At 46.3% G+C, this 101109-nt stretch overlaps 2 protein-coding genes and 1 pseudogene across 8 annotated transcripts; all 3 read right to left on the bottom strand.

Annotated features, from left to right (window-relative positions):
• Positions 1-4682: 4682 nt before the first annotated feature.
• L3MBTL1 (L3MBTL histone methyl-lysine binding protein 1) lies at positions 4683-49770 on the bottom strand. Of its 7 annotated transcripts, none has more exons than XM_039479474.2 (22): positions 49712-49770; positions 43349-43494; positions 42930-43153; positions 42214-42355; positions 41813-41963; positions 41557-41680; positions 40812-40896; positions 27043-27131; positions 26426-26530; positions 25373-25508; positions 24898-24989; positions 23190-23341; positions 22700-22776; positions 22026-22111; positions 21724-21834; positions 21180-21294; positions 20206-20305; positions 19848-20045; positions 19702-19772; positions 15538-15695; positions 15030-15092; positions 4683-7492 (listed from the first exon to the last, which is right to left on the bottom strand). In XM_039479474.2, the coding sequence occupies exons 2-22, from the start codon at positions 43482-43484 to the stop codon at positions 7358-7360; spliced, it is 2550 nt and encodes an 849-aa protein (XP_039335408.1). In that variant the 5' UTR covers positions 43485-43494; positions 49712-49770; the 3' UTR covers positions 4683-7357. The 7 variants fall into 7 exon arrangements, with proteins under 7 accessions (XP_039335408.1, XP_039335412.1, XP_039335411.1 ...); XM_039479478.2 differs by having other exon boundaries at positions 4683-7456; XM_039479477.2 differs by having other exon boundaries at positions 19702-19751.
• A 23016-nt stretch (positions 49771-72786) lies between these two features.
• LOC141585700 (V-type proton ATPase subunit G 1 pseudogene) lies at positions 72787-86855 on the bottom strand (annotated as a pseudogene).
• Positions 86856-86941: 86 nt separating this feature from the next.
• On the bottom strand, positions 86942-92554 carry SRSF6 (serine and arginine rich splicing factor 6). Its single transcript, XM_003936391.4, has 6 exons — positions 92287-92554; positions 91918-92066; positions 90543-90667; positions 90203-90411; positions 89865-89948; positions 86942-89764 (listed from the first exon to the last, which is right to left on the bottom strand). The coding sequence occupies exons 1-6, from the start codon at positions 92391-92393 to the stop codon at positions 89404-89406; spliced, it is 1035 nt and encodes a 344-aa protein (XP_003936440.1). The 5' UTR covers positions 92394-92554; the 3' UTR covers positions 86942-89403.
• Between the last annotated feature and the right edge of the window lie 8555 nt (positions 92555-101109).

Raw genomic sequence — 101109 nt, 5'->3', positions numbered from 1 at the left:
ACCATCCTGGTCAACATGGTGAAACCCCGTCTCTACTAAACATACAAAAAATTAGCCGAGCACGGTGGCGCGTGCCTGTAATCCCAGCTACTCGGGAGGCTGAGGCAGGAGAATTGTTTGAACCCAGGAGGCGGAGGTTGCAGTGAGCCAAGATCATGCCATTGCACTCCAGCCTGGGTAACAAGAGTGAAACTCCGTCTCAAAAAAAAAAAAAAAAAAAAAGATTCCACAGAATGGAGAGACCACATATTGTTTTGTTGATGACAACATGGTTGTTTCCACCTTTCTGCTGCTGTGAATAATGCTGCAATGAGCACTGGCATACAAGTATCTGTTTTCAGATCTTTTGGGTATATACTTAGGAGTGGAATTGCTGAGTCATATGACAAGTCTATGCTTAACTTTTTAAGGAACCGCCAAACTCTTTTTCAGCCTACATCATGCTTTGAATGCCAAACTCTCTTACTTAACAGCTGTACCATTTTACATCTCCACTAGCAATATAAAGGGGTTCCAATTTCTCCACAATTTTACTTTCATTAAAAAAAAAATTATAACCACCTGGTTGGGCATGGTGGCTCACATCTTAGCATTCTGGGAGGCCGAGGCAGGTGGATTACGAGGTCAAAAGATCAAGACCATTCTGGCCAACATGGTGAAATGGTCTCTACTAAAAATACAAAAATTAGCTAGGTGTGGTGACGCATGCCTGTAGTCTCAGCTACTTGGGAGGCTGAGGCAGGAAAATGGCTTGAACTTGGGAGGCGGAGGTTACAGTGAGCCAAAATCGTGCCACTGAACTCCAGCCTGGCAACAGAGTGAGACTCTGTCTCAAAAAAAAAAAAAAAAAAAAAAAGATAATCATCATAATGAGTATAAAATGGTATCTGGGCCAGGCATGGTGGCTTACACCTGTAATACCAGCACTTTGGGAGGCTGAGGAGGATGAATCACCTGAGGTCAGGTGTTCAAGACCAGCCTGGCCAACATAGTGAAATGCTGTCTCTACTGAAAATACAAAAAATTAGCCAGGCACAGTGATGCATGCCTGTAGTTCCATCTACTCAGAAGGCTGAGGCAGAGTTGCTTGAACCTGGGAGGCAGAGGTTGCAGTGAGGTATTGCACCACTGCACTCTAGCCTGGGCAACGGAGCGAGATTTTGACTCAAAATAAATAGATAGATAGATATCTCATTGTGGCTTTAATTTGCATTTCCCTAAGGCCTAATGATGTTGAGCAACTTTTCATGGTTCACTGGCCACTTGCATATACTTTTTTGGACAAATGTCTGTTCAAGTGGTTTGCCCAGTTTAACTGGGCTTTCTGTCGCTCAGTTTTAGGAGTTCTTTATGTATTTTAAGATATCAAACCCTTACAAAATTTGCAGATGTTTTCTCCCATTCTGTAGGTGCTTTGCACATTCTTGATAATGTCCTTTGATGCGCAAAAGTCTTAATTTTGATGAAGTTCAATTTATTTTTCTTTTGTTGCTTGTGTTTTTGGTGTCATAGCTAAGAATTCACTGCCAATTGCAAGGTCATAAAGATACAACTCTGTTTTCTTCTCAGGATTTTATATTTTATAGTTTTAGTTCTTTTTTTTAAAAATTTCTTTTTCTCTTTCCTTGCAAGGTACCTCTGCATATAGTTTTAGTTCTTATATTTAGGTCATCAATCCATTTTGAGTTAATTCTTGAATATGGGGTGAGCTGGGTATCCAACTTCATTCTTTTGCACATAGAAATCCAGTTGCCCCAGACTCTTTGTTGAAGAAACTGTTCTTTCCCCATTTAATGGATTTGGCATTCTTATTGAAAATCAATTGGTTATAAATGTATAGATTTATTTCTGGACTTACAATTCTATCCTATTGGTCTATTTGTCCTTATGCCAGTACACACTGTTTTCATTACTATGACTTTTGAAATTGGTTTGTTCTAGCTGGGTGTGGTGGCTCACACCTGTAATTCTAGCACTTTGGGAGGCCAAGATGGGAGGATCACCTGAGGTCAGGAGTTCGAGACCAGCCTGGCCAACATGGCAAAACCGTTTCTACTAAAAATACAAAAATTAGCTAGGCGTGGTGGCAGGTGCCTGTAAACCCAGCTACTCTGGAGGCTGAAGCAGGAGAATCGCTTGAACCCGGGAAGCAGAGGTTGCAGTGAGCCAAGATTGTACCATTGAACTCCAGTCTGGGAAACAAGAGCAAAACTCTGTCTCAAAAAAAAAAAAAAAAAAAAAGAAAGAAAGAAATTGGTTTGTTCTCCAACTTTGTTATACTTTATCAAGATGGGGCTTAGGCCCCATGCAATTCCATTGGAATTTAAGGATCTGTCTTTCCATTTCTGCAAGAAAAAATAATAAGCTGGGATTTTGATAGGGATTGTATTGACTATGTCTCTTTGGGTAATATTAACATCTTAACAATATTAAGTCTTCCTACCCATGAACACAGATCTCTTTTCATTTAGTTAGGTTTTCTTAAATTTCTTTCAGCAATGTTTTTTTGTTTTCAGTATAGAAGTCCTTTCTTAAATTTGTTTTTGATTGACAAAATTTGTTTTTCTGATACTATTAGAATTTCTATATATATATATATATTTTTGGAGATGGAGTTTCGCTTTTGTTACCCAGGCTGGAGTGCAATGGTGCAATCTCCGCTCACCGCAACCTCCGCCTCCTGGGTTCAGGCAATTCTCCTGCCTCAGTCTCCTGAGTAGCTGGGATTACAGGCACGTGCCACCATGCCCAGCTAATTTTTTGTATTTTTAGTAGAGACGGGGTTTCACCATGTTGACCAGAATGGTCTCGATCTCTTGACCTCGTGATCCACCCACCTCGGCCTCCTAAAGTGCTGGGATTACAGGCGTGAGCCACTGCGCCCGGCCCTAGAATTTCTATTAGTCATATATGGGGCCTCCAACTAGTTCTCTGATATTTTCTTCTTCCCATTTCTCTTTCTTTTTTTCTTTTTTGAGGCAGAGTCTTGCTCTGTCACCCAGGCTGGTCTCAAACTCCTAACCTCATGATCTGCCCACCTTGGCCTCCCAAAGTGCTGGGATTACCGGCATGAGTCACCGTGCCCGGCCTTTTTCTTTTTATTTTACCTTCTGGGAAATGTCTTCAACTATCTTTTGACCCTTGCATTGAATTTGTAACGCTCCAATCCCATTTTAAATGTCCAAAAGCCCTTTCTTGTTCTTTTCCTTTCATTACAGGCATGGCTGGTAGAAGATTAGCTTCTGACAAGTAGAATCAACAAGTCTTCCACTGTAATAGGAAAGACAGAGGATGAATGTGGGTGGGAGGAGACATGCAGATGAGATGGCAGGAAGGTGAAGGTGTTTCTTACGATGACTTCCACTTTCTTTTTTTTTTTTTTTTTGAGACGGAGTTTCGCTCTTGTTACCCAGGCTGGAGTGCAATGGCGCGATCTCGGCTCACCGCAACCTCCGCCTCCTGGGTTCAGGCAATTCTCCTGCCTCAGCCTCCTGCGTAGCTGGGATTATAGGCACGCACCACCATGCCCAGCTAATTTTTTGTATTTTTAGTAGAGACGGGGTTTCACCATGTTGACCAGGTTGGTCTCGATCTCTCGACCTCGTGATCCACCCGCCTCGGCCTCCCAAAGTGCTGGGATTACAGGCTTGAGCCACCGCGCCCGGCCGACTTCCACTTTCTCTGTGACATGGATGGTGAGGCTTATCTGTCAAGACAATGGAGAAGACAATAGGGTAGGAGGTTTGAGAAGCATGAAAAGGGAAGTCAGAGCTAAAGCCCCCATACCCCAGGTGCTTCCTGGGTAGCCCTGAGAGCTGAGGGACCACCAGTCTATCATGGCACTAGTCTCAGTCAGGTAAGTTCCCAGTTGTGATGTGGAGAAGATGCACTCTTGGGACAGCGCCATGGTTGGAGCTTCTAGTCAAGTGATCTGGAACAGCAGTAGGGCAAAGGAATTAAGGATACTGACAAGTGTTTGATACTCAAATACTTTAAGGTAGGAAACACTTTCCCACCTGCTCGCAGTCGCTGGGAAGCTTAACAAAATCTGTTAAAACACTGTTCAGATTGATATTTCCCCATTTGAAAGTCTGATGCTTTCATTTTTTATTTGAGCACCAGGCTAGAGCACAGTAGTGCAATCACAGCTCACTGCAGACTCCAACTCCCGGGCTCAGGAGATTCTACCACCTCAGCCTCCTAAGTAGCTGGGACTACAGGCACACACCACCATTAAGAATAATTATTATTTTTTACATAGACAGGATCTAGCTATGTTACCTAGGATGGGCTTGAACTCCTGACCTCAGGTGATCCTCCCTGCTTGGCCTCCCAAAGTGGCTAAAATTACAGGCGTGAACTACTGTGCCTGGCCTGATACTATTAATATTTTAAAAATTAGAGGTTTCATTGAATTTTCTGCCCTTGATCATGTATCAAATATCAAGGACCAGGCCCTTTTTCACACTGATCCTGGGGAGTTCCCACTGTTTACACTTCCCATGTATTCGGACACACCCATTTATCCTTATCCTTTGTTTCTTAGCTTAAAAACTACAAGGACCCCTAACTAACAACAAAGAGAACACTTCAGTCTCTTCAGTAATGCCACTGCTGATAATCATTTTGTGTTTTCTGGATGTTTCATCATGAAAATAGAAACAGACGCTGGCTGCATATCATCAGTTGTTCAAGTTTATTTACGTTGTTTTGATACACTGACAAATCACACCACATTTTGTTTGTAACTTTTTCTCCCTCAAGAGTCACCTTAGCTTAAGCCAGAAGATTCTCTTAAAGAACACACACACACGTGCACACACAAGAGGCAAGTACAAAAATGTATCCCCACCAAAGTGCATGTGAATGAAAGTGCAAAAAAGGCTTCATTTGCAAACTCTGAGATCGTTTTCTCTGCTTCAGATAATAAACAGAAAGGTCCTACCTGTCCTAGGCCTGGGCTGATCAGTGGCTAGGTAAGGCTGCCAGGGGCCAAAATGTAAGCGGCACCTGTTGCTAGGAGGGCAGAGGGCACCAGGAATCTCTGCCAGCTCCCTCCCCTCTCTGCGCTCCTAGGTCAAGCTGCAATGATATCATCTGGGGACAGAGTGGGGATAAAGGGGTAGTGGGCAGACAGGAGGCAGATTTCTTTCTACTTTTTAATGATTTGGTTTTTTTTCCAAAGAGCTTGACAATAGTGCAGAAAGTGCTGAGGCCTCAAAGTTCAGAGGCCTGGGAGCCCTTTTCTCTAAGGCCCTTGGTCCATCCTGCTTTTACCACAGGCAAGCATTAGGTGCTTGGCAGATCCGGTGGCAAAGGCCCTCCCAGCCCCTCTCCTTGGAAGCTGTGAGGTCCTACAGCCCTAGCCGTGAGGACTGGCTGCCTTCTCACAGGATAAAGTCAGTGAACATCTCTATTTTTTAGAGGAACAGACTGAGGACAAGGAGCTGATGAGTTCTGCCATCCAGACAACCAAGATAAAAGCAAAGCTTAGACTTGTTCCTCTTTACTCTTGGCCAAGGGGGTACCAATGTCACCCTTGTAAACCCAGCCTTCACTGTGTGGCAGGGCTTGCCTAGCTTCCTCCTAGGAAGGCTGTGCTCAAAGCTGCCTCTAAGCAGCTGAATGGGAAGGAAAACCTGAAGCCCTATGGGAGCTCAATGTGGGAGCCGAATGGCTTCCTCAAAAAGCTGTCCAGCCCTTGGGAGAGAGGGGTTCCTACTGGGTTGTGGTAGGAAATCAAGAGAGCTCTGGGTTTTCCACTTCTAAGGGAAAAGTAAAGCTTCATATTTTAATAATAGCCCTTGGCATTTTCCCAACACTGAGCCTTATATCTGCACCCTATCAGACACTTCCGTGACACACACACACACACACACACACACACACACACACACACGTACGCATCACATGATTGAGAGAAGGGGTCTGGGGGAAGGCACCGGCCCCACACTCTGCAGGCCCACATCAGCACCTGGGCACAGGAAGTTGGCAGTGGCTCCTCGCCTCCATGTGAGGCTGGCTCCTGCCAGCAGCTCTCCCCCTTCCCATCCAGGATGGGAGGCAGGTTTGGCAGTGACTCAGTAGAAGCTGGGTTCCTATGCGGACAGAGAAGTGGAGGTACCAGAGCCCCAGCAGGGACCCAGCTGGCAGTGCAAGACAGATGGAAAGCGGCAAGGAGGGCTTCAGGGACCTGGAGAATTCAGATAGAAGAGTTCACCTTCCTAACTCCCAACTTCAAGTCATCTTTGTAAGACTGCAAGAGCTAGTGGTAAACATTTAAGGGACAGGCCGAATGATGTCATGGGGATGTGTGCTACATTCTCATGGCAGAAGGCCTGGCAGGCCTGGGCCATTACCTCATGGGCAATACCTTAGCTGAGGTCCACGGCTGCAGAGAGGACACTGTTCCTAGCTTCAGGCACCACTATGCCTGCTGGAGCTGCCCCTCTGGCCAAAGATCCAAGATTGTCTATCAAATCCCTACACTGGTCTCCTGACCTAGGTTACTGACCAGGCTGGGCTTAGTCCTCCCTAGACTCAACACAGGAAGGGTGTATGGGGAACAGCAGTGGAACCTCAACCTCTGCCATCTATAAAATAGGCTCTAAACACCTGCTGATTTTGCTGGAACTTGGACTTGGCGTGGGACACTAAAATGCCAACTGGTCCAGAATTGGGCAAGTTCAGGAAGGCATCTTGGCTCAGAATCTCCCACTTTTGGGCAAAAGAGAGAAAGGCGGCTAAGACTTCCAAAGGACCTTATGAAAACATGTTTCCAAGGTTCACATATCTCAGGGAGAAGAGCCAGTGGGGTCTGGCTGGGGGCACTGCCCAGGAAATGGAGCAGCGGAATGAGGGCAGCAAAACCAGCAGACAGAAGGGAGGAGGTACCTCCACGAGTAATACGTTTGTGGCAGGGTCACTTCTTGGCAGGAGGAAAGGAGCCAAGGAGAGAAAAGCATACAGAGACACCAAAAAGGGAAAGGGGCCTCAGATGGAAGGGCTGCTGCTCTGCTAGACTCTCCTCAACTGCTAAGACGATGACCCTTTGGTAATAAAATAAAAGCCCGCTGGGGCTGTGGGGCTGCCACAGTCCAACTGACTCCATGAGTAAAGCCCCCACAAGTCACACCCTCACCTCACCTGGTGAATAAGCTCCAGGACTTGGGGTTGGACGCCCACCCTCCCCAGGGCTCCTCAGCTCCCATGCACCCTCTAGGAAGGACCAGCCCTGGTCAGATACAGGTGGAGCATGGGGATGGGTTGGGGGGATGAGGAACTCAGGTTGGGAAGAAAGCATCAGCTGGAGAGGGAGGCCAAGCAGGGGCCGCAGGAAGGCCCAGCCCAGGGCCAGTCACTTTAAGCTGTCATCGGCGTTTTTGAACATGAGAATGGCGTTATAGATCTTCAAGGCTGGGCCCAGCTTGACGCTCATGATCTTCACAATGTCCGCCTGTGTCAGCAAAAGGAAGGCCTCGCCGTCAATCATCTGAGGGGTTGGGGAAGGGAGGTGGAAAGTGGAGAAGGTGGAAAGGGTCACGGGGCAGGGGTGAAGGAAAGGCAGGGGTGCGCATGGGGAGTCGGGGAGGGGAGTAGGAGTAAAGGATATGCGGGAGAAAGGGAAGGAGGAGAGAGGGGAAGAGAAAGGACCGGGAGAAAGGAGAAGGGAGGAAGAAAGGAAAAAAGGAAGACAGCAATGGGACGGAGAAGGAAAGAAAGACAGCCACTGGTTTTCCTGTGTTCACACATGTGTTCTCTCTTTCTCTCTTTCTGCTAACTGGTCTGAGGTTTAGCATTTGTATTTGCAAAACGTCTTTTGAGTCCTCACAGACAGTGGCTTTGAGAAACCTGCTGTTGTTGTCCCCCCATGACCTCATCGGCCAATCTTAGTGCTGCTAACAGCAAGACAAGCAGAAATTGTGTGCATTCTGAAGTGAGGCAGCATAAAGGACACAGTATCACCTAGGAGCTAGTCTTTCCAAAAGCAGATGGGGGCAGGAGGAGGTGGGGGGAGAGAGAGAAAGAGAGAGAGAGAGAAAGAGAAAGAAACACAGATGGTGACAGAAATTTAACCTAAGTCTAAATGAGCCTTTGGATCTAACTTTCAGTTCATGGGAAATACAAGGGATAGATGAGTAAGTTAAGTGACACCACAAGACAGCAACAAGACAAATCCAAAAGAGAAAAAAAAAAAAAAGATCACCTTCTGAAAGACTTCTTAAAATGTCATTTAAAAAAGGGGAAAACAAGGAGAGGGGGCTCTTCTAGAAGAGAAGATAATTAAGAGATATAAAAACCAAAACCAATTATATGGGTGTTGTTTGGATTCTGGCTCAAAAACTGCAAAAAATATCCTGAGAACTGGGGAAACGGAATGGAGACTGGGTACTGGATGATATAAAGGTGTTACTGGCAATCTGGTAGTGCGGTAACAGTATTGTGGTTATGTAAAGAAATTCCTTAGTTTTTAGAGATGCAAGTTATGTCTTCAGGGGTGAAATGCCATGATGTCTAAAATTTACTTAAAATTACTTCATCCAAATATAGGCGAAGCAAATATGGAAAATGCTGGTAATTGTTAATTCTAGCAGCTAGGTATGTGGGTAGAGTCAAGGAAGGAAGTCAGTTGTAGAAGAGGGGATGGAATGAAGAGAGCTGGGAGGCAGGGTGTGGGAGTCAAGAGACTGAGCTGGGGGACCCTGTTTTTGAGGAGATGCCATCTCTCCTATGCTCAGTCCTCAAGCATCATAGCAAAGAAAACAGTTCTATGTTGTTTCTTATGTGCCAGGCACTGCTCCTAAGCATCTGCCATGTATTAACTCAGTTCATCCTCACGTAACCCTATGAAGCAGTATCAGTATTACCCCCATTATACAGATGAGGAAACTGAGGCAGACAAGTTACAGAATTTGCCCAAGATACACCTAGCTTTTAAGTACTGGCCTGTGTTCTTAACCACTGTGAGAGCTGGGTAGGAGTATCTATGGATATGACTCATGTAGCCCAGGGGGCTATGCCGCCCAAGCCTGGCTTTGCCCTACAGTTCCACGTAAGCCCTCCTCACACCTAGCTCCACTACAGACCCTTCCTCAATCACTGGGTGTCTTCTGCCTTGCTGCTCTGTTCCGTCCACCAACCCTACCAGGCAGGTCTGCTCACTGTCAGCATCCTTCTCCCAGCAGTCAGAACTGCCCACTTCTGCCCTGTCTAGAGTTCATTCACTCAGTTCCACAAACTCCCCTGAATGGTACACAATTCTTCATTTGTCTTCCAGGAGCATCAGAGGGCTGCTTACCTGACATGGGTCAGGTGCTCAGTAAATCCAGAAAGAATGAATGAAAGGATCTCTGAGGTGTGGTGACAACAGGACTGTTATCTCAGAGAGGCTGGCAACCTTAGAGGTTAAACGAAGGCAGGACAGGGTGGGAGAATGAACCCCATACATCTCTCCCCACAGCAGCTCTGAGAAAACAGTTACCTGGTCCTTCTCTATTCACTAACCAAAGAGGCTCTGAAAACTGGCACTTCTGTCATTCCCCCTCCAAAAAATTGAAAAGTCTAATAGCCAAACACCCAGACCAGATTAACTGCATTAAGCTTTCTTTCTAACGCTCTAAAATAACCCTTCAAGTGAAAAGGAGCTTCCCAGGTCTAAGACCAGGGTCTGGTGAACAAGCACATTTTCCCCTCTTTCAAGGAGTCTGCCATTCCATTCTCTCTCCAGGACTTCCTTGATGGGGACGCACTGGACATACTGCTTGCCTGAGACACTGGGAGCTGTGAGGGAGGTGCCAAGTGGTCTTCCCAGGAGGCAGCTCCCTTGGACCCGAGGAGCTCTCTTTGCTGACCCCCAGCAGACGTATCTGTGCAGAAACACCCAGATTCAGATTCAGATACCCCATGCTGGTTTGGCTTTGGGGCTCCCCACCCCTTTTTTTTTTGGATGGAGTCTTGTTATGTCACCCAGGCTGGAGTGCACTGGCCTGATTTTGGCTCACTGCAACCTTTGCCTCCCGGGTTCAAATGGCTCTTCTACCTCAGACTCCCAAGTAGCTGGGACCACAGGCATGTGCCACCACGCCTAGCTAATTTTTGTATTTTTCATAGAGACGGGGTTTCACCACGTTGGCCAGGCTGGTCTCGAATTCTTGATATCTGGGAATACAGATGTGAGCCACCGTGCCTGGCCTCTGGGGCTCCCTCCTGATGGTTCCATTGAATCACAGAGCCTGGCCAGGGAGATCTCAAAGTTCAGAATATGAAGGAAAGGAACCCCAAGCAGAGTTAAGTATGGATTCTTACAAGAGTTCATTTCTTTTTTATTTTATTGATACAGAGTCTTGCTCTGTGCCCAGGCAGGAGTGCAGTGGCACAATCCTGGCTAACTGCGACCTCTGCCTCCCAGGTTCAAGTGATTCTCCTGCCTCAGCCTCCTGAGTAGCTGGACTACAGGCATGCACCATCATACTCAGCTAATTTTTTTGTATTTTTACTAGAGACTGGGTTTTATCATGTTGGTCAGGCTGGTCTCGAACTCCTGATCTCAAATAATCTGCCCATTTCAGCGTCCCAAATTGCTGGGATTACAGGCATGAACCACTGTCCCGGCCAGGAGTTCAGTTCTTATCATTCAGAGAGCCCACTGGTATATGGTTCTTTGTGTATCGTCTGAGATTTCTCACCCATGGTAATTGCCAAGGCCCAGGATCCACGTTCTTCAAAGCAAAGACCAGAGTCTGTGGTCTGGCAGTTTGAGACTAGGCAAGGGGTCAATGGGATGATCTCAGAAAATCTAAGATGTTGTCTGTGTGCTGGTGGGTATGGGGAGTTTTGAGCCATATGATCAGGAAAAAGGTCATGTTCTGACCTTGAAGGTAGAGGAAATCAACAGAAAAATGGATAAAATAAGCCATGCAATAATGTACCCTAAGCAATAGCCTGCAATGCTGTGGAGAGGTCTGGGGAATTTCCTAAAATTGAGGTAATCTGGATGGATCTTTAGAGAGCCACACATGGAATGTTTAACACAGGCCAAGCTAAAATCTAATTAGCACTTTCAAAACCTGACTGGGACTTCCATGCTTTCACAGCAGAAAGGTGTGGTCTACCGGGAGCCCAAGACAATGGGACATGTGGGAAGCAGGAAGCTGCCTGTGTCCATCCAGCTGCACTGTTAGCAGAGCCCATGGGCCCCTCTCTGTCCTCCCCTTCCTCTGTGCTCCCAGGATACCTGCACACGTCAGGGCCTGGGAGCACAGGGCCCTCACCACACTCCATCGGAGCAACAACTTACAATTCTATCTCCCCTACCATGAAGGGAACCTTAAGAGCAGGGACCTGTTCTCATCTGCTTCAGTATCCTATCACCTTATACAAGGCCAGGCACAAAGTAGACATCAATAATTATTTGCGGATGAATGAAACAGATGCGCAATGGCTACAATAAAGATAATGAAGAGAGGACTGGACAGACTACTCCTTTATTTTATTTTTAACTACTACTGTGCACTTATTGGTAAGACATTTTGGACAGACTACTCTTAGGGCCATCAGTACAGAACAACCATAAGACCATTTATGCACTCTGCTTTAATTCCTTCCTCATGAAGCAACCCTCTACTGGCTGGTCTGTGTCCCAGATGGAGAGTATCTTGATTGGCATCCCTGAATGCCGAATCATCAGTTAATCCAGAGAGAGCCCACTGCTGGAGCATCATCGTACCTGGAGAAACTGACAACATGGGCTAGACCCAGGAGATGGTGATCCTTAACCCCCACAGAGGTCCTGCTCCACTCCGAGACTCTATGTGATGCTGGCTGTCTATCAGTATACCTTCTCCCCTTTGGCCACTAGTTTTCTATATTACAGACCATGTTGGACCAAAAGACACAGCAGATGTTCCCAGGAAACATAGCCCTTGTCCCAACAAGAGGAAAATGCAAAGCCAAGCATAGGCAGGAGGATAAAGGCTTGGGTGGCTCTGCAGCTGGCTGAGCAACTACATTCTAAGAGTGCTGATTTATGACCCATGGTCAACCGATAAAAAAGGTCTCAAACAGGGTGCCACATGGTTCTGCTGTCTCATAAAACATGTGAAGACTTGGACAAAGACACAGAAGGCTTAGTCAACAAATGTGCAAGTTGTATGAGGTCGGAAAGCCTTATTAACATCATAGATGACAGAATCAAGATTTAAAACAAGGCTATGAAACCAACCAGGTAACATTTAATAGGTGGATGTAAAGTTTTACATTATGTTTTTTTTTTTTTTTTTTTTTTTTTTGAGACAGAGTTTCACTCTTGTTACCCAGGCTGGAGTGCAATGGCGCGATCTCGGCTCACCGCAACCTCCGCCTCCTGGGCTCAGGCAATTCTCCCGCCTCAGCCTCCTGAGTAGCTGGGATTACAGGCACGCGCCACCATGCCCAGCTAATTTTTGTATTTTTAGTAGAGACGGGGTTTCACCAGGTTGACCAGGATGGTCTCGATCTCTTGACCTCGTGATCCACCCGCCTTGGCCTCCCAAAGTGCTGGGATTACAGGCGTGAGCCACCGCGCCCGGCCCCTTACATTATGTTAATTAAAAAAAAAGAGCTCAGTGGTACAAGCACTTACTGGAAAACTTGGTTCGACTATAGCTGACATGAAAAGCACCTGGGGGCTTTTATGAACCCCGAACTAGTGTGATGTGGCTCTAGTTAAGCTAAGGCAAACTTAAGTTTTGCTAACAAAAAAATAGGGTTCAAATCTAAGGGAAGGGAAAATAACCCTAAAGTCTGTTAACATCAAATTGTGGTATATGCATAAAATGGAGCACCAGTCAGCGTTAAACAAACTAAAGGTAAAGATAACAACACGGAGAAGCCTCAAAAACATGACACTGAGCAGAGACAGACCTAGAGGAGCACATGCTGTATGATGACATTTATAGAAGTTTAAGAACAGGCAAAACTAATCTATGGTGCTAGAAATTACAAGAGTGGTTGTCTTTTAGGGTGTGGACTGACTAAAAGGGGCTGAGAAAGAATTTTCTGGTATGATGGAAATATCTGTATCTTTTTTTTTTTAATTTTTTTTTTTTTTTTTGGTATGACTTCTTAACACCAGAGGAAATGTCTATATCTTGATTAAAGTTTTGGGTTCAAGGGCAGACATGTCATAAAACCTGTGAATTGTACTTTTAAGATGTGTGCCTGTCTCTCTATAGACATTTAATCTCAATTAAAACACATCTAGGGAATCAGCACCCCAGCATGTTCTATGTTGGCCAGAGGCCATCGAAAACAGGGAGTTCAGCTCTGGACGTGCACATGAAGACAAGATCCCAACCCAGAGGACAAGGAAAGTACCCAGAACAGGAGGAGTTTGGGAGCTCCACCTCACACAGCTCAAAGGAGAAAACTGGCTGTACTGGGCCTGGATACAGACACTCTTCCAGGGAAAGAGGAGCCAACTACTTTCTTACAAGAACCTGGCCTGGAGTGGGCAGCCATGGGCAACTGAGACCACACTTTCCTGGGCAAAGGGGATGCATGGGAGGGATGTTTGTATTCTTTGGAAGGAAGGAAACCCTAAACAAACTCAAAGGTCCCTTCCAGTTTCAAATTCTACAAATGAGAAGTCATGAGAAAGTTCTTTTTTTTGAGATGAAGTCTCGCTCTGTCACCCAAGCTGGAGTGCAGTGGCACAATCTCAGCTCACTGCCACCTCCACCTCCTGGGTTCCAGCGATTCTCCTACCTCAGCCTCCAGAATAGCTGGGACTACAGGCACACACCACCATACCCGGCTAATTTTGTGTTTTTAGTAGAGATAAAGTTTCACCATGTTGGCCAGGCTGGTTTTGAACTCCTGACCTCTGGTGATCTGCCCGCCTTGGCCTCCAAAAGTGCTGGGCTTACAGGTGTGAACCACCACACCCGGCCAACAAAGTTCTTTACTTAAGGGAAAGTATGCATTAAAAGTCAGAACTGGTGTTTATTGTACCCCCACTGTATCAGTCATTTTGTATAGGCAAAGTGATTGGATCTATGTATTCCTCCATAATATTGCTGTATTATAAACTAGTGATATACGGCCATATGCCACATAAAGACATTTCTGTCAATGATTCCACATTTACAACCACGGTCCCATAAGATTATAACGGAATATATAAAGAAACCTGATACGTGGCCCTTGATGTTGGCATTGCAGATCAAGAAGGATAATGACTGATGTCCAGTAATAATGCAGGGACATTTTTTGTGTGAAAATATACATACAAATAAAAATACATATAACATCTAGGTTTGTGTAAGTACACTCTATAATGTTTACTCAATGACAAAATTGCCTAGCGACACATTTCTAAGAATGTATCCCCATCGTTAAGCAATGCATGGCTGTAATTATACTAGACATTCTGGTATGATTCATTCATCATTTCCAACGCTCACAATGGCTCTACAAGGTAGACCTCATTATATCTACTTTATCTCTGCTTTACAGACAAGAAGATGCAGTCTCAGAGATAGTAAACAGCTCAAATTGGCAGAACTGGGATTTAAAACCAGACTGTCTCCAAAGTTGACATACTTTTTAAATCTACAACTCACTACTCCTTGGGTCTTGATTTTAAGTGTGTGTTAGGATCCCTGCAGTAAATTACAACACCCGTGTCATTCGAAATATACTTTAATTATCAGGTATATTGGATTAATGGAAAAAAAGTACACTTTAATTTACTATCACTGGTGAAGCTAAGTTTGGCAAGCACATGAGTGGGTAGAGAGCAGAGGAGTGAACGGACTCCTGTCTCCAGGATGCCGTTTCCTTCCTGAAGATTTGAGCACACAAGGTCCCTAAGCTGGGCCACAGTCCAGACTACATTCATCTCAGAGACGTGGGTCACTCTCTATTCTTGCCCAGTGGGGCAATAAGGATCCCTCCCTAGCTGAGGCGGCGCTGGGAAAGGCACCTGCTTCCTGCTGTCTTAAGGACACAGTGACCCTGGCTGTGTCTCCCACTCTGCACTTGCACCTTACCTCGTCTTTGAAGAGACGTGCTTGGTCCTCACAACCTGTCAGGGTCTGAACAAAGCCGAAGACCTTGGAAACCAAAGATGACATGTTGACCAGGGGCAGAGCTTGGGCATGAAGGGAGGGCTGGCCTCCATGGCCTAGGTGCTTTGAGCTGTGCCAATGCTTTTTCTCACCAGCCTAAAAAGATCCTAGGGTTTCTATGCTGGCAGATGGACAAGCTGGGCTCCTTGCTTCTGAGGCCTGGGACTGAAGCCTGCCTCTCCTGCTGGATTTCTGGCTGAACTAGCAGCACAGCCCCCTCCCCCTCTGCCACGATGGGCCTATCAGGAAGTGTTTCAGTCAGCCCCCACTGGCAGCTAGAAGGGACTGTGCACAGGACAGATGAGCAGGGGGTTGTGTCAGGAATGGTGCCAGGTTCTACCTGACCTGGGCCTTTCCTGGGCCTTCTCACCAGGGTATGGTGAGAGGGAGGAGGAGGGGAAGAGAATAAAGAAGGGCCCTCGCTCCTCACCTCATCGATGGTCCACTTGGCAACCGTCGAGGCTGAAATGCCTGCTACTCCTGGCAGGAGCTTGCAGTGCTGCTCCCAGCACACAGAGAGTGAGCGGTCAGGGTGGGCCGACAGGGCTGACATGAAGAGGGACTGGTGCACAGCATCAGGCGTGAGTGCTGGAAAGCAGAGGCAGAGGCTTGTAGGCCAACGCCAAGGACTAAACTGTTCCCAAAGCCTGTGCATACCCAAGCCACCTGGGAGACTGGCTGGCAGAGCAAGCAGAACCCCAGGCCCCACCTGACAGTCTATAGAGTCAACAGGGTGAGCCATATCTCCTCACTCCTCATCCAGTGCTCACTCCTGCTGGTAAAGTGGGCCTCTCACTTTAGAGTCTCAGGTCAGCTATATGGAATGACCACCCCATCTCTCTGAGGCTGTGCCACCCTGGACCCTGCAAGGACACTCTCTTAGGGCTTCTGCAGCATCTCTAAAGACATTGTTTTCTAGATGCCATGAATCAAGTGTCCTTAACATCCAAACACGCTCAGCCTCGATGTCAGAAATCCATTCTGTTTATTCTTTTCATGAGTCCTTTTGGGCCACAACCAACTTTCTGAGAGCCAGGGTGATTCTGCTGCAGGATCAGTCGCCTGATCAGGCTGAAGACCACCCCTCTGGCCACTGCCACTGCCTCAAGCTCCAGTTCCTCCTCTTCCTCCACCAGCTGGGTCCACACTACTGCCTATGCCAGCACTAGGGGTGATCCCTGACCCACTCCCCAGCTCCACGTTGCCTGTGGGTTTCTTTGCTTCCTGGTCTGCCTCTGGGATCACTGGCCCCAACCTCTTGCCTCAAGCAGCTGTACTGAGCTGATGACCAACGCTGCTCAGCTTGGCTTCCTCCTTGGTGGGCCCTGGCACTTACCAGCTTGGACTTCATCCCCCTCTGGCTGCTTTGACAAACCTGGCCCCACTCACTGCTACCAGCCTTGGCTGGCCTTGTGCAATGTGGCCACTTTCCCAAAGGGTTTTCCCAGCCTCTGCCCACGGTCCAGGAGCATTGGCTTTTTATTTTACTGGTGTTAATTCCAGATGTTCATCAATGCAGCACCTCCAGTACCCTCTTATCAAAGACCCTCCCTGTTGGTCACAGATTGTCCTGGCTTCTCTCCCCTAGTGCCAGCCTTTCAGCCTGGCTCTTCCACCCCCATTCATTCACCCACAGAGCCTCTGGGATTCCATCCCTAGCCCTACCAACCACACTTCTTCCTGTGCCACTGCTGCCCTTTCTGTTCATCAGCGAAACCCTAATACCTGCTCATAGCCCAGACAACCCCATTTCCCTGCCCAGCCAGCTCCTCTCAGGGCCTGTCTGGGGCACACCCAGCATCTCCCATGAGAACTACCCTCTGGTACCTCATCTACCTGGCCACAGGTTTGACCTCTGGTCTACCCAGGCACTTCCTCTCTGAAACCCTGTATCTGGTCCCCTTCATACCGTGGGATAGGGTTTGGGAGACAACACCAAGTTTGTAGGAAGCTTCTCTCCTTATCTTTCTTCCCCAGGGCACAGGGAAGAGCACAGGCCAGGAGCATTCAACGGCAGTTACAGTGTCTTATCTAACTGCAAACCATCCAGCTGCAGGTCAGAAATGGCTCCTCAGACAGGGCTCCCTGGTTCCTTCAAGTAGCTGATGCTCCGAGGCCTAAAAACTAAGCCCAGCCAAGCCCTGTCCTCTCTAGGCTGCCCTTCCTAGGAAACTGTTCACCAGCAAACCCTAGAGCCTACACTAAGGAAGTCTACCCACCAATGTCTAAAAAGTTGCCTCTGAAACAACACCGAGAGACCAGAGGCTCTTCTCGGTGAGAGGCCAGCTGGAAGAGCAGGAGAGCCCTGCAGAAGTATAAGACCTGGGCAATGGCTCCTGCTTTATCCTTGAAGTGTCTCAAGGCTCTGAGTGAGTCCTTCTTTGCCTGCTCTGGGCCACAGTCTCAACCGCTGGAAAGATGTTAGCTTCCTGAGAATTCTACAGCTGAATTCTGGGATGCACAGTAGGCAAGTGCCCTCTGGTGGTCAGAACTTGGTCCTGCAGTGGACCTGACCATGGGTACCACAGGTGGGTACAAGAGGTGCCCACAGCAGTTTGATCCTTAGGAGTCCTTACTCTGAGGGTCTAGGAGCTGGCCAAGACCCTCATCACTCAGGCCTGAGGCTTAAGAAATTGATTCTGTTCCCACAAAGAGGAAACAGTATGAAATGACGGCAAGAGGGAGTGAGGCAAGAAACTCAGACTAATAATACCGGCAGGGAGCTCTGCTAAGCACCTCCCATGGAGCGTCTCAGTTAAGCCTCTCACCACATCATAAGGTGGGTACAATTATCAGCATTTTACAGAAAAGGAAGATGAGGCTCAGAGAAGCAGTGCCACTTGCCCAAGATCTCTTGGCCTGTAAAGGGTAGTCTGACTTTAGGGCTATGCTTTTCATCACTATGCTACTTACTTCCCAGGTTACAGAGACTGTTCTTGAAGAATTGGAACAGCTTGGGTCTTGCCAAAGGCACATTAAACCAGGTGATTTCTCAAGATCTCTTTTAGCCTTAAAATGACATGAAGGCTGGGCATGGTGGCTCATGCCTGTAATCCCAGAACTTTCGGAGGCCAAGGCAGGTGGACCACAAGGTCAGGAGTTCGAGACCAGTCTGACCAACATGGTGAAACCTCGTCTCTACTAAAAATACAAAAATTAGCTGGGCGTGGTGGCACGTGCCTATAATCCCAGCTACTCAGGAGGCTGAGGCAGAAGAATCACTTGAACCCAGGAGGTGGAAGTTGCAGTGAGCTGAGATCATGCCATTGCACTATAGCCTGGGCAACAGAGCGAGACTCTGTCTCAAGAAAAAAAAAAAGCCGACATGCATTCCATTCAACTGTGGTATCCCTGCTGTATATCAGGCCCTGTACTAGCAGCTGAAGATGTAAGATGAATTCACCACCCAGGGGAGGGCTCAGTCACTATGGCCCACCCCTTGAAGCATGTGGTGGGCTGAAATGTGTCCCTGCAAAATTCACATGCTGATGCCCTAACCCCCAGTGCCTCAGAATGGAACTGTATTTGGAGAAAGGGCCTTTAAGAGTGATTAGTCAAAATGAGGTCGTTAGGATGGGCCCTAATCCAATTGTGTTGGTATCCTTACAAGAAGAGACACTTGGACACACCATGAGACACCAGGAATGTTTGTGCACAGAAGAAAGACCATGTGAGAACACAGCAAGAAGGCAGCCTGCTGCCAGCCAAAGTGGGAGGCCTCAGAAGAAATCAAGCCTGCCAACACCTTGATCTTGGACTTCTGGCCTCCAGAATGGTGAACAATAAATTTCTATTGTTTGAGCAACCCAGTCAATGGCATTTTGTTATGGTAGCAAGCACACTAATGCGAGGGAGTGCAAAGTGAACTGACATTTGGGTTAGGTGTTTCATGTCTCTTATACCAGCAGCATGCAGCGGGAGGAGTCAGGTCAGATCTGAGTTGGAATGCCAGCTCTGCCCCTTACAAGATGAATGACCTTGAGCAAGTAACTTCACCCTCTGAGCTTCACATTCCTCTTCTCGCAGAAATAAAGAACAATATACATATTAGAGAACTCTTGTTGAGAGTTAGACATAGTATGTGTAAAGCATCTGGCACAATGCCTGGCCCATAGTAGGTACTCAGTAAGTAGTGGTAGTAACCACTGTTATTTCAGGTATTGACAAAAGAAAGACAGGTTTTATCCAGTTTTTCAAGTGAGGAAACTGAGGCTCAAAGATGTTAAGTGACTTGCTTAAGGTCACACAAGTAAAGTGATAGCCATGGCCTCCTTCCCAGGAAGCCTAGAATCAGAGAGGAGCATGGGCATCATCCTGCCTCACAGTGAGAACCAAAGACCCCGAGAGACTCTGTGCCCTCCCCACAGACTCAGAGCAAGGCCATGGGGGACAAGAGACTGGAAACCCAGGTCACTCAAGGCCCCTCCAGTGCTCCTGCCACTGCTCTGTGCTCTCAGTATCTCAAATGAAGAGGCACAGCCCTCCTTCCAGCTTCTCCCACTCTGGGAAATCCTGGTGTCTCATCCACCAGTGACAGAGCACTTGCTGTGAACAGTCTGCAGAGGAGGACACAGGAGCAGATAACTAGACTTACTCTGGAAATCTTCCTGCGGAATCTTCCGATACTTTGGAGGGCGTCCAATTCTGGAGAGAGAGGGACCAGGTCTGTGGCAGGAAATCAGTGCCTGGCCCAGCCCAGACCCCCAGGAAGCCCGGGCCCTGAGTCCCTGGCCTCCATACCGGCCGTGATGGCGAGGCTTCTTCCTCGGGGAGAAGCCTGAAAGGTTCTTCTTGCGGGCTGAGGCCTCCGAGTCAGACAGCTCTGCTTTCAGCCGGCTCTGGTTCCTCTCAGCCAGCGGGCAGCCTGAGAGGCAATGGTGAGCTGTGAACTTGCCTGTGACATGGCCAGAACCATCACAACCAGGAGTGGGGCACTTCCTGGAGAAGAAGAAGGCTTAAGTTGGGCTGAATCCACTGGTTCCACTGAGCCCTCCCCACCCCTGGCCCCATCTGAAGAGTGTCTTAGTGGATCCCAGTCGGCTGCATGCAGTAGGTGCAAAACAACGCTGAGGGTCTCTCAGCAGAAGCCTTCACTCACCGGTGGTGAAAGCTGTATTTGGAGGTCCTAGTGTGGGGCAGGCTCCTACAGCTGAGAGGGGGACAGCCCCCAGGGGAGGCAGAGCTGGGCTCTCTGAGTCCTAAAAGAGCAGAAGGGAGAGGGTCCTCATGGAGTCCTGGGGTTGGGGAATACAGGGCAGGGAAGGAGCAGTTTCCACGAGAAACCTGCTCCCCAGGGACGAGGGTCCTGTGTCAGCTGTGACACCATTCTCTGCAACTAGATATCTGCCCCTCTCTGGGGAAGAAAGGCTTAGCTCTCATGTTAATACTTTGTTGAAACCTGCCGGCCATGCCCTCAGTCTCTGAGAGAACCCTTAGAGAGAAGAGACATTCAGAGCCGTTTGGGTGTAGCCGTACCTTAGAAGCCACATCAGGCAGATTCATGTTACTCTCAGTTCTTTTTCTTGTTTTCATCCCCAAGACTTTGGTAACTTTTTTAAGGCTCTGTCCATATTTGGAGAACATTCAAGAAGATCAACACCCCATGTAAGACAAACATGGTGGCAGCAAGGAAATAAAGAAGGGAAATCCTAAGGGTGAAAATGGGCCTGAGTAGCCCAGTAACCTGAACTCTTAACATCTGCCTGAACAGACCATCAAAATTTACTTTAGGAAGCCAGCATTTCCTTAGCAAACATAGTGCATGCTCAGTGTGGTTCTGCTAGATGAGAAATCTCTGGGTGCCTAACCACCTCTGAAGCACATGCAACCAAGTGAGCTTGCCCCTTTGCACCCCAACACCCCAAACGCCAACAACTGGGGTAGCCAGAAGCACTGCTTAGTGTAGCAGACAGTCCTGGGTGGGGTGGTTGGGGGATCTCAGAACTTATGGTAGGCATCAGAGCCCTCGGTGTCATACCTGGGCATGGGGGGTCAGGGCTCCCTAGGTAAATTATAAGGACTATCAGAACCTAGGGGGAAAGGAAAAGATCAGAGTGCCTTAGGGTTACACACGGAGAGGAGGCTGCAGAGGATGTCCTGTCTTGGAGCACCAGCCAGCAGGGTGGATGTCTGGGTGGTCAGCATCAATCCAGAAATCATAGCCATGACTCCAGCCGTCAAAGTGGATCTGGGGAGGAAAGGCCTTTGGAAGTCAGGCATTTCTCATGGAGCCAAGCTCAGCTCTAGGAGGCTCTCCCCACCCCTGAGACCTGTCAGAAGCAAGATCCTGGACTGGAAGAACCAGGGGGCCAACCCTGCAATAATCAGCCTCGGTCACATTTCCCAAGGGCTTCACTCATTAAGTTACTGGCACCTCTCACTAGCAAACCTTGGGTGGGACAAGGATTATTAGGCTCATTTTACAGATGATTAAGGCTTAGAGAGGGAAAATGACTTGTCCAAGTCCACAAAAATAAGCCATAGATGAGGCAAGAATGAGATCCAAAATCTTTGTCGTCATTCATCTTGTGCCATGATGCCCTTGACTTCTAAGCAGTCTACAGAACTCCTGCCCAACTGGCCTGCCCATTTCCCAGTCCTAGGGTCCCAGAGCCACCTTTATCCGATGGTCCTCCACATCTTCCACGCTGGCCACACGAATCAGGGCTGGGTTCCTGCGGTCCACAGCCTCCAGCTTCATGTTGACCAGGAAGCTGTGAGGGGGTCGCTGTAGAGGGGACAGCTGCCTTCAGGCCAAGGCCCGGCTCAGCAGAGCTGAGGCCCCACAAGGGGAGCTCAAATGCTGTGCTTGGGGAAACTGGGGCCTGCCCAAAGGAGAAGGCTAGAGCCCCAGCCTGGCTAGTTGAGTGCTCCACGTCTTCCTGAGCTCAGCTCTGGGGGCAAGAAGCACTGACTCACCACCTTGAAGGCCCAAGCGGGCACAGCAGAGGCCCCAGTTTCTTCCAGATATTTCTCCCAACAGAAGTTATCAGGGTCTGGGTAGTCTGTAGGAGAGGATGAGAGCAATGTCTAGCCACCCAGATAGACTGAGGAAGCCCTCTGCCCCCAAGCAAGACCAGGAACATGAAAAGGACAGAGGCCCTTGAAGCAGAATCTCCCCCACCATCATCACAGCCAGCTCCTTGCACTGGACTCCTCAGGCAGATGTGTGCTAGTAGAACCAAGCACAGCACCACCCTAATAGTTCACAGGGCTGTCTGGGAACCCTGACACCTGTCACTCTCGGTCTGTTGCTCCCACCCAGCCCTATTTGAATCTCTACTGTATTTGGGCCAATGCAATACTCCCAGGAGGAAGGACTCGTTTTCTTTACTTCTGACTCCCTGCTCCCTTGCTGAGATGCTCATGTACCTTTCTTCCCCTAAACCCAAATGCAGTCAGGGTTTGACAGGACTCTCCTAAAATCAAATAGTTCTCAACTCCCAGGCCAAGAAGCTGAGGCTTCAGGACATGTCTGTTCTCTCACCCTGACCATAGAGAGGCAGCTACTGAGGCACTACTGGGAAGGGGTCAATGGAGAAGGAAATAGAGCCAGGCTTAGGAAGGAGGGCTTGCTCAGGCAGCAGGGTTACCTTGTGGAGGGGTGAGGGGCTTTCCTTGCTTCTGGCACCAGCCCACTGGGTGGATGTAGGGGCTGCTGGAATCACACCTGAAACCCAAGAACATGTCACTGTCCCAAGAGAAACTTGAGGCCCCGAGCCTGCCATCCTCTGACAGCATGGCTCAGGGCCCACCCTCATCTACTTCTTAGTGAGAGGGAGACAGATGGCAATGACAAAGCTAGAAAATTGCAAGATGAGTTATAAACTCTATCACCATACTATCTAAGGGAAAATCATGACTCATATGGGTTTGCTCATCTTAATCACAGTATTTTTAGATGACACATTTAACATTGAGTTGTATTTCTTATGATAAAGCTCAATTCAATTATTCTCCACCCCGAGAAGATCTGAATGTCAGAACTGGACTGAGTGGTGCCACATGGTGCCTGAGATATGAAGGCAGTTGCCCCCCACCATCCCCTTACCCGCCCAGGCCAACTCTGGGCCCTCCCACTACCAGTAGTCGTAAGTATCATCCCAGTTGTCGAAGTGCACCAGGAAGCGGCTGTCTACCACGTCGGTCACACTGGCCACGCAGACAAGGGACGGGTTCATGCGGTCAACAGCCTCCAGCTTCATGCCCACCTGGAAGCCCAGGGGTGGGGGACTCTAGGGGAAAAAGAGGGGCTGCCACGGCCAGAGCCAAGCTGGCTAGCACAAGCCCAGAGCCTACTGGCAAACGAAGGAGTAGGTTCTCTAGGACAGCCTGGGGTGTGGGCAGTGAGGAAGGAAGGAGAAATAAGCTGGGAAAGAGGGCCCTCCAGGGCTAATCAGAACCTGAGCTCTTCGGCACTCAGGAACCTCTGGCCTCCAAGGTGCACTCAGAGGAGTTCTGGTTTGTGCCAGAAGGTAAGTGCCCAGAAGGAGGCTACGCAGTCACCCAAAGAACCTGGCAAACCCAGTACAAGTCTTCCGTATCTGGACAAGCCTCACCCAGCTTGTCCTGAGGCAGTTGTGGCAACAGTGGGGTGGCCAGGAAGAAACAGCTGACATCTATGGCATGGAGGCAGGCAGGGAACCAGCAGTTTAGTGCCTGCCGTGTACCAGGCATAAGCTTCAAAAGATATCACCTCCCTGGATCTTTACAACAACCCTATTCCCATTTAAGAAGTTAAATAACTTGGCCCAGAACACAATGCTAGTCAATGGCGGGACCAGTATTTTAACAGCTTGAATTAAAAGTCAACATTCGTTGTCACTACAGCAGGTAGGACCCCATCTGTCACCTGGGAACTTGAAAGTATGAACTCTGGGGCTGCAATGGGGTGGGGAAGTAACTGTCCCTGCCTAAAGAGCATGGAGTCCCAGACCCATGGGGACTCTAAGGTTAATTTTGTTTTTTTAGACACAGGGTCTCACTCTGTCACCCAGGCTGGAGTGGAGTGGTACAATCATAGCTTGCTGTAGCCTCGAATTCCTAGGCTCAAACAATCCTCCCACTTCAGCTAGCTACTGTAGTAGCTAGGACTACAGTCATGTGCCACCATGCCCAGCTAATTTAATGATATTTTTTGTAGAGATGAGGTCTTACTGTTGCCTATGCTGGCCTCAAACTCCTGAGCTCAAGTGATTCTCCCGCCTCAGCCTCCCAAAGTGCTGGAATTACAGGTGTGAGCCACCACACCTGGCCAGTATGGTATTTTTAAGGGGGCTCCCTATATCTCCTAGGCCTTTTGCTTGGGCTTATGTGATACTTTAACTGCTAGATAAGCTGCCAGCTGCCACGAACACAGGAAAGGACAGGGGTGAATTGTTGGAAATGAATGGAAGAGTCTCAATGCTGGACAAAAGGAAAAGAAAAAGCTCCCAGAATAGAGGCATTGACCCTACACCAAAGAACTGCAGAACAAACCAAAAAGCAAGAATCTATGGGCAATGACCTCTCAGTGCTCAGACGACAGCAGTGGGCCAGGGGCTGCGAAAGGAGGTTGAGGATAGGGTATCTGCAGTAGAGGAGGGAGGGAAGTCAGAAAAATCTATAACCAGCTTCCCACCTTTGGCCCTAAACCCTGACCAGCTGTGCCCCTCCCATCTGATATGCGAGATCAGAGCAAAGCTGAGAGAACCAGTAGATGAGCTCCCTTCCGATAAGTCAGCTACTCTGGGCCAGCTGCAGTGACTCTGGCACACAGGGGTGATGTCCACTCTCACTCAGGGGCACTCACGTGGCTCTGGCTCACAAACAGGTGCTTGGGGGCAGCCTGAGCTCTTGTGCTGCGCAGATACTGGCTCCAGCTGAACTCCTCCTCTTTGTAACCTAGGCCCCTCAAGGGGGATGAACAGAGTACCGTGCAGAGGCTGGGCCACGGCGAGGGCACCCCACACTGAAGCAGCAGAATCAGGCATGCCTGAGGACCCCTCCCAACCTTCAAGAACCTCCCAGGGATCCCCCCATACTGAAGCAGGACATGACTTTGGTAGACACTCAAAGGGCAAGGGCAAAGCAGAAGTCTCAGGGTTTCTTTCTGGTCAGTCTGGCGCCAGGGCAGAGTCATATTAGGATGTGATGAAGAGAGGCTGGCTTTGGAACAGGGTACAGGGTCAGAAAACACAAGAGCTGGAAGCTGGGGGACCCAAGGGGAAGAAGCAAAGGGTCTGAGGACTTGTTGCTTCAATGCGACCAACCCAGCTAGGCCTTACCTTTGGGAGGCTGCAGCTTGTGCCCTGTCTTCTCGAACCAGCCAGCAGGGTGAATGTCAGGGGAGTTGGCATTGACCCAGAAGTCATGGCACTCAGAATATCCATCAAAGTGCAGACGTAGGCGATAGCCACATACCTGGCGCCATGAGGGGAATCAGGGACTCCAACGCCAGGAGACGCCCCATTCCCCATCTCCCTCACCTCTCCTGGCCCAGCCTGGTGGTCTCAGGGGCTCTAATGCTAGCAGGTTCCCCAAGCCCACCTTTCTTTGCTCCCAGGTATACCCCATCCTGTACTCTGACCCATGCTGTCCCATTCTGCAGTGAGGACAGTCAGGTACTCATGAGCCCTGGGTGAAAGAGAGGTGGACTTTATGACAGTCTCCTGCCCTTTTGAGTCCTGGACAGAAATTCGAGGGCAGCCACCAAGGCTCAGGACTGCTGAGGGCTCCTGATGACCCTTCCCTCTGCTACCTTCTCACAGCTTCCCACTCACACTCTGCTTCCAGTCTTGCTGAGCTAATGCAATTCCTTGAAGGTGACAGTCTGTTCCATGCCCCAGGGCTTTTGCCCACTTTGCTCTTCCTGGAACTCCCTCCTTATTCACAGCTTCTCTCTCAAGACTCTGCAAAGGAGGCCCTTCCTCTATGCTTTTCCTGCTCCTCAGACAGAACTGACTCAGCTGTTCCTCCCAGATAAACTCTATTGCCACCCTGTGGCATGTTGCTGATATATTTATCTGTCTGATTCCCCAGACAACAGTGAGCTTCTAGAGGACAAGGACCTTGTTTGACTCATGCCAATATTCCTGGCTCTCGGGATCTCCTCAAGCTTCCCCAGTGTGGACAGTATACATTCATCCAGTAACAGGATTGTCCCATGACACTCCATCTGGTTTTTGTTCTTTTAAACTTTCTGTGTGTTCCAACTTAATCCCCTACTAGATTATGCGTGCTCTGAGAGGAGGGAGGTGTTTCCTTCTATCTCCCCAGAAAGATCCATCAGTCTGCACTGAGAGACATCATCAGAAAGGTGGGACCAAGCCCCAGCTCACCTCAGCCACGGTGAGGATGAAGTACATGGATGGGTGTTGAGGATCAATGCCTTCCAACTTCATGCCCAGTTTGAAGCCATTCTTGTTGTGAGTGACTGCCTGGGACTGTCAACGCACAGAGTGGAGAGGACCCAGCTTCCATCCAGCCTTATCCTTGCCTAGTGGGCTTGGGGTGAAGGAGCTGCCTTTAGGCCCCACCCGCCTGGTATTTCCAAAGGGGCAGCTTATTTGGGGATCATTACTGCAGGGATCTAGAGAGAGAGAGAATATCTCCCAGGTCCTTGAAAAATGTGAATGAGTCAGGGCTGGACTCAAGGGCTCCCTCTCACCAAAGTCATGGAAAGATCAATGCTGAATTGAGAAGTCACCAGAATTCAAAAGTCTGCAGGCCCAGTGATGGGTAAGCCTAGCATCCACCTCTCTATTTCTTCCTACCCTGCCAGCCCCTTATGGTGGGCCCTTTTCCACTCTAGGCCCCTAAACATTCTCTCCCTTCCATTCTGCCAGTCCACTGAGGCATGACTGACACAGAAAACACCAGAAGGCCTCCTGAGTTTGGTGGTGTGTCCCTGGACTGGGAAGGCAAGCTCTTCCTAGGCGGAAACTGTCCAACTCACGTCCTGGAAGAGGCTGACCGGGGCAGTAATGGCCTTCTGCTCCTCTAGGTAGGACTCCCACGACCAGCCTTCCTTCTTCTCACCTGTTGCTGTAGAGAGGGGACAGAAAGGCCAACTCCTGGGCTGCCCCTGATGTATGACTTCTTCAGCTTCCCCTCATCAAGCTCTACCTTTACCCCCCCACGAACGTTTGTCTGTGATCACAGGTACCCTCTGGTCCCACCCACCATGATGGTGCCAGAAACAGGCGGCTGATGGGAAGCTCAGTGTCAGGTGAGGCTACATCAAATTCTGCCCGTCACTTCCCCACCCCCAAGCCACTGTCAACGGAAGTACTCTGTATTATTCAGCAACTGACTGAAGTTACAAAGCCTCAGCCACAAAGGGACCCTATCCTCTGACATGACAAAGCTAAGTGACACGTCCTGTGCCAGAGGACTTAATCACAATGCCGTCTAAATTCACAAGGAAAGGAGAGAAAAAAAGAAATGATAGGGAAAACCTGAAAATAAGAATAAATGGAAGAGCTGGGAGAAGTAAGAAACATGGCTGGACACAGTGGCTCATGCCTGTAATTCCAGCACTTTGGGAGGCCAAGGCAGGTGATTAATCACTTGAGCTCAGGAGTTTCAGACCAGCCTGGGCAACATGATAAAAGCCCTTCTCTACTCAAAATACAAAAATTGGCCTGGCATGGCAGCTCGTGCCTATAATCCCAGCACTTTGGGAGGCCAAGGCAGGGGAATCATTTGAGGTAAGGAGTTTGATACCATCTTGGCAAACATGGTGAAACCCCACTCCACTAAAAATACAAAACTTAGTTGGGCATGGTGGTACATGCCTGTAATCCCAGCTACTTGAGAGGCTGAGGCAGGAGAATTGCTTGAACCTGGGAGGTGGAGGTTGCAGTGAGCCAAGATCGCACCACTGCACTCCAGCCTGGGGGACAGAGCGAGAGTCCACCTCAAAAAACAAACAAATAAAAAACCAAAAATTATCGGGCATGGTGGCACATGCCTGTAGTCCCAGCTACTTGGGAGGCGGAGGCAGAATTGCTTGAACGCTGGAGGCAGAGGCTGCAGTGAGTTGAGAACATGCCACTGCACTCAACCTAGGTGACAGAGGAGCCCCTGTCTCAAAAAAATTAAAAAGTCAAAGAAGAAATACTTTTTTGATTCTTCTTGCCATGAACACCTACAGAGACATACACAAATGTGCATATGTGTGCTTGGTGGACACCCCCAAAGTGGACACACTGATTCCGCAACCCTCCCAGACACACACAATCTGTATGCACACACACATACTCACACACACACATACTATGGTCAGGGCCTACAGCCCAGGTCCTGTCCATACCTCTGAGGCTCAGGGTCCTGGGGAAGCAGATAAATTCCTCTGCAGCGCCTTCAATCTAACCTGAGGTGGAGTCTTAGTCTCTAACAGAGGACAAATGCCCTTTAAAGGCTAGAATAGCCAGTTACACGGAGGCTAACCAGGTCAGCATGAGCTGCCTCCAAGTGAAGGCTACAGACAGCTGAAGACGTAACAATTTACAAAAATCAATTCATATCCCTTAGGTAAGTAACTGCAGCTTCTTCTAGAAACTTCTATGCCTCTATTTTGTCATCTTTAAAATGAAGATATCCACCACAGAGGATCACTATGATGATTAAGTCAGATCTATTTATAAAAAATCCTTATGACATACAGAGTGCCAAACTTGTGTTACCAGCGCTTCCTGGGTCTTCACTAAGTCTGTGAGTCTGTGGGACTAGATTCCAGCTCTGCCTTGCTCGGCTTCTCTTGGCTACTGCCCTGGATAATTTGGGCTTGGTGTGGTCTGTCTCTCAGGAAGATGCTTTTTTCCTTTTTGCTTTAGTTGGGACCTAAGTGGCCTAAGTGACCACAGGCACTTGTCTGTTTTTTTTTTTTTCGGGACAGAGTCACTCTGTCACCCCAGCTGGAGTACAGTAGCGCAATCTCAGCTCACTGCAGCTTCTGCCTCCTGCGTTCAAGCAATTCTCCTGCCTCAGCCTCCGAGTAGGGATTACAGGTGCCTACCATTACGCCCAGCTAATTTTTTTAAATCTTTAGTAGAGATGAGGTTTCACCATGTTGGCCAGGCTGGTCTCGAATTCCTGACCTCAGGTGATCCATCTGCCTCAGCCTCCCACAGTGCTGAGATTAGAGGTGTGAGCTACCACACTCAGCTTAGAAACACTTGTCTTGCTGCCTACATTCCTCAGTCACTGTACCAAACCTTGAGACCTCAACTACCTGATCCATTTGGGCCACAGCAGGTATTTTGTTCATCAATTGATCAAGCAAGCTAACAAACTCTCAGAGACCTATGCGGACACCAATCTAGAGCTCATCTCTTCTGGCTATCCTTTGTCCTGAGTAAAACCTGGATTGTCCCTTAGAACGTATCACCTGCTGTGTTCCCTCAAGAAACCCTCCAGTTCTCCCACTCAGTCTTCATCTATTCTTACGGAGTAGGGGAAAGAGAAGAGAGAGTAGACTTCAGGATGCAATCATCTTGCTGTTTCTTGCCACTGGGATTCCATATCATCATGCATAAGACCTCTTCATTTTTTCCAAATCTCTACTACTGTGACAGAATCCTTCCCAACAGCCATTTCTTCCTCCCTGGATGACATTCTTCTTTTTGCCTCACTCAGCTAAGGGACTGACTACCTAGCAGATTTCTTGTCTCAGGCACCTCTGCTGCTCTTTGGTGCTTCGAGTCTCAGTTCACCTCTCTTTAACCATACTCCAAAGGCCAAGCTCTGAGATCCCAATGCCACAGCAGACACCTCTGACCAGCAACCTCTTTATCTGCCATTATCTCTTACCACTGGTCCCCTGAAGATGTCCCTCCCTGCCTGTACTATCTTCATATTCTCTCACTAGTCACAACACTTACCACGTATACATTCTTCACAGTTTACCATCATGCACCTCTTCATTTGACCATAACCATTCTTTTTACCATTTAATGGTTAAACCTGTGTGCCATGTCTGGTACTAGAAATTTGGGGTATAGAGGTGGCTGAAAAGACTTCATATACATGGTCTCCCTGAGTCTGCATAATGTCCTCAGGTGATAGGGAGAGCTCATAGCAACCCCTTTCACAGGTGAGGACAGAGATTCAACGTAATCCACTAGAAAGAGGCCTGACCACCAAATCCTTTGGCAATTACTAGATTCCTTCCCTGACCAAGCCCCGAGCCAAACCCAGTTTCCTGCCTCCTTTTTCTGTTGGTGAACAATGGGCTGAGCCCTTAGGCACATCCCCAAACCCAAATAAGTCCCAAGGCTCTTGTGTATGGTTGTGCAATCTGTGCACTGTACGCAGATGCCCAGTCAAGGGGGTGAATGGGCTGAAATCCAGCCTGGGCTTCCTGCCATGCCAAGTGACTGAGTGTCTTGTGAAGAAAGGTTGCCCTTTTCTAACTGGTCTGCCCAGGACAGCTACTTTTTTATAACCTGTTCAAAAGCACCATATTGGCTAGCGGTGGCACTGATCCTCTCTCCACTTCCAGAAATGCTCCTTTGCTTATTCCTGCTTCCTTAGACCAGATGCTCTTGGTTAGGACTTTCTTTGGCAAGCTCAGCCTGATCTAAAACCGAACTTGTAACTTCTCTGCCAAAGCCTGTGCCCCTTTCAGTATTCATTACCCTACTCAATGGCATCACCATCCATTCATTCAGTCACGCAAGCTGGAAACTTGGAAGTGATCCTTTATGCCTCTTTTTTGTTTTTGTTTTTTAAAACTCCCCAGGATCCTTCAGTTCTGATTTCAACTCCTAGGTAGCCCTTGAATCGATCTCCATCTCTCCAGATTTACTCTCCTTGTTCTTGTTTGCTTTGAACCTAGTCCAAAAGCCTTTTTTTTTTTTTTTTTAAAGATGGGGTTTCACCATGTTGGCCAGGCTGGTTTTGAACTCTTGACCTCAGATGATCCACCCACCTCAGCCTCCCAAAGTGCTAGGATTACAGTTGTGAGCCACCGCGCCTGGCAAAAGCCTCTTCACTCATCTCTGCCTCAGACTTATTCTACTGCCAGAATACATCTCAAATACAAAACTTGCTTATTTTCTTTGCTTTTAGTTCCATGGCTTCTCATTTCCAACCCCAAACCCAAAAATCTAAACACCTTTCCACACCACACACAGCCCTCAGTAACTAGCTACTCCCTATCACTCCATCTTCATCATGCATTTCCATTCCCCTGTGCCTCTGTGCCTCTGCATAGGTTGATACTTCTGCTTTAAAATCCTACCCCCACCTTGCTCCATTATCCTATCTTTTTCACATCCTTCAAGACCTAGCCATAGTTCCAGCACCTTGTATAAGACTTTAAATAAAATAGATGTACAACAAAGGCTTGTTAAATAACTATAAGGGCCGGGCGCGGTGGCTCAAGCCTGTAATCCCAGCACTTTGGGAGGCAGAGGCGGGTGGATCACGAGGTCGAAAGATCGAGACCATCCTGGTCAACATGGTGAAACCCCGTCTCTACTAAAAATACAAAAAAACTAGCTGGGCGTGGTGGTGCATGCCTGTAATCCCAGCTACTTAGGAGGCTGAGGCAGGAGAATTGCCTGAGCCCAGGAGGCGGAGGTTGCGGTGAGCTGAGATCGCGCCATTGCACTCCAGCCTGGGTAACAAGAGCGAAACTCCGTCTCAAAAAAAAAAAAAAAAAAAAAAAAAAAAACTATAAGGATAGATGGATGAATGAATGGATGGATGAAAATATCATCTCATGGAGCCTTCCCATATTCCAGGAGGCAGAGTTTGTTCTGTGACATTCCCTTGTATTTACATACCTCAAACATAACAATTATTATAAGGTTACATAATAATCTATTGACATATCTATCTCTGCAACTAGACTATCAGCTCATTAAGTGCTAGTACTGTGTTTTGCTTACTCTAAACTCTTAGCATCTTGCCCATTACCTGGCAAATAGGAGGCACTTAGTATTTGTTAAATAAAGGAACAATGATGAAAATAACTACATATCAAAAACTGTGAGATGCAGCCAAAGCAATACTTAGAGGAAAATGACAGCCTTAAAAGAACATAATAGAAAAGGAGGAAGGTTAAAATTAATAAAATTTTAAAATCAAAATAAATCTGTCTCATGAAGTTAAAAAAAGTAAAATCAACCCAAAGAAAGTGGAGGTAAATAAATTTTAAGGCAGGGCGCAATGGCTCACGCCTGTAATCCCAGAGCTTTGGGAGGCCGAGGCAGGTGGATCACGAGGTTAAGAGATCGAAACCATCCCTGCCAACATGGTAAAACCCTCTCTCTACTAAAAAATACAAAAATTAGCTGGGCGTGGTGGTGCGTGCCTGTAGTCCCGGCTACTCGGGAGGCTGAGGCAGGAGAATTGCTTGAACCTGGGAGGCAGGGGTTGCAGTGAGCCGAGATCACACCACTGCACTCTAGCCTGGTGCCTGGTGACAAAGCAAGACTCTGTCTCAAAAAAAAAAAAAAAAAAAAAAGGGCCGGGCGCGGTGGCTCAAGCCTGTAACCCCAGCACTTTGGGAGGCCGAGGCAGGTGGATCACGAGGTCGAGACATCAAGACCAACCTGGTCAACATGGTGAAACCCCGTCTCTACTAAAAACACAAAAAATTAGCTGGGCATGGTGGCAGGTGCCTGTAATCCCAGCTACTCAGGAGGCTGAGGCAGGAGAATTGCCTGAACCCAGGAGGCGGAGGTTGCGGTGAGCCGAGATCGCGCCATTGCACTCCAGCCTGGGTAACAAGAGCGAAACTCCGTCTCAAAAAAAAAAAGAAAAGAAAAAGAAAAAAAGGGCCAGGCGCGGTGGCTCAAGCCTGTAATCCCAGCACTTTGGGAGGCCGAGGCGGGTGGATCACGAGGTCGAGAGATCGAGACCATCCTGGTCAACATGGTGAAACCCCGTCTCTACCAAAAATACAAAAAATTAGCTGGGCATGGTGGTGCGTGCCTGTAATCCCAGCTACTCAGGAGGCTGAGGCAGGAGAATTGCCTGAGCCCAGGAGGCGGAGGTTGCAGTGAGCCGAGATCGCGCCATTGCACTCTAGCCTGGGTAACAAGGGCGAAACTCCGTCTCAAAAAAAAAAAAGAAAAAAAGGAAAAAATGGCCGGGCGCAGTGGCTCACACCTGTAATCCAAGCACTTTGGAGGCCAAGGTGGGCAGATCACCTGAGGTCGGGAGTTCAAGACCAGCCTGACTAACATGGTAAAACCCCGTCTTAAAAAAATAATAATAAAATAAAATAAAAAGACAAAATTAATAAGTTTCTGGAAAGACTAATTAATAAACAAAGAAGGACTCTGGGACTAAGGTGGGAGGATTGTTTGAGGTCAGGAGTTTGAACAACATAGTGACATCCAGTTTCTATCTTTTTTTTTTTTTTTTGAGACGAAGTCTCACTCTTATCCAGGCTGGAATGCATTGGTGTGATCTCGGCTCACTGCAACCTCCGCCTCCCGGGTTCAAGCAATTCTCCTGCCTCAGCCTTCCAAGTGACTGAGACGACAGGCACGTGCCACCACACCTGACTAATTTTTTGTATGTTTAGTAGAGATGGGGTTTCACCATGTTGGCCAGGCTGGTCTCGAACTCCTGACTTCAGGTGATTCGCCCACCTCAGCCTCCCCTATTTCTATCTTTAAAAGAAGTTTAAAAAAAAATAAGAGAAATTTTTTAATGTCCTAAAGATATTAAAAGGATGAGGAGATCTTGTTGACCAGTACAAACCTTCAGGAAAGTGATGCAGGTGCCGGCCTGCTGTATTCTCCTGGCTGTACAAGGTGAAAAGAGAACAATGCCACAGGATACTGGTCCGTAGTACCTTTGCACTGGTTTGGATTTTGATTAGGCAGCACTGCTTGCTCCTAGGGGGACCACTGACTATGCAAAAGCAGGTAGTGTGCTGTTCCTCTCTGGGAGTTTAAATGGCCTGAGTGCTTATCATCTCTCAGGATTCAAGGGATGTTTGGGTTTTCCTAGCTATGTCTGAGACCTTGGCTGGCATTATGGGAATCAGATTCTACTACTCTGGAAAATTTATGCCTGCAGGTTTAATTGCAGGTACCAGTTTGCTGTTGGTCACCAAACTTGGAATCAGTACACTGAATAAAAACCCCATCAGTAGTAGTCATGTCAAACTTCCACTATTTTTAGGGTATTAACAGAAGTAAGTGTAGCAATTTTACGTATTCTGCCATTTTATTTAATTAATTTATTTTATTTTTCTTTTTTCTATTTTTTTTTTTTTAAGATGAAGTTTCACTCGTTACCCAGGCTGGAGTGCAATGGTGCAATCTTGGCTCACTGCAACCTCTGCCTCCTGGGTTCAAGCAGTTCTCCTGCCTCAGCCTCCCGAGTAGCTGGGACTACAGGCACGTGCCACCATGCCCAGCTAATTTTTGTATTTTTAGTAGAGACGGGGTTTCACCACGTTGACCAGGATGGTCTTGATCTCTTGGCCTCTTGATTCACCCGCCTTGGCCTCCCAAAGTGCTGGGATTATAGGCGTGAGCCACTGCACCCTGCCTATTATTATTTTTCTTTTCTTTTCTTTTTTTTTTTAAAGTCGGGGTTTCACCATGTTGGTCAGGCTGGTCTTGAACTCCTGACCTCAGGTGATCCACCCGCCTTGGCCTCCAAAGTGCTTGGATTACAGGTGCTCAGCTGCCTATTATTATTTTTCTAAGATAGAGTCTCACTCTGTCGCCCAAGCTGAAGTGTAGTGGTGCGATCTCAACTCTGTTTCCCAGGTTCAAGCAATTCTCCTGCCTCAACCTCCTAAGTAGCTGGGATTACAGGCATGCACCACCACACCCAGCTAATTTTTTTTTTTGTATTTTTATTAAAGATGAGATTCACCATGTTGGTCAGGCTGGTCTCAAACTCCTGGGCTCAAGTGATCTATCCGCCTTGGCATCCCCAAGTGCTGGGATTATAGATGTGAGCCACTGCGCCCGGCCATCTGACATTTTACTTTAGAAAAAAAAAAAAGACAAGACACCATTGGCCAGGCACAATGGCTCATGCCTGTAATTCTAGCACTTTGGGAGGCCAAGGCAGATGGATCACTTGAGATCATGAGTTTGAGACTAGCCTGGGCAACATGGCAAAATCCTATCTCTACAAAAAATACAAAAATTAGCAGAGAGTGGTGGTGTGCTCCTGTAGTCTCAACTTCTCAGGAGGCTAAAGAGGGAGGATGGCTTGAGCCTGACCCATGGAGGTCACAGTGAGCGGATACTTTGCCACTGTACTCCAGCCTGGGCAATAGAGCCAGACCTTGACTAAAAAAAAAAAAAAAGAAAAGTCAGTTATCATTACAACCCCACAGATACCCTAATACAGTTTAATTCTTGTCTATTGATGCTGTATCTTCTTTCTGTATCTTATAGGCAAAATATCAAGGAATAAAATGTTAAGTGGCAATACTACGGGCTCTGAAACCTCATGCTGTGCTCAGAGGAACAGTGTGAAGAAAATCTCTTATGATATTTAGGATACCTGTTCTTTTGCTCATCTTAGGGCACAGACCTACTCTGACATTATGTTAAGTAGAGTATCAATGAAGATTAAGTTTGCTGTAAATAAAAAAGGGGAGCCAGGTGCAGCAGTATATGCCTGCAGTCCCAGCTACTCAAAAGGCTGAGGCAGGAAGATCACTTGCACTCGGGAGTTTAGTAAGACCCTGTCTCTAAAAATAATAAAAAATAAATGAAATAATTAAAAGGGGAATATTATGAACTTTACATCCTTTAGATCAATTCCTTTCTTTTTTTTTTTTGAGACGGAGTTTCGCTCTTGTTGCCCAGGCTGGAGTGCAATGGCGCGATCTCGGCTCACCGCAACCTCCGCCTCCTGGGTTCAGGCAATTCTCCTGCCTCAGCCTCCTGAGTAGCTGGGATTACAGGCACGCACCACCATGCCCAGCTAATTTTTTGTATTTTTAGTAGAGACGGGGTTTCACCATGTTGACCAGGATGGTCTCGACCTCTTGACCTCGTGATCCACCCGCCTCAGCCTCCCAAAGTGCTGGGATTACAGGCTTGAGCCACCGCGCCCGGCCTCAATTCCTTTCTTAATCACATAGTCTCACGCCTACTTCTACACAGCAGTGAAACAGCTCTCTTCAGTTACTAAAGTCAAAATTCAATGACTTATTCTTATTCAACTCTCTTGATCTTCATATGTGCCACCAACCACGCATTCCATCTTGGCATTTCTTTCTTACCACACTCTCTTAGCTCTATTCTTCTTTCTCTTCTATTTCCATTCCGTTTCTTCCTCCTCCTCCCTCAACCCTGCTTCTCAATGGTGCAAACCTAAAAATCAACACAGTGCTTCCCTCCCATCTTCTTTCCTTTCTCCTCACTCCCTCAGAAAGCTTCTTCAGCATGCTTTCAGTTACTTCAGTACAGATAATTCAAAAGTTAATGGTTCTAGTCAGATCTTTCACTACAATGTCTACAGAAAAGACAGAAAATGTAGAGAGAAGAACGGAATGCCAAGATTCAAGACCAATCAATTAATTACAAGCAGTCATCAGGGTGCCACCATGTGCTGGTCTTTTTGCTTTCAATTTGCTAGAGATATTTGTGTGTTTGCCTCTCTCCTATATAACATGGTTAGCCAATTCATAATCAGTTCATTTTAAGACACTGAAAGTTTAATCAAGAGCCTGACATTTATGTTTAACCTGTGCCTAATAGGAATCTATGCCTGGGAACAACAAACTGAAGAGGCTGGGTTCCAAAATGCTATAGTCTATTGTTTACCTGGTGTCAGCCATTAAAACTGCCTTTGGTTTCTAGGAAATATAAATGGATCCTTTTTAAAAATGTAATGAAAGCCATGGACAATTCACATAAACAAGTCACAGAATTGCGCATGTAAACTTAGATTAAGGACCACAGTTAGGAAAGTGTTGCTGTAAGTGGCATACTGATTAATGTCTGGTACTGAATTATACACTCATATCTCAACTTGTTCACCAACTCCATATGGCACTCCTTTTATTTCAATATAAAATCTGTTTCTTACACTCAATTTAAAAATGGGCGGGGATATGAATAGACATTTCTCCAAAGAAAATATATAAATGGTAAATAAGCACATGTAAAGATGCTAACATCATTAGCTATTAGGGAAATGCAAATCAAAACCACAATGAGATACCATCTTATAACCTCTAGAATGATCATAATAAAAAAGATAACAAGCATTGGTGAAGATGGGAATAAACTGGAATCCTCATACACTGCTGGTGGGAATGTAAAATGGTGCAGACACTTTGAAAAACAGTCTGACAGTTCCTCAAAAGGCTAAACATAAAGTTACCATATGGCTGAATAATTCCGCCCCTAAGTATACACTCAAGAAAAATGAGTACATATGTCCACACAAAAACTTGTATACAAATGTTCATACTGGCACTATTCATAATAGCACAAAAGTAGAAGCAACCCATATGTCCATCAACTGATGAATAAACAAAGTGTGGTAGGCCCATACAATGGAATATTATTCAGCAATAAAAAGGAATCAAGGATATACAGCCTAAAATATGTAAACCTTGAAAACACTGTGCTAAGTGAAGAGCCAGTCATAAAAGACCACATATTTGATTCCATTTACATGAAATGTCCAAAGTAGGCAAACCTGGTGTACAAAAAGCAGACTGCTGGTTGCCTAGGACTGGAGGGAGGTTAGGGGGAATGATGGCTAATAGTAACAGGACTTCTTTTGGGAGTGATGGAAATGTTTTAAAATTTATTGTAGTGATGGTTATACAACTCTGTGAGTACACCAAAAAAACCACTGAATTGTACACTTCAAATGGATGAATTGTATGGTATGTGAATTATATCTCAATAAAGCTATTAAGAACAGGTACTTTATAAAAATGTATGGAAAAAGCACTAATCATTAAAAAAATGGACAAATGGGGCATCATAAAAATGAACTTTCTGCTCCTTAAAAGACACCATTTAGAAAGAAAACAACAAAAAAAAAGCGATAGTAGGGTGCCTGTAGTCCTAGTTACTCAGGAAGCTGAGGCAGAAGGATCCCTTGAGTCCAGGAGTTTGAGGCTACAATGTGCTATGACTGCATTGTGAACTGCCATTGCACTACAGCCTGAGCAATACAGCAAGACTTCATCTCTCTCTCTCTCTCTCTCTCTCTCTCTCTCTCACACAATTTCTCTCTCTCTCTCTCTCTTTTTCTTTTTGAGTCAGGGTTTCATTCTGTCACACAGGCTGAAGTACAGTGATGTAATCTCGGCTCACTGCAACCTCTGTCTCTTGGGTTCAGGCAATTCTCCAGTCTCAGCCTCCAGAGTAGCTGGGACCACAAGTGTATACCACTATGCCTAGCTAATATTTGTAATTTTTGCAGAGACAGGGTTTTGCCATGTTGCCCAGGCTGGTCTCAAACTCCTGAGCTCAAGTGATCCTCCCACCTCAGCCTCCCTAAGTGCTGGGATTACAGGCACTATGCCCAGCCTTAAAGTGGACTTTTTTTTTTTTTTCTAAGATGGAGTCTCGTTTTGTCACCTGGGCTGGAGTGCAGTGGCATGATCTTGGCTCACTGCAACCTCCGCCTCTCAGTTTCAAGCAATTCTCCTGCCTCAGTCCCCAAGCAGCTAAGATTATGGGTGCAACCAACCATGCCTGGCTTTTTTTTTTTTTGTATTTTTAGGAGAGATGGGGTTTCACCATGTTGGCCAGGTTGGTCTCAAACTGGCTGGTCTCAAACTCCTGACCTCGTGATCTGCACAAACATCGATTGAGAACCTATTCCACAATGATTAATAAAACAGATATAAGAACCAAGTACAATGGCACATGCCCATAATCCCTGCTACTCAGGAGGTTGGGGTGAGAGGATGCCTTGAGCCCAGGAGTGCAAAGCTGTAGTATGTCTGTGTACAGCCCTACGTTTCAGCTTGGGCAATCGAGTAACACATCTCTTAAATTAAAAATATAAAAATAAAAATAAGGCCAGGTGTCGTGGCTCACACCTATAATCCCAGCACTTTGGGAGGCTGAGACAGGCTGATCACGAGTGGTGGGATTACAGGCATGAACCACTGCATTCTGGCCTAGGTGACAGAGTGAGACTCTGTCTCAAAAAACAAAAAACAAAAATACAGGCCAGGCGCGGTGGCTCACGCCTGTAATCCTAGCACCTTGGGAGGTCACGGTGGGTGGATCACCTGAGGTCAGGAGTTCAAGATCAGCCTGGCCATCATAGTGAAACCCCATCTTTATAAATAAATAAATAAATAAATAAAACAAGAAAAAAAAGGCTGGGTGCAGTAGTTCATACCAGTAATCCCACCAGTTGGGAGGCTGAGGTGGGTGGATAACCTGAGGTCAAGAGTTCAAGACCAGCCTGGCCAACATGGCGAAACCATGTCTCCATTAATACAAAAATTAGCCAGGTATGGTGGCACATGCCTGCAGTCCCAGTTACTCAGGAGACTGAGGCAGGAGAATTGCTGGAACCCAGGAGGTGGAGGTTGCAGTGAGCTAAGATTGTGCCACTGCACTCCAACTTGGGCAACAGAGTGGGGACTCTGTCTCAAAAAATAAACAAATAAAATAAAAAAGAGGGCCAGGTGTGGTACCTCACACTTATAATCCCAGCACTTTAGGAAGCCTAGGTAGGAGGACTGCCTTGAGCCCAGGAGTTTGAGACCAGCCTGAGCACCACCAGGTTGCCAAAGGAGGGGTGAACCGGCCCAGGTCGAAACTGAAGCAGGTCAAAACTTCCGTGCTGATCAGTAGTGGGATCGAGCCTGTGAATAGCCACTGCACTCCAGCCTGTGCAATGTAACGAGACCCTGTCTCTAAAAAAAAAAAAAAAAAAAAAAAAAAAAGAGAGAGAGAGAGAGAGAGAGAGACAGACCAGCCTGAGTAAGATTCTCCATCTCTAAAAAATTTTTAAAAATTAGTCATGCATAGTGGCATGCACCTGTCATCCCAGTGGCTCAGGATGTTGAGGCGGGAAGACTGCTTGAGCCCAGGAGGTCAAGTCTTCAGTAAGCTGTGTTTGCATCCCTGTACTCCAGCCTGGGCAACAGAGCAAGACCCTGTCACCCTCTAAAAATTTTAATTAAAAAAATTCTAGAAAATAAAAAAAAACAGATTCCATCCTTGTGTTGATGGTTTTGAGGGAGGAAGAGAGACATTAAAGAATTTGCTAGATAGTATCTATGTGATTATAAGTGTGACAATGCTACTTACAGTTGACAGTTGTCACATGAGAATGTGGAGATGGTAATAGAGAAGGCCTGAGGGTTGGACCTATGAATGATCTCTGCTCCATTTTTCTTAGAATCAAAGAGTCAGAATGGGGTTCCAAACAGGAATGTCAGACCAATGACCAGTGCAGGCTTGTCCCACCACTAAGAAGCAATGACATGTGGTGCCAGTAAAAGCCACTCAAGTCTTCAAAAACTGAGCCAAGATCTCCCTGGTGGTGGGGCCTAGTCATGACTGGATAATAGAGGATAAACAAACACATGATATAACCTCCAAGAACACACATACACTAATACACAAACCCAAAACTGTCTCTTACTGTCGCTGTCTCTCTTTCACACACACTAACTCATGTTCATTTATGTATGTACAACATACCATCATAATCATAACCCATACTCCCAGCCTCACACCTCCAAAGGTATATACACCCCTCACACGAATACATACACACAGGCTACCGTACCAGGCTGGTTGCTGCTCCACTCCTCACTCTCTGGGGTGCCAGCAGTAGGCTGTCCCTCTGGATCCTTTCCTTCTTCTTGCTTCTCCTGTAGAAGGCAAGCCTGATACCAGATTCTTGTCCTCATGGTTTGGGATGAAGACTTAGCCTCTGATCCTGGCCCCTACCTGGCTCTCTGGCCATGTGGTGTTCTACCCCAAACAGGCAGAATTTCTTCCAGGCCACCAGCTCCAGCAGACAACCCTTTTTCACTTGAGCACAGACTCATGTGAGCATGCACATCCTAATTAAACAGCCTGACTACCACTCTCCTTGTTATCTAGTAGAGAATCTGAGTACACAAAAACCTGCTTTGTGATCTTATGTGCCCAAGAGAATTCATGCTCTGTCACTTCCAGCTTCTGCAGCTAGAGCCCTGTGTTCCCTGGCCTTTGGCCTAGCCACTGGACTCCAGTGATGGAGTATTCCAGCTGCCTGCCCATCTACTTTGGGTGCTAGCTCACATGACCAAGTTTTAACCTTGACATTAGACTAAGACGGGAGCTCTGGAAAATCAGGAGAGTGATTAATTCCTTTCCCTCCAATCAGGTTTAGGACCTGACTCAGAATGGAACCCCAAATTATGATGAGTGAGTCATTATGAGTGTCTTCTCTGTCCGAGCTCCATAACCTGGATGGATGGAGGGGACAGTGGGAATTAAGGCAAGGCTATAGCTTCCCTCTCCCTTCCCCACTGCCCTTTTCCTACCATAGCCTCTGGCTCCGACTCCTCCTCTGATGGGCTCTGGTATTCCCTGCGCTTCCTCTTCTTCATGGGTTTGAGGTGCTCAGAAGTGCTGGTGGAGCCTGAGGAGTTCTCCACTATGACTGACCTAAGGGAGGGCCAGCCTTAGGGAAAGAACCACCCGCCCTGCACCACCCAGCCCCTCTCCTAACCCCGGAACAGGAATGAGGCTTTGGGGTCTGAAGGCAGAGCAAGTAGGGCTGCGACCTCCTCCCCTTACCGCTCCTGGAACAGCTGAGGGCAGCCATCATTAGAGGAACCAAGATCTGGACCCGCGGCTTGCTGAGGCCCGCACGCCTGGCACTGACAGGTGCTATCATCCTCTGGGGGTTCCTGAGAGGGCTCTTCTGGAGGATTATGGGGGTGGTCCTCTGCGGGGGCCAAATGGGCCTCAGGCCTCCCTCCCCATGGCAGCCACACTCAGGCTCCGCCCACGCCCCCTCAGGCCCGGCCTCCGCTTTGGACCGTCTCCACATCAGATGGCCTTCTCCAGCCTCCTCCACCCCAGGACCACCCCGGGCCCCGCCCCCGCCCCCGCCCCCGCCCCAGTTCTTCATGGAGCTCAGTCCTCACCCCACCCGCACAGGGCCCAGCTCAGGGCCTGGGGAGCAGGGCTCCTACCCGGCTGTCGGGGACCCGCCTCGCCATTTCCAGCCGGGGCCCCGCCATCTTTGTATTCGGTCACGCCTTCCCGCCGCAGCTCGGGGGTCGGAGGCTGCTCCACTGCCGCCATGTTCAGCGGCTTGTACTCGCTTATCCGGAACTGGAGCACGGGAGGGTCTGAGGATCGCGACTTCCGTATGGGCCCTTGACCCACCTCGGAGTCGCTGTCATGGCCCCCTCATTGCCTCATGCCAGCTCACGCCCCTCAGCAGGCCTCAAGACTCCAAGCTAGGGTGCCTCACTCCGAGCTATACTAGCCAAACCCTCATTTGAGGCCACACCCCCAAGCACCTGCTGGGTCCAGTCCCAGGGTGCCCCACTCTAAGCCACGCCCCCAAGCTCCCACAGGCCCAGTCCCATGGTACCCCACTCTAAACCACACCCCCAGACTCCCACACACCCAGTCGGGGTGCCCTCTTCTAAGCCACGCCCCCAGACGCCCACAGGCCCAGTCCCAGAGTGCCTCACTCCAAGCCACGCCCCCATAGTCCATATGGCCTCGGAATGCTTCAACTCAAGCCTCGCCCCTAGAGTCCCTCACTCAAAGCCCAGCCCAAGGGTCCATCATCTTAGCCAGCTTCCCCAACTTCCGCCTTAGGTCCGGCCTCCGGGCCCACAAGCCCCGCCCCATGGCTGTGGTTTACAAAGCTCAGCCAATCCCCACAGACACTGACCCGCAGGCCGCTCCCAGGGGGCGGGGCCACGGCCTCTGTCCATTCCAGAAGCCGCACTGTGCTGGCGCTGGAGCTGGCCGGCCCCGCGCTAAGCTGCGGCAGGACGGCAGCAGGAACTGGTTCACTGCCGGCCACTTGCTCCGGGACGCCCACGTGGATTGGCTCCCGGGGAAAGCAAGACACATCCAGGGCACTACTGGGCAGGCTGAGGGTGGCCGAGCTGGCTGTAAACAGATGTACAAATAAACACGACACGGGTGAGTCTAGTGGCCCTGCTTGAGTCCTGCCATGCGTGTGTAGGCATGTGAAGGAAGGCAGGTGGAGAGTGAAAACGGTCATCCCCTCTCCAGGATCCACACTTGCTTGAACAAGTACAGACATGCTCTTCCTCCCCAGACTCCTACCCTAGCTTGACCCACCTGGAATGATGAAGGCAGTTGCGGGCAGGTGAGGACCAGAACCGGGGCTGTCTCTGGCCACCAAGTGCACGCTGACCTCCCCTGTAGAAGGCCCCTTCAGTGTCCTCAGCATCTCCATTTCAGCATGCCCCTCCATCCTGTCAGGCCTACAAGCCAAACATAGCCCCCAAGGTGATCAGATGGGGACCTTTGTTAAAGAAGCAATGGTGATGTGAAGGGATGGGGTTCTTTGAGAAGCTGGCTACCTTCAAACCTGTAACCTGCAGAGAAAGGCCTCTGCCCTGTGGGGAGTAGGATGACTTCAGAGACCAGCATCAGGTCTGGCTCCTGTTCTGGCTAGGCCCTGCACCTCCCCAGTCTCTGTAAGGATGGGCAGGGTGGCATATGTGAGGGTACTTTGTAAACTGTGATATACAGAACTGACTCTGGGGAGCAGGACTCAGGTCAAGGTTCTGTCTGCAGTTGTCTTCAGAACATAGCCCAGGCCACATCCAAACTCACCCTTTTCCTGACCCCACCTCTATCCCCACTAGAATCACTCCGTCCTCCCTCTGGGGATTCAGAGACCTTAAGTATCAGGGTTTGCTTCACCCTTACAGGGTTCATCTTCCTGGGAGGTGGGATCTTTCCTGATCATGTTCTTTTACGGCCCTGTCCACCACTGCCTCCAACCCCAAGCACAGGGTGGGCAGTCAAACATCAGTTGAACAAATGTATGCATCTGAAGAGCATGAAAATGTAGTGTATGACAATGCAGTCAAGTCAGTATGTGAATTTGTTTTAATAAAGCAAAGGCAGTAGAAGCATTTAATAGAGTTCTTTCAATAGGTAAAGACAAAGACCTAGAGACACAGAGAATATACTTTATATCTATTTATTCAGTGCCTAAAATGTATTGACCACTCTCCTACATGCCTTACTAGCACTGTCTGGCATTTTCTGTGATAGTGAGAATGTCCAGTACCTAAGCTGTCCAACGCAATAGGCACGAGTCTCACGTGGCTACTGAGCACTTGAAATGGGCTATGATTGAGGAACTGAATTTATTTTAATTAAATTTAAATAGTGACCAGTAGGTAGGTACAGGGGTGCATGACTGTAGTCCCAAGTTCTCTGGAGGCTGACATGGAAGGATGGCTTGAGCCCAGGAGTTTGAGACTAGCGTGGGCAACATAACGAGACCCTGTCTCTGACAATAAACAAATAGCAACAGTAGCCATGACTATAGCGAGACCCTGTTTCCGACAATAAATAAATAACGACAGTAGCCATGACTGTTGTATTGGACAGCACAGCTTTACATGTATTAAAATTGGCCTGTCAGTGCCACCTCCAAAACACAGTGAAGGTCTAACCACTTCTCTCCATCTCCATTGCTGCCATGCTAGTCCCAGCCAACGTCAGCTCTCTTTGGACTTCTGAAATTGCCTTCTAACCCACCTCCCTGCTTCCTTTCCTGCACCCCTACAATCTACTCTCCAGTAAGAAAAGGCTTTAAAAACATAAACCAAATCACATCATTTCCCCATCTAAATTCTTCAGTGGCTCTCTATTGCCCTTATAGTAAAATCAAAGTGCTTTGCCCTAGAAAATCTGACCCCTGTTTTTCTCTCTGGCCTCATCCTTCATCACTCTTCCCCTGTTCTCTCCACTCAACAGACTCTGGTTTCCTTCTATTGCTTGACCAACATTCCCACGTCACAGCCTTTGCCCTTGCTGTTTGTCCCCCTGGAATGCCCTTCCCCAGGCTCTCTGCTAAACTGGCCCCTTCCCATCCTCCAGGCCTCAACTCAATAGTCACCTCCTCAGAAGAGGTCTTTCCTGACCAAGCAATTTAAAAAAATTTTTTTGAGATAGAGTCTCGCTCTGTTGCCCAGTGTGGAGTGCAGTGGTGCCATCTTGGTTCACTGCAACCTCTGTCTCCCGCGTTTCTCCTACCTCAGCTTCCTATCTGGGATTACAGGAGCACACCACACAGCCCAGCTAATTTTTGTATTTTTACTAGAGATGGGGTTTCACCATGTTGGCCAGGATGGTCTGCAACTCCTGACTTCAGGTGATCCACCCACCTTGGCCTCCCAAAGTGTTAGGTTTACAGGTGTGAGCCATCAACACCAGCCTGACCAAGGAATTTAAAAGCAGCACAGCCCTTACCCCATCCCACCACTATCTGTCTCATTACCATTATATATTTCTTTCTTGCTCATCCTTCAGTATAATCAACAGTGATCTTCATTTATTTTTGTGTTTGATCAGTCATCACCACATAAATGCTGACTGTCTTGTTCACTGCTGTATCCCCAACACTTAGTACCTGGCACACAGTAGGTGCTTAATAAGTACTTGTGTTGGATTTCAGTAACTTGAACTTGTTAATAAGAAACACTGCATGGGGCCAGCTTGGTGGCATGTGCCTGTAATCCCAGCTACTGGGGAGGCTGAGGTAGGAGAATCGCTTGAAGCCGGGAGATGGAGGTTACAGTGAGCCGAGATTGTGCCACTGCACTCCAGCCTGGGCGACAGAGCAAGACTCCATCTCAAAAAACAAACAAACAAACAAACAAACAAACAAACAACAAAAAAACACTGTATGGGCCCAATGCAGTGGTTCACACCTATAATCCCAGCACTTTGGAGGCCGAGGTGGGAGGACTGCTTGAGCCCAGAAGTTCAAGACCAGCCTGGTGACACAGGGAGACCCTGTCTCTATAAAAAAATGAAAAAATAACAATTAGCCAGGTGTTACAGTGTATGCCTGTAGTCCCAGCTACTCCAGAGGCTGAGGTAGGAAGACTGCTGGAGCCCAGGCCAAGGTTACAGTGAGCCGTGATCTCACCATTGTATTCCAGTCTAGGTGACAGAGCAAGATACTGTCTCTAAAGAAAAAACAAATTAGCTGGGCTCAGTGGCTCACGCCTGTAATCCCAAAACTTTGGGAGGCTGAAATGGGTAGATCACCTGAGGTTAGGAGTTCGAGACCAGCCTGACCAACATGGTGAAACCCCATTGCTACTAAAAACACAAAAAAATTAGCCAGGCGTGGTGGCAGGCACTTGTAATCCCAGCTGTTTGGGAAGCTGAGGCAAGAGAATCGCTTGAACCCGGGAGGTGAAGGTTGCAGTAAGCCAAGATCTCACTACTGCATTCCAGCCTGGGTGACAAAGCAACAGAACAAGATTCCACCTAAAAAAAAAAAAAAAAAAAAAAAGGAAAAATTATAAAACGTAATTCCCTGAATATCAATTCCAATTTGTTTGCTCTGCACAGCTGAATGGTACTTGTACCATTTTAAATACCTTTAAATAAAGTTAGGTTAGACGTGGTGGCTCACGCCTGAATCCCAGCACTTTGGGGGGCCAAGGTGGGTGGATCAGTTTGAGCTCAGGAGTTGGATACCGGCCAACATGGTGAAACCCCATCTCTACAGAAAGTACAAAAGTTAGCTGGGCAGGACAGGCGCTATGGCTCACCCCTATCATCCCAACACTTTGGGAGACTGAGGTGGGCAAATCAGTTGAGGCCAGGAGTTCAAAACCAGCCTGGGCAACATGGTGAAACCCCATCTCTGTCTCTAACAAAAATACAAAAAATTAGCTGGGCATGGTAGCACACGCCTATTATCCCTGCTCCTTGGGAGGCTGTGGCAGGAGAATCACTTGAACCAGGAGGTGGAGGTTGCAGTGAGCCAAGATCGCACCACCAGCACGAGCGACAGAGTGAGTCCTAAAAAAATAAAAAGCCAGGCATAGTGGCACATGCCTGTAATCCCAGCTACTCAGGAGGCTGAGGCTGGAGAATCACTTGAATCCAAGAGGCAGAGGTTACAGTGAGCCAAGATCATGCCACTGCACTCCAGCCTGAGTGACAAAGTGAGACCCTGTCTCAAAAAATAAATAAATAGAGTTAATCTTTTTATTCTAAACACTGGCAGTTAAGAGTGAATGTGGTGACTTCTGAAAGAATTTTACTCTGGTCAAAACCTATCACATTTCAGGTCTTTGGAAGAAGCTGGATTTGAAGATTGCCTTTCTGTTTGCGTTTGCTGCCTTTTTTCCAGCAAACATTGGAGGACCAGGTAGGTGTCAGCACCATTCTGTGCTCTGGGGTTACAGTCCCAAACATGACAAAATGCTCTCATAAAGTTTATATTCTGGAGATAATGGATGAGATTGGGGCTGGAAGTAGACATTTAAAGACCAGCATGTATTGCTGGCATTTAAAACCACAGAACTGGGGTGAGGCCTGGTGGCTCATACTTATAATCCTAGCACTTTGGGAGGCCAAGGTGGGAGGATCACTTGAGCCCAGGAGTTTGAGACCAGCATGGGCAACATAGTAAGACATTGCCTCTACGAAAAATTTTTTAGAGAAGGAAAAATTTTGTAGGAAAGGAAGGGAAAGGAAAGGAAGAAAGAAAGGAAAGGAGAGCCAGGCACGGTGGCTCAAGCCTGTAATCCCAGCACTTTGGGAGGCCGAGGTGGGTGGATCACAAGGTCAAGAGATCGAGACCATCCTGGTCAACATGGTGAAACCCCGTCTCTACTAAAAATTACAAAAAATTAGCTGGGCATGGTGGCGCGTGCCTGTAATCCCAGCTACTCAGGAGGCTGAGGCAGGAGAATTGCCTGAACCTGGGAGGTGGAGGTTGCAGTGAGCGGAGATCGCGCCATTGCACTCCAGCCTGGGTAACAAGAGCGAAACTCCGCCTCAAAAAAAAAAAAAAAAAAAAAAAAAAAAGGAAAGGAGAGAAGGAAGGGAGGAAGGGAGGGAGGGAGGAAGGAAGGAAGGAAAGAAAACTGTAGCTGAGTATAAAGAAAACAGTGAGAAAGGAAAAGTGGAAGAAAAAGGAAAGCAGGCAGGAACGAACGAGGGTGGGACGGAGGGAAGGAAACCACAGAACGGAGTATAAAGAAAACAGTGGGGGGCAGAAAAAAAAAACGGGGAAGCTTGGAGCACACCCACATTTATAGGTTGGGAAGAGGAAGAAAGAGACTGAGAAGGAGTCTGCCATGAAGTGAGAGGGGACTCGGAAGAACCTGGGTTTCTGGCGGACACCGAAGAAAGTTTTCAGTCTTAGGCTGTCGGCCTCTCTTGGAATTGCTCTGAGCCGAGGGAGCTACTTCACTTGAAGGCTGTCCTGGAAACAGCCAGCCAATGACGAGTTGCTCTGAGGTATAAAGACTCCCCCCACCGCCCCCCTTGCCTTGCTTTGGAACACCTCTGCAGGGCCATCTCGGTTCCAGAGCTTCCATTAGGTCAGGCTGAGGCCTCTGCTGAGACGACATCAGCAGTTCAGCTTCTTCCTCCGCCCAACCCGTCTTCATTCCCCTACTGCTGATATTCGCAAGAGCACTCCAAAAAATCTACACTCAAATCTTGCTGTTGGAGTCTGTTTCCAGGGGACTGGACCTAAAACAACCATTGCAGCCCCAGCCCAGAGCTGTGCACATAGCAGACGCTCAATAAATATTGGCTGAATGTGTCCATCTGTATTTTCTCTTGATGTCTGACAAGTTTTCCTCAATCCCTTGCCTTCCAAGGCCTTGTGTACAAAAACACCCAATAAATGCCCTCACTATAGGTGTTGGGTGGCGAGTAGACCCCTCGATACCCCAAAAACAACACACTGCCAGGCTGAGCGCCAAAAACTTGGGACCTCGGCCCTGCCCCTCGCCGCAGCTGCTGCCCGGACGCGGGAGGGGACCGAAGCGGCCTTGAACGCTGGGTTCCAGGATCGGGCCCCACCACCCGCCTCCCGGGACTGTATAGGCAAAGGCGGGTAGGGCGGTCACTGATCCGACAGCTCTGCAGAACGGTTACTTTTTAAAACGCCAAAATGGCGGAATTCTTTTTATTCTTTCTCTTTATGGCAAAAAAAAAAAAAAAAAAAAAAAAAGGGAGGGGGAAGAAATAAAAAGAGAAAAATATTCCACATTCCATTATAAAAATCGAAAATTAAGAACAGGAAAGTTTGCCAAATAACCCATTTCACAGGAAAACCAAAACCCCGCCCTCCACGCTTCCTTTCCATTAATGAAAAACTCTTAATTGATTGCAGATCTCCAAACACGCAGCCTCCGCCCTCCTCGGCCCTGGGGATAGCAGCCGGAAGCCACGCCGCAGGCTCCGCTGGGCCTGGAGTCCCGCACCCGCCCGGCCCGCTCCGCGCTCCACCCAGACGGCTCTCTCCGGCGTTTTCCCGAACCTCCTCCCCAGCCCGAGCTCCCCGCCCGAGGCGCTCCGAAGGATCGAGGCGCGGGGCTGCAGGCCCGAGTCCTCGCCGCCCTGGGCGAAGCGGGGTGGCGCGGGGCCCAGGGGCCCAGGGGCCGCCGGGTCCGAGCCCACGCGCCGCGGGGTGCTTACCTGCCCCGCTAGCCGGTGGCCGCCCAGCGCCGAGCTCCGGTCCGAGCCGGGCGCCGCGCGCCTGCGCGCTCGGGGGGGCGGGTCCGCCTCCCTGCAGGACGCAGAGCGCGGGGCCAGCGCGCCGGGCACATCTGCCGGCCCGGGCCCAGGCTTCGCGTGCGCCCGCGCCCCCTTGCCTGCCTTCGAGGCCCTGGTTGTGCGCGCCTCATCCCCCTCTCCCTAGGACCGGTTTGCTGCGCGGGCGTGAGGGTCGAGATTTTTCCTGCCCCGCAACTCGTGCACCACAGCTGGCAGAGCGCGGGGGTCCGGGGCGCAGGGACCTCGGAGCTCTAAGAGAGAGCCAGGAGGGCTACCGAGCTGAGGGATTGGTGACCAAAGATGAGGCTGCACCCGGGCACGCACCCCAGCCGAGTGTCTGCTGTGTCCAACGCCTTACCAACGCTCCTGCCCTCACCCTGGAGGAGGGGAGCTCAGGAGCCTCAGAAAACTGCCTCAAGAAGGGTGAAGGGCACCTGCGACCGGAGGGAAGGAACCCTCGTGCGCGGACTCTGGACCTGGCCCTGCCCGGCATCAAGGGCAGCATTAGCGGCGTCTGCTTTTGGGTGACCCCACTGCCACGGGCTGGGGAACACCACTATCCCCTTGGTCCTCCATTTCGACATGTGTCAAGACCGTCACCTACTTCATGGCGTATGGTCGTTTTCAGCTTGGGTTCCTGGGGTGCTGTAGCAGTCACTGCTCCTCTCTGCTTCAGTTTGACTGATCTCTTTGCCTCCACCTGATCTCTCTAATTAACCAAATCTCCTTGTTATTGGTTCTGGTAACACAATATACCTGTCTCGCTGACACGCACCACAGCTGTCACTTCACGTAGATTTTAGTAATTCATGAAGCTAAGAGGTTTCAAGCTCCAAGAGGGAAGGAAACATTAGTTTTGTATTCCTAGTACCTATCCCAGAGCTGGGCACAGAGTGGGTACTTAGTAAATACCTGTTGAGTGACTAAATGATGTACTCTATGTAGGTGAAAACGGGCAACTTTTGGTACAGTTCATCATCCAGTCCCCTTCCCCACACCAATGACTTAATTTAATCCCTTGGGTTTTTTTTGTTTTTTTTTTGTTTGAGATGGGGTGTTGCTATGTTGCCCAGACTGGAGTGCAGTGGCTATTCACAGGAGTGATCCCACTACTGATCAGCACCAGAGTTTTGATCTGCTTTGTTTCCGACCTGGGCCGGTTCACCCCTCCTTAGGCAACCTGGTGGTCCCCTGCTCCCGGGAGGTCACCATATTGATGCCAAACTTAGTGCAGACACCCGATTAGCATAGCGCACTACAGCCCAGAACTCTTGGGCTCAAGCAAGCCTCCCACCTCAGCTCCCCGAGTAGCTGGGACTACAGGCACTCGCCAAAGCACCGGTTAATCCCTTGTTTTTACAAAGAAGGAAATTGAGATCTACTTGGCTTTAAGTCATGCCAAGGGTCAGGCCTCAGGCTTCTGACTCCCTCCCAGGCCAGATGAGAAAAGGGTTCCTAAAGAAATGTAGGCAAATTCTCCAAATTGCTGTGATCAACAGGTTTAAATTTATGCAGAATTTAACTATTCTGGTTGCCACGCCAACGCATTGCATGTGTTCTTCCTTGCTGCAATGTCAATTTTTAATCACATCTCATATTATTGGGAACAGGATTGCATCAGTGAAGGATGCTGGTTGCCATAACAATGGATGCCTCTTTCTGCACATTGATACACACACAACCATCCGCTCACTTTTCTCTTATTTCAACCCAGACTGTGCTTGATCTAGATTCCAAAGGTTTATTTTAAGTATTCAGAAGATTAAAAGAAAGTGGTGAACCTACACAAACACATGGATTCTCAATAACAAAGGCATCTTTTAGATGGTGATTAAGACAGAGAAGTGGAATTTGAGCTAGCAAGACCTAGAAACAAACAAACATGAATGTGAGCCGCTAAGACATTATGTTTCTGCCTATTGACAGTATTTTTGTGGCTCACACCTATAATCCCAGCCCTTTGGGAGGCTGAGGTGGGAGGATTGCTTGAGCCCAGGAGTTTGAGACCAGCCTGGGGCAACATGGCAAAATCCTGTCCCTACAAAACAAAACAAAAACAAAAATAAAACTTTAACTGAGTGCACAACTGTAGTCCTCCCTAGCTACCAGGGAGGCTGAGGTAAGAGGATCACTTGAGCCCAGGAGATCAAGGCTGCAATGAGCCAGGAGTGTACCACTGCACTCCAGTCTGGGCAACAGAGAGAAATCCTGTCCAAACAAACAATCCACACCGCTCCAGAAACAACAACAACAACAAAACCAGTATTTTGTTGGTCTTGATACCTGGCTTATTTGCTTGAATACCTTCAGGAGTTGTGCAAACAAACCAGATATCAAGACCACCAAATACTGGGGTGAAGAGCTGCTCCCACGTTAATATGATCTGGGGAAGTTTTCTGCCTCAGCTAGCCAGAGTTTCCCCTTCCAGAACCAGTGTGCCTGTAGGAGCAAGTGAGCAATCCTCCCCTCAAGTGACAGCCCCCTCTTTTACAAGTTAACAGTCCCCATTGTCTTCTCCATGTTGACCCCCTGCTCAAGTGTGGACCCCAAATTTTTTGGAATGCTGATGAGTCAAAGCACTGAGAAAACTGTTCGGGCCAGGCATAACAGCTCACACCTGTAATCCCACCAGTTAGGCCAAGGTGGGAGGATTGCTTGAGGCCAGGAGTTCAAGACCAGCCTGGTCAACATAGTGATGTAACAGGAAAAGTTTCCTTATCACCCTAGCAGGGTGTGTGACAGGGAGAGTGACTGGCTTCTTTCGTGCCCTGCAGCTCCAACCTTAGGGGGAGTATATAAACAGGAAGGTCAGGGAGCCTGAGCTCCAACCCCACAGCAGCATCTAGAGTTGAGTATTTACATCTCCTGAAGCCCCAGCAGGCATGTGTTACAGTGTGCTCTTCCGTTTAGACGTTGGCTATTTTAATCAGCTCAGTTAGACCCTCTGCCTTATTGAAAGGACAGAGGGTGTTCTGTATCCTGGGTTCTTGCCCTAGTGTGCTGGAAAAATCGGATTACTCATAGGCTTGGAGAATGAGTGCAAGGTTTTATTGAATGGTGGATGTAAGGCCAGTTGCCTCACTGGAAGGCTGGACACACCCACCTCTGCACACAGCACCCGACTCTGTACCCAGCACCTGACTCTGCACTAGGCACCTAGCTCTGCGCATGGCTACCCCGGAAGGCTCCGGCTAATGCAACCCTGGCGGGCTCTTGCACTGGAAAACCCGCCTGCCAACCCGCCAACCAATATCGGCCTGCCCCGTCCCAATCCTGCTCCCCTAATCAGAGCACCCAGCTGTTGCTCGTTCCTCCTAGCCATAAACCTCTCCCCTCTCAGGAAGTCAGCGGGACTTCTCTGGCCCCTTTCTCCGGACCATAGAACCTCGCCCGGGAGCTGAATAAATTGGCATTTAATTTTTTTACACTGGCCTCAGTTTCTTCATTTTAAACTTGGCAGTAACCCTTACAGTGGAGGTGGCTCTCAGCAGATGGATGGGGAGCAAGAAGGGGATTGGAGTGGGAAGGTGGTCTTCCCCTGGAGCTGCACCACTCAACAACCAGGCTCTCCTTCGACCACCCTCTGCTGAATTTCTCTCAGCATCCAAGTTATTCTGCAGTTGATGGCCTGTCAGGGTCTGTGTGTTCTTTTTCTGATGTGTTCCTCTTGAGATAAAGCCACTTGTATGTGTGCCCACTAGGGTCTTGGGGTTTTTATAGGCACAGGATGAGGGGTGTGGTGGGCTAGAGTGGTCTTGGAAAACACAACATTTGGGTGCAAAAACAGGAGTGTCCTGTCTTCACCTAGGTCTGTGGGTAGTGCCTTCGCCAGGGACCCTGCCTTTCTCTACCCAGCACTTCCCTGCCCCCATCCTGTATCAGTGAGACACCCCCTCCTGTCTCTACAAAAAGTTTAAAAATTAAAAAAAAAAAAAAAAGAAAAAAAATTTAAAAATTAGTTGGCTGTGATGACATGTGCCTGTGGTCTTGGCTACTTGGGAGGCTGAAATGGGGGGATTTGAGGCTGAGATGGGAAGACTGCACGAGCCCAGGAAGTCAAAGCTGCAGTGAACTGTGATCATACCACTGCACTCCAACCTGGGCAATAGAACAAGACCCTGTCTGTAAAACAAACAAACAAAACAAAACAAAACTGTTGTTTCTAAGGAACTCACACCATTCTGTTCCTAGAGTAGAGTTTAATTCACCATTGAGACTGTCTACAGATTTTTAGGGAAGTTATCAGGATGTGCTCTTTTTTTTTTTTTTTTTCTTTAAGACGGAGTTTCGCTCTTGTTACCCAGGCTGGAGTGCGATGGCGCGATCTCGGCTCACCGCAACCTCTGCCTCCTGGGTTCAGGCAATTCTCCTGCCTCAGCCTCCTGAGTAGCTGGGATTACAGGCACGCGCCACCATGCCCAGCTAATTTTTTGTATTTTTAGTAGAGATGGGGTTTCACCATGTTGATCAGGATGGTCTCGATCTCTTGACCTCGTGATCCACCCGCCTTGGCCTCCCAAAGTGCTGGGATTACAGGCTTGAGCCACCGCGCCCGACCCACTGGATGTGCTCTTTATGTATAAAAACACTTTTGGTTCCAACTGTCACACTGAGCTAGTAAGGAAGCTTTTTTTTTTTTTAATTATTTTTGGCTGGGCGTGGTGGCTCACGCCTGTAATCCAAGCACTTTGGAGGCCAAAGCAGGTAGATCACCGGAGGTTGGGAGTTCAAGACCAGCCTGACCAACATGGTGATACCCTGTCTTTAAAAAAAAAAAAGAAAAAGAAAGAAAGAAAAAAGAAAAATATATATTTTTATATTTTAAATATAGTCACAAAAAAATAGAGACAGGTTCTCCCTATGTTGCCCAGGCTGGTCTCAAACTCCTAAGCTCAAGGGATCCTCCTGGTTGGCCTCCCAAAGTGCTAGGATTACAGGCATGAGCCACCGTGCCTGGCTGGGAACCTTTTCTAATACAAACACCAAAAAACCCTACCTATTATATTACAAGAAAGGAAGCAAGCAAGCACACAGGGAAAGAAAGTAAATTCATTGCTGAATGTGTAAAAGGAATCATCAGGAGTCAAAAACAAAAAGGAAACCAGAGCAACAAGATGTGGCCTGATTCTCTCTTGTCCTGGAGGTGGTTGTTGGATCCAGACAGGACCCAGCTGCTAGAGACTTAGGTTTTACCACACACATAATGATGGCAAATGGAATTTTGGGTCCATGTGGTCCTGAGAGTCGGAAATGAAGCTCATGTATAAAGACTGGAGGGGCTGGGCGCGGTGGCTCAAGCCTGTAATCCCAGCACTTTGGGAGGCCGAGGTGGGTGGATCACGAGGTCGAGAGATCGAGACCATCCTGGTCAACATGGTGAAACCCCGTCTCTACTAAAAATACAAAAAAATTAGCTGGGCATGGTGGCACGTGCCTGTAATCCCAGCTACTCAGGAGGCTGAGGAAGGAGAATTGCCTAAACCCGGGAGGCGGAGGTTGCGGTGAGCCGAGATCGCGCCATTGCACTCCAGCCTGGGTAACAAGAGCGAAACTCCGTCTCAAAAAAAAAAAAAAAAAAAAAAAAGACTGGAGGGCCAGGTGTAGTGGCTCACACCTGTAATCCCAGCACTTTGAGAGAGGCTGAGGCGGGAGGATTGCTTGAGTCCAGGAATTCGAGATCAGCCTGGGCAACAAAGTGAGACCATGTCTCTACAGAAAGAAAAATATTAGCCAGGCATGGTGACATTCCTGTGGTCCCAGCTACTTGGGAGGTTGAGGCAGGAGGATAGCTTAAGCCTATAATGAGCCATGTTTGCCCCACTGCACTCTAGCCTGGGCAAAAGAGTGAGGCACTGTCTTAAGGAAAGGGTGACTGGGTGCAGTGGCTCATGCCTGTGATCCCACACTTTGGGAGGCCAAAGTGGGAGGATTACCTGAGGTCGGGAGTTCAATACTAGCTTGACCAACAGGGAAAAATTTCGTCTCTACTAAAAATACAAAAAATTAGCTGGGCGTGGTGGTGCATGCCTGTATTCCCAGCTACTCGGGAGGCTGAGGCAGGAGAATCACTTGAACCCAGGAAGTGGAGTTTGTAGTGTGCTGAGATCATGCCATTGCACTCCACACTGGGCAACACCAGTGAAACTCCATCTCAAAAAATAAATAAAATAAAATAAATAAAAGACTGCATACTCTTCCCAAACTATATATTCATTGAAGAGAGTTCCTGAAAAACTCAGTACAACAGTCCAGAGAAACATAAAGGAAGCTTGTCTCTGCCTGAGATGCTTAGAAATGAGGTTCAGGGTCAGTCAACCATGAAAAATCAAAACCCTAAGCCTACACTGTGAATGGATTTGGGAACCCTATTTGTAGATTGATTTGCAGGGATTTGTGCTGCCTTCCTGGTATTGGTATCTTCAGCTAAGAAAGTAATGCAAATATTGGTCCTGGGCAAGTAATACCCATGCACAACTCCTCTATAGAGATATCATTACAACCCAAGCCAAATGGGATGCTCACAATAGGAAAACACAAAGTATAAAACAAACAAACAAACAAAAGACAACAACAACAAAAAAGAAAAACACAGAGTAGCCAAGGAAATGATCTACTATATTTAGCCATCAGCAGACCCAATAAACAGGAAAATTAGCACCTACAATAACTTAAGACAATAGCACAATTTATAAAAAGATTGTAAAATAAATGTGGGCTGGGTGCAGTGGCTCATGCCTGTAATCCTAGCACCTTGGGAGACCAAGGCAGAAGAATCACTTGAGGCCAGGAGTTGAAGACCAGACTGGATAACATAGCAAGACCTTGTGTCTCAAAAACAAGAACAAAAAACAAAAGCAAATATATTAAAACTATTTTAAAAGGTATGGGAATCACACAAGAATTTGGAGAAACTGGAACCCTTGTGCACTTTTGGTGGGAATGTAAGATGTGGCTGCTGTGGAAAACAAGGTGGGAGGTAGTGGTGGAGGGACCCCCTTCCAAAGGGCCTAGAATTAATAGTCACCTTAATAGTTTAACATATGCAGAGATAAAAAGTGATTAGTATATGTAAAAGATGAAAGTGATTAGCATATGTTAACGAAGCCACTCATTTAAAAAGACTACGGGGATCAAGAGCTTCAGCTTCTGGTGAAGCTGGAATAACAGGGACTAGATTTACTCTTTCCACCGAAACTGAGAAAAGGGAAATCGCATAGCAATCTGAAGACAGTGGCCAACAAAAGACATATTCTTCTTTTCTTTTTAGAGGCTGTATTAGTCCATTTTCACACTGCTATAGAGATGTATCCAAGACCGGGTAATTTATAAAGGAAAGAGGCTTCATTGACTCACAGTTCAGCATGGCTGAGGTCTCAGGAAACTTAAAATCATAGCGGAAGGCAAGGGGGAGCAAGGCCTTCTTCACAAAGTGTCTGGAAGCAGAAATGCTTAGCGAAGGGGGAAGAGCCCCTTATAAAACCATCAGATCTCATGAAAATTCACTCACTATGACAAGAACAGCATGGAGGAAACCATCCCTATGATTCAATTACCTCTCCCTCATCAGACCCTTGACACATGGGGATTGTGGGGATTATGGGGATTACAATTTAAGGTAATATTTTGGGTGGGGGCATAGCCAAACCATATCAGAAACAGTCTCACTCTGTTACCCAGGCTGAAGTCCAGTGGCATGATCATAGCTCACTGTAGCCTTGACCTCCTGAGCTCAAGTGATCCTCCCATCTCAGTCTCCCAAGTATCTGGGACTACAGGCATTTGCCACCACACCCAACTATTTTTAAAAATTATTTTATGTTGCCTAGGCTGGTAGAATAGAAATTCTTGAAGGATGAGAAATAATCAAGGCGATCCCCATGATTGCTGGAGAAATTGTCGCAGCTGAGGCAATCCAGGTGGAGCCTAGCAGGCTCACTGAATTGAGGAGATGGAGCTGGAAGTCCAGTGGGGGCAAGACAGCTGGAGTTGACAGGAAAGAGTACCAGAAAGGAAAGCAATGTACGAGAAGATGCTGGAGAACTGTAGACAGCCCTGGCCTTGAGTATCAGTTAAGTACTAATCAGAATCAGCACATATGTGACATAAATAAATACCTGAGCCTAAGGAAAGAACAGGCTGAAAGGGTTGGAGAAAGCAATTTATATAGCTTCCACCACCCAAGTGGAAAAATCTCAATTCATGAGCAATCAGAGGGAGTTCTGGGTGCTTGCTAGTGCGGAAAAAATTAAGCCTACACAAAACACCACTCTGGCCTTAGTCTCAGTTTAAAAGTTTAAAAAGACAAAGTTTTAAAACAAGACCCAAGAGAATCAAGCTATTTCCAAGTATGTTAACCACATCCCAAGTAAAAATCTTAAGAATATTTAGAAATACAAAGATATCCAGCACCTAACAAGGTAAAAATTACATCTGGCATTCAATTAAAAATCACCAGGCATGCTGAGCACAGTGGCTCATGCCTGTAATCCACTTTGGGAGGGCAAAGCAGAAGGATTGCTTGAGCCCAAGAGTTTGAGACCAGACCTGGGAACATGGCAAGACCCCGTCTCCATAAAAAGTTTAAAAAATTGGCCAGGGGTGGTGGCTTACACCTGTAATTCCAACCCTTTGGGAGGCCCAACTGGTCAGATCAATTGAGCCCAGGAGTTCAAGACTAGCCTGGGCAACATGGTAAAATCCTGTATCTACAAAATATTATAAAAATTAGCCAGGCATGGTGGTGGGTGCCTATACTCTCAGCTACTTGAGAGACTGAGGTGAGAGGATCACTTGAGCCTGGGAGGTGGAGGCTGCAGTGAGCCATAATGTCACCACCACACTCTAGCCTAGGCAACAGAGCTAGACTCTAATACAATAATAATAATAATAATAATAATAATAATGATATAACCAGGTATAAGCTGGGCTAGGTGGTACATGTCTATAGTCCCAGCTAGTCAGGAGGCTAAGAATATTATTTAAGCCCAGGAGTTTAAAGCCAGCCTAGTCAACATAGTGAGACCCTGTGATAAAAAAAATTACCAGACTTCCAAAGAAGCAGGAAAATATGTTCTATAAGGAGGAGACGAAAGAATTAGTAGACAAGGATTTAAAAACAGTTATTATATATGATCAAAAAGGAAACGAACAAAAAATAAATAAATAAATAAAAACAGTTATTATAACTATACTCCATATGCCCAAGAAGCTTGAGGAAGAATTGAACATGTTAAATAGAAACATAGAAGATATCTGTACTCAGAACTCAGTACAAAAAAAAAAAAAAGAAAGAAAAGAAAAGAAAAAAGAAACATGGAAGATAATTTTTAAAAGACCCAAATTGAACTTCTAGAGATAAAAAATACAATGTTTGAGATGAGAAATATACAGGATTCATCTTATAGTTCCAACAATGAAAAGAAAAACAAAGCAAAGCACATTAATGGGCATTAATTAAAGGTCAAAGGAAACAACATGTGCTCCAAATGACTACCACTGGAATAATTTGCATGACAAAAGAAAGTAATATTAAATTATCAGCTAAAGAATAAAAACTCAGGAGTCTACACTGATATGAAAATGATTGACTAAATTAATAAATAGAGAGATGAGACAAATCTCCCATTCAGAGGGATTTTCATGCAGAGGGATTCCCATGCAGAGTGATTAGATATTCCACTCTAAAGAAAAGAAAGCATAATTCTCCACCTGTCTCAGTCTGTTTTCTGGTGCAGTAACAATACCACAGACTGCACAATTTATAAACAATAGACGGTTATTTGGCTTACAGTTCTGGAGGGAGGGAAGTCCAAGAGCATGGCACCAGTGTCCAGTGAAGGCCTTTGTGCTACACCATAACATGGCAGAAGGGCAAGTGAACACTGATAAAGAGAGAAAATTTGGCTGAACTCAACTTTAAAAAAAATTTTCTTTTAAAGATAGGGTCTTGCAGCTGGGCGCAGTGGCTCACACCTGTAATCCCAGCACTTTGGGAGGTCAAGGTGGGTGAATCATCTGAGGTCAGGAGTTCAAGACCAGCCTGGCCAAAATAGTGAAATTCCCATCTCTACTAAAAATACAAAAAAATTAGCCAGCTGTGGTGGCAGGCACCTGTAATTCCTAGGAGACTGAGGCAGGAGAATCACTTGAACCTGGGAGGCAGAGGTTGCAATGAGGCAAGATTACACTACTGCACTCCAGCCTGGGGACAGATTGAAAGAGCAAGACTCCTCTCAAAATAAATAAATAAATAAATGAAACAACCAAAACGGTAGGGTATCACTATGTTACCCAGGCTGGAGTGCAGTCACTGTTCACAAGAATCATAGCACATTACAGTCTTGAACTCCCAGGCTCGAGCAGCCCTCCTGCCCCAGCCTCCCAAGTAGCTGAGACTGTAGGTTCTCACTCAGCTGATGCTCAGCTTCATCCTTTTTATCAGAAACCCACTCTTGTGTTAACTAACGCACTCCTGAGGTAACAGTGTTAATCCTCCTGACCTAATCACCTCTTGAAGGTCCTGCCTCTTTATTACACTGGTAATGAAATTTCAACATGAGTTTGGGAGGGGACATTCAAACCATAGCACCACTCCTCATGTGTGGGTTACATATAGTGACTTCCTTCGAAAGAGCACAGTATGGCAAGGGATGGGGAGGGAGATTAGTAACTTTACAGTGTGGGTATCAGCGACTCTGACAAATTTTCTACTGGGCTTTGGAAATATACTGTTGCACTTACGTTTGTGAAAAACTAGGTCTACAAAAATTTCATGCAGTATTAATAAAATACAACATGACATTTTTGCTCACCTTTTGAGTAAACTGGAAAAATTTTTTTAAAAAGAAAAGGGCAGGAGGGACAGATTCTGTCTCATGCTATTTTTGTTTAGGTCTTTCGATTGGAAAACGGAATCTTTTCTCTATCAAAGAGTAAAGATTTTTGCTTTTTAAAATCTGAATTATCTGGCACAAAAAAATAAATAAAATAAAATCTGAATTATCACAGTAATCTGTGATCCTATTTTGATAATAAAGTGTTTAATTATTTAATATATTTGACAAGCGTCTCAAAATCAAATTTCAAATTAAAAATTGTCTTTTTTTTTTTTTTACCTTTAACTTTGGGATGCATCATAGGGTCTTTGTGGCATCCAGAAGAGAGATAACAAAAGGGCTTATTTGATATGGTAAATCACATGGGAAACATTGTCAAATAAGAAATAATGTCAGGCTGGGCGCGGTGGCTCACACCTGTAATCCCAGCACTTTGGGAGGCTGAGTTGGGTGGATCATGAGGTCAGGGGTTTGAGACCAGCCTGACCAACATGGTGAAACCCCGTCTCTACTTAAAAATACAAAAATTAGCCAGGTGTGGTGGTGCGCACCTGTAGTCCCAGCTACTCGGGAGGCTGAGGCAGGAGAATTGCTTGAACCTGGGAGGCAGAGGTTGCTGTGAGCTGAGAGCGTGCCATTGCACTCCAGCCTGGGTAACCGAGTGAGACTCTGTCTCAAAAAATAAATAAATAAGTAAATCAAAAGAAATAATATTTAGGCCACGCATGGTGGCTCACACCTGCAACCCCAGAACTTTGCAAGGCGTGGTCGGGCAGATTGCTTGAGCCCAGGAGTATGAGATCAGCCTGGTCAACATGGGGAAATCCTGTCTCTATTTTAAATAAATAAATAAAAAGGAAAAAGTAATGATATTTAACTTTCTTTGAGTTATGTTTTTATGAATGTTATTAACATATGTTCCAAAATTGTGTAAGATTTCCCAAATTTTGATATACTGCATATATATATATGGTTTTATATATAATTATAGTTATTATGTTAAATTACTGTAGGTCGTAGAAATGAACAAATTTCTCTGTCAATTGTGTCTTTAACAATGACAACTCATTTCTATAGTTAATTGCTTAATTCTGATGCAGTTTCTGAAAGTTCTTGGCTTCCAAACAAACAAACAAACAAAATAATAAAAAAGGAAGAAAGTTCTTGGTTGGCATGGTGGCTCACACCTGTAATCCCAGCACTTTGGGAGGCCAAGGTCGAGGATCGCTTGAGCCCAGGAGTTCCAGATCAGCCTGGGTAACATAGGAAAATCCCATCTCTACAAAAAATAAAAGTAAATTAGCCAAGTGTGATGGTGCATGCCTGTGGGTCCCAGCTACTAAGGAGGCTTAAACTCCGGAAGTCAAGGATGCAGTGAGCTGTGATCACACCACTGCGTTCTAGCCTAGGTGACGGAGTGATACCTTGTCTCAAGAAAATAAAAAATAAACATAAAATGAAAACTCTTCTCAAGCAAGTAAAATCCTAGAGTATTGTGTCTTCAAGGAGGTTCATGGAAAAAGTAAAAAAGATCCTGACAAGCACTTTTTTTTTCCTGACAGGCACTCTTAAATACAGGTTTCTGCTAACTTTACATTCATATCATTTTGACTGGGTAAGAATTCCCAGAACTGTAATAAAGAGACTGACTGATAAAACTGCTCACCCAAGCAAGAAAGGAATTAATTGAATACCAAGACAATACTTTCCCAGATTTTCATGCTAAATCAGCCAGTATGAAAATTGTTTAGAAATGCAATTTGAATGAACCCTGTGGTCCAAGACAAATTGCCTATGATAGCATATCTAACCCACAGTTAAATTACTGTAGGTCGTACATCTGACTTGGGGAAACAAAATTGGTATTTAAGATGATATAATCCTAATGTAAGCATGGACTCAGAGAGAGCCTGCATGGTTGCCTAGTTCTTCCTGGATCCTTAAAGCTTCCATCAGTAAAAGCTCTGCACTCCATGACTCCCCGTGGAAAAGATAAAATTATCCAAACAGGAATATATATGATTTAATGACTGTTCTAAATTGCTAAAATAGTTTATGACCAGTGCTTGGTTTGTTAAACCTATAATCCTGAGAAGACGATCAAAATTTCAAGTATATTTCTGCTACCTGATGGGCTATTTAAACATTTATAGAGGGGTTTCATTCAATTGTCCTTTTCAATATATGTTTTCCAGCTTTATAGAAACTTTCCCATGTAAGCGGGGTTAATGCTATATGAGTAGCTAAAAGGTTATTGGGAAATGTGTTGCTCTCATGGACATTCTTGGAGAAATCTCCAGTGATAGATGTACTTGCTTCATCGGACAAGTTGTAAAATGGTTAAATAAGGTATTACAGGTACAATAGTATTTGGAAAAGCTAACAAATAGACTGTACTGCCTTGGTCAAAGGCATTATGAATTGATGACAATCACATTCACTCTCAATGGGAAAAAAATAGTGCTCCTAATAATAGAAGCTCATGTGTCTTCCACTCCTAATCTCTGATATGACTAAATGCTACAAAACTTCCTTTTTCTTTTTTTGAGACATGGTCTGGCCAGGTGCGGTGGCTCACACCTGTAATCCCAGCACTTTGGGTGGCCGAGGTGGGTGGATCATGAGGTCAAGAGATCGAGACCATTCCAGTCAACATGGTGAAACCCTGTCTCTACTAAAAATACAAAAAATAGCTGGGCATGGTGGCGCGTGCCTGTAATCCCAGCTACTCAGGAGGCTGAGGCAGGAGAACTGCCTGAACCCAGGAGGCGGAGATTGCAGTGAGCTGAGATCACGCCATTGCACTCCAGCCTGGGTAACAAGAGCGAAACTCTGTCTCAGGGGGAAAAAAAAAAAGAAACATGGTCTGTCTTTGTTGCCTAGACTGGAGTGCAATGGCACAATCTTGGCTTACTGTAACCTCCACCTCCCAGGCTCCAGCCATCCTTCCACCTTAGCCTCCTGGATACAGCAGCAGGGACCACGAGTGTGCACTACCACATCTGGCTAATTTTTGCATTTTTCGTTGAGACGGGGTTGCATCATGTCGCCCAGGCTGGTCTCCAACTCCTGAGCCCAAGTAATCCTCCTGCCTCAGCCTCCCAAAATGCTGGGATTCCAGGTGTGAACCACCACACCCAGGCTTGCGAAGCTTTAATGCATTCTGTCAAACTATATTTTCACCAGGTAAAGAAAACTTTTCATGAAACACTAAGGACAATCAAAGCCTTCACTATCTAGAACTCAGAGACTGGGACTTTTGGAAATGACATCAGAGACAAATTGCTCTTGCCACCCACACTGCAGCAAAACTTTGTGACTTTGAGTTTTGGCTTTGTGATCTTGCAACTTAGAAGAGCCCTTCCAGAACTCTACACCTATTAGAGAACATAAGGTAAAGCGGATCAGAGAAGGTTCTCTTCAGAAGCAGATGACATGATAGATGTGGACAGCTTTCCCAAAATCAGGGATCAACACTCCTCTGCCGTTATGATGTTCTTACTTCTCGTAAGTTTTTCCTCACTTGTGCCTCTGTGAACAATAGAACTGGAAAAGAGGTCTTGTGAGCACTGTGGGAAATAGAAAAGTTCCTTTTTAAAGTTTCCTTTCTTGTTAAAGAATAAGTGTGCTAATAACTTTATTAAGCCCTATCCTATGTAGCTGTTAGACATGCCATGCTCACAGGTAAGCAGTACATTCTATGTACTTGTACTTTAACCAAAATATGTGTGCTGGACATGCTCACAACCCAGCTCTCCATTGCTTTTGCCTGTTTAGAAAAGTTTTAAGTTGCTAGCCAAACGGGTTTTAGTTTCAATTGTGAGATCCAGCTCCAGCCAACGGAGATAAGTCACAGGAATAAGGATGACCCCAAATGCATAAGGGATAAACTTGTGTGTTTTCCTTTGTTCATTGTACTCTCCTGGCAAGATGGCTAATGAGAGTATCCTTCCTGCAGTCGAGGAGGTAAAAATTGTGTTGCTGAAAGATCCTTTGTCTCAGTACTAATTTTTCTTTGCAGCACTGAGCATCTATTTCCAACAAATTGGCAACCCAGATGGGTTCATATACTTTTATTTGGGGAGGATTTTTCAGCCAACCTTATACATGGACAGTATTAGGCCTTGATAGATGGAAGATAATCATATTAATAATAGTAGTCTCCCTGGTACACTGTATTCTCTCAAAAGTTTTAAATGTTTGCATGCAGCCATCACAGAATGTCAAATGGTCTCTCTTCAACTGGACCAACAAAATTTTTTTTTCTACCCTTGCCCCCCAACCCCCAGACCAACAAAATTTTAAAAACCATAACCATGAGGACACTGTAACATATAAGGGTTTTTTTTTTTTTTTTTTTTTTTGAGACAGAGTCTTGCTCTGTCACCAGGCGCCAGGCTGGAGTGCGGTGGCGCAATCTTGGCTCACTGCAATCTCTGCCTCCCAGGTTCAAGCAATTCTCCTGCCTCAGCCTCCTGAGTAGCTGGGACTACAGGTGCATGCCACCATGCTCAGCTAATTTTTGTATTTTTTAGTAGAGATGGGGTTTCACCATGTTGGCCAGGATGGTCTCGCGTTCTTGATCTCGTGATCCACCTGCCTCGGCCTCCCAAAGTGTTGGGATTACAGGCGTGAGCCACTGTGCCTGGCCTAGTAACCTATAAGTTTTGTGTTGAAACCAGAAACCTAGATGATGGTAACTGAGATTGATGCTAAAGTCCTGAGTTTTGGTCACATTCTTACCAAAGTGAGAACTTAACCAAATGGGGAGGATTTTAAAACAAAATTATGGCAAGTTATAATTTTGGAGTGAGCTTATGTACTAGACCCCAACAGACCAGAACAGATTAAACCAAAATGAAATCATTCATGCTAAGTGCAAAATAATCAAACTAAAACCTCAAAGAAGCAGATAGATCCTAAAACAGACCAAGAGACTGTAGAATAGAATATAGGAGATTCCAGCACAAAGAGGTCCCCTCTACTCTAACCCTTAGAAAAAAGCAGTCTGAAGTCCTCACAAAACCCACTGTTCTGCTATTTCCAAGTGGGATTTGAGACCACATAAGTACATTTACAATGGTGACACAATGATATCAATGCCTAAAGTTTTAAGAGGTTGACCAAAAGCAGGTAATCGTTAAATTAAGTTTAGCCTAAATCTGCCTCCTTATGTTCAGCCTAAAGATTTCTCTGTACATAGTGAAATAAAGTCTAACTGACTGTGTAAACAGACTGCAACCTACTCTCATACCAGTCACTGAGTTTCGGTCAATCAGAGGTAGCCAACTGTTCAAACTGTGTTCAAATAAGGTAAATGCCAAGCTGTGACACATCCAGCTGTTTCTGTATCTCATGTCTGCTTTTTGTCACTTGCCTGTTTCTGTCCATAGGTCTTCTCTGACCGTGCTGCAGCGCTGGACGTTTTCTGAACCTATTCTGGTTTAGGGGGCTGTCCAACTGACCCATCGTTTCTTCGCTCAATTACTCTGTTACATTTAGTTTGTCTAAAGTTTTCTTTTAAAATAGCTAAGCAGGCTTGGTGTGGTGGCTCTTGCCTGTAATCCTGGCACTTTGGGAAGCCAGGGTGAGTGGATCGTTGGAGCCCAGAAGTTTGAGACCAGCCTGGGCAACATGACAAAACCCTGTCTCTACAAAAAATACAAAAGATAATTAGCCGGGCATAGTGGTATGTGCCTGAGGATTGCTTCAGGCCAGGAGGCTGAGGTTGCAGTGAGCCAAGATCACATGGCTGAACTCCAGCCTGGGTGACAGAATGAGAACCTATCTGGAAAAAAAAAAAAAAGTTAAGCAGACTGGGTATGAAGCAGCAAGAGCTGACTCAAGCATCAGATAAGGGATAGAACAAGATGATGATGGAAATTTATTCTAGCCCAGAGAATCTCAGCTGCTATTGCTGATAGCCTTGTCCTGATTTGGTATGTGGCAGGAGGTCACAAACTCCCGTCGTACTCGTGTATGTGTGTGTGTGTGTGTGTGTGTGTGTGTGTGTGTGTGTGTGTTTTACTCTGTACTTCAACAGATGCAAAGATCTTGGTATTTCTCATAGCAAGGGACAAGCAGCTGGCACAAGAGGCTCTCAAAAGAAAAGTTCATTTCTTCTCCTCTTTGATTTTAAAGCAACTTTCATCTAACTTTTGACTTGAACTTCTACTTTGCTCAGGAGAGACTGTAATGAAAAATAAATGGATAAAGAAATATACCTTTGATAAGAAAAAATGGATTTCTAACCCTTCTCTCTTGCTTTGGATCTCATTTGCACATAGAGTACTAGTAACTCTGAACATACAGTCTGCTGGCCAGTTGGTTAATTACAGCCAGTCCTCAAATAACATTGTTACACTCAACATCCTTTTGTTAACACTGTTGAGAAAACAGATTCCCAGCTAGGGTTACTTCTCTGTGGAGTTTGAATGTTCTCCCCATGCCTGCGTGGGTTTTCTCCAGGGTACTGGTTTCCTCCCACATCCCAAGAATGTGGGATTCCTGAGGTGAACTCGCGTGTCTAAATTGTTCCTGTCTTGAGTGTGTGTGTGTGTGTGTGTGTGTGCACACGCGCACACGTGTGTGCTTTGCAATGGGACAGCATCTTGTCTAGAAGGACACCCATCTGGCATCCTGAGCTGCTAGGACAGGCTGGCCACCTGAGATCCTGAATTGGAAAAAGCAGCTTGGAAAATGAATGAATGAAAATGAGTAAATACAAATTATTGTAAAATAAAATATCCATACATTATCCGATAATCATACAAATGCAGGACAATAAATAATGTTATCCAGAAGCGCTCAGCGAACCTGCCAGATTGGTTCTTGTTTGCTTTTGAACTGTATAGTGGGAGGACATACTACTGACAATTTTTGCTTTACAAACATTTATTCTTTGATTTAACCCATTACCACGACGCCCACCCTCATTCACAGATTAACCAAAATTTGGGTCAATTATCCTCTTATTTGTTTCTATTAATCTTTGTAAAAGGCATGTGTAGCTCACATTTATTTCATTGTCTAATATGAGAAGTGTTTTGGTCTCGTTTAGAAGTTTGGTGATGTTTTGGTAACCAGGAATATGCTGAACATGCCGTAGGAACTTAACTCTTGTTTCTGTCAATTAGCCTATGGAGCTGCAGACACTTTTTTTTTTTTTTTTTTTTTTTTTAAGAAACAAAGTATTGCTCTGTCACCCAGGCTGGCATGCAGTGGTGCGATCACATCTCACTGCAGCCTCAAACTCCTGGGTTCAAACAGTTCTCCCACCTCACCTTCCTGAGTAGCTGGGAGTACAAGTGCATGCTACAGTGCTCACTGATTTTATTATCATTAATTTTTAAGCTAACTATGTGAGACTTTTTTTTTTTTTTGAGATGGAGTTTCGCTCTTGTTACCCAGGCTGGAGTGCAATGGCGCGATCTCGGCTCACCGCAACCTCCGCCTCCTGGGTTCAGGCAATTCTCCTGCCTCAGCCTCCTGAGTAGCTGGGATTACAGGCACACGCCACCATGCCCAGCTAATTTTTTGTATTTTTAGTAGAGACGGGGTTTCACCACGTTGACCAGGATGGTCTCGATCTCTTGACCTCGTGATCCACCCGCCTCAGCCTCCCAAAGTGCTGGGATTACAGGCTTGAGCCACCGCGCCCGGCTAGAGACTTTTTTTTTTTTTTAAACTATGTGAGACTTTCATTCTGCTGCTGGTGTGTGCAAAAACATGGAAGAGCTAAACAGCATTTCTTTTTTCTTTTTTTGAGATAGGGTCTCCCTCTGTTGCCCAGGCTTGGAGTCCAGTGACCCAGTCTCAGCGCACTGCAGCCTCCGCCTCCCAGGCTCAAGCCATCCTCCTGCCTCAGCCTCCCGAGTAGCTGGGATCACAGGCTTGTGTCACCACACCTGGCTAATTTTTGTATTTTTTGTACAGACTTGTGGGGTGTACACAATGTGGCTTCAACACAGGCCCAATAAAATGGTGCAGACGGCTTGTGGGGATGCTGCTACTATTCATTTCACAGCAGCTGCCCTGAAAATTGGAGTGTGGTTCAAATTGATAATACGGTTCTGTGTAGTGGTCTAATAGTTTTTAACCTAAAGTGGTTAATGAAATAAATTGGACATACAAATTGATATCCAGTATCCTCAGGCTACTGATTATTTTTGAGACAGAGTCTCAGTCTGTTGCCTAGGCTGGAATTTAGTTGTGTGATCTCAGCTCCCTGCAAACTCCGCCTCCCAGGATCAAGCCTCCGGAGTTGCTGGGACTACAGACATGCATCACCACACCTGGCCAATTTTTGTACTTTTAGTAGAGATGGGGTTTCACCATGTTGGCCAGGCTGGTCTCAGACTCCTGACTTCAGGTGATCTGTCCGCCTTGGCCTCCCAAAGTGCTGGGATTACAGATGTGAGCTACTGCGCCCAGCCCTGGTTTTTAAAATGTTATATACTGTGAAGCACCACATTAAAGTACTCAAATCTTATTAATTTTTACTGTTTTTTAATTCTCAGCCAGGTGCGGCGGCTCAGGCTGTAATCCCAGCACTTTGGGAGGCTGAGGCGGGCAAATTGCTTGAGCTTAGAAGCTTGAGACCAGCTCGGGCAACATGGCAAAACCTCACCTCTATATTTAAAAAAAAAAAAAAAAAAAGGAATACTCCAGTTCTCAAGGCTCACACTCAGAGTGATTTAAAAGAAAAACAAACTGACAGGTCTAGCACAGTGGCTCATGCCTGTAATGCCCAACAGTTTGGGAGGCCAAGGCAGGCAGATCACAAGGTCAAGAGATCGAGACCATCCTAGCCAACATGGTGAAACCCCATCTCTACTAAAAATACAAAAATCAGCTGGGCATGGTGATGCATACCTATAGTCCCAGCTACATGGGAGGCTGAGACAGGAGATTAGCTTGAACCCAGGAGGTGGAGGTTGCATTGAGCCGAGATTGCACCATTGCACTCCAGCCTGGCGACAGGACAAGACTCCATAAAAGACAAAACAACAACAAAAAATGACAAAAGGCTCTCTCCTTGACCAAACTAGGCCTCCTCCTTCCTCCTGTCCTTGGTCTGCCTAGCCCAGTTTTAATAAGAATCCTGCTGTTATCCTCCATTCTTGATATCTGATCAAGTTCCTGATCCCTAACCTCTGATATATAAGTCCTTGCTCTGCCTCTAGCAGGAATCCTGTTAGTTCAGTTTAGCAAGAATCCCCCAACCCATGATGTCTGCTCTTAGTAATTTTTAAGCCATGACCCCCTCACTCTTCTTGATGGCTATAAATCCCCACTTGTCCTTGCTGTTTGGCACTGGGCAGACCTCTCTCCTCTCTTGCAATAGTCCGAATAAAATCCTCTTTGCTATTTTAAAAAGTGTCAGCGTATATACACATATATGCGAAATATATATGTGCTAAATATATATATTTAGCAAAACAAAAGCAACCCAGAGCCGGGAAAACATAAATGAAGAGTTTTTTCCTTCCTCAGTCTCTACTTCCTTTCTTCCTTTTTTCCTTCCTTCAGTCTCTTTTTTCTTGCAAGAGATGAGGTCTCACTATGTTGCCAGGCTGGTCTCGAACTCGAGTTCTAGCAATCCTCCTGCCTCTGCCTCCTAAATTGCTGGGATTACAGGCATGAGTCACATGTCTGGCCTCATTCCCTTCTTTCTCATGCTCCCTTTCCTTCTATCTCCTTCTTTCCTTCCTTATGTTAAATACAATTTTTAGGAGTTCATGATTTGGACTGGGCTCTTGCATTAGACCCAGTGGACCAAACCAATATGGAGTGCAAATGCTAAAGTTCCAGGCCACCAAGCCAAAACCAAGATTTCTTTTTTTTTTTTTGAGATGGAGTTTTGTTCTTATTACCCAGGCTGGAGTACAAAGGTGGGATCTTGGCTTACTTCAACCTCTGCCCCCCAGATTCAAGCGATTCTTCTGCCCCAGCTTCTTGAGTAGCTGGGGATAACAGGTGCCCACCACCACCCCCAGCTAATTTTTTTTTTTTTTTTTTTTTTTTGAGACGGAGTTTCACTCTTGTTACCCAGGCTGGAGTGCAATGGCGCATTCTCGGCTCACCGCAACCTCTGCCTCCTGGGTTCAAGCAATTCTCCTGTCTCATCCTCCCAAGTAGCTGGGATTACAGGCATGCGCCACCGTGTCCGGCTAATTTTTTGCATTTTTAGTAGAGATGGGGTTTCACCATGTTGGCCAAGATGGTCTCGATCTCTTGACCTCGTGATCCACCCTCCTCGGCCTCCCAAAGTGCTGCGATTACAGGTGTGAGCCACCGCGTCTGGCCCAATTTTTGTATTTTTGATAGAGACAGGGTTTCACCGTGTTGGCCAGGCTGGTCTCGAACTCCTGACCTCAGGCGATTCTCAGGTCTTGGCCTTCCAAAATGCTGGGATTTACAGGTGTGAGCCACTGCACCCAACCTGAAACCAAGATTGTTATCAAACCTTCCAATAAATCAGGAGAGAGTGAACTAATAACCAAATCTCCAAACAAGCCAGTTTTAGACCCACGGGACTACAGGCACATACTACCACCTGCCTATTTTTTCATTTTTTTTGTAGAAACAGGGTCGTACTATGTTGCCCAGGCTGGTCTTGAACTTCTAGGCTCAAAGTGACCCTCTTGCTTTAGCCTCTCAAAGTGTGTGATTACAGGTTACAGGTGTGAGCCACCATACCTACTCCAGCCATTCTCTACTGATCTTCTGTGCTCTCTTCATGTTTAACCATGACTTTTATTTAAACAACTCCAGGAACTGGGCCGGGTACAGTGGCTTATGCCTGTAATTCTAGCACTTTGGGAGGCCAAGGCAGGCGGATCACCTGAGGTTGGGAGTCCAAGACAAACATGGAGAAACCCTGTCTCTACTAAAAATGCAAAAAAAATATTAGCCAGGTGTGGTGGTGCATGCCTGTAATCCCAGCTACTCGGGAGGCTGAGGCAGGAGAACTGCTTGAACGTGGCAGTCAGAGGTTGCAGTGAGCCTGAACCGAGATCGTGACACTGTACTCCAGCTTGGGCGACAAGAGTGAAACTCCATCTCAAAAATAAACAAACAAACAACATTCCAAGAACTGGCCTTAGGAGATCAAGAATATCAAACCAAGGTTGCAGAGTGTCCCATCTCAAGAAAGAATGCTAACAATGCTTGTTGCCTCCAGCTAGATCACTAGGTGGCCCATTACTCAGCCACCGCAACTAGATAATTCTGACCTGCATACCCCACCCCTCAGAGCTTTGCCCCGCCCTACCTGCATACCTAACCCCAATATTTATTATTTTTTATAAGTTTTAATTAAAATATGGAATGCTTCACAAATTTGTGTGCCTTCCTTGTACAGGGGTCACCCATCGTTCTATGTGCTGCCGAAGCAAGAACTAAGTGTGATTTTTTTTTTTTTTTTTTTTTTTTTGGAGAAGGGGTTTCGCTCTTGTTACCCAGGCTGGAGTGCAATGGCGCGATCTCGGCTCACCGCAACCTCCGCCTCCTGGGTTCAGGCAATTCTCCTGCCTCAGCCTCCTGAGTAGCTGGGATTACAGGCACGCGCCACCATGCCCAGCTAATTTTTTGTATTTTTAGTAGAGACGGGGTTTCACCATGTTGACCAGGATGGTCTCGATCTCTTGACCTCGTGATCCACCCGCCTCGGCCTCCCAAAGTGCTGGGATTACAGGCTTGAGCCGATGTTTTATATTCTCCTGAAATAGGCCATATTTACTTACTGCTTCACTTACTTGCTCTCATGTGTAGGGTCAGGACAGGAAACAGAAGGCACAGTCCAATTTGAGTAATTTGAAGAGAATGTAATAAGTCATTTATTTATAATGGTGTGGACGGGGTACAGAAAAATTACAATCATTAACATAAGACTGTGCAGCTAGGACAAGGGGAGGCAGTGGCTACCAGGACCTGGAACAAGAGGGCTGTGTACACCAGACACTATGGCCTTTGGTTTGAGGAAAGAAACCCCTCTTGACTGTCTCTTGTCTCAAAGGAGGAGGAAGTAAAAGTTGAGACATAGCAGGCGTGAGGTCAGTGGCCTGGAGGTTTAAAGATTAAACACCCCACCCCCACCCCCACCCCCACCCCCGCCCTGCTTTAAGATCTCAGGCTTCAGCTGAGCGTCACTGCCAGCCTTATATAAGTCTGCAGGGAGGTAGCTGTGGGAATAAAGACCCCCAACTTCCATCTCCTCCCTCTCTTCACATTTCACTGCTGCTCCCTAATAGCTGATCCCAGTCAGAAACCAGAGGGCAGGGCAGTGTGTGGATGAAGTCACTAGGACAGTTTCCTGAGGCTCAGACAGGTGAATGGAGACTCGGGAAGGAAAAATGGAAGATCTCTTGAATATTCATTTAGGCAAAATTAAACAACCAAACTTCAGAATGCTGTTATGTGTGTGACTTTGGGTATCTGGATTTATCTGATGTTTCATCATCTGTAAAATGCTGGATAATAGTTTCTACCACGTGTAGTTATTGTAGAGACATAGGTGGAGTTGCCTAGCACCCTGTATCAGTTAGCTATCATTGTCGCTAACCCCCAAAACTGAGGAGCACACAACGCTAAGTTTTTATTTTTCCCATTTCTGCAGGTTGACGAATCTGGTCTGAGATCTGCTTCAAGCTGGTGGCCAAGGGTGACAGCAGGGATGCAGGAGAGCATGCCCAGTTGTGCAAGTGTCTCTTTTTTTTTTTTTTGAGTCAGAGTTTCGCTCTTGTTACCCAGGCTGGAGTGCAATGGCGCGATCTCGGCTCACTGCAACCTCCGCCTCCTGGGTTCAGGCAACTCTCCTGCCTCAGCCTCCCCAGTAGCTGGGACTACAGGCACGCACCACCATCCCCAGCTAATTTTTGTATTTTTAGTGGAGACGGGGTTTCACCTTGTTGACCAGGATGGTCTCGATCTCTTGACCTCATGATTCACCCGCCTCAGCCTCCCAAAGTGCTGGGATTACAGGCGTGAGCCACTGCGCCCGGCCGCAAGTGTGTCTTAAGGCTTTAGCTGTGTTGTATTAATTTTCCTGGAGCTTCGGCAACAAATTACCACCAACTTGGTGGCCTAAAATATTTAAAAAGTAATGGCAAAAGCCATAGTTACCTTTGCACCAACCTGGTAACACAAATTTGTTGTCTTATGGTTCTGGAGATCGAAAGTCAGAAATGGGTTTCACTGGGCCAATCAAGGAAGGAAGGGAAGCAGAGGCCGGGTCAGGGAGTCAGCAGGGCTGTGCTCGCTTAGGGAGAATGTTTCCTTGTTCTGTGGCCCTGTCCATCTTCAGAGCTGACACAGAATATTTCTAATCTGCCGCTGCTTCCATTTTTACACCAGCTTTTTCTGATTTTTGACTCTCTAGCTTCCCTATTCACAAGGACCTTTGTGATCACATTGGCCCTAGCCAGATAATCGCATCTCCAGAACATTATTAATGACATCTGCAAAGTCTCTTTTACCACGGAAAGTTACATATTCACAGGTCCTGGAGATTAGCTTGTGGACCTTTTGTGGGGCGAGAGAGGGCATCATTCAGCCTACCAAATAGATCATGCCTACTAAAGTCGATTGGCCAACATCGAGACAGAAGTACTCATAAATGCAAAATGGCTAAATATTAAATATTTCTGACAGTAATGTAATATACCACACATCTGGTAAGGTTTTTTTTTTTTTTGGAGACTGAGTCTTGCTCTGTCTGTCCCCCAGACTGGAATGTAGTAGCATGATCTTGGCTCAATGCAACCTCCGCCTCCTGGGCTCGAGTGAGCCTCCTGCCTCAGCTTCTGGCGTAGCTGGGATTATAGGAGCCTGCCACCACACCCAGCTAATTTTTGTATTTTTAGTAGAGATGGGATTTCACCATGTTGGCCAGGCCCGTCTTGAACTCCTAACCTCAAGTGATCTGCCCGCCTTGGCCTCTCGAAGTGCTGGGATTGCAGGCATGAGCCACTGTGCCCGGCTGAAGTTTTTAATAAACGTTTACTGAATATGAGTTTGGACTATGATGACTCATGGTGTTACAGTTTTCAACGGCTTCTTGAAAACACCAATGAGCACTGATTATCTGATTACAATCACAGCCACACTGTTGTCTGGGCTTGAGTTACTGCTGGGTCTGCAGGCAATGGTCAAGGTGGATGAAAGCTATAATTAAGGTCGTATTTACTCATTCCATTTATAGTGCTGTTGTGTACTCTAGAATCACATTGAAAGTCAGGCTCTGAATTTTCCTTCTTCCTCTACTCATTACTCAGAGCAAGATGACATATTAACTGCTTTAAACCCTCTGAAGGTGTGGAAAAGATGTTGCAGGGTCTTAGAGAAACAGTTTCCTTTTAATCCTCGTATCCCTTTGCCAGAAATGGCCCAGAAGTCCGCTGAGGAAGCACATATCAAGGCAGGAAAGCCATGTGCCGCTCTGCTTTGAGCAGGTTAGCGCAAACCTGGAGTGCTTTGACTACCAGTGGACACCATTCTGTGAGTGGCACTCACAAATTAGAGTGCAGGAAGACAACGTATGGTCAGGAGATTCAAAACTTCAGCACTGACCGAGACAGGGTTGAGCGGTTTTCAGCTTGGAGAAGAGATGACCTTCAGATGACCAGAAGATAACATGATTTGTGTGGCTAGACGGAGAATCAGGCAATGTTTTCCTAGCTCTGTTGGCTGAAAAGGCCTATCAACAGACAAGTGGCAGTGTTTGCTCACTGCCCAGGCTGGCTGCTGCATGTCATTTCCAACTAAACCAGGGCTCCTCGGAGAAACGGCTGATTTCAGATCTGGATTGAAAATGTACAACATGAGACTGGAAATCTTACCACACCAGAAAGTGAGGAAACTGACAAAATTAGGATTGTTTCAAAAGGACTCAAGAGGCAAATTGAGTTAAGTCCCACTGACTGAAGACAGAACTAGGTAACATTGATTAGAAGGCCAGGTGCAGTGGCTCACATCTCTAATCCTAACACTTTGGGAGGCAGGGGCAGGCAGATTGCTTGAGCTCTGCAAGTCAAAACCAGCCTGGAAAACATGGTGAAACTCCGCCTCTGCAAAAAAATACAAAAATTAGCCAGGTGTGGTGGCATATGCCTGTAGTTCCAGCTACTTGGGAGGCTAAGATGGGAGGATGGCTTGAACCCCGGGGGCTGAGGCTGCAGTGAGCTATGATCATACCACTGTACTCCAGCCTAAGTGACGGAATGAGACCCTAACTCAAAAGAGAGAGAGGGAAAAAAAGGTAGTAGCATTGATAAGGAGAGCAGCAATGGATTGAAATAAATGTTTAAAGCCACAAGTCCATGGTTTAAAGTACCTAGGCAAAGATAATCAATTGCTGCCATTATGACAAAAAAAGACCTCCAAGCAGATGGGGTCTTGCTAAGTTACCCAGGCTGGTCTTGCACTCCTGGCCAACTCCTTTAACGCCTCCCACCTTGGCTTCCTATAGGTGTGGGCCACTGCCCCCACTCCGGCATAGTTTCTTTTCTTCTTTTGAGACAGGGTTTTGCTCTGTCACTCAGGCTGGAGTGCAGAAGCGCCATCTCGGCTCACTGCAGCCTCCATCTCCAGGGCCCAGGTGATCCTCCACTTCAGCCTCCCAAGTAGTTGGGACGTCGCTCTGTCCCCACACTGAAGTGCGACCTTGGCTCACTGCCACCTCCACCTCCTGGGTTCAAGTGATTTGTCCTACCTCAGCCTCTCAAGTAGCTTTGGTGTATCCTGGACTGGGCAAGGTGGCTCACGCGGTGGCTGAGGCGGGTGAATCCCAAGATTAGGAGTTCAAGAGCAGCCTCGCCAACATGGTGAAACTCTGTCTCTACTAAAAATACAAAAAATTGGCTGGCTGTGGTGGCGCATGCCTGTAATTCCAGTTGCTTGGGAGGCTGAGGCAGGAGAATCACTTGAACCTGGGAGGCAGAGGTGGCAGTAAGCCAAGATCATGTCAGTGCACTCCAGCCTGGGTGACAGAGAGACTCTAAGAAAAAAAAGAAGTTATACATCCCATTACTTCTCATCTTTTTGGCTAAGATCAAATGTTCAAGTTATACATCCTGTTTCTATTATATCAGATGTTACTTTAAATAGAAAAATATTGAAACAATTTTCTTATCAAATGGCAATAAAAATAACCATAATACCACCTCTGTGGTTGACATCACTACTCATCTACTTCTGCTCACTCCTGCAAATCTGGAGTCCTGATGCCTTTTCCTCCTTCCCGATGTCTAATCCATTATCAAGTCCTCCTGCCACTCTTGACTTTTTTTTGTGAGTCTTGCTCTGTCACCCAGTGTGGAATGCAGTGGCAAGATCTTGGCTAACTGCAACCTCCACTTCCTGCGTTCAAGCAATTCTCCTGCTTCAGCCTCCTGAGCAGATGGGATTAGAGGCATGTGCCACCATGCCCGGCTATAATTTTTGTATTTTTAGTAGAGATGGGGTTTCATCATGTTGGTCAGGCTGGTTTTGAACTCCTGACCTCGTGATCTGCTCCCCTGGGCCTCCCAATGTGCTGGGATTACAGGTGAGCCACCACAGCTGGCCCCGCCCTTTTTTTTTTTTTTTTTTTTTTAAGATGAAGTCCTGTGCTCTGTTGCCCAGGCTGGAGTGCAATGCCATGATCTTGGCTCACTGCAACCTCCCCTTCCTTGGTTCAAGAGATTCTCCTGCCTCAGCCTCTTGAGTAGCTGGGACTACAGGTGCCCGCTATCACACTTGGCTAATATTTTTTGTATTTTTAGTACAGACAAGGTTTGATCATGTTGGCCAAGCTGTTCTCAACTCCTGACCTCAGGTGATCTGCCTGCCTCGGCTTCCCAAAGTGCTGGGATTACAGGTGTGAGCCACCGCACCCAACCCAGAGTTTTTTTGTTTATTTTAAAAAAATGTTGTGAGTACATAGTAGGTGTATATATTCATGGAGTAAATGTTTGATACAGGCATGCAATGTATAATAGTCACAACATCGAAAATGGGGTATTCATCCCAAACATTTTTTTTTGCATGACAGTTTTACTTTTAAATGATAATTGATACACCAAGTAATAACATGTAACAAGTTCTTGAATTCTGTCATCTAGCAATTTTGATTAAGAGAAACTAAAAGCAGCCCAATTACACTAGTATTCACTATTCTAATTCTAACCATTACCAAGAATGGACAACTTTAAGACCGGTTGCTGCTTCACACGAGTTAGAAATAACTATTTACTACTTTTTCATAGATAAAGGCCCTGACCTTCAAGAAAATATTAGGGGAAAAATTTATTTAATCCCTTCCTTTCTTCAAATTGTTACGTGTTTTTTTTTTTTTTTGAGATGGAGTTTCACTCGTTACCCAGGCTGGAGTGCAATGGTGCGATCTTGGCTCACCACAACCTCCGTCTCCCGGGTTCAGGTAATTCTCCTGCCTCAGCCTCCTGAGTAGCTGGGATTACAGGCATGTACCACCATGCCCAGCTAATTTTTTGTATTTTTTTTTTTTTTTTGAGATGGAGTTTCGCTCTTGTTACCCAGGCTGGAGTGCAATGGCGCGATCTCGGCTCACCGCAACCTCCGCCTCCTGGGTTCAGGCAATTCTCTTGCCTCAGCCTCCTGAGTAGCTGGGATTACAGGCACGCACCACCACGCCCAGCTAGTTTTTTGTATTTTTAGTAGAGACGGGGTTTCACCATGTTGACCAGGATGGTCTTGATCTCTCGACCTCGTGATCCACCCGCCTCGGCCTCCCAAAGTGCTGGGATTACAGGCTTGAGCCACCGCGCCCGGCCTTAATTTTTTGTATTTTTAGTAGAGACGGGGTTTCACCATGTTGACCAGGATGGTCTTGATCTCTTGACCTCGTGATCCACCCGCCTCAGCATCCCAAAGTGCTGGGATTACAGGCGTGAGCCACCGCGCCCGGCCACGTGGTGTTTTTTTAAAACTAGATCTAAGAAAGAAAAAGTCAACACTGATATACATGTTGCTTGAGCCAAAAGGCATAGGAAAAAAGACAACATATGCCCATTAAGTTCCTAAGAGGGAGAGAGATCCAAGATAGCTGATCACTAGCAGCTCGGGATTGTAGCTCCCAGTGAAAGCGCAGAGAACGAGAGGACACAACACTTTCAGATGAATTCTTGTTGCTCACGCACCAGGAGATTCCCAGTGGAGGAGTCCCACGGATCACCAGCGCGACTTTTGTGACTGGTGAGGCGGTTTTGCCGGCGCCTCGGAGCGTCGGTTCTTGGTGCAGAGTCAGAAAAGCACCATCAATCTTAACGCCGTTGGCGCAGTGGGTTGTTCAGATTTTGGCGCTGAGATTCAATAAGTTGGACGTCCACTCAGAAACCCAATTACAAAGACAGTAATTATAAAGACCACAGATGGATAAATCTACAACAAAGGGAAGAAAACAGCCAAAAAAGGCTGAGAATACCCAACATCAGAACGCCTCTCCCTCTACAGGAGATCACAGTTCCTCATCAGCAACCAAACAAGGCTTGATGGAGAACGAGTGTGTTCCAATTACAGAAGCAGGCTTCAAAATGTGAGTAATAAGAAACTTCTGTGAATTAAAGGAACTTGTTCTAACCCAATCCAAAGAAACTAAGAACTTTGAAAAAAGGTTTGACAAAATGTTAACAAGAATACACAATTTAGAGAGGAATATAAGTGAATTGATGGAGCTGAAAAACACAATACGAGAACTACGTCAAGTATGCACAAGTTTTAACAGCCGAATTGATCAAGCAGAAGAAAGGATATCAGAGGTCGAAGACCAACTCAATGAAATAAAACGAGAAGACAAGATTAGAGAAAAAAGGATAAAAAGGAACGAGCAAAGTCTCCAAGAAATATGGGACTATGTGAAAAGACCTAATCTACGCTTGATAGGTGTACCTGAATGTGACGAAGAGAATAAATCCAAACTGGAAAATACGCTTCAGGATATTATTCAGGAAAATTTTCCCAACCTAATAAGGCAGGATAATATTCAACTCCAGGTAATACAGAGAACACCACAAAGATATTCCTCAAGAAGAGCAACTCCAAGGCACATAATCGTCAGATTCACCAGGGTTGAAATGAAGGAGAAAATACTAAGGGCAGCCAGAGAGAAAGGTCAGGTTACCCACAAAGGGAAGCCTATCAGACTTAAAGCAGATCTCTCAGCAGAAACCCTGCAAGCCAGAAGAGAGTGGGGACCAATATTCAACATCCTTAAAGAAAAGAACTTTCAACCAAGAATTTCACATCCAGCCAAACTAAGCTTCATAAGTGAAGGAAAAATAAAGTTTTTTGTGAACAAGCAAGCACTCAGAGATTTCATCACCACCAGGCCTGCTTTACAAGAGCTTCTGAAAGAACCACTACACATAGAAAGGAACAAACAGTATCAGCCTTTCTAAAAAATACCAAAAAGTAAAGAGCATCAATATAATGAAGAATTTACATTAACTAATGGGCAAAACAGCCAGCTAATATTAAATGGCAGTATTAAACTCACATATATCATTATTATTTCTAAATTTAAATTGACTAAATCCCCCAATCCAAAGACAGACAGGCAATTTGGATAAAAAACTAAAACCCATCGGTATGCTGCATCCAAACCCATCTCACATTCAAGGATACATAAAGACTCAAAACAAAGGGATGGAGAAAGATTTACCAACCAAACGGAGGGCAAAACTAAATAAATAAAAAGCAGAAGTTACAATTTTTGCCTCTGACATAGTCGTTAAAGCAACAACGATCAAAAGAAGCAAAGAAGGACATTATATAATGATAAAAGGATCAGTGCAACAACAAGAAGAGCTAAAGATCCTAAATATATACGCACCCAATACAGGAATACCCAGACATACAAGACTAATAAAGAGACTTAAGACTCCCACACAATAAGAGTGGGAGTCTTCAACATTAACATTAGACAGATCAATGAGACAGAAAATTAACGATATCCAGGACCTGAACTCGATCTGGAACAAGTAAACTTAATTAACATTTATAGAACTCTCCACTTTAAATACACAAAATATACACTCTTATCAGTACCACATCATATCAACTTAGAAGTTTAAACGAAATGTTGGTTGGCTCCTTGTTTGTTATTCTCTTCCCTCATTTTCTTTCATGTCTCCATTATTAAGCACAATTACAGGCATATCCATATTCAGACTGCATTCTAGCCCGGGCAATAAAGCAATACCCCCATCCTCTCTCTCTCTTCCTCTTTCTTTTTCTTCCTTTTTATTCTTTTTCTTATTTTTTTCTTTCTCTCTTTAAAAAAAAAATTCCTAAGAAATATGAGGTAAAAAGATGAAACTTTTAGGTAATCTAAGTCTGTACAAAAAAGCGAGATTTGCTATTCTCCAAAAAGTGGAAGGACCTACTATATAATATGGAAATAATTTAATGCCATTTCATAAGAAGATAACTAGAGCTGTGCTAAAGCTTCATATTCCATGAGGGCATCTAAAATGCCAATCCACAGAACAGGTGCTTCTCTCTTCTTACCCATTTATGCGGTAGTTTTCATGGATTTCTGGCCGAATGTCACAGACAAAAGCCAAGAGGTTATCCAAGACTTCATCCCTGTTCTGCCGAAAGTAGGTCTGGAGGATGATCTTCTTCTCTTGGGTCTCCTTCTTCACTTCAGTGCTGCAACGGCCACGGGATCCCAGGGCCGCAGCTTCCTTGGCCTTGAACGCTTGCTCCTCTGCAGGCGGTATTGTTCAATTTCAGCCCGAGCTGGGGCTTTGGCCTGCTTCAGCCTCCGGTTCTCTTTCGCGGGCCTCAGACACCATCTCGGCGGCCCGCTTCTCGGCCTGCAGCGGCTGCTGAATCCCCTGCCACTGACTGGCCATGGCGGCAGCGATTCTAGGACCGAGGTAAGCAGCCTAAAACACCTCGAAGGCCCCTTGGGTTAGCTGACCCAGCCGCCCACCCCAAGCATTTTTTTTTTTTTTTAAATTTCCGCTCTTGTTACCCAGGCTGGAGTGCAATGGCTCGATCTCGGCTCACTGCAACCTCCACCTCCTGGGCTCAGGCAATTCTCCTGCCTCAGCCTCCCGAGTAGCCGGGATTACAGGCACGCGCCACCATGCCCAGCTACTTTTTTGTATTTTTAGGAGAGACGGGGTTTCCCCATGTTGACCAGGATGGTCTCGATTTCTTGACCTCGTGATCCACCCGCCTCGGCCTCCCAAAGTGCTGGGATCACAGGCTTGAGCCACTGCGCCCGGCCTGCATTTTTTTTTTTTTTTTTTTTTTTTTTTTTTGAGACGGAGTTTTGCTCGTTACCCAGGCTGGAGTGCAATGGCGCGATCTCGGCTCACCGCAACCTCTGCCTTCTGGGTTCAAGCAATTCTCCTGCCTCAGCCTCCTGAGTAGCTGGGATTACAGGCACGCGCCACCACGCCCAGCTAGTTTTTTGTATTTTTAGTAGAGACGGGGTTTCACCATGTTGACCAGGATGGTCTCGATGTGTCGACCTCGTGATCCACCCGCCTCGGCCTCCCAAAGTGCTGGGATTACAGGCTTGAGCCACCGCGCCCGGCCCGGCCTGCGTTTTTTAAAATATTATTTTTATTTCTTCTTTTAATTATCCACACCACAAAGATGTTTATCTTTCATGTTACTATCTAGTTGTATAATCTTTAGTTATTTTAAAATGTACACTTACATACTATAGTCATCCCGTTGTGCTATCACATACTGTCTCTTACTCATTTTTTTTTTTTGGACTCATTAACCATCCCCACTTACCCCTCACTGCCTACTACCTTTCCTAGCCTCTCATAACCATCTTTCTATTCTCTATTTCCATGAGTTCAACTGTTTTGATTTTTAGCTCCTATGAATAAGAGAGAACATGAAAAGTTTGTCTTTCTGTGCTTGACCCTACCCAGAGTTTTTGATTTAGAGTCTGGGGTGAAGCCTGAAGTTGTTAACATCTAACATCCGAGATGATTTTGATGCTGCCGGTTTGGGAACTAATTTTTTGAGACAGGGTCTCGCTGTCACCAGGCTAGACTGTAGTGGCATGCTCGGCTCCCTGCATCCTTAACCTCTTGAGCTCAACTGATCCTCCCACCTCAGCATCCTGAGTAGCTGGGGCAAGTGGGCAGCATCATGTCTGGCTAATTTTTAATCACTATGGGAGGCCAAGGCAGGAGGTTTGAGACCAGCCTGGGCAACATGAAACCCTGTCTCTACCCAAAATTCAAAAAATTAGCTGAGCATAGTGGCAGCTACTCAGGAGCCTGAGGTGGGAGGATCACTTGAGCCCACGAGGCAGAAGTTGCAGCGAGCTGAGACTATACTATTGCAACTCCAACCTGGGTGACACAGTGAGACTCCTTCCCCCCCAAAAAAGTTCCTCTAGGTCTATTAATTCACAGGAAATGCAGCATACAGGAGTATACTTAATGATGCCATGAGATTTCAATCAGCAAAATTGAGACTGGGGAAACTATAGGACAATGACCTAGCTTCTCCAATAAACAGACTGCAAAGGGACAAAAAGAGGGACTCTAGATTTAAGACAGCGTTTAGATGTCTTTTAAGGCCAGGCGAGGTGGCTCAAGCCTGTAATCCCAGCACTTTGGGAGGCTGAGGTGGGCAGATCACGAAGTTGAGATTGAGACCATAGTGACCAACATGGTGAATCCCCGTCTCTACTAAAAGTAAAAAAAATTAGTTTGGCACGGTGGTGCGTTCCTGTAGTCCCAGCTATTCAGGAGGCTGGGCAGGAGAATCGCTTGAACCTGGAGGCGGAGGCTGCAGTGAGCCAAGATGGCGGCATCGCACTCTAGCCTGGCAAGAGAGCGAGACAGTCTCAAAAAAACAAAACAACAACGAAAAAGTAAATAGTGAATCTACAGATAAACTATCCAGGATTTCCTTCAAAATTACTTATTTGGGGTAGGAAATAGACAGGCATGTATTGTTAAAGCTAGATGAGCACAAGGGGGCTTCATTCTGCCATTCTTGATGGTGTTTGAAATTTTGTATGACAAAAATAACAGTAATGTATTCAATACACTCAGGTTGTTCATGAAGGACCAAAAAGTAGGGATAGTAGATACTCTGATCTTGGGCACCATATTCCACATTTGGCATCTTTGTTTTGCCTTTTTCTCAAGTTGGTTAGAAGAGTATTAACAGTTTAGCTATTTTTTCTTTATTTTTAGCCTTTTTCCCCAGTTGGTTGGAATAGTGTATTAAGAGTTTAGCTTTTTCTGAGTCTTGCTCTATCGCTCAGGCTGGAGTACAGTGGCAATGTCTCGGCTCACTGCATCTTCCGCCTCCCAGGTTCAAGTGATTCTTTTGCCTTAGTCTCCAGGATAGCAGGGATTACAGGCCTGCACCACTATGCCCAGCTAATTTTTGTATTATTAGTAGAGACAGGGTTTCACCATGTTGGCCTCCAACTCCTGATCTCAAGTGATGCTCCCACCTTGGCCTCCTAAAGTGCTGGGATTAATAGGCATGAACCATTGCACCCAGTGAGTTTAGTTCTATTTTAGAATGTTTTCATAAATGCAGTTACTATTTAATGAGTGACTCTGTCAAAGGTTTTGATAACAGTATTTACTTTTCACAGTATTAGCAGGTCTTACTTTATAGATGAGGATGTAACTTATTTGCCTCCCAATCCCTTAGGCCCTGGGCTAGGGGACTTACTCTCCTGCTTTCAGCAGAGGGGGTTCAATCCGATGCCATCAAAGCTACCCCTTCAGCAGGTCTTAAATCTCCAAATAGGCTCCCTCCTAAAGACAAAAAAACCCACCTTCTTTAAACCTTACCTTTACAACTGGGTAAGGTGAGGTCTGCTCCCTTAGCTGGGTGTGGTGGTGCACAGCTGTGGTCTTAGCAATTTGGGAGGGTGAGGCGGAAGCATCACTTGGTCCCATGATTGCACCACTGCACTCTGGCCTGGCTAACAGAGTAAGACTCCATCTCTTAAAATATAAAAAAATACAAAGAAAATCCATATAGTGTCCCCCACCCTACCCCCTACCATGCTGAAAGCACTTCCTTTATGGTAGAATGCCAACAAATACACCCAGCCTCCAAGTTAGCCCCCTCTCCCTCACAAATTACTTAAAAAATAACTTTACAATGATCTGGGTTATTAACATGGGCCACTGGACAAAATGCATTGATGACAGTCTCATTTCTGTGATATTCCTGCCAAAAATGCTGTCATGTAGAAACATGAGACAAACCTAAGATGAGGAAGACTTAAATATAAACTGCTCTTTAAAAAGTAAGATGAAGAAAAAGCCTGAGGACATACCAGTAAGAATCGAGAGCTGTGACAACAAAATGCAACCAATGAATCCTGGACCAAGAGATAAAATTATAACGAATATTATGGGATAACTGATGAAATTTCAGTATGAACTGTGTATCAGAAAACAGTGATATCAGTGTTAATTTCCTGATGTTGACAATTCTGTAGTGATAGATGTCCCTGTTCCTAGGAAACACATTTTTAAAAATTTTATTTTTATATGTTGTTTTCAGACAGTCTCACTCTGTCCCTCAGGCTGGAGTGCCATGGTGTGATCTCAGATAACTGCAACCTCTGCTTCCTGGGTTCAAGTGTTTCTCCCGTCTCAGCCTCCCAGTAATGGGACTACAGGCACATATCACCATGCCAGGCTAATTATTACTTTTTTTTTTTTTGAGATGGAGTTTCGCTCTTGTTAACCCAGGCTGGAGTGCAATGGCACGATCTCGGCTCACCGCAACCTCCGCCTCCTGGGTTCAGGCAATTCTCCTGCCTCAGCCTCCTGAGTAGCTGGGATTACAGGCACACGCCACCATGCCCAGCTAATTTTTTGTATTTTTAGTAGAGACGGGGTTTCACCATGTTGACCAGGCTGGTCTCGATCTCTTGACCTCGTGATCCACCCGCCTCGGCCTCCCAAAGTGCTGAGATTACAGGCTTGAGCCACTGCGCCCGGCGACTAATTATTACTTTTGGTGGAGACAGGGTTTCACCACATTGGCCTGGCCACTCTTGAACTCGAGTTCAGGCGATCCTCCTGTCTTGGCCATCCAAAGTCCTGGGATTACAGGCATGAGCAACCAACCTTAAAATTTTTGAACCATGATTCCTTTCTATTCAAAAGGTATAAAAAGGCTGGGTGAGGTAGTTCACCCCTGCAATCCCAGCACTTTGGGAGGCTGAGGTGGGCAGATCACCTGAGGTCACGAGTTCAAGACTAGCCTGATTAAAATATAAAAATATAAAATTAGCTGGGCAAGGTGGCACATATCTGTAATCCGAGCTATTAGGGAGGCTGAGGCAGGAGAATTGCTTGAACCCAGGAGGCAGAAGTTGTGATGAGTTGAAATCCTGCCATTGTCCTCCAGCCTGGGAAATAAGAGCAAAACCGTAACCGTCTGAAAAAAAAAAAAAAAAAAAAAAAAAAAAGCTAATGACTCAACTGTTAAGTACTATACTGGGAGCCATCTGCAGGACTGCTCTGAGATAAACAGGCATATATAAACAAGCTATTTATGATCTAGGAAGACCAACTGCACAATTGTACTGACTAAGTAAATGGATGTATACTTGTTTGGGATACAAATATGTTACTCAGGATGTGGTCACTGACTGAGTGATTAGCATATACATTGGTAATGACTACACTAGGTGCTCTATTCCAACTCTCGAAGTTTTGTCGTATGTTGAATCCTGAAAGTAATTTTTAAATTCATGTTGATATACAAGTCAAAGAATTACTCATACTATTGGTTCTGAAAAAAATTTTTTATCTTACATTCATTCAACGGTACACCAGTCAGCCATTTAAAAAGCTGATCTCTGTATTAGCATACATTAAAACAAGCTGCCTACTATTCACGGCATGATTACTGAAAACCTAAAAGGGCATTTTTATATGACGATAGAAATCTCTGAGCAGGTCCAAGTACTGTTAACAGTAGCTACATTTCTAAGTAGATTCCGAGGTATAGTCTAAGCACGCATTTTTGTAAATAAAACTGTGTTACGGTGTTCTCTTGTACTGTTCATATTCTTGACCTCATCTTCACACCCCACGCATGTTTTAGCCCTACTGTTTCCTGGGTGGCACTGAAGCAGTGATTAATGATTTGCCCAAGATACACCCTGTATTAAATCTCAAACTCACGTTTCTGGAGAAGTGAAAACAGGATCCTTTCTCATACTCGAGATAGGAATGGCTTGCAAATGCAAAATCCAAATCAAATAACCATTTGTCAAGAATCTGGTCCTAAGTGGGCATACGCAATAAACTCAAAACAAGCCTTTCCCTCAGTAAGTATTTTATTGAGATTTAAAGCACAAAATAGTTTAACAAATCGGGAAGAAGGTGGTAACACAGGAATGGGAACGTAAAAGTCAAAGTAGGCAGGACTCAAACTGGCCATAAAGGCACTACGGCATGTTCATAAACACCAAGTAAAAGAAAGGGGAACCAAGATGTTCTCACTTCTCTTCTGCTCCACCTTAATACTCCCATCTAGCCACTGGTATAGAGCATGCTGCAAACTCATTTTTCTCACAAGTTAGCAGGGGAACATAACATTTTGTCAGTCAACTCTATGCTCATAATCAAGTAAGCCAGTGTTACACAGTGATTTTGTGCATTCAGTGACTTAGGTGTACAGGCATGGCTAGGCCTTGAGTTTTAACAAATTGGTCATGGCTATTACTAGAAAATTATGGGTGCAGGTATTTACCTATACAATCATCCGCTTACTGGGACAGCTAACAACGTAGTCAAACCAGTCTATTATCATATGTTCTATTAACAATAGAGCCCAGTTGAAGGATGTTTCATAGTTTTAGAAAGCCAAATTCCTTACTTTAATATCCTCTCACCTCAAGGCTGTGGTTCAAAAAGCTTTTATGCTATTTCCCTGAAAACAAGAGCACTTTGGTCAAAGCCAATTTTTAAGAGTCATCACTTCTGTTCTTTGAGTAGGCAAAACAATTAACTACAGTAACAGACGCCATACTCTTCCCTTAAATTCTGAGGTTTATACTGTAAAAACAAACCCACCTCTTTAGAAATATCTAATTAAAGTATTAAAGAAAATAAGATAATGGAAGAAGCATCCGACTTTTGGGGCACCATATTCCTAAGGTTGGGCTTTAACATTTTCAACAGGAAACCCAGGAATTTCTTAAAAACAAGGCTTTTTCCACATTACCAACTACTCACAGCTACTCTGTGAATGCCCTAAATGTTTGACTCAAGTTTTTCAATCTTATTAGGTATGTTTCTACAATCCAACCCTAGAATATCACGCTTTCTAGTCACACCTGTGGCCCCATGCCCCATCACAATCCAACCCTTGGTACCCTACACACTGACAGCTCCTAGAAAGGTATTAAGGCTGAGCCAATTAATCTAGATCTTGATTTCAGTCTAAGATTAATAAATGCTTTCAAATAAGGTTACTTTATGTAAAAACATCTGAAAAAAGGGATGTAAAGTTAATTCCATTCTCAAACTGCAATTTCAACTAATCAGGCTTATGGATGTATGAACTGACTGTTAACCTGTAACACCTACAAATTTGCAGTATTCAAATTTGGTTTCCACGGTACTCATTACACTTTACTGGTAATTAAGTACAAAAAGTTTTGGGTTTATCCATTTCATTGTTCTTCAAACTAACCACACAAAATTTACCAGTATGATATGACCAATTATCACATAATCCCACTAAATACAAAGGGGACTGACTATTGGCTGGAAGTTAATTGGCAACAGACTTTACTGAGATTAAGTGCCTGTCAAACATAACGGTCTTTGAGCAGAAAATGCAGTATGTGCTTTTCCACTTCGAATAAACTAAATTTCAGATCAAAGAGGCTACTTCCGTTTTCACATGACAAACAAAGACAACTGAACCATATACTCTAAGACTAATTACGCTGACAAGTTCCAGAAAGTGGATTATCTAAACAAGATCCCAAGTATTAGGAACAATTTCTTAGTTTAAATTTGCCTATGAAAAAAGTTCTATTACTTACAAGTATTAATTTAAGCAAAATCTTGGAACAGATTGATTACAAAATACCTTTTATTTTTAACCCAACTTGTTAAAGGGGCAGATAAAGACTTTGGCAAATTTGATTAACAGCACAAAATAATAATATCCAAACTGAATTAATTTATTGCTGGTCCGAGGCTTGCCTTGTTTTACACTGAAGTAGAATTTACACTTCCCACAAATGGCAGATATCAACATTTAAAGGAATTTAATAGTGACCTATTCAATAAGGCAATCATCTTGGTAGCAAACTTTTATTTAAATCTTACATAACTCAAGCTTTATAAAAAGCCAACATAATTAAAAATTGGGTTATCCCTCTAAAGCCTTTAAGTATTGGAAGCCTGAAACAGTTAATTAAAAATAAGCAAACAAAACAAAAAACCCTGCCAGCAGATCCTGCTGAAATACTTAAAAACAAAACAACTAAATGAGCTTAATCTTTACAAAAGTTATTGTAGCTCAAAAGCTATAAAATCAAAGTTATCTTAATTCTACAAAGAAGGGGGAGGGTCTTTGACTTCATGCCACCATTTCCTTAGAACCTCATGTTTTTCATCAAATTTGGCCACAAATCAAATTTCTGTGTGCCCCTGACTTCAGAATTCCTCTTGCAAAAGAGGCCAGGTACAAACATGTAAGAGTAACTGCCTAAGCAAGTAGGAAAGTGTTCCGTAATAGTGTGCAAAGAAGAGGAGTTCTGAGTTAATCTCTGGAACTCGACCTGGACCTTGATCTTGACTTTGAGCGAGATCTAGAACGGGATCTTGAAGTAGCTCTTTTTGGTGGAGGGGACACAGAACGAGCCTTTGAGGGTGGAACAGGTTGTGGCGAATTGGAACGGGACTGGCTCCTTGATATGGATTTTGACTTTACATCACCCTTTCCATTTTCTTTGGGGGATCGGGACCGAGACCTGCTTCGAGATTTCTCATATTCATCCTTAGATCTGCTTCGAGAATGTGAATGGGAGCCCCGATCAGACTTGGGCTTAGATTTGCTCTTTGATCTAGATTTCCTGCCTTTTGATCGAGAACGTGACCGACCTTTGCTCCGCGACCTGGAACTGGACAAGAGAAGACCAATTTTCTCAAAACTCTGTAAGAACATACACGTAACTCCATAAACAAGTACAGTAATATTCAGAGACTCAACATATTATTTACCGGGAGCGACTTTTTGAGATACTTCGAGATCTACTGCGGCTGCTCCTGCGACTCCTACTTCGTGACCGTCTTCTAGATCGAGACCTATTATGAAAAACACAATGAAGTCTGAATCCCAGTCCACCTTAAATACATCTGTGCTATTTGGCAACAATAGATAAGCTAAAGAATAACATATTTCTTTACTACAAAATTAAATCTGGCAAAACTAGTAAAGAACCCAATGATAGCCAAGAGAAACTAAAAGATGGCTTTAATTCAAGTAGGCAACAACCGAAATTACCCAATTACTCCCTTTTTGTTTTACTGACAGATATTGTTTCCTCCCCACAAGTTACCTGGATCTGCTTCCAGAGTAAGATCGTCTATGGCTTGTGCGTGGCTTGTCTTCAATAAGCCTAATATTTCTGCCATTTATTTCTGTACCATCCAGTTTGTCCAAAGCACGCTTCATGTCAGAGTAGGAGCGAAACTCAATTACACCCTCATTTGTTCTTTCCTTGTGGGCATCCGCATAGGTTACTTCACCTGCTTGTCGCATAAAATCCTAAAATGACAAGACTGGTCAGACTTGGAAATCTTAAAAGGTCTATAAACTACAATGAATTCCCAGAAAAAGGAATGTTAACAAAAGCCTACTTTAAAGCATTCACTTGTATCCTGAATTATAACACACACCTTTAAATCTTGCCAACTGCACCGACTAGAAAGATTTTCTACAATAAGCCTGTATTCTGTACGAACAGGTGGTCCGTATTTGTCTCTGCCAGATGTTCTTCGACTGCTGTATCCACCTCCACCACCTTTATCACATGAAGGGAACAATTAGATGCCTTGTAATGATAAAAATGCATGTCTTTGAAAGTTAGTACAAACATATCAACTTTTATTTACTGGAGTAGGACTTTGCTATTATATTGCTAAACCTTCGACACATTTGTGATTTGCCATAAATTAAATTAAGGGCAAGTCCAATAGACTAAATCCAACTAAACCTCTCCTACAATCTGTTAGAGAGTGACTGCTCCTTTATTCAATTTACCTCGCTAAGTTTTATTTTACAGAACATTGTAAAATATAAAACTTAACTGATTACATGCATTTCTACATTTTACAAAAATGTTTACTAGTTTTACACTAAGTACTTACATCACAGTGTGAGGTTTTTGGTGGTGGTTTGGCCACAAAACACGCAAGGTAACAGTCACCTAGTTCAGATTAACCAGTTTTGTCTAACCCTTGGAATCCTCACCATCACCCTGCGTCTAATGGCAAAAGGCTGCTGTCGTCATGGCTTCCGGTAAGGTCAGCCAAAGGGTCATAGGGCAAGGGTCACACAATGTATGGAAAAGCCAAGGCCAATCAGGAAAGGCAGTCATCTTAGCCTCAGTGGACACAGCCTCAGCCCCATTGGTCACTTTCAAATTGAAACATCAAGGACTTGTTAAAAAGTTTGAATTCAACATGCAACAGTTTAAACATCAAACATTTAACATAACCAAAAATCCCCCCACCTCCTCCCAATAACATGCCCCAACTAGTTCAAATACAGCATAAAGCTTATTTGGATCTACTTTGTGGTACAACACCACATTACTTTGAAATAGTACTTTCTTTGGCCCCCATCAATTTCCATAGCTTTAAAACCTATGCTTTAAGATCCTCCCCTTCCCCTTCCCCGCCCCCCCAGCCCCCCTCCACCCCAACCTGACCCTAAACCTCTAACTAATGCACTGACAGGTAAGTAAGGGGGAATACAACAAATACAGCCACCCTTTACTTCCTCTGCGGGAAGAACCCGTGACAGTGCTGACGAGGGGCCAGAAGAAGCCACCCACCTCCCAACTTGGCAAATAACAAAACCAAACACCCCAATCCCCGCGCTCCGGCGTCCCATGCCTGCCCCGGGCAGACGTGAAGGCCGCGGGACTCAGGGATACCCGAGTCAAACGACCCCCGCTCCTCGCGCCTGCCCGGGCTGGGAGGCCCCACCCCACACACCCCCGCCCCCCAGGGTCCCCAAGGGCGCGGAGCACGCGGGGGTGGGACTCACTGCGGCTTCCGTAGCTGTAGCCGTCGCGATCGCGACGCGGGCCGCGGGCGTGCTCTACGATCACGCGCTCGCCGCAGAGTTCCTTGCCGTTCAGCTCGTAAACGGCGTCGTCGGCGTCGCGGGAGTCCTCGAACTCCACGAAGCCGTACCTGGGGGCGGTGCGAGGGCCGGACACCGACGGGGGCGTCGTTAATCAGGGCGCGCACGTGCGCGCTCCCGCAACCCGCCGCGCGCCCCCGTGGCGCCGCGCCGCCGCCATCTTGGAGGCCCTGCCACGCGGCGCCGCGGCCTTGGCGGCCTCCTTCCTTGGAGAGTTCCCGCCGCCACCAGGCCTGGGACACTGGGCGCGGGCGCCCGGGCCCGACTCACCCATTTTTGAGGTCTACTTCGAGGAGGCGGCCATAGCCACTGAAAAAGCGCTGGATGTCCTTCTCCCGGACGTTGTAGCTCAGGCGTCCTATGTAGACGCGCGGCATGTCCGTGGCGGGCAGGGGCCCAAGGGCTGGTTGTTGAACGGCGGACTTCAAGCCAGTAGCCGCGGTGCGGGTGCGGGGACGGCAAAAGCCCGAACTCGCGCCTCACACCGCAGTGGCGGCCGAATCCAGCCACACAATAGTGCGCGCGCGCGCCAGGCTTACGCTATATGGGCGGCCGGTGGGGCGGGGCCTGGCGCGTGACGTCAGCACGCAGCGGCACGTCCTTCCCCTGTCGGCCTTGGGCTGGATTGTGACTAGTCCGCTGCCCGCGACGTTTTGGTGTAGTGCGGTCTTGCTCGCTTCTAGGATTTACTCCAGCCCTCTCCACCGTCTTTGAAAACACAATGTCTCTAATCCAGCTGCAGAGTTCTTTTCTAATTTGTACCCTTTATAAAACTTTGAGCGATCTGTACGGTGTTGAAGCTCAGGAGGCAGGGTAAGAGAATTCCGGATTTTCATTGGTTCTCGAGGGTGTCATAATAGGTCGCCGCGGTCTCGGATTGGTCGCTTAAAACGAGGCTGCGGATTTCCTCCAGCGATTGGTTCATGATCGCTTTAGTGGTGACCGCGCTCTTGGACCCAGTCGGTTGTCGGGTTTCGCGGAATCCGAGGATCGCGCGCCAAGGTCCTCCTGCTGACCGGTGGGGGTTCCGTTGCGAGCGCGCAGACCTGCCCACATCAGCCTCAGCGGGTCTCGCAGCCTTCATCAGCCTCGGCCTCCCCGGACGTTCCCCTCTCCCTCGGTGGGTCTTTCTTGAAGCCCTGGCAGCTTGACTCACTTGTGGATTGGGGAGTCCGTGGGAATCCTACTCTTACTGTAGGCGCTCAGAAGGGAGCGCGGACGAGATCCGGCAGCCCTGCCACGCGATGAACGATTTTTTTCTCCCGTATATGGAAAGTCCTTTGTCCCAATACTGTCATTTCCTCCACTGACTTGAAAGTGCCTTGTTTGTGAGCTTATCAATGGAGATGCTATTTAAAGCTGAAGAACTAGATGAAAACCTCAAAGGAGTAAGTTTCAGTGGAGAGCAGAAGGCCCTGGCCAGCTCCTGGGGTACTGTGAAATTTAAGTACAGGAAAGGAGACTGACTGGGGAGTGGCTAGGGAGGTAGGAGAAGACCACGAGAGTAGGGTGTCGCTGAGATAACACCAGCTCTTTGATATTTTTGTAACTATCCTTCAAATTCTGGTTGAAAAAGGGTGGTTTTGCCATCCTGGAGATAAGGCAGTCTGGAGGGAAACGTCGTTGTTTGTCACGACTTGGGGAGGTAGAGGCCGTGCTTAAAGTTAGATAAATTAAATATATGAGTCTGTAATCCTTGCACCTTGGGAAGCTGGGGCAGGTGAATCACTTGAGCCCAGGAGTTCAAGGCTGCAGTGAGCTATGATTGTGCCACTGCACTCCAGCCTGGGTGACAAAGCGAGGACCCTGTCTTAACAAAAAACACAAACTTAGCAGTTTTTAAAAAAAACAACTTAGCAGTTACTAAAAAAAAAAAAAAAAAAAATAGCTGGCATGGTGGCAGGCGCCTATAATAAATCCCAGCTACAGGGGAGGCTGAGGCAGGAGAACCGCTTGAACCTGGGAGGCAGAGGTTGTGGTGAGCCAAGATCGTGCCGTTGCACTCCAGCCTGGGCAACAAGAGTGAAACTCCAACTTAAAAAATCAGTGATGTAGTACTTCTGAGAGTACAGGGATGTGTGGTGCTGAGATTGGGCCTCCTTTGTGTTCTGCAGGTTCAAGGATTAACAGGAGTTTTCAGCCAGATGTTGAAGAATAATGAAGTTGCATAGCTCAAGGACAAGAATACCAAACTATTTAAATACTTGATATTATCTGACTGATATGCTGAGGAAATGTAACGATTAGGTTTTCTTTCTTTCTTTCTTTTTTTTCCACCCCCGTCTGTCTTTTTGTTTTTGTTTTTGAGACGAAGTCTCGCTCTGTCACCCAGTCTGGATTGCAATGGTGTGATCTTGGCTCACTGCGACTTCTGCCTCCCAGGTTCACTGTCTCAGCCTCCTAAGTAGCTGGGATTACAGGTGCGTCCCGCCCCCCATGGCCAGCTAATCTTTCATATTTTTAGTAGAGATAGGGTTTCATCATGTTGGCCAGGCTGGTCTCAAATTCCTGACCTCAAGTGATCTGCCCGCCTCGGCCTCCCAAAGTGCTAGGATTACAGGCGTGGGCCACTGTGCCCAGCCAGAAATGTAATGGTTAGAATATGAGTAACTATGAACATACAATTTTTTTTCCTACTCAATAGGTGAATTGGACCCAGAGCATCAAGGCATATGCCCAGAGTGAGACTCTGTCTCAAAAAAAAAAAAACCAAACCTAGTCATTACATTTTTTCACCGTTGCACTAAGAACCTGGGAACAAATAAAATATATTAGTGTCACGTGGAAAATTGCACATAGTGGACCAGAAACATAAATTTGTGAGTTTGTCACAAACTGGATGAAAACCCCAAAGGAGTAGGTTTAGAGATAGAGCAGAAGACACGGGATCGTGCTCTGGGGACCGTGCCAATTTCTGTCTATAACTCCTGTGGCTGCTGCAGCACCTTGCCACCAACTTAATGGCTTAAAGCAACACAGATTGATTACCTTACAGTTCTGGAGAGCTGAAGACCACAGTGGTGAACTGAGCTAAAATCAAGATGTTGGCAGGGTTGTGTTCTTTTTTTCTTTTTTTGTTTTTTGAGACTGTTGCCCATGCTGTAGTGCAATGGCACAATCTCAGCTCACTGCAACATCTTCCTCCCAGGTTCAAGTAATTCTCCTGTATTAGCCTCTCAAGTAGCTGGGACTATAGGTGTGCCACCACACCTGGCTAATTTTTGTATTTTAGTAGAGACAGGGTTTCACTGTGCTGGCTAGGCTGGTCTTGAACCTCTGACTTCAGGTGATCTACCCACCTCAGCCTCCCAAAGTGTTGAGATTACAGGCGTGAGCTCTAGCATCTGGCCTGGGCTGCATTTTTCCAGGAGGCTCTAGGGGACAATCCGTTCCCTTGAGTCTTCCAGCTTCCAGAGGCTGCTGGCACTCTTTGGCTTATGGTTCCTTCCTCCATCTTCAAAGCCATTAACTTCAGTTGTGACCTTACAGGCAACCACTCTGACCCCAGTCCCAGCCTCCTTTGTCACATCTGCTTCTCTGACTGTGGCTCTCCTGCCCTCCTCTTGTAAGCACCCTTACGATTACATTGGGCCCACCCCGATTAAGCTCAACTTAATCAGATCTGTGAAGTCCCTTTTGCCATATAAGGTAACATCGTCACCGGATTCAGGGATTAGGATTAGGACATAGACGTCTTTAGGGGGAACTCTTATTCTGCCTACCACAGGGACTCTGAAATTTTGTTAAATTTAGGAATGAAAGCTGGGTGCGGTGACTTGTAATTCCAGCGCTTTGGGAGAATGAGGTGGGAGGATTGCTGGAGGCCAGGAGTTCAAGACCAGCCTGGGCAATACAGCAAGTCTCTATAAAAAATGAAAAAACGGCTGGGCGGGGTGGCTCAAGCCTGTAATCCCAGCACTTTGGGAGGCCGAGGCAGGTGGATCACGAGGTCAAGAGATCGAGACCATCCTGGTCAACGGGGTGAAACCCCGTCTCTACTAAAAATACAAAAAATTGGCTGGGCATGGTGGCACGTGCCTGTAATCCCGGCTACTCAGGAGGCTGAGGCAGGAGAATTGCCTGAACCCAGGAGGCGGAGGTTGCGGTGAGCCGAGATTGCGCCATTGCACTCCAGCCTGGGTAACAAGAACGAAACTCCGTCTCAAAAAAAAAAAAAAAAAAAAAGAAAAAAGAAAAAAGGCTGGGTGCGGTGGCTACTGCCTGTAATCCCAGCACTCTGGGAGGACAAGGCGGGTAGATCACTTGAGGTCAGGAGTTTGAGACCATCCTGGCCTACATGATGAAACCCCATCTCTACTAAAAATACAAAAGTTAGCTGACCATGGTGGTGCGTGACTGTAGTCCCAGCTACTTGGGAGGCTGAGGGATGAGAATCACTTGAATCCAGGAGGTTGAGGCTGCAGTGTGCAGATATTGCACTACTGCATTCCAGCTTGGGTGACAGAACAAGACTATGTGTCAATAAAAATAAGAAAGAAAGAAAAATGTTAGTAGGCATGGTGGCATGCATCTGTAGTCCCAGCTATTTAGGAGGGAAGGCAGGAGGATGACTTGGGCACAGGAGTTTCAGGCTGCAGGGAGTCATGATCGTGCGTCTGTTCTCCAGCCGGGGCCACAGAGTAAAAAACTGTCTCCCATCCCGTCCAAAAATTTAGGAATGGCAACTGGGAAGTGGCTAAAAAGGTAAGGAAAACACCAGAGTGCGGTGTCACAGAAGCTAGGAATGTAAAGGGTTTGCAGGAGGTACTGGTCAAGTGACAATAGAAAATTCGTAAGCCTTTGATCCAGTAACCTTAATCCTAGAAATCTATTTGACAAGGAGCCAGTTTGTAAAACCACAGGTCCAGGGATGCTTATTCAAGCAGTGGAATACTCTTCCTCGATGAAAATAAGTAAGCTTATTCTCATTTCAAATATTTACTGAATGCCTGCTGTGTGCCAGCCACTGTTCTCAGCGCTGGGAAAACAACAGTAATGTGATGTGTCAGCTTTGCAAACCAGGGCCCCAGCCAGATCTGGCTTACCACCTGTTTTATAAATAAGGTTCTTTGGGAACATAGTCTCACCCATTCATTTACACATTGTCTATGGCTTCTCTCAGGCTACAACAGCAGTCTTGAGTAGTTATTATATTGAGTGGTTGCAACAGAGACTTTGCAAAGCCTTCGTCCAGCCTGCAGAACCTCTTCTTCGCTGGCTCTTCACAGAAGAGGTTTGCTTACCTCAATCTGTGTGACTGACCACTAATGATGCTTATGGGATGTTGTTAAGAAGGCAAGTTTTAATATATGCATGATCCCATTTTTTGTAAATAACACCACCTCAAGCCCCCACACCCCTCGTTTTTTGAGACAGAGTCTTACTCGCTCACCCAGGCTGGAGTGCAGCGGTGCCATCTTGGCTCACGGAAATCTCACCTTCCTGGCTCAGGAAATTTTCCCACCTCAGCCTCCTGAGTAGCTGGGACTACTGGCACGGACCACCACATGCAGCTAATTTTTTGTAGAGATGGGGTTTCACCATGTTGCCCAGGCTAGTCTTGAACTCCTGGACTCAACTGATCTGCCACCTCTGCCATTCAAAGTGCTGGGATTACAGACATGAGCCACCTTGCCTGGCCTAAAACCCCCAACTCTTGATTTAATGACATATTATATATTGGCTGGGTTTATGGTTGCTTCTGAACATTGCAGGGATAGGTCCTATACAGTCATGTCCCTCTAACTCTCCCTGCATTCCTTACTCTTCCTTCTCCCACCAGCTCTTGAATGTGTCAAACATGCCCCAACCGCAGAGCCTTGTCCCTGGACAGCTCCCTGCATCTGGAACTATTTTTCTATGATTCACTCTCCTCATTTCCTTTTGGTTTCTGCTCCACGTTATTGCTATGGCTTGAACACGTCCCCCGGCAGTTTCTGTGTTGGAGACTTTATCCCCAGTGTGCAACATTGAGCCTAAGAGGTGACTGAGTCATGAACGAGTGGAGCCTTCCTGAATGAATGTAGTTATTGTGGAAGGAGTGGCTTGGTTATGGAGAGAATAGATTATTATAAAGCGAGTCTGGCCCTGGTGCCTCTCTGTCTTGTGTAAGAAATAAATGTCTTTTCTGGCTGGTCTGAGTGTAGTGGTGTTTACAACTAATTGATCATAACCAGTTACAGATTTTTTATTTCTTCTCAACTTCTAATATGTCACTTGATTAGCCTTAAAAAACGAGGGAGAGAAATACATTTCTTTTCATTATAAATTACCTGGTTTGTGGTATTCTGTTATATCAGCAGAAAACAGACTGGCAGTTATCAGGGGGGCCTCCTCAACCACCTATTTAAAAATAGCATCTTTCCCCTGCACTCCGTGTCTCTTCTTCCCCTGTTCCATTTATTTTTCATAGAACTTTTCATCACCTGAGATATATTTATTTCTGCGTCTCCCATCCCCAACTAGAATGTCAGTGTCAGTGGAGCAGGGATGATGTCTGTCTTTTTACAACTTCATCTCTAGCCCTTAGAAAAGTCCAAAAGAAAAGTCCAAAAATGGGCCGGGCATGGTGGCTCATGCCTGTAATCCCAGCACTTTAAGAGGCAAAGGTGGACGGATCACCTGAGGTCAGGAGTTTGAGACCAGCCTGGCCAACATGGTAAAACCCAGTCTCTACTAAAAATACAAAAGTTAGCCGGGCGTAGTGGTGGTACCTGTAATCCCAGCACTTTGGGAGGCCAAGGTGGACAGATTACCTGAGGTCAGGAGTTTGAGACCAGCCTGGCCAACATGGTGAAACCCCATCTCTACTAAAAATAGAAAAATTAGCCTGGCGAGGTGGCAGGGTGCCTAATCCCAACTACTCGGGAGGCTGAGGCAAGAGAATCACACTTGAACAGGGGAGGCTGAGGTTGCAGTGAGCTGAGACCAAGCCAGTGCACTCTAGCCTGGGGGACAGAGTGAGACTCCATCTTCAAAAAAGCAAAACAAAACAAAACAAAAGTCCAAATACAGCAAGACACAGTAGCACACATCTATAGTCCCAGCCACCTGGGAGACTGAGGCAGAAAGGAGCTTGATCCCAGGATTTCGAGTCTGCAGTGAGCTACTGCACTCTAGTCTGGGTGACAGGGTGAGACTCTATTCTAAAAACAAAACAAAACCGAAGCAAAACTTCAGCACACATAGTAAGTGCTAACTGAGCGCAGCGACACTCTGGGACATTGTGCAGAGCATACGAAGCGAGGCTCTCCGTTCAGCAGATGTGAGTGTGCTGATGCGTCACCAGGACGTGCTGGTGAGCTGGACTCTTCCATCTTCTGATTCGTGCTGCCCAGACAGCCACCTTCGGCGGGGTGCAGGGATGTCCTCTCCAGATCCCACGTTTCCTCCATCAAATGTATCCAAGCAGAAAATTCCAATGTGGCGTTGGAGTCACTGGAACTCTCAGATTATTGGTGGCAGTGAAAATTGGCACAATCACTTTGGAAAACTGCATGGGGGTGTCCATTAGAGCTGAAAGCTGGTAGTGGCTGTCACCGTGACCTGGCGGGGAAGGCTAGGAAGGGGTATGAGGGGCTGCTGGAGTTCTGGTCACATTTTGTTTCTTGAGCTGGGTACTGGGGTACTCTTGTTTATGAAAATTCATTGAGCTGTACGCTTATGATTTGTGTGTGTTACTGTATGTACATGGTATTTCACTGGAAAATTAAAACAAAAAAGGATGATAAAGCTCTAAAGAAAATTTTCAATTACACGTTTGACCTAGAGCCCTCTGAGTCATGCTAGTAACTAAAGCTCTACTAAGAACTTGATTTACAGTCTTTGTCCATAAATGTTAGTTTATCAAATCAATTAGTTGTTTGCGTTTCGGTTGAGGGGGCAGGGGGCTTGTTTTCCAGTGGGGTTTCTGTAGGCTGGGACGTGCTTCATGGTGCTGAAAGTGTGGCTTTGTTGCCACCTGGTGGCTGTCAGTATGATTACAGTGGTAGAGAAACGACAGGGGCTCATTCCTACCTAAAAGATGCTCAACAGCTATTAATAGGAGGTCCTTGAAGGTCCCCGATTCCAAGTATTCTAATTGTCAAGCCTCTTATTCACCTAGATGTTTTCTTGCCCTTACTTGGCTACACCCCTGATGGAGCGTTCACTGCTTAACTGGGGTTCGAAGTCCATTGTTGGACATCTTTCACTGTAATGAATTCTTTGTATAAACAATTGCCTGTCTTGAATTGTCTACCCACTGGTCCTGGCTGTGCCCAAGGACGTGCAAATACATCCGTTTCCTACAAGTGTGTCTTTCAGATGTTGGGGGCAGCAGTTCATGTCGTCTCTTAGGGCTAAAAGTCCATAGTTACCCTGATAACGGTTAGACTCTGTGTCTCCACCCAAATATCATCTCAAATTGTAATCACCACGTGGAGGGAGGCACGTGGTCGGAGACAATTGGATCATGAGGGTGATTTCACTGATGCTGTTCGCGCGATAGTGAGGGAGTTCTCACGAGATCTGATGGTTTATAAATGGCAGTTTCCCCTTCGCTCCTTGTCTCTCTCTCTCTCTCCTGCCTCAAGGTAAGACGTGCCTGCTTCCCCTCACCTGCTGCCATGATTGGAAGTTTCCTGAGGCCTCCCCAGCCATTCAGAACCACGAGCCAATGAAATCCCTTTATGAATTCCAAGGCCTCAGTATTATCTTTATGGCAGTGTGAGAACGGACTAACACACCCCCAGATTCCATCCTGTGACCTGGTTTCAGGTCTGTTTATCCTTCTGGCTGCTCACTGCTTGAGTACTCACATTCATGTGTGGCCCTCTTCAGGTGTGGCCCTCAGAGCTGACCTTGGCCTTCCTGCATGTGTCTGCATATGACTGTTGGTGCCATAGCCATGTTGTTCTCTAGGCCAGGTAAGAGCTGCAGCCTCTGTTTACACAGGTGGTGACTGGAGCCTAATTCCTCATTCAGTCCCACTTCTGCTGCTTAGACCCAGACTGGGATCAAGAAGGTCCTGGAAGAAGCTGGGTATGGTGGTGAGTGCTCATAGTCCCAGATACTTGGGAGGCTGGAGTGGGAGGCTCACTTGAATCTAGGAGT

This window comes from Saimiri boliviensis, chromosome 9, assembly GCF_048565385.1.
Source record: "Saimiri boliviensis isolate mSaiBol1 chromosome 9, mSaiBol1.pri, whole genome shotgun sequence".
NCBI lineage: Eukaryota > Metazoa > Chordata > Mammalia > Primates > Cebidae > Saimiri > Saimiri boliviensis.
Note: the sequence above shows the minus strand (reverse complement) of the source record. Positions and strands in the feature narration are given on the sequence as shown.

Bases quoted from the DNA above. Each gene is read 5' to 3' on its own strand.
- L3MBTL1 (XM_039479473.2), bottom strand. From the start codon at position 43,484: ATGGAGGGGCATGCTGAAATGGAGATGCTGAGGACACTGAAGGGGCCT. The intron at 24,990-25,372 runs GTAAGGCCTAGC...TGAGGGGCCTAG, and splicing joins CAAGCTGCAGCCTCCCAAAG to GTTACAAAGAGGAGGAGTTC. The intron at 22,777-23,189 runs GTAGTGGGAGGG...CTTGGGTTTCAG, and splicing joins GATGATACTTACGACTACTG to GTGTGATTCCAGCAGCCCCT.
- SRSF6 (XM_003936391.4), bottom strand. From the start codon at position 92,393: ATGCCGCGCGTCTACATAGGACGCCTGAGCTACAACGTCCGGGAGAAG. The intron at 90,668-91,917 runs GTGAGTCCCACC...CATGTGATAAAG, and splicing joins CTACAGCTACGGAAGCCGCA to GTGGTGGAGGTGGATACAGC. The intron at 90,412-90,542 runs GTGTGTGTTATA...TTGTCATTTTAG, and splicing joins GCAGTTGGCAAGATTTAAAG to GATTTTATGCGACAAGCAGG.